The sequence below is a fragment of the Moschus berezovskii genome, chromosome 3 (genome assembly GCF_049115385.1).
Source record: "Moschus berezovskii isolate FMDL1 chromosome 3, NW_MosBer_1.0, whole genome shotgun sequence".
Lineage (NCBI taxonomy): Eukaryota > Metazoa > Chordata > Mammalia > Artiodactyla > Moschidae > Moschus > Moschus berezovskii.
This window is the reverse complement of record NC_142462.1, coordinates 78,697,976-78,842,154: the sequence shown is the minus strand read 5'-3', so window position 1 is coordinate 78,842,154 and position 144,179 is coordinate 78,697,976. Positions and strand designations below refer to the sequence as shown.

Genomic DNA, 144,179 nt, shown 5'->3' with positions numbered 1-144,179 from the left:
TATAAATCAACTACTTAAATAAATAAAGTATAGTTACTACTGAATTGTATCACTTGTGTCACTTTTGCACCATCCTGAAGTTGAAGAAGTGTAAGTCAAACTATCATTAGGTCAGGGACCATCTGTATTAACAAATACATAGTATCTATCACGTAACCCCTACTCGTGACTGCATTTTTTAAAATTTCTAAATGATTTTAATTTCCTTGAAAAGTAGGTGCCACAGAGTCAACTTAACAGTTGAGTTCCTAACTGTGTATTTTAGTTTGGGGTTGGATTTGAGGGAAAAATGGGAGTATCCCATTGGGTTGTAAGCCCCAGGGTTGTGCAGAGCAGTATCTGTATAACCAAGCATGGTGGGGTAGGGATGGGATTGGTGGTATTTACAGGCATCTCTACTTGATTAGGAGTCTTTAGAGAAAGTCTTAGAAGCAGTGGGTTTTAAAACCAGTTCTTGAGGCAGAGGTAAATCAAGAGAAGCAGGACTAGGTAAGCCCAACCTAGGCCCTTGATAGCCTTTCCTGATTGTGCTGATACTGGGAGCAGCCATAGTTGCAGGTGCTAAGAGCCCTGCTCTGCAAGGTCTTCTGTTGTGCCCCAGTTGTCATGAAGCTGTGGTTGGTCACTGGACTAACCTAAGAACCATGCCTTTTAGGCCAATACTGGACTTCTCAAGCTAGCCAAAATATTATTAGGCCTGCATCTACAGCAATGAAAATAGCATAAAATTGAAAGTTTGAAAACAATCCGAATGTCCAACAATAAGGGCCTGTTAAATAGAGACAGTGTTTCCAGCTGATAAACTAGCATACAGTCATTACAAATGAAAATTAGAAAGAGCAGGTGCTAATGAGTTATAATAAAGTTACAATAAAAAAGAAGACAGGTTAGTAAACTATAGTTGTATAAATTATTTATGTTTATGGACAAAGTTTAAAAAGAAAAACAAAAATATCAGAAAAGTTTGTTTAGGTGGTAAAAATGAAATGACTTTTTTCTTGAATTGTCATTATTGATAAAATATGACTGTGTAAGTAATTTTAAAATATATTCATGTTTTTAAAACCCAGAAATTTGACTCAACAATTCTATTTCTAGAAATGTATTCTAAGAAAACAAATACAATATATATTTAAATGTAAAATATATATACATTTAAGATTATTCAAAAGAAGCATTATTTGTAATACAGAAATATTAGACGTACCATGTGATGCTAAAATAGGGTTAGTTACATCAAGAGAACTGTGTGGTTATATCATGAGACCTGTATAATTATTGAGATGATGCAGTTTTATGTTTATAGATATGGATAAATGTTGTGATATGGTATTAACCTAAAGAAAATATAGCTATGCATATACCAATACAAAGAATAGTCTGAAAGGATGCAGGCCAAAGCACTACCAGTGGTTATGTCTGAGCATTGCTGTTTCAGTGATTATTTGAATTTTTCCAAACCTGGATTTCCAATTCTTCTACAATTAAAATGTGTAGTTTATGTAATCTTACAGAGGGGGAGAACTTTAGGTATGTAACTGTGCTGCATATTCTTTCTTATCTTCTTGCCCGAAAGAATCAGAGACCAGTTTGATGTCCAGGTGGCACATGAACAGTTGCGTTGAGCCCTAGTACACACCTGTTAGATGCACAGATGGGAGCAGCTATGAGAACCTGTGGCCCAGAGGAATGAACAACAATCCCAGAGTTAGTCTTTGTTCTACCCCTGCTTCCTCAGGGCTTTGGACAAGTCTTTTAACTGATACCTCTAATATTTTTTGAAAGCAGATTGAAAATAAATCATTATAAATAAAATCAGTTATTTATTTCCCTGAGTCTTATTTCTCTTTATTTACTAAATGAGAATATAATGTCTGTTTTTCCCATCTGGCAGAGTGGCTTTGAGAATCAAATGAAAGGATAGGAAAATATTTCTAAACATGTCAACATCATCATTTCAAGATGACAAATATGCACGTTATGATACAATGTGGGAAAATGTTTTCTTATGAAAATAAGTGATAAAGAAGATATCACATCCTTGTACATACATGCTGATCTTGTTCAGTTACTCAGTCATGGCCAACTCTTTGCGACCCCATGGACTGAGGCACACCAGGCTTCCCTGTGCTTTACCACCTCCTGGAGCTTGCTCAAACTCATGTCCATTGAGTCATCGATGCCATCCAACCATCTTGTCCTCTGTCCTCTTCTTCTCTTCCTGCCTTCAATCTTTCCCAGCATCAGGGTCTTTTCTAACGAGTCAGCTCTCCGTTATCAGGTGGCCAAAGTATTGGAGCTTCAGCTTCACCATCAGTCCTTCCAATGAATATTCAGGACTGATTTCCTTTAGAATAGATTGGTTGGATCTCCTTGCAGTCCAAGGGACTCTCAAGAGTCTTCTCCAACACCACAGTTCAAAAGCATCAATTGTTCGGTGCTCAGCCTTCTCTATGGTCCAACTCTCACATCCATACACGACTACTGGAAAAATCATAGCTTTGATTATACAGACCTTTGTTGGTAAAGTAATGTCCCTGCTTTTTAATACGCTGTCTAGGTTTGTCATAGCTGATGACACTGATGTAAAACAGGAGTTGGAGTAGAACAGTGAGCAATATTTTTGTGGTACTTTATTGAGATAAAATTTACTTACAGTCAAATGCCTAAATCTTAAGTTTACAGTTACAGCTCAATGTCTGTTTTCATAGGGATACAACTATCAGACCAACACCCAAATCAAGGTAGAGAATGTTCCTTTCTTCCCACGGAGTTCATTCAAGGGCATTTCCAATCGATGCTCACCCCTACCCAGAGGTAATCTGACCTTCATTTTAACCATAATGTTAAAGTTATAAGTTGTTCAGGTGTTCCCTGGAGGTCCAGTGGTTAGGACTCTGTGGTCTCACTGCCGAGGGCCTGGGTTCAATCCCTGGTCAGGGAACTAGGGTCCCACAAGCTTCGCAGAAAAGGATGTTCAAAATGCATTCAAGGCCATTTGACATAGAACCTGAAATCCTGGATTCATGCCTGAGATGCCCTTTCCTATGGGAAAGTCACAGATGCTTTTAGTTCCTCCCATTCCTCATCTGTTTAAACGGAATGATAATTCTCCCTCAGCGTTCATGGCTGTGGGGAAATTTAAAGCACCATGAGTAAGTCCTGCTGTATTCCTGCTCATAGGAGGCACTTCACAAATGTCATTGCTTGTATATTTTTCCTGTAGTGATTAGTGTTCTAGTTGAAGTCGTGGGTTTGGATCTCTATTGCTTCCCAACCCAGTTGAGCAACCTTGGTCAACTTTTAAAAAAAATAATAGTGTTTATTTATTTAGCTGTGCAGAGAACAGGGGCTACTCTTCATTGCAGTACAGAGGCTTCTTACTGTAGTTTCTCTTGTTGCGGAGCACAGACTGCAGGGCATGGAGGCTTCAGTAGTTGCAGGATGTGGGCTCAGTAGCTGTGGTTCTTGGGCTCTAAGCACAGGCTCAATAGTTTCAGCCCACGGGCTCAGCTGCTTCACAGCATGTGTAATCTTCCTGGATCAGGGATTGAACCCATTCTCCTGTATTGGCAGGCTATTCTTTCCCACTCAGCCACCAGAGAAGCCTCAACCTCGGTCAACTTTTAATCTATCTCTTTCTCAATTTCATTATCTGTGAATTAAATACCTTATTGTTTTCAGAATACATAATGTGCAGAGAAGCCTGCAGGCAAAAAGGTTTTGAAAGCTGGAGCTAGGGCACTATTCTGAACACTGGGACACTCTTCCAGGTCACTGTTTAAACCCGTTTGGAAATGGGCTCAGAGGACCTTGAACACAGTGGATTAGTGACAGAAGTAAGATCAGCTTTGTGTCATGTCCAGGTTTGACCTTTACACCACCAGGCATCTCTCTTTATAGCCATATAATTGCAAAAGAACAATGAAAGCAGAAAATGCTGTATAGAAATCACTGTCAAATCTTCTTTCACTGACAATTTTTTTAAAAACATGACAGTTTTGTCTCAGAGACTACATAATTACTTTTTGTTATCTTGTCATCACATACTTGTAAGCCAACTTAGTGTCATCTATATCCATGACAACAGCTGCCAGTGCCTACTTCTGCCTTCACCATGGAAACATGGAAAAACAAACATGATTGAGAGAAAAATTCCCAGAAAACTGGATTTAATACAAAGTAAAAAAGGTAAGCTTGGCAAAGGCAATAGCTCTTAATTTAGCAGCTTGATAGTGAAAGCAAAGTGGAGACTGAGTGCTTACAGTATATTTTTAAAAGGAAAAGCAAGAAAAGTTGTGCTTAGGAGCATTTCTATTAACACTGTTTTATTTTTCAATTCCAAAGGTAAATTCTTATTCATTCTAAAAAAGAGCCAAAATTGAGAAAAATTCCATTATGTGAATATTTTGATATATATTCTTCAATCTTCTTCATGCACACTTAAAAAAACTTTAGAATTCTGTTAGATATAAACTCAGCTATGCAAGAATCATAACTGTTTAAACTCTTCTGTATAAGTGAACAATATTGTTTTCAAGCCCCCTTCCATCTAGGAGTAGAAACTGACTCTCTGTAGATTAAATATCCTTTCCCTTTCTCTACCCAAGGTTGGGGGAAGGGAAGAGAAGACTAGTATCTGGTCTGAGCTCATTTTCATCTATTTACATTGGCCTCTTCATCTTTTGAACCTTAAAATTCTTTCACTCTTCCACTGAGATGACGACTACGCATACTGAATGGGAAGAGAGCAAGTGATTTAAGGAAATGTGGGGGATCCTTTCTTAATATCCCCAAGATGTAATTACATATTGTTTGGCTGACATTATTCTCTCATTTGGATATTATATGTTACTTAACTACCTTCTCTTATTAGGCATTTCAGTGGGAATTTTTATTTGCTTCCTTAGTACAAATTCCTTCAAGTGAGATTGCTCCATCATGTGCTATGCTAATGTTTAAGGATTTGGAAAAAAAATGCCAAATTATCCTTGTAAGGATTATAGGAATTTACCCTTCCATCATATATATGAATTTCTATTTTTACATTCCACACAATATGATTTTGATCCTTCAGAATTGAAATAAATCATAAAATTGATATATGCTAATTTAAAAAATTAAGCAATGCCAAAGACCAATTAGCAGAAAGTGAAACCCTGGTTCTCCCAACTCTACTCTCCACTTTTAAATCAATACCTTTCCAGGATTTTTTTCAGATAGTAAGGTTCAGTTCAGTTCAGTTCAGTCGCTCAGTCGTGTCCAACTCCCCGCGACACCATGAATCACAGCACGCCAGGCCTCCCTGTCCATCACCAACTCCCGGAATTCACTCAAACTCATGTCCACAGAGTCGGTGATGCCATCCAGCCATCTCATTCTCGGTCGTCCCCTTCTCCTCCCGCCCCCAACCTTTCCCAGCATCAGAGTCTTTTCCAGTGAGTCAACTCGTCACATGAGGTGGCCAAAGTATTGCAGTTTCAGCTTTAGCATCAGTCCTTCCAATGAACACCCAGGATTGATCTCCTTTAGAATGGACTGGTTGGATCTCCTTGCAGTACAAGGGACTTTCAAGAGTCTTCTCCAACACCACAGTTCAAAAGCATCAATTCTTTGGCGATCAGCTTTCTTCACAGTCCAACTCTCATATCCATACATGACCACGGGAAAAACCATAGCCTTGACTAGACGGACCTTGGTTGGCAAAGTAATGTCTCTGCTTTTTAATACGCTATCTCGGTTGGTCATAACTTTCCTTCCAAGGAGTAAGCGTCTTTTAATTTCCTGGCTGCAATCAGCATCTGCAGTGATTTTGGAGCCCAAAAAATAAAGTCTGACACTGTTTCCACTGTTTTTCCATCTATTTCCCATGAAGTGATGGGACCAGATGCCATGATCTTTGTTTTCTGAATGTTGAGCTTCAAGCCAACCTTTTCACTCTCCTCTTTCACTTTCATCATAGATAGTAAGGTAGAGATAGGTAAATGATAGATAGAGAAAGGGGGTGGGGCAGAGAGAGGCAGAGACATATATATAATATAATGTAACACAGAGATACATATATTTTATTTTTTATTGGAGGCTAATTATTTTACAATGTTATATTGGTTGGTTTTGCCATACATTGACATGAATCCACCCCGGGTGTACATGAGTTCCCCTTCCTGAGCCCTCCTGCCACATCCCTCCTCCCTTTATCCTCCCTCTGGGTCATCCCCACACACCAGCCCCAAGCATCCTGTAACATGCATCGACCCTGAACTGGCGATTCGTTTCACATATGACAACATACATGTTTCAATGCCATCCTCCCAAATCTTCCCACCTTCACCCTCTCCCACAGAGTCCCAAAGACTGTTTTATATATCTGTGTCTCTTTTGCTGTCTTGTATACAGGGTTATAATTTGCATCTCTCTAAATTCCATATATATGTGTTAGTATACTGTATTGGTGTTTTTCTTTCTGGCTTACTTTACTCTGTATAATAGGCTCTAGTTTCATCCACCTCATTAGAACTGATTCAAATGCATTCTTTTTAATGGCTGAGTAATACTCCATTGTGTATATGTACCAAAGCTTTCTTATCCATTCGTCTGCAGATGGACATCTAGGTTGCTTCCAGATGCATATATTTAAAAAAAACAAAAATAGAAACATATATATTGCTTCATAACTACTATTATAAATTGATTCACCCAATAAATATTATTTAATATCTACCATGTGCCACGGAGAAGGCAATGGCAAGCTACTCCAGTACTCTTGCCTAGAAAATCCCATGGATGGAGCAGCCTGGTGGGATGCAGTCCTTGGGGTCGCTAAGGGTCGGACACGACTGAGCGACTTCACTTTCACTTTTCGCTTTCACACATTGGAGAAGGAAATGGCAACCCACTCCAGTGTTCTTGCCTGGAGAATCCCAGGGACGGGGGAGCCTGGTGGGCTTCCGTCTATGGGGTCACACAGAGTCGGACACGACTGAAGTGACTTAGCAGCAGCAGCAGCAGCACCATGTGCCAAACATTGTTTTATATACTACATATTTTTCTACGTCAATAAATATAAATCTGTATAATCATTTTAATGGGTATTTCATGCTATAATACACCACAAGTGGAAAACAAATTCTCTATTATTATCATTTAAAGCTACATTTAATTTTTATGCAACCATCTTTGTATATTTGGATTATTTTCTTAAATTAAATTTCCGGAGGGGAAATGCTGAGGCAAAGGACATGCACATTAAAAATGTTAATACATATTCTCATATGTATCCCCAGAGAGATGGTTAATCACACAAGTAATGTATGAGAATTCTTGTTTCTCAACATCTTTACCAATATATGCACTCTTTACTTTTTAAATTTTTGCCTACAAGATAGTCAAACAAAATAAAACCCCCCAACTTGCTATTCTATTTTGGTTTTAATTAGTTCAGTTCAGTCACTCAGTCATGTCCAACTGTTTGCGACCCCATGGACTGCAGCATGCCAGGTTTCCCTGTCCATCACCAATTCCTGAAGCTTGCTCAAACTCATGTCCATCAATGATGCCATCCAACCATCTCATCCTCTGTCATCCCCTTTCCCTCCTGCCTTCAATCTTTCCCAGTATCAGGGTCTTTTCCAATGCGTCAGTTCTTCACATCAGGTGGCCAAACTATTGGAGCTTCAGATTCAGCATCAGTTCTTCCAATGACTGATTTCCCTTAGGATTGACTGGTTTGGTCTCTTTGCAGTCTAAGAGACTCTCCAGAGTCTTCTTCAACACTACGGCCCAAAAGCATCAATTCTTCAGCACTCAGCTTTCTTTACGATCCAACTCTCATATCCAAACACAACTACTGGAAAAATGATACCTTTGACTATATGGTCCTTTGTCAGCAAAGTAATGTCTCTGTTTTTTTAATATGCTGTCTAGGTTGGTCATAGCTTTTCTTCCAAGGAGCAAGCATCTTTTAACTTCATGACTGCAGTCACTGTCCACAGTGATTTTGGAGCCCAAGAGAATAAAGTGTCTCACTGTTTCATTGTTTCCCCATCCATTTGCCGTGAAGTGATGGGACCAGATGCCATGATCTTAGTTTTATGAATGGTGAGTTTTAAGCCAGCTTTTTCACTCTCCTCTTTCACTTTCATCAAGAGGCTCTTTAGTTCCTCTTAGCTTTCTGCCATAAGGGTGGTGTCATCTGCATATCTGAGGTTATTGTTATTTCTCCAGGCAATCTTGATTCCAGCTGGTGCTTCATCCAGCCCAACGTTTCTCTTGATGTACTCTGTATATAAGTTAAATAAGCAGGGTGACAATACACAATTTTGACATACTCCTTTCCTAATTTGGAACCAGTCTGTTTTTCCATGTCTAGTTCTAACTGTTGCTTCTTGACCTGCATACAAATTTCTCAGGAGGCAGGTAAGGTGGTCTGGTATTCTTATGTCTTTAAAAATTTTCCTCTGTTTGTTGTGATCAACAGTCAAAGGCTTTAGCATAGTCAATGAAGCAGAAGTAGATGCTTTTCTGGAATTCACTTGCTTTTTCTATGATCCAATGGATGTTGACAATTTGATCTCTGGTTCTTCTGCCTTTTCTAAATCCAGCTTGAACATCTGGAAGTTCTTGGTTCATGTACTGTTGAAGCCTAGCTTGGAGAATTTTGAGCATTATTTTGGTAGTGTGTGATAGGAGGGCAGAAGGCAATGGCAAGCCACTCCAGTACTCTTGCCTAGAAAATCCCATGGATGGAGGAGCCTGGTAGGCTGCAGTCCGTGGGGTCGCTAAGGGTCAGACACGACTGAGCGACTTAACTTTGACTTTTCACTTTCACACATTGGAGAAGGAAATGGCAACCCACTCCAGTGTTCTTGCCTGGAGAATCCCAGGGACGGGGGAGCCTGGTGGGCTTCCGTCTATGGGGTCACACAGAGTCGGACACGACTGAAGTGACTTAGCAGATATGAGGGCAATTGTTTGGTAGTTTGAATATTCTTTGGCATTGCCTTTCTTTGGGATTGGAAATAAAACTTTTTAATTAATACTTATTTCTCTATGCACTTGAGAGAGCCAATGAAACTTCTGAGCAGGGAAGGACTCTGCTCATCAATGTGAGGATTGGAGTTTCAGGAGGAGACCTAGGAATGGGGAGACCTGATCAGAAGTACTGAGGTATGAAGCAGCCTGTGAAGATGAGATTGACTTCAGGGCAGTCAAAGTCAATTAAAATAATCTGGATCAAATATCAGGACAGTGTGATCTGATGTGGTTATAACTAAGAAAGATCAAACTTTATATTTATATAAATATAAATTTTTTGTCTTTTATATTGTCCTTCAAGAAAGAATTAATAAAGAGGATGATATGCATGATAAATGTGGTTACATTTAGCCAGCTCTGTGAAGAAAGGGAATCTGACCCTAATGCTCAAGAATGAATGAATGACCTGCCCCAGTGTACCTTGGGGGAGAACTAGATAGTTCATTCAAATCTACCATGACCTGGATTTTTTTTTCAATTCATCAGAATAATTTTTTTCCCCTGGAGGAAATCATATTCATCATTAAGAAAAAAAGATCAAACATTACTAATGTTTATACAGTGAAAACAAGCATTCTTGTCTTAAGATGGCCAGAATTAGAGACTGCTTTCCTTCCCTCTCTAGGTATAATAATGACAACAGATCGCATATTTCTAGTGGTTACCGTGTGCCAAAAACTAAACTTCCTACATATATTAACTCATTCAACCCCCACCCCCTGCCACACACACAGCTCTCAGAATATTTTCAGTTTATGATCTCATTTTTCAGATGAGAACACAGTATCACAGAAACAATGTTGTAGGATTTATGAGCAGTGGATTTGGGATTCAAACCCAGATGGACTGAATTCCCAGCCTATTTGCTTAATATAATCACACTGCCCAAAGTACTTTTCAAGGTAGAGGGACATTTCTGGACACAAAGAGAGAAAGGTCACTAAAAGGGTTTTTACCTTGTTCCCTATCATAGGGATGCTAAGCAGATTTCATCTACCTGACCTCAGAGTTGGTGAGGCTCCCTGACTGGTACAGGTGGACCCCAGCTGTTTGTCCATCAGTTCAGTTCAGTTCAGTCACTCAGTCGTGTCCGACTCTTTGCGACCCCATGAATCACAGCACGCCAGGCCTCCCTGTCCATCACCAACTCCTGGAGTTCACTCAAACTCATGTCCATTGAGTCGGTGATGCCATCCAGCCATCTTATTCTCTGTCAACCCCTTCTCCTCCCACCCCCAATCCTTCCCAGCATCAGAGTCTTTTCCAGTGAGTCAACTCGTTGCATGAGGTGGCCAAAGTATTGGAGTTTCAGCTTTAGCATCAGTCCTTCCAATGAACACCCAGGATTGATCTCCTTTAGAATGGACTGGTTGGATCTCCTTGCAGTACAAGGGACTCTCAAGAGTCTTCTCCAGCACCACAGTTCAAAAACATCAATTCTTCGGCGATCAGCTTTCTTCACAGTCCAACTCTCACATCCATACATGACCACTGGAAAAACCATAGCCTTGACTAGACGAACCTTGGTTAGCAAAGTAATGTCTCTGCTTTTTAATATGCTATCTAGGTTGGTCATAACTTTCCTTCCAAGGAGGAACCGTGTTTTAATTTTATGGCTGCAATCAGCATCCACAGTGATTTTGGAGCCCCAAAAAATAAAGTCTGACACTGTTTCCACTGTTTCCCCACCTATTTCCCATGAAGTGATGGGACCAGATGCCATGATCTTTGTTTTCTGAATGTTGAGCTTCAAGCCAACCTTTTCACTCTCCTCTTTCACTTTCATCAAGAGGCTTTTTAGTTCCTCTTCACTTTCTGCCATAAGGGATGGCAGCTATGTTTGTCCATGCTGCTGCTGCTGCTGCGTCGCTTCTGTCGTGTCCGACTTTGTGCAGCCCCATAGATGGCAGCCCACCAGGCTCCCCGTCCCTGGGATTCTCCAGGCAAGAACACTGGAGTGGGTTGCCATTTCCTTCTCCAATGCATGAAAGTTGAAAGTGAAGTCGCTCAGTCGTGTCCGACTCTTAGCGATCCCATGGACTGGAGCCTACCAGGCTCCTCCGTCCATGGGATTTTCCAGGCAAGAGTACTGGAGTGGGGTGCCATTGCCTTCTCCAATGTTTGTCCATAGCTACTCATTATTACCATTTCTCATGTATCCTTCATGAGTTATAGAAGTATATGCATAGTGTTTCTGTATAACTTTTAACAAAGTGGTTGAAAATTCACCTTGGATATTATTATTTTTCAATTCATAACTAACTCATTCTTTTTTATCAGCTGATATTCCATTTCTTTATTTAACCAATTCCCTTGTAATAGATATTTAGATTGTTTCTAAACAGTGCTCCAGTGAATATCTTTGCATATATGTCCTTTGCATAAGTGAAAGCCACACTATATTCCTAGTTGTGAAATTATTATATCAAAGGTTATATGCATTTTAAAATTTAATAGATTGTACTTAATTGCTCCCCAAGGTATACCAATTTGCCATTGCCGTCGAAGTGTATGACAGGATCCGCTTTGTGGATTAAATATAGTTGACCCTTGAAAAACTCAGGTTATGAGTGTCAACTTCCAGTCAAAATCCACCTATAACTTTATAGTCGGCCCTCCATATAAATGGTTCCGAATCCTGGGATTCAATGAACTGCAGATCATGTACGTATTTAGTGAAAAAATAATGTATAAGTAGACAGTACAGTTCAAACCGGTGTTGTTCAAGGGTCAGCTGTAAATATACCTTCGGTCTGACCCTGCCCCCTCACCTCCGGAAATCCATACCCTGATTCTATGCTTCCAGGAAGCCTTTTGGTCAATAATTCTGCCCACCGGGCAGAAGAGGAAAACAGTGATAGAGGACACATCTATTCCCTTCACTGGATAGTTATGTCCTCTTCACTGTAAAATTAATGAACAGAAATGGTATGGTTAACCTAAGTCTGTTTGCTTAATTCTGACTTATGGACTAAAGCAAATTTCTAGAGCCACAAATCTGTGCACGAGACCCCAAAATGCTGTGACCACATCAAGGCACTGGTCAACACAGACGGGACCTTATGCTTCCAATGATAAGTCTTAAAGTGAACATTGACTGGGGGCAGACGGGAATAGAATATGTAGAGCCTTGAAAATCACTGAAAGGACTTTGGCTTTACTCTGTGGATTTGAAGGACTGCCATCAGAGGAGGATCTTTAAGGGGAAAAAAAAATCTTCATCTCACTGGTCCTCCAAAGGGGTTTTGTGAGAACTTGGTTATTGGTGGCACATTTTTAAGCCCCCCACTTGGTTGTTCTTTGAAGTCAGAAAATAAATCAATCAAGATTTTACGTGTGGTATCATCTTTTAGATTTGGTGCTTAGGTTGTATGGCATGGCTGTGGCTGGATCTGCCCCACATAAGAAGATGAAGACCATGCATCACCTTATAGGGAATTTCACCACTGTTCTGCTAGGACCAGCAAGGATTTGGTCTTGAGTTATCAGCTGGACCACTTAGATTTGGGGCTGGATAATTTCTATGCTTTGTTTTCCTTGATTTCCTCTTTTCTGCACTCCAAGAAGGTAGCTAGGCTCTTTAAGTGTTCTTGTCTTCTTGTGTCTTTTTTACAGGACTTAAAGAAACTTCTTGAAAATGGCTATTCCTGCCTTTTGTGAAGAGATTATGCTAGGAATCCAGGAGTGGGCAGGGAGGACGACGGATCTGGAATAGATCCTGGGAGAGGTAGGCAACAGGCCTCAAACTTGGTAGTGTTCCCAGTAGGGGGCAGGCAAACTAGATCCAGACATAGAGATCATGGCCTCTGCAAGGATTTCTGATCTCTAACTTCACAGGGTGGCCAGACTGAACAGGGACCTTGTGCCTTGGAAATGAGGATATGAATGGTGACTGATGGAATGGATATGAGCTAGAAATCTGAGGTCTTCTGTTGTTTTCTAGATGCCCTAGAGCTCTCTAGACTCTTGTGTGGAAGGTAAGGGAGCTCCAGGAATGACTGAGGGTGAATTTCTCACCAGTCTGGTAGAATGAAGATTCAATAATAATTAGATTTAGAGAAAGAAATGCAATACTTTGTTCATAATCTTTTAGCAAGAACACTGCATATTATATTTCTGATTGCATCACAGCAGAAGGTCCCCTTATTTTGTTTGATTAATTCTGTTTATATAAGGATCTAGTTGAGTCCCTAGAGCAAGTTACTTAAAAATCCCATGATTCAAAATTCTCATTAATAAAATGGGGGAAATAATGGTACCACCTCATAAAATTTTATAAAAATTAAATAAGTTAATATACACAAAATACTCAAAATAATGTCTAGTATGTAATGTTTGTTGTTTTTATTATCCTCCATTTAAGCCATTAGAATTCTTATTATATCCAAAATGCAAATTTTTGGCTTGATGAAAAGAGGTGGTGGGAACTCAGTAGGCTGGTAGCTCAGGTCTGGCTTCAAGTCATTTAAAGCCTGGTATAGTGGTAGATATTGCTCGAGCTAATCAGTAGCTGGTTCCTTGCTGGGCATCTGGGAAACTGCACTCCCCAGTGAACCAGTTAAGTTGCTCAGTCGTGTCCGACTCTTTGCGAGCCCATGGGCTGTAGCTTACCAGGCATCCATGGAATTTTCCAGGCAAGAGTACTAGAGTGGGTTGCCATGGCCTTCTCCAGGGGATCTTCCCGACCCAGGGATTGAACCCAGGTCTCCGGCATTGTAGGTAGACGCTTTACTGTCTGAACTACCAGGGGAGCCAAAGCCTGGTACAGAGAATTTAAAAGGCAGCTTAACTCAATCTACAGTAACAAGCCTAGAACTAGAAGCAAGACACACCAGACACAATGAACGTGCCTTGTACTTAGGTCTTCATTTCTAAGTTAACTAAATATCATTCTCCTGGAAAACGAATCAAGGCTTCTTGAGAAATGACTGAAACAGAGGTCCAGGGTGGAGAAATTACCTTGAACTTCTTATTGCACTGAAAAGTAAGGAAATCCTCAAAGAATTATGGGGAGCATGTCAAAAGGACAGAAAACCAGTATTGAGGGGTTCCCAATATTTTGTTTTTTATAATTACATCAGATTTTAACATAGTGAATAAGGAATCTTTGAGTCTATTGTGATAAAAAAATGGATAGATAAATGGAGAAAGTAAAGCTCTACCTTTTAGTATATGCCAACAAATAAATATAGAAGGAATGTTAGAATTAGAAAAAAAATCAATTGACCACCACTGTAATAGTAATAAATGATTCAGATAAGAGTCATCAATAAATCCTAAAGTATATGGCTGAAAGTTGAATGAGGTACAGGATATTTAAATAGTCTCTTTTCACAAAATAGTAATTGATTACTTATTAATTAATAGTGCAGAATACTTGCTAATTAACTTTACAGTGGGAAAACATGGGAGGCATTAACTTAACCAAGTGCTAAGAGTTAACATCACCAGTAGGGGAACAAATAGACATTATGCACCTTCTGATATGTTACACTGAGAATACATCATCCCTTGTGTATTTTCTTTGTCAGCAGTGCATACCTGGAACATAATTATGAGGAATTAGGCAAACCCAAATTTCAGCACAGTTTTCAAAGTAACGAAACTGTTCTTTTAAAGTATGTCAAGGTCATGAAAGACAAACTGTTCCAGAATAAAGATTCAGAAGCATAACAGTAAGTACAATTTTAACCTTGGATTGGATCTCAGACCTTAAAGGACATTATTGGGATTAACAGTGAAATCTAAATGAGGTCTGTGGATACATGGAAATACAATATATATGTTAATTTTGTTGGTTGTATGTAGTTATGTAGAAGAGCATTTTTGTTTTTAGGAAACATAACCTGAAGAATTAAGAGATAATGAAATTTCATGTTTGCAACTTACTCTCAAATAGTTCAGAAAAATATGTATGCAATTCAAACATAATAATAGGCAAATAAGATAAAATCTTATCATTTGGGGGAATCCAAGTAAATGATATATAGGAATTCTTTCTAGTGTATGTGCAACTTTTCATTAAACTGAAATTATTTCAAAATAAAAAGTTGAGACAATGTTCAAAAAATGGAACAAATCACCATGACAAAAAGAAAATTTTACTAAACTTCCAAGAAACAGATCATTTCCAGTTTAACAAAAGACTTCCAAAGAATACAAAAGGAAGAAACAGTCCTCAACCTTGATACCTAAACAAAATATGATAGTAGAAAAAGGGGAAATTACAGTCGAATCTCATGCATGAACATAGGTGAGAAACCCTAAAAAATATGTTAGTAAACTGTACACAGCAATGTGTAGAAAAGATAATACACCTAAACTAAATTCAGTTTATCCCTGGAATACAAGTCCAATCTAGCATTAAAAGTTTTATAAATAAATGTAGGGGACTTCCCTGGTGGTCCAGCAGCTAAGCCTCCATGCTCCCAATGCAGGGGCTGAGGTTCAATCCCTTGTCAGGGAACTAGATCTCACATGATTCAGCTAAGACCCAGAACAGTCAAATAAATAAATAAAAAATATTATTTTTAAAAAGTTTTATAGATATAATTCATAACATTAATAGATTACAGAAGAAGATTACTATATTATCAATAGTTGTAGAGAAAGCACTTGTGAAAAAAGAAACTTGGCAAACCAGGAAACAGAGTGAACTTTCTTTAGCCAGATAAAGAATATCTACAAAAAACCTACAGTCAAAATAATCCTAATTAATAAATCATGAGAAGCGGTCTCCTTAAAAATCAAGAACAAGAAAAAGATGCTCACTATTATCTACACTATTCTATTTTACACTGGACTAGAGTTTTAGCCGTTGAATTAAGGAAGGAGGGAGAAGAGGGGAGAAGAGGGAGGAAGGGAAGGTATGAAGGTAGAAGGGAAGAAAAGCAGGCAAGTATTAGGGTTAGAAATGAATAAACAAAATTGGTTTTATTCACAGATGATAAATGTCTACACAGAAAACCCAAGATTATTTAGACAAATTAATAAATTTAGTAAGATGGAGAGACACAAAGCCAATATACAAAAAATTCATGATATTTAGATACCCCAGGCATAAAGAAAACAGTTTCCAAAATGCCATTAACAATAGGAAGATTAAGACCCTATCAATGAGCTAGGCTGAGACCTGAAGCCCTTTACCTCGGGGCTTGCATCTGAACAAAGATCTCCTCCAGCAACAGAATAGAAACCAACCAAAAGAGACTAAAAATAACTGCACGCATGCACAGGTGAGGCACATTATGAACAAAAGGGGACATTAATATACAAAAGGTCCAAGACCCAATTTCTAAGGTGCAGGGAGCAAGATGCAGGGTGTTATTCATAACCTCTGCACACAGCACCACCAAGGGGGTGCGCAGACCGCCTAAGCCACCCCTCACACCCACCCCACAGGACCCCTCCACCATCCCAGCATTTAAAGGACCAGCTCGACCAGCTTGCCTCCCTCCTCCCCCAACCAACACACACATACACACACACACGAAGGAGTAAGAGTACACACACGAAGGAGTAAGAGTACACACACGTACACACACACACACAAAGGAGCAAGGGCACCTGTTCCTTGTTCTTGCTCCCGCTCCCTCAGCTCCATGAGTCCCAAAAAGCCTTGCCTGAATTCCTCATTTGGCCTCTTTTCAATTTCTATTGATACAAGAGTCTAAGAACTCAGGTCTCTAACAGTAATAAGTATAGTAGAAACGCACAAGACATTAAAGCATGCTTAAATGAATGCAGATACATCCATGTTTCTGGGCAGATACTATCTGGGAGATACTATCTTAAAAGCACAGCCTAAGAGCATAAACTCTGGGTCCATATCACCCTTGATTCAGCCACTCTGTAGCAGGCAAGTTACTTAACCCCTTAGTATCTCTGTAATAATGGCACTTAAGTCACAAGATTAAGAGGATTACACAAAACAATGCATATTAGAAGTTTAGAACAATACCTGCCACATAGGAAATCTTTCAGACCCCATGGTGAACTTGGGGTGGAAGTCAAGCAAAGGAGCCACAAAGTAAAAGCATAGTTCCCTGACCAGTGTGTCATGGGCCCTCAGTTCTTATGTGAGAAAGTGAAATACCCTTTCACCTTGTCTAAGTCACTCTAGTTTGGGGTTTTCCTTCCCTTATTCCTGAGCTTTATCCTGACACATACACTGGCCAACTCAAGCACCATGACCAAGCCCTAGTCTTTTGTCCATCCTCCACTGCAGCTGCTCTCCCAGCCTCCCAATAGTTGAGGGAGTCCACGTGAGCCACTTGGATCAATAGGCTGTAAGAGGAATCTCCAGAGGGTTTCTGGGAAACTCCCCCTCTCCTCAGAGGCCAAAACAGGAGGACAATAGAGCTTCTGGTTCTGCTGTCATCACCTCCTGTCCTGGCTTGGGTTACCTGAGGAGTAAACTCTGAAATAAGGATGTGAGCATCAGTGGTTTCTTTGGAAGGTGTTTCCAGGAAACTTTGGTAGAAAAGTGGGGAAGAGAGACCAGGAAGGACAAGAAGTCAATAAAAGATGAATTCTCAAAGCAAGTCACCCAGTGTGGGTAATTGAGACATATTCCCCCTTGGAGAGCAATGTAGAACCTTAACTTTAATGTTAAGTTAATCACCCCTTTCAGGGTCAAGGCAGCAGGATTTACTCACCAGCTCTCATCAAGTAATACTCGAGTGCTGTTCTAGGAGATTTTGGTGGCCAGAGAGAGATCTCAGCAGGGAGTGGGGTGGTGGAAGGGTGCTGGAAGTTGGAATCTAGGCCAGCATCCCTGAAAATGGAGCATGCCACAGAGATACGGGGTGACTACATCTGCTACACACAATGTGCTCACTCTGTCTTGCAACCACGACGGAAAGGCAGATTGAACTCAAGAGATGTGGCCCCAGAGCCTTGGTATCAGAATTTCTGAACCCAAATAACAAAGCCCTACCTCAGGACTATCTATTGATTGAAATAAAAAAGAAATTCCTCTTTATTAGGCCACTGTTTGTTGGGTCAAATGCATTCTTAATGCTTTTTCTTGGTGTGTTACGCAGGGATGCTTAGGTTAATCTCAGTGGGGTTAGGGTTTTGGAAACCAAAGGAAAACATCTGTGGATGAGCAAGGGTTGGGGAGAGAAGAAGGGAGATGAGATAATACCTTTAAAATATCCTGCCACAGTAGTTCATGATGGCTGGAACTTAGCATGTGGAAGCCGGGCCTGCAACTCCCCAGGCCCAGATGTCACCTCAGTGTGTAGCCCTCTTGCCCTTAGCAGTTCTCCGTCCAGCTCTCTGATAGAGACCTGAGAACTGACTAGAACTGTTTTAAGAATTCAAAACAATTCTGAAAAAGTCTGAAAACAACCTAAGGATATAATTTTTTTCCCTGACCATACGTGTTGTGTATAAACTGCTATGGAGAAAAATCTGACTGGATATGGGTGCAGAAAAAGACGACTTAGAGACACAAGGAAAGAGTGATACTTTCTGGGGTGAAATTACACAGCCTACTCTTCTTTCTTCCTTAGCTATCTTGGCTTCTTGTATTTCTCTGTCAGGATTAACCCTATGGTTGCCTGCACTCAGTGCCTGACCTTTTCCTTTTAAAAGTTGCTCCTTCAGTGACTGGTAGAAATTAATCACAGCCTTAATACAGATAATATTTGATCATTAACTTGTGATTATTAAATTAACATTTGTGTTTCTAATTAGATTATTAGCTCCATGAGGAAACGGACAATATCTAGTGAACCAACTAGTAAACTGATAGCTAGTAGCCGCTCAATAAATACATATTGACTGACTTAATCCACTTTAAGAAGACAAATATAAACCAAAGCAGGGGAAGAGAAAAGGGTTGCATTGATCTATGGTTGTGGGTCTACTCTGATGGCCTTACTTACACAGAGGGAATTGTGGAAAACAAAGAAAGATATTTCAATATTAAGAAAAAATAAGTACGGAGGTGATGTTTTCTAATTAGGGTATTGATACACAGCTGAAGTGTATTCATTTCTGTGTAGGAAATGTATTCCAGAACAGCTTGAACTGGGTTCATCTTGTTCACACTAATTTCCAGGAAAAGTGAATCACAGTGAAACTGAAGAAAGAGAAATATTCCCAATGAGGCAGTGGAACAGAACAGACAGTGATTAGCTCTGTCTCAATGCTGCTTCACACAATTCAATGCTACTTGTATTGTTAATTTCATCTTCTCTCAACTGGAAACTGAACCAGGCTCTCTAGACAATAACACTTTAAAAAATTCCAAAACCAAACTATTATCTCTTTAGGGCTTGACCAAGGTATACCTGAGGGAGAAAAGAAGAGACCCTCTCTTTAAAGGACTCATATCTTTGGCTTGATGCAAAGATATGGGCTGTTTTCTTTTTATAAAATTTGTGGAGTTTTCTTCATTTCCCTTTGCTTAATGAAATAGATATTACAGGAAAAATCCACAAACTCTATCTCTATTCTCTACACAATTCTGTTATTTAGTTGGAAAAATATTTCTGTGGAAAGAAAGGTCACTTTTTGTATTAAAAATGTACTTAGAATTTGTTTTAATCAGATATAGTTAAGACCCACAGATGTGGACGTGATTGTCATGAAGACGTTTATCCGTGCTGATCCCTAGATACAGGAGGCCCACCATTCCCTCCGCACAAGGTCACATAGGGAAGGACCAGAGACAGCCAGGTGGCAGGAGAGTGGGATAGGGCAGAGCCTGGCCCAGAGCCTTATTGAGATTCTCTTGGGAAGGAATGTGCCAGGCAGAGTACATACACTGAATAGATTTAGGATGGGATGGTTTAAATAATTTCAGCAGGCTCTGGGCTATTTACAGCTCCCCAGGTAAGCACAGTGATAAAAAAATTTGCCTGCAAATGCAAGAAAGGGGAGTTTGATCCCTGGGTTGGGAAGATCCCCTGGAGTAGGAAATGACAACCCACTCCAGTATTCTTGCATGGAAAATTCCATAGACAGAGGAGCCTCAGTTCAGTTCAGTTCAATCACTCAGTCATGTCCGACTCTTTGCGACACCATGGACTGCAGCACGCCAGGCCTCCCTGTCCATCACCAACTCCCGAGTTTACTCCAACTCATGAGTCGGTGATACCATCCAACCATCTCATCCTCTGTCAACCCCTTCTCTTCCCCCTTCAATCTTTCCCAGCATCAGGGTCTTTTCAAGTGAGTCAGCTCTTCACATCAGGTGGCCAAAGTATTGGAGTTTCAGCTTCAGCATCAGTCCTTCCAATGAGTATTCAGGACTGATTTCCTTTAGGATAGACTGGTTGGATCTCTTTGCAGTCCAAGGGACAGAGGAGCCTGGTGAACTGCAAAGAGGCAGACACTAGACTGAGCACACCCACACACGGGGCTATTTGGTTGGCCCATAATTTTCAGCACCTAGCCCTGGGGCAATTTAAACTGAAAGTGAAAGTCACTCAGTCGTGTCCAACTCTTTGTGACCCCATGGACTGTATAGATTCTCCAGGTCAGAATACTGGAGTTGGTAGCCTTGCCCTTCTCCAGGGGATCTTCCCAACCCAGGAGTCGAACCCAGATCTCCCACATTGCAGGCGGATTCTTTACCAGCTGAGCTACAAGGGAAGCCCAGGAACACTGGAGTGGGGATCCTATCCCTTCTCCAGGGATCTTCCCGATCCAGGGATCGAACAGGGGTCTCCTGCATTGCAGGTGGATTCTTTACCATCTGAGCTATGAGGAAAGCCTGGGGCAATTTAGGGCAGGGAGAATATTGGCTTGGTGTGTGAGAGTTTGATAAACCAGAGGGTTAGGGCTTGAGCTCTGGATTGGTCAGTTCATTTGTAAATTAAATGCGCACTTGCAGGAGAGTCATTTGCTTTTTCTAGGAATTAGCTGGCCCAGGTTGGGGAGGTGGATAGGGACAGTCTCTCCAGGATCAAGACCCCAAGAGCATAAAGAACAGAGAAAATAGGGACTTAACCTGGTGGTCCTCCAGTGGGTAAAACTCCACGCTTCCATTGTAGGGGGTGTGGGTTTGATCCTGGATTAGAGAACTCAGATCCCATATGCCACACAGCGCGGGCAAAAAAAAATAGGTCAATACACCTTAGGATCAGCTGACTGGGGCTTTCTCAGCAGGTTTTGGGTTTTTGCTTTTTTTTTTTAGAGCTTACTTCCTTTTTTCTTTCCCTTCCTTCCCTCATCTCCTCCCCCTTCCATCCTAGTGAGTATCGAGGTCCTAACCTCTGTGTGTCAGGCACCGTGTCTGGAGCTACAGATGTCTGCAGGCACAGGTCTTGTCCTCAGGAAGCTCACAGTCTAGTGGGGAGGGTGGACATCAGCCTTGTGGAGAGGCTGGAACTTCAGGGATCTTTTCAGATTTGCTTTCAAAAAGTTTTCCTCTCTCTTTGCTGGTGCTGTCATATCAATCTCTAACATTTCCTGTCCCTTTTGCTTTCTGGGCTACCACATAGTGAAGAATTGCAATAAATAAAAGGAGAAGTGGTCTGGTTGAATTTTAAGGGGCTCTTATCTGTGAGGTGTTGGGTTTTCATAATGGGGTTGTACATTCTTCGTAATAATTGTGGAGTTTGTTGCAAGCAATTGTGCTGGCCAGAATTTTCTAGTTGAGGGGTGTTACTCTTTTCTATTTCATCTCATCTGGAAAATATATAACATTCTATCCTCTAAAGATGTCAAGCAAATGAGTTATTGCAGAGGCAAAGTAACGTGTAACAGGGAATACCTATATATCACCCGTTTGACATTTATGTACTTTGACTACTCCCATGGTGGGAGCATTGAAGGATAAAGTAAGATGGTGCCTGGCACATGGGACACGAATTCGTGGCAACTGTTTTCAGAGCCAGTACATTTTCTCGGCAACCCTTGACCTTCCTGTGGGCCAGAGCTGTAGCTACCTCAAGAGCCCTGATTTTGTTTGTTTGTGGGTAGGAAATTCCCTTCATCTAAGTGTACCCTAAATTTGATTTCACTCTTGAATGATCAATTAGCTGGATTAAAAAAAAAAATTCCAGGTTGTCATTTGTTTTTGCTAAGCATTTCTGCTATCTGTTGTTGCTGGTGAGAAGGTTAGTGAAGTGAAAGTCGCTTAGTTGTGTCTGACTCTTTGTGACCCCATGGACTATACAGTCCATGGAATTCTCTAGGCCAGAATACTGGAGTGGGTAGCCTTTCCCTTCTCCAGGGGATCTTTCCAACCCAGGGATTGAACCCAGGTCTCCCGCATTGCAACCGGATTCTTTATCAGCTGAGCCACAAAGGAAGCCCAAGAATACTGGAATGGGTAACTTATCCCTTCTCCAGCAGATCTTCCCAACCCAGGAATTGAACCAGGGTCTCCTGCATTGCAGGTGGATTCTTTACCGAAGCTTATGGTCAGTGTAGATAATTCCCGTAATATACTTTTTCTCTCTGGTAGCTTCATAGACTTTCTTTTATTCCTGATGTTCTAGAATATCACTTTTACAACTCTAAGTGTAGATTTAGTTTTATTTTGCTTTCTGGATTTTAGCATGAACTTTCAATGTGAAGAATCATGACTTTTAACAATTCTGGGTTGTTAAACATCATTGCAGATGGTGATTGCAGCCATGAAATTAAAAGACACTTACTCCTTAGAAGGAAAGTTATGACCAACCTAGACAGCATATTAAAAGCAGAGACATAACTTTGTCAACAAAGCTCCGTCTAGCCAAGGCTATGGTTTTTCCAGTGGTCATGTATGGATGTGAGAGTTGGACTATAAAGAAAGCTGAGCACCGAAGAATTGATGCTTTTGAACTGTGGTGTTGGAGAAGACTCTTGAGAGTCCCTTGGACTGCAAGGAGATCCAACCAGTCCATACTAAAGGAAATCAGTCCTGAATATTCATTGGAAGGAGTAATGCTGAAGCTGAAACTCCAGTACTCTGGCCACCTGATGCAAAGAGCTGACTCATTTGAAAAGATCCTGATGCTGGGAAAGATTGAGGGCAGGAGGAGAAGGGGACGACAGAGGATGAGACGGTTTGATGGCATCACCGACTCAATGGACATGAGTTTGAGTAAACTCCAGGAGCTGGTGATGTATAGGGAGGCCTGGCGTGCTGCGGACCATGGGGTCGCAAACAGTCAGACACAACTGAGTGACTGACGGGAACTGAACTGAAACATCACTTTACAACCTTTCAATCCAGTGTCTCTTTTTGGAGCATGACTTGTGTGTATTTTGGACTCTCACCATGCTATTAGCCACATCTCTCAACTGTCTCTGATACGTCTTGGGAAAATGCTGCAATTATGTGTTCCAGTTTAATAATTCTTTCTTCACCTGGGTCCAGCCTAGAATTTATCTCGTGCATTGAGATTTAAATTTCATTGACTATAATTTTCCCCAGAATTTTTATTGGCAATTTTTTAATACCAAATTATTCTTGCTTTTCTTCTGCCTCTTTTGTATTTATGATTTCTTTTTTCTCTAATTGAATTACTTGTCTTTTTTAACATGTTTAGAATATGCAGTGTTTTTTTGTTTTTTTGTGTGTGCAGCTTCATCAAATGCCATGGCACAGAAATAACAAAGGACTGTGAGAGTTTGGTCAATGGGCATCTCAGTGAGAACCAGTGGAGACTAGAAATCTCAAGCTTTCTCAGATATTTAGCTCTGAGTAAAATCTCTGGTTCCTTTTTTAGCCTGGCATGGAGGCAGGAATAAGACTGTGGGGGAAGGATTAACAGGCATTTAGTAATGCCTCATTGACTTTCCCACTAATCCAATGAAGTAGGGTTTACAGTCAGATTTACTTTCATAAACAAAATAGAGAAATGGGTTATATCTTGAGAAAATGAAATTATGGTTGTCACTTTGTACCTGCTCTATGTGCCTTCTCTAAGAAAACAAAAAAGAAAGGGTAATTTACATACCTTTTATAACCTGCCATTTTCACTACTTCTTTCCATCCTTACATATTTTCTTTTGCTTTTGTTAACTTTTAAAAATTAAAATATAGTTAATTTACAATGTTGTGTTAGTTAGTGGATTCTTTATACCATCTGAGCCACCAGGAAAGCATATACATATACTCAGTTGCTTCAGTCATGTCCAACTCTTTGTGACCCTATGAACTGTAGACACCAGGCTCCTCTGTCCATGTGATTTTCCAGGCAAGACTATTGGAGTGGGTTGTCATTTCCTTCTCCAGATGATCTTCCTGACCCAGGGATCAAACCCGCGTCTCCTGCATTGGCAGGCAGATCCTTTACCACTGAGACACCAGGGAAGCCCATATATATGTATTTTTTTTTCAGATTCTTTTCCATTATAGTTTGTTGCAAGATATTGAATATAGTATATTGAATATACTGTATAGCTATACAGTAAATCCTTGTTGTTTATCTATTTTATGTATAGTAGTCTGTATATGTTAATCCAAAACTCCCAATTTATCCCTCCCTACTCTTTCTTTCCCCTTTGTTATCCATAAATTTGTTGCCTATGAGTCTGTTTCTGTTTTGTAAATAAGTTCATTTGTATAATTTTTTAGATTCCACATATAAGTGATATCATATGGTATTTGTCTTTCTCTGTCTGACTTACTTCACCTAGTATGATAATCTCTAGGTCCACATGTTAATTTTATTCTTTTATTTTGCTCATTGTTCAGATCAGTTGCTTCTTTGTTTCTCTATTTTCTTTTTATCTGATTTTTTTTTTTGTTTCATTGGTGAACTACTTGTGGGCACCCTAATTTTGTCCTGTGGAGAAAAGATGGAAAGTGTGCTCCTTCAGGCATGTCTGTTGCCAAGGAGACAGAGACCAGGAGATGCTAGGGGGGTTGTCAAGTAGAGCCAGTGCCAGCCAGGCTGGCAGAGGAAACTATGGCTTGCAAGAAACAATTCTAAAGCTGTCAGATTGTCTGAGTTCCTAGAATGCTCCTCAAAGCTGGCTTGCATTCAGGAAAGGGCTGACTGTCTTCTCCTGTGCAGTGTGACAAAACAAGTGGAAAGGCTTGGGGCAAGCTGTCTGACGCACTGGAGAGCAATGTGGAAGAACATCTGGGCCGGGTCAGGGAGGAAGCTCATACAAGAGGAAAAAGACAAATTTTCTCTCCCAACTTGGCTCTATCACACCAACCAAGGCGAAATTCCTTGAAGTAGCTTTACTGGCAGTGGACAGTAATGTGGGATTGTTGGAGCAATAGAGGAAGAATATGATGATTCCAGATGGTGACTGATGCGGACAGATTTATCAGCACATGAGGACCGCTTTGGGGGCTTCCAAAGCTACCGGGAGGAGGGGTCTGAGGAAAGGGAAGCTGAGACTGTGCTCTCAAGCAGGTGATAGTTCAAAGTGTTATGATTTGGCCATCAACGCAGATGTACCATTTTTTACACTTATACATGGCGTTCATTTGGGGGGCCTTCACCTGGGGTTATTTTAAACTCTAGTGAATCTGTAGCACATCTGTACAAATTAATTACCTAAGAATATGATACAAGGGACACTTGCTAAGGGAATATGTTATGGCCACTCAGAAAAAAATAGAATGGATCCCAATCCCAAATTTGGTTGGGATATGGAAACTGATGATGCCATACACAGATCAGAAAGGCATGAAAGCACTTCCCTGGTGGTCCAGTAACTAAGACTCTGCACACCCAATGCAAGGGACCTGGGTTCAATCCCTGGTCAAGGAACTAGATCCCACATGCCACATGTCACATGTTGCAGTGAAGATCCAGTGTAGCCAAATAAATAAATACAAATTTTTAAAAGGGAGCATGAATAGGTTTATTATTCACTGGGGAGAATAGGGGGGCTCTTAAGCAGGTCTGAATAGCTGAGAGAGCAGGGAAAAGAGACTGGCGTGAGGGTACTCTAATGTTTGGAAGTAACATGAGGATTCTGTATGTGTTTGAACTTCCTGCTGGTAGCAAAGTGGGGAGCACCAGACTCATGAGTGAGATGTGAGACTTAAAAGCTGTCGAAGAACATTAAAAATAAGCCAAAAAACAGGAGTCAAACTGTTTATTACAGTATGTGACCTTGTTAATAATTATCTTGCTGCCAGCTAGTTGAAGCTGATGTTGATGTTTTGCCATAACATACTTTTATGCAGACAAAATAAACCATTAAATTTGAGTTTTCTTAGTTTTCTTTTTTAAAAAGGGGCTGAGTCATAAACACTAAAGAACACTCTGCTCTACCCCACTGCATCCCTGAGCCTCACTTCATCCTGTAGTTTTTTTCTTTTTGATCATCTCCTGGAAGCTGCTCTTGCTGCTGCCTCCAGCAACAACGATAATGATGCCACCATGATGGACAGTAGGTTATCAATTGTGTCTCTGGATCAGGAGGCCAGGGAGGCAGGGCAGCATGCACAAAACTGTATACAATGTGTGTTAAACAAGAAAATGCTTTACTGTGCAGGAATTAGTGTGATAGTCACATCTAGTTGAGATTGCAAAAATTTTCCTCACAAAACTCATTTATTCCACCTTGATAAGATTCAATCAAACAGGGACTTCCCTGGAGGTCCAGTGGTTAGGACTTCACCTTCCATTGCAAGGGATGCAGGTTTGATTCTTGGTCAGGGAGCTGAGATTCCACATGCCTCAAGGCCAGAAAACTATAACATGAAAAACAGAAGCAATATTGTAACAAATTCAAAAAAGACTCTTAAAAGGGCCCACATTAAAAAAAAAAAGATTCAACCAAATAAAATCACTCATTACTGGCTCAAGCAAGCTTCACAGGGCTGAAAACAGATGACGTTGACCCAGGGAAGATTCTACCTGCGTGGAACGAAGACCTTCATGGAAGTCATAATGCTCAAATTCTTAATGCTGCTCTTCTTGTTTATGTAAATATTGAGCAAGGAAATTCTTTTCTTTCCTTTTTTAAAAAAATATCTATTCACTTCATTTCTTTAATATTCAGACCCTGAGCAGGGAAATTCTTAAAGCTCTATCTACATTTTCCAATAATGCTTATCAGGATCTTCAAAGGCAGTGAAAACTGCCAAATACCGAAGTAATGAAAAAATAATCTCATGAAGGGGAGGCCAGGACCACTGTTAGGACCAGCAAAGCCATGGACTTGACTTCAGTGGTTATTCGAGGGTGCTGTAGAGTGTCAGGGGAAGATATCTCACACAGTGGAGCACTGCTGACCCTCCCTGAGGACCTTGTCCTGGAGAATTACCAAGCACTTCAGCTAGGAGTCAACAGTTTCCCATTACTAAGAGGAAATTCTGAGAAGAACCTTTAGAGGGGGTGATGCTGTGAAAGTGCTGCACTCAATATGCCAGTAAATTTGGAAAACTCAGCAGTGGCCACAGGACTGGAAAAGGTCAGTCTTCATTCCAATCCCAAAGAAAGCCAATGCCAAAGAATGCTCAAATTACTGCACAACTGCACTCTTCTCACACACTAGTAAAGTCATGCTCAAAATTCTCCAAGCCAGGCTTCAGCTGTTTTTAGAAAAGGCAGAGGAACCAGAGATCAAATTGCCAACATCCATCTGCTGGATCATGGAAAAGCAAGAGAGTTCCAGAAAAACATCTATTTCTGCTTCATTGACTATGCCAAAGCTGTGTGGATCACAACAAACTGTGGAAAATTCTGAAAGAGATGGGAATACCAGACCACCTGACCTGCCTCTTGAGAAACCTGTATGCAGGTCAGGAAGCAACAGTTAGAACTGGACATGGAACAATGGACTGGTTCCCAATAGGAAAAGGAATACGTCAAGGTTGTACATTGTCACCCTGCTTATTTAACTTACACTCAGAGTACATCATGAGGAATGCCGGGGTGGAAGAGTCACAGGCTGGAAACAAGATTGCCGGGAGAAATATCAATAACATCAGATATGCAGATGACACTGCCCTTATGGCAGAAAGTGAAGAGGAACTGAAAAGCCTCTTGATGAAAGTGAAAGAGGAGAGTGAAAAGGTTGGCTTAAAGCTCAACATTCAGAAAACTAAGATCATGACATCTGGTCCCATACCTTCATGGGAAATAGATGGGGAAACAGTGGAAACAGTGTCAGGCTTTATTTTTTTGGGCTCCAAAATCACTGCAGATGCTGATTGCAGCCATGAAATTAAAAGACGCTTACTCCTTGGAAGGAAAGTTATGACCAACCTAGATAGCATATTAAAAAGCAGAGATATTACTTTGCCAACCAAGGTCCGTCTAGTCAAGGCTATGGTTTTTCCCGTGGTCATGTATGGATGTGAGAGTTGGACTGTGAAGAAAGCTGATCGCCAAAGAATTGATGCCTTTGAACTGTGGTGCTGGAGAAGACTCTTGAGAGTCTCTGGGACTGCGAGGAGAGCCAACCAGTCAATTCTAAAGGAGATCAATCCTGGGTGTTCATTGGAAGGACTGATGCTAAAGCTGAAACTCCAATACTTTGGCCACCTCATGCAACGAGTTGACTCACTGGAAAAGATTCTGATGCTAGGAGAGATTGGGGGTGGGAGGAGAAGGGGACGACTGAGAATGAAATGGCTGGATGGCATCACCAACTCGATGGAGGTGAGTTTGAGTGAACTCCGGGAGTTGGTGATGGACAGGTAGGCCTGGTGTGCTGTGATTCATGGGGTCGCAAAGAGTCGGACACGACTGAGCGACTGAAATGAACTGAACTGAACTGAAAGAGTTTACATTGTCTCCTCTGATGGCTCAAACTGTAAAGAATCTTCCTGCCAAGGCAGGAGATGTAAGAGATGCAGTTTTGATCCCTGGGTCTGAATGATCCCATGGAGAAGGGCATGGCTCCAGTATTCTTGCCTGGAGAATCCCATGGACAAAGGAGCCTAGCAGGCTACAGTTCATGGGTCTCACAGAGTTGGACATGACTGAGCACCAAGTACATAAAGAGCTTACAGGAGGGAAATTAGATACAGTGGTCTCTTGGCTGGCAAAGGCTGAGCTGTGAGATGTGTAAGGGGAATCTGATCAGATCTTTCTCTCTGTGCTTCCATTCTCCATATGCACCTGTGTAGACACCAGCCAGGTCAAGAAATAGAATATTACCTCACTCCCTTTCCAGTCACAACCTCCCACTGCCATGATTAATAATGCTGCAGATGACTTTTGCCTGTTTCGTGTTGGAGTTTGGCTTCTTTCATGGAACAATATGGGATAAGAGTCATTCACATTGTTGTGCATGGCAGTAGGTACATTCACTCTCTGTGTTGTATGAGTATGTAACTGAAAGTGGGGTTTGGCTGCTCGCTGCTCAAAAGCAGATAAAAGGCAAGATTGGTGGAAAGGAAACTTTGCTTTATTTTGGATTCTGGGAACCAAGGGTGTAGGGTGAGGAAGGGTAGACTCCTATCCAAAGGCCTACTCCCCCCGATCCCCACTCCACCACTGGCAACCACTGGACAAGAGCTTTTATAAATGGAAGAAGGTGGCTACATGTGGAAACAGCACAGCCAGCTCTGACAGTCTTCTTGAAACTGGTCATGTCATCTTGATTGTTTTAAGTACAGTTAATCTTCAGTTCTAGGGTTGGTTTTTTCCCATTTTCTTGAGGCTAGTTCCCAGAATTCTGGCAGCTTATGTCATGGCTACAGTCTGGTCATTATGTAGTTAACTTCTTCCACCTGGTGGGAGGTTTCAGCATCCACCAGACAGCTCTCAGGGTATGGCTTAGATTATTTTCTATGGCCCTTGCAGAGGAACTAAAGACTTTTTACTATACTTAGTGACTAAACTGTTATTACTTAGTCTTGTTGGACTATTTTTCTTTGTTTCTGCGTTTTCTCACTTCTCTGATTAAACTTGTTTTTTGGCTAACTTTTTCCACAGCACAAGGCAGGTGGAGGACTTGGTGGGAAGGACCGTGGGGTCCTGTTCCGTTTCAAATACATCACAATTTATTTTTCTCTCCTGATGCTCATGGTCATTTGGGTTATTGACAGTTGGGATATTATGAATAGTGTTGCTAAGAACCTTCCTGTATATCCTTACACATATTCAGAAACATGTATGTACATTTATGTTGGGCATCTATCCAGGAATGCCCTTACTAGGCCACATCATATGTGTATGTTCAACTTACCTTCCGTTCTGTTCAGTCGCTCAGTCGTGTCCAACTCTTTGTGACCCCGTGGACTGTAGCCTACCAGGCTTCTCTGTCCATGGGATTCTCCAGGCAAGAATACTGGAGTGGGTTACCATTTCCTTCTCCAGGGGATCTTCCCGACCCAGGGATCAAACCCAGGTCTCCCGCATTGGAGGCAGACGCTTTAACCTCTGAGCCACCACATAGATGACATCGAAGGATTTTCCCAAGTGGATTATGAGAGTTCTAGTTGCTCCACATCATTGGCAGAATTTAGTATTGTTAGTCGTATTCTAGTTGACATTTTTAATATGTATTTCTCTGATAACAAATAAGGCTGAATACTTTGTTATATGTTTGATATACTTTGTTATATCATTCATTTGAATATCATCATTTAGGAAGTTCAAGATTTTGCCCATTTTTCTTTTGGGTTTCCTGACTATTCAAAAATTGATTTTTAGGAGTTGTTTATAAGCTCTGAATATAAGTCCGGTGTCAGATTTCATATATTGCAAGCATCTTCTCCAACTCTGGTTAATTTTTTTTTACTCTCTTAATGGTATCCTTTGATGAACAGAACTTCTTAATTTTATTATTATTATTTTTTTAATAGGCAAGTTGCCTGCCCTCTCTATACTTCCACTTGAGCTGTGTGATATTAAGCAAGTTGCCTGACCTCTTTGTGCTTCTACTTTTGAGCTGTGTGATTGTAGGAACGTTGTGTAACTTTTCTCTGTTTCCATATCTGAGTTATGTGATTTTACACAAGTTGCTTGACCTCTCAGAGCTTCTGTTTCTGAGCTGTGTGATCATAGGGACATTGTCTGACCTCTCTTTGCTTCCACTTCTGTGCTGTGTGTTCTTAGGGAAGTTGCCTGACTTCTCTGTGCTTCCACTTCTGAACTACGTGATCATAGGCAAACTGTGTGACTTCTGTAGACTTCCCCTTGACCCGAGTGAACTTAGGCATGTGGCCTAATCTGACTGTGCTTCCACTTAAACTCTGTGATGTTAGGCAAGTTGCCTGACCTCTCTAGCTAACACTTCTGAGTTCTGTGATCTTAGTCAAGTTGACTTTCCTCTCCATGCTTCCACATCTATGCTATATGAAATTAGGTAAGTTGATAGACGTTTCTGTGCTTCCTCATGAGCTGTGTGACCCTAGGCAAGTTTCTGAACATCTCTGTGCTTCCATATATGAGCTGTGTGATCTGAGGCAAGAATCCTGATTGACTGGTTCTTCCACTTGAGCTATGCAATCTTAGGCATGTTGCCTACTCTCTCTAGGCTTCCACTTCTGCACGGTGTGATCATACTGATGTTGCCTGACATCTCTGTGCTTTGACTTCCATGCTGTGTGATCTTAGGCAAGTTTCCTGACCTCTCTGTTCCTCCACTTCTGAGCTGTGTGATCTTAGCCAAGTTGCCTGAACTCTTTGTGCTTCCACTTTGATTTGTGTCAGAACTTCTTAATTTTAAAGTGGCCTAACTTATCAAGTTTTTCTTGATGATTAATGCTTTTAATGCCTTAAACTCAACAAATAGCATTCTAAATATTCACTAGAAGCTTAATAATTTTACCTTTTACATTTAGGTCTATGATGCATCTTGAAATGATACTTCTATGTAGTGTGATATTAATTTTATTTTATTCATTTTTATCTCCATAAATGTGTTTATAGGTCCTTGGCCAAGAGTAAAATGAAGACAGGCATATCATGTGTCTAAATATTTACCAGTTATAAATCAACCTGACAAACTGTTAAATGAAATATAATCTATTCTTCTACTTTGACAGATCAAACTTCCTAATGTCAAAATTGAAAAATATATTCATAGTCATGTTTTTATGTGATTGACGTTTAGTGAAATACCAAAGATGACTAAATTCAATTATTGAGCATATCTGGATATTCTGTTGGGTTTGTGATGTTTGTATGAGCAATAAAGTAATACATTCATAATTCATAAATTATTGTATTTTGTTCATAAAGATTCCTCCCTGCCTTGTGGCTCAACTGGTAAAGAATCCGGCTGCAACGCGGGAGACCTGGGTTCTATCCCTGGATTGGGAAGATCCCCTAGAGAAGGGAAAGGCTACCCACTCCAGTATTCTGGCCTAGAGAATTCCATGGACTGACGAGTCCATGAGGTCGCAAAGAGTTGTACATGACTGACTGACTTTCACTTCACTTCACTTTGTTCATAAAGATATTTTAAAACTTTACTTTAACTAAATCACTAATTTTATTATCATAATGAATCTTTTTACGTAATTTTTCTTCTATTGACAATAATGATCAAAGAATTAAAAGTAATGTGTAGCTTTAGTCAAAATGAACAAATTTTGAACATATTTTTATTGAATGTTTCTGGTGTTTTTTGAAAGCTAATTCTTCTAAAACATTCAATATCACTTATTAAAGTAAAAAAAAACTGTTCAGTAAACATAAAATTTGTTAATTTATTTCAATAAACTGGCAATTCTAAAATTGATATTTTGGGATGAATTAATGGACCCTAATGCTGGGAAAGATTGAAGGTGGGAGCAGAAGGGGATGACAGAGGATGAGATGGTTGGATGGCATCATCGACTCGATAGACATGAATTTGAGTAAACTCTGGGAGTTGGCAATGGATAGGGAGGCCTGGCGTGCTGCAGTCCATGGGGTCACAAAGAGTTGGACATGACTGAGCGACTGAACTGAACTGAATGGAACATTATTTAATACTTTCATACAAGCTACATTCTTCACAGTTCTAACATTCACTGCTAATTAGCATCACATTTCGCCCGTGTGAGTCTAAATCCACATAAATAGAAATGTAACTTAATAATTTAAATTATTACTTAACTGAAATTCATATTGCAAAAATATTTTAAGCTGCTATGAGCAAATGGCTGCAAATAGCTTACCAATTCCTGGTGCTTCAAAATGATATTGGAAACATAAAGAAAATCAAGAAAATGGATGCCTGGAACTATTGAAAAATAATACTTTGTTACACAAGAATTTATTGCATTCCTGCCATCTAAAAGGAAGGATTTGAGAGGTAATAAATGTGTCTTATCTGATACCCAAGCTTGCTACTACTTAAGCCCTCCCAGCACTTGTAAGCTTTGAGTCTCTGATGCTGGCAATGACAACCCATAAATCTCATTGCTTTGGCACCCAGCCACCTTTGTACACTGAAATGTGTTATGTGCTAAATTTTAGCACATTGAAAACTAATGTTTATTCATGTGGCCAACTTAACTTGTGTTGTATAAGCCTCAGAATGTATCTGGATCTCAGTATCATTATAAGAAGTTCAATCATTACCCATAAAGGGCATGGCCTCTAGGGTCATGGAGCACCGTTGTGCAGGTTGTGTCCTGAACAACCCTAGGGATCTCTAGTCACAGGGTAGTCAGTTTTAACATTTTAAAATGATAGTTTTCCAGCAGATGGCAGTAAATTGTCTGGAAGAAAAGAAGCTTAAAAAAAAAATTCTCACAAAGGGGTTACATGGACCAGCAGCAGTGTTGGGTTATTCTTCTCTGCAGGGGTAGCATCTGTTCAAAGTTTGAGGCTGCCCTTCTAGACCATATATCAATACCTATATCTATATTTAAAATTAAACAGTTGATCTAAGAAGGAAGTGGGAAATTTTTATTCAAGCCAAATCTGAGGACTAGAACCCTGGAAGAACATCTCAGAAAGCTCTGGGAACTATTCCCGTAAGTCAGGGCACATGGGACTTTCTTGGTGGTCCAGTGGTAAAGAATCTGCTTTCCAGTGCAAGGGATGTGGATTTAATACCTGGTCTGGAAACTAAGATGCCACATGCTGCGGGGCCACTGAGACCATGCTCTGCAGCTAGAGAAGCCTGTGTACCACAACAGCATATATATATATGTCAGGGCACAGTTATACAAATATTTTGAGACAAAGGGCTGTACATTAAACGATGCATATTATCGATGGTTTACACATCTTGATCTAAGCCCCTAATAAGATCTGGAAGGAATATCTTTTAAGGATTTGTCTTGTTGATGTAGGAGAATGTCCAAAAATGGGGCCGATTGGTCTATGTATAATGCAAACACACAGTGCACAAAAGGGGAGAGAGAGGAAGCCAAAGGGCAGAGATAATTTTTTATGTTTAACTTTTTTTTTGTCTTGCCATAAAATATGAATTTTACTGCACACTAAGTAATATTTATGAAGTTTTTTTATTCTGTTGCAAAACTGGGCTGTTATTTATATACTTTATCTCCTAATTCTAACCTTGTAGGGTGGATCCTATTTCACAGATAGGAAAATTGAGGTTGGGAGAGATGAAATGATTTGCCTGAGGTCAGTTGGCTACCAAGTAAAAGTTTTGGAAATTAGAACTGAACCTTTGACTCTGGAGTCCTAACCACTGCACTCTACTATCTCGACACGGCTACTGGCTGTAATGCACCGATGATCCAGAAGTAGTGCCATAGATGTAAAATAAAGGCTACCGTAAATGCAGAGCAGGAACCTCTAACTGCTTCATCCAAGACGATGGGCTTCTCCACTGGCTCTTTGGTTGAGGTTGGTGGTAATTATACCATACTTCAATTTGCATTTCAAAAGGCCTAGAAGTTAGACAACTTGGGCCTGGATTTATGGTCAGGATATGCTCAGTAATGCTACACTTTGTTTCTGGTCAGTTTTAACCAACAGATTTGTTATTTTCAGTTTGTAATAATAATGAAGTAAAACCTGCCATTAAAACCAATGCTTTTATTTATTTATTTGGCTGCATTGGGTCTTAGCTGTGGGATCTTTAATTGTGGCATGCGGATTCTCAGTTATGGCAAGTGGGATCTTGTTCCCACCCTAGGGATTGAACCCAGGCTCCCAGCACTGGAAGCTTGAATTAATTTCCTGATCTGATGCTATTTCCCTCATAATTCAAATTTCCAGAAGAGTCTGACTGGCTCACTTGGGTCTCAGATCCTGCTTCCCCTACCACCCTTGATTGATAGTTCCACCAAGACTTTGCATTTCCCGCAAGAGGAAGTCTGGTGGTGAGACAGCTCACTTGTAAGTGATAAATGAGTAGCAGGACCAGTCATTCTGGTGTAAATTATAACCATAGGGCAACCACTCATTGTTGTTCAGCCGCTCAGGTGTCTGACTCTTTGCGACCCCATGGATTGCAGCACACCAGGCTTCCTTGTCAATCACCATCTCCTGGAGCTTGCTCAAACTCATACCCATTGAGTTGGTGATGCCAACCAACTATCTTGTCCTCTGTTGTTCCCTTGTCCTCCTGCCTTTGATCTTTCCCAGCATCAGGGTCTTTTCCAATGAGTCAGCTCTTTGCATCAGGTGGCCAAAGTATTGGAGTCTCAGATGCAGCATCAGTCTTTCCAATGAATATTCAGGGTTGATTTCCTTCAGGATTGACTGGTTTGATCTCCTGGCAGTCCAAGGGACTCTCAAGACTCCTTTCCAAGCTCTTATTATTTACAAATACTTCTCAGCATAGAGTAGAATTTTCTTAATATTGAGTAATAGAATAGAGAAATAAATTGGATGTTGACCCTGATAGGAGACTCCAAGAGTCATTCACAAACTTGATTTTGGTATTCAGCAAAGTAACTTATGGGAGTCATTGATTTCTTTATGATAAACTAATGTTACAAAATCGAATTCTTCTAATAAATGTATAGTAATGAAATACTGGTCTCACTAGTTTATAAATGAGCTTCTTGTGAAGAAAATATCCTGTTACTAAAAATATTTGAAAACTACTTAATCAGACCACTGTAAATGATGCCAAAAACTCAGCCTCTGTACCAGTGCCAAATCGAATCTCAAGAGAGAGTTTTGGATGAAGTAGAAAAGAATAGCTTTATTGATTTGCCAGGCAAATGGGAACACAAAGGATCTGTGCCTCAAAAACCCATGTGTCCCAAAGTGGGAGGATTTGGTGAGAAGTTTTATAGCAATGGTTCAAGGGTGGAATTGCAAATAAGGATCATGGTGTTTGCAGGGCCAGCCCTCCTTCAATCTGGCCTCAGGTCATCTCTTTTTGCGTCTCTGCATATCCTCTCTTCCCTGATTAGCAACTGTTCCAATCTACCCTTTGGAACTCAGGGAAGGTCTTGGAGGCTGGAGTCTAGTCCCTGCAAACAAGAAAAACAGGGGCTACAGGAAAGAGTCCCACAGTGTCCTGCTTAGTTTCATAAAGAGGCTATTGTAGAATTTTGAGCTGAGGGTTTAGACACAAGAATGGAAAGCAGAAGGTAGCACCAAGATCTAACTGAGAAGAAATGTACAGGACTTGGACCTGAGTGAATCAGGGGATGGGAGTTGGTCAAAGGTAATGCCAAAGTTAGTAGGTTTGGGTGTTAGCTGAGAGAACATTAGTCAATAAACACATAAGGAAGATGGAGGAGTGAGTAGATGGAGAAGTATTCCCATCTCTTTCAGAATTTTCCACAGTTTATTGTGATCCACACAGTCAAAGGCTTTGGCATAGTTGATGAAGCAGAAATAGATGTTTTTCTGGAACTCTCTTGCTTTTTCCATGATCCAGCGGATGTTGGCAATTTGATCTCTGGTGCCTCTGCCTTTTCTAAAACCTGCTTGAACATCTGGAAGTTCACGGTTCACATATTGGTGAAGACTGGCTTGGAGAATTTTGAGCATGATTTTACTAGCGTGTGAGATGAGTGCAATTGTGTGGTAGTTTGAGCATTCTTTGGCATTGCCTTTCTTTGGGATTGGAATGAAGACTGACCTTTTCCAGTCCTGTGGCTACTGCTGAGTTTTCCAAATTTGCTGGCATATTGAGTGCAGCACTTTCACAGCATCATCTTTCAGGATTTGAAATAGCTCAATTGGAATTCCATCACCTCCACTAGCTTTGTTCATGGTGATGCTCTCTAACGCCCACTTGACTTCACATTCCAAGACGCTTACTCCTTGGAAGGAAAGTTATGACCAACCTAGATAGTATATTAAAAAGCAGAGACATTATTTTGCCAACAAGATCCGTCTAGTCAAGGCTATGGTATTTCCAGTGGTCATGTATGGATGTGAGAGTTGGACTGTGAAGAAAGCTGATTGCCGAAGAATTGATGCTTTGGAACTGTGGGGCTGGAGAAGACTCTTGAGAGTCCCTTGGACTGCAAGGAGATCCAACCCGTCCATTCTAAAGGAGATCAGTCCTGGGTGTTCATTGGAAGGACTGATGCTAAAGCTGAAACTCCAATACTTTGGCCACCTCATGTGAAGAGTTGACTCACTGGAAAAGACTCTGATGCTGGGAGGGATTGGAGGCGGGAGGAGAAGGGGTCGACAGAGAATGAGATGGTGGGTGGCATCACTGCCTCGATGAACATGAGTTTGAGTCAACTCCAGGAATTGGTGATGGACAGGGAGGCCTGGTGTGCTGTGATTCATGGGGTGGCAAAGAGTTGGTCATGACTGAGCAACTGAAATGAACTGAACTGAACTGAAACCTCTTTACCCAAGGTAAGAGAAACCCAAAAGACAGTAGGTATTGCGAGAGGGCATCAGAGGGCAGACACACTGAAGTCATAATCACAGAAAACTAGTCGATCTGATCACACGGACCACAGCCTTGTCTAACTCAATGAAACTAAGCCATGCTGTGTGGGGACACCCAAGACGGGCAGGTCGTGGTGGAGAGGTCGGACAGAATGTGGTCCATTGCAGAAGGGAATGGCAAACCATTTCAGTATACTTGCCTTGAGAACCCCATGAACAGTATGAACAGTATAAGTAAGTAAACAGTCTCAAAACTTTTTTCTAGTCTTTTTTTGGGGGACAGATGCATAAGAGAGGTGTTTTGAAAAAACACATTAGATTAATCATGATGAAATAAAAGCTCATATTCTTAGGCAAGTTAAGGAAAATTTAAACATAAAAAATTGTCTCTGGCCTTTGACCTTCTTTTCAGACTCTACTGTGCGTTGTGTATCTGAGTTACACATTGACCAGACCTCCCTAGCAGCAAAAATGCCTACTCAGTCATAAAGAACAACATTCTCCTAGCACCAAGAAGACAATTCCTTAAAGATAACATTCCTTCTTAATCTTGTAAGGCGCCATGATGACCCACTACTTGGTACTTGCAGATCCAGATTGTGCAAACTATTAATAGGTCATTTAAGGTACAGCCCTCTGTCTCAAAAACCTGTATAACTATGCTTTGACCTCTAATGGGTGGAACTGTTCTCTGAGTTTCCTGAGAGGCTGTTCCCAGGTTATAATCTGCAATTTGGCACTAATAATATTTTCCATTTCTTTCTTAGAGTGACTAATAAATTTTCAATCAACAATAGTCAAGAGAAATTATTTTTATTCACGTTAATCAGTATGTCTTCATATTATTGAAAAAAGATGATGTAAAATGAGAAATCAAAATCCAAATTATTTGTTTAAATTTTTTTGCTTGTGTCTTATTATTAGTTGTTTGATAAATGATAAGACCATCTTTTTTAGAGAATGAATATGTACCATGACAGTATTTCTCAAGAAGGCAGGACCATTCATGTAAATTTTGGATAGTATAGAATAACTGTATTGTATCAATTAACCATAACTGCTGAAGATCAAGTCCAGGCAAATTTTATTTTTACTGTCTATTCATTTTGCAATTTTCCCAGGAGACAGATGGACTCTGTGTTCTTACTGATTCTTGAGTTAGAGGTAGGGGACACAGTTGGCTTTCCTTAATGAGAAACGTGGGGCTGGAAGAAGCACAGGCTGGAATCAAGATTGCTGGGAGAAATATCAATAACCTCAGATATGCAAATGACACCACCCTTATGGCAGAAAGTGAAGAGGAACTAAAAAGCCTCTTGATGAAAGTGAAAGAGGAGAGTGGAAAAGCTGGCTTAAACCTCAACATTCAGATAACTAAGATCATGACATCTGGTCCCATCACTTCATGGGAAATAGATGAGGAAACAGCGGAAACAGTGTCAGACTTTATTTTTTGGGGCTCCAAAGTCACAGCAGATGCTGATTGCAGCCATGCAATTAGAAGACGCTTACTCCTTGGAAGGAAAGTTTGACCAACCTGGATAGCATATTAAAAAGCAGAGACATTACTTTGCCAACCAAAGTCTGTCTAGTCAAGGCTATGGTTTTTCCCATGGTCATATATGGATGTGAGAGTTGGACTGTGAGGAAAGCTGATCGCCGAAGAATTGATGCTTTTGAACTGTGGTGCTGGAGAAGACTCTTGAGAGCCCCTTGGACTGCAAGGTGATCCAACCAGTCCATCCTAAAGGAGATCAATCCTGGGTGTTCATTGGAAGGATTGATGCTGAAGCTGAAACTCCAATCCTTTGGCCACCTCATGCGAAGAGTTGACTCATTGGAAAAGACCCTGATGCTGGGAGATACTGGGGGCAGGAGGAGAAGGGGATGACAGAGGATGAGATGGCTGGATGGTATCACCGACTCGATGGACATGAGTTTGAGTGAACTCCGGGAGTTGGTCATGGACAGGTAGGCCTGGCGTGCTGTGATTCATGGGGTGGCAAAAAGTTGGACACGACTGAGCGATTGACCTGAACTGAAGGGCATTTGGAGATGAAAGAAATTAGAGAAGAGGATCATGTTGTAATAATAGCTATAATAATAAAAATTTATTGAGCACTGACTATGTTCTAGCACAGTTCAGGAGCTTTACCTGAAATATTTCACTTAACCCCCACAAAAACCCTATGAGGCTGGTGCTATTACTGTCATCTCTCTTTTTTTTTTCAGATGGTAAAACAAGGCCCAGAAAGTTTCATTGTCCCAGGATCACATAGTGAGGGGTGATAAAGTTGGTGTTTGAATCAGTTAACTTGACCTTAGAAGCCAGAGTTGAGGTAGGATTGGGACTAGCAAGAGGATTTCTTCTTAGTAGCAATTTTATGGTGATTTTATTAGCATCCTAGGATTTCTTAAGAACCAGAGAGTCCAGTTTTTTACCTGATAGTATAACAAAAAATCACAGTCTAAAAATATGGTGGTCACTTAGCTCAGTCCACTGGATTCAGGTTGTACATTACAATTCTTAAACTAGAAACACCACCTAGTATCTACACTGATAGAGTGGATTAAAATCCATTATTGCTTTATTCTATTCTGAATTTTTTTCATATTCTTCCTTTCTGTGGAAGTCAGATAATTAAATGATTCCTATAGACTCTCCAAAGGTTTTATATTTTATTTTTTAATGCTCTGCCCACATTGTAAAATCATGCTCTTGTTGATAATAAACTTAGAAAGATTTTAATTTTGCAGAATCTCTTAGGATCTTAGACACATACTGCATTTTGTTTTCTAGTCAATGCTTTTCCTTGTGCAGGATAGGTAAAAGAATTTGAAAAAGACAATTTAACTTGATTTTCAGAAGTGATCATATTTACATTTACTTGTATGTTATAACTGGGTTGCAATTTTAGGAAATTAAATACAAGTGATCCAAGATTCAGCAATGAATCATTAGGATCCAAGATGTTAAGACACAACATTATAGATTTAGAAGTTTTCTTAAATTAAGCCAATTTGAGTGTGGAATATAGACTTGGATATTTTCAGGTAAGCCTGGAATGGCCTGAATGATCAACAGGGCTGGCTGGGTCTAGTGGGAAAATTCGTGTTTACATTATGAAATGTTAGACTCCTGTTAAAAGAGAGAGAATAGGCCCAGAAAGGAGTCACTTATGGTGACCACTTACACTGTGTCCTAAGTTGCTTCAGTCACGTCTGACTCTTTGGGACCTCATGAACTGTAGCCCGCCAGGCTCCTCTGCTCATGGGATTCTCCAGCCAAGAATACTGGTATGGGTTGCCATGCCCTCCTCCAGGGGACCTTTCCAGCCCAGGGATCTAACCTGCTCTCTTATGTCTTCTGGATTGGCAGGTGGGTTCTTTACCATTATGGCCATCTGCTGAGACATCACAAAATGGGAAGTTAGTATCAACCTGGTCAGCAGTGTGACTGTCTCCCTGATAGACCCGTCTTCTCCTAGAGAAAAGTGATCTTGCCATGACCAATCCGATTTTTGCTAGGATAACTTCCTTGTCTCCCCATCTTATGTCTATAAGAGCCTTTTATTTTGTCCAACTCCTTAGCTCTTCTTCCTATCTGCTAAATTGGATGCTGACTAATCACGCATCATTGAATAAAACCAGTAAAATCTTTAACATTTACTCAGTGGATTTTTTAAAAACATTGCCTTTATTATTCTGTCATGTAGTCACCCATTAGCGGTTTAAGTGATTATTGCAGCTTTTCACGCGAACAAGTGGGTCAAGATGCAACCCAAGATGCCACTTGGAAAACGGTTTCCTGATTCAGCCACCTTGACAGACCTCATTTCTTTCCCCCCAGGATGTCTTGTGAAAAAGTTCAAACATACAGAAAAGTTGAAAGAATTTTTCAGTAAACACCCATATGCCCACCACCTAGGTTCTACCATTGACGTTGTGCCGTTATCTATCCATCACTCTCCCCATTCAACCATCCTCTCCGTAAGTAGCCAAGGGGGCGGGGCGGGGTTAGCAGGCTCCTGGCGGCTTTCAAGTTGCGCCCCACAGCGGCCGCACAGCTCTCCCGGGCCGGGGGACCGCGGGCAGCTTCCAGGTCCGCGGCAGGGGCGGGGCAGGCGCCGCGGGGCCGTACCTGGGTTGGGCCGTGCGGTGGCCACGAGAGCGGGCGCGGAGCGCGGGCGCGGGCCGCTACGTGCACGGGGAGCGCGGGGCTGCGCTCGTGTGCGCTCCTAGGCGCTCGCCGCCGCCGCCGCCGCGCCTTTGAGTCAGCAAACTCCGCCACCCGCTGGCCCGCTTGCCCGGCTCTGCCCGGCTCTGCCTGGAGGTGCCGCCCGTAAGTGACAGGCGATCTGCCGGGAAGGCCTCCCCTGCGCCGCCGGGTGGGGACCGCGACCAGGGACGAGCCGGTCGCCCTTTCGTTTCCTTCGCGGAGGCTTGGGGCCCTTTCCCCTGCGCCCAGGTGCCTCTCCCTGCGGGCTGGGAAGATGCTTGGGTCTCCTGGGGTTGGAGCCGGGCGTTGCCTCCTTTCCTGCGGGGGAAGAGGAATCGGTCGGCTGGTTTGCCAGGGGAGGGCACGGATCGAATCGATCCGGCTAAAAAGACACCCGGGGGAGAAGGTAGGGCAGAGGTGGAATCCTGACGCCGCGGAGGCGGGGTGGGGGGGGGCGGGGCTCGGGAAATGTGCTGACACCTTACAGCAGGCCGGGTTGGGGTGGGTATTTTTAATTCACGAAAGGGTAGCTTTGAGTTTAGAAATTGGGAGGGGTAGGCAGGGGGTTTTCGTGGGATTGTGGGATTGAGAGAAAAGGCCCGAGAGAAAATCCGCGTTGACTGATTACTAGGTCTGGTGCCACGGGAAAGCAACAGCCTGTTTTTCAGTTCTGATGTATCATACTTCGGTAAGATGGTCCGCGGAGAATTGAGGGGAAGGGTCAGGGGGACGTAGAACCACAAGTCCTGCTTGCCAGTAAGGGCTTCTATTTTTGCAGGACACGTTTGTGTATCAGAGTAATGGGTTTAGAAATTTAGAGCAGGCAGGAGGCTCTCATGTGATCTCCTTCAAACCTCTCATTTTAAGGCTGGGAAACTAAGGCCCCAGGGAGCAGAGTCATCCAGCTAGTGAGAGCGGAAACAGGCCTAGATTGTGGTGGACTTGTGACTCCCTCCGTCCGCAGCCTTCTCCACGCCTCTAGGGGCGTGGGGGTGGGGGTAGGCTGGGAATGCATAAAGTCCCTCTTCGCCCCTGGGAATGGGCTGGGTGGCAGGGATGAGTGCAGCCACAGCGGGGAACTGGCTACTCCATCCGGTGGACCAAGCTCCAAGGATGCAGTTGAATGAGATGCTTCTGCTGTTTCTACCATTCCTTCCAATGATCAGTGATGCACTGCACCCCCCTTTTTCTAATGGCATGGTAGATTTAAGATTCACTAATGGGACTCTTTTGAAAAAAGACAAAAAATACAATACACCCAGAAGCAGATATATAGAAGATGTGAAGTAAGGTGATTAGTACTGACCTGTATTTCAGTGGACCACCCTGTTTCTCCTGCTGGTCTATTTCATTCTCATTTCCGAGGTGACTGTTTCACTAGGGAGGAAACTGGTGTTGGAGGAGTGGGGTGTGACTCTCAGGTGACACTGCTCTTCACCAGGGGTCTCTTGACTGACTGACAGTCTGCTTCTCCTGCGACAGTGGACTGTGGTAGGAACTTCCTCTTATTTTACTTAGGGGAAGGCCTCCTGGAGCTTGGTACTGGAAACAGACATAAACACCTTCATTCCTGTCCGCATAAAAGTTTGTTGTTTAAAGACTAATGTTGTGTTCTACTGTGGCATTTCTGTGTGATTTTGGAGCATTCTTAATAATACTTTTCTCAGCCTTAGGGTCTCTACTTGCATTTTAGAGAGCTCAGTTTGTTTGTTCAGCTATTATGGGAAATGGCTTCTTTTTCCTCTTTTGATGTGAGGGCTGAGGTTTAGCAACCACTTGCGGGGGGTTTGAAATTGATGAGGCCAGGGTCCAGTCTTTCCAGTCTTCCATTTCTAAGAGTAGCAAATGAGGGCTTTTGGCCAGTCATGACTGACCTCCTTGGAGAATAAATACCCTGCATTTTGGATAGAAGACTCTTATCACCAACAGTTTTTTTTTTTTTTTCTCTCTCTCTCTTAAAATTAGTAGGTATGAATCAGCTTTTCTGTTCTCTAAGCCCTGTTCAAATTAAGGGGTTGTGTGTGATAGTGGTTACAACTTCTGGTTTCAGATTCATTGGAATTGAAATCTGGGGATAATCATTTCCTAACTGAGATACTGTCAGCAGAACACTTAACTTTCTGATTTATCCTTTCTTTAGAACTAAAAAAAGGTACTGGTAATCCTTGCCTCCCAGAATTGTTCATAACAATAGCTGACATTTACTGAGCACTGATTATGCGCTAGGCATTGTGAAAAGAGTTTTTAACGTGGCAGGCTCATTAATCCTTATAACAAACCTGAAGCCGATTCTGTTTACATCTGAGGGAAAATGAGTTATCAAGATATCTATGGCTTCCCTAAACTCTTCAGCTCAAGATCTTAACCACCCAGCAAATGTGTCCCAGATTTCTATAATGTGGAATTGTTATTTAGGGCTTAGTGTCTGCCAGGCTTGATTTCAAGTACCATATGTATATTAACAGTCCTTGAGATATTATGTATTATTTTTATTTTGCCCTAGTTTTTTTTTTTTTCCCCTTCCCTTCTCCCCTTTTCAATAACAGAAGAAGAAACAGGCACAAAGCCTAAGTCAATTAATAAATGATGGAGCCGAGATTTGAAAGAGGCAGCCTGGCTCTGGAATGGGTACCCTCCCTCAGGCACTCCTCTGTGAATGTAGGTAAAGGGCTTAGCCAGACCTCAGTCAAGGGCAGCCCTTAATTTGCATTTTCATTTATTTTACCCTAAGAAACCACTTGTTCCTCTCAGTCTCTGAGGAGAAGAAGATGCTTTTAGTTCTGGAACTGATTCAACTTTGCTTAAGGTTTTGTGATTCTATATACATTTCTGTTGTATTCTGTGTTATTTTTTAGAAGTTTGTGGTGGGTCTCAGTGATCTTGACCCTGGGAATCCAGAGATAGGCTTTAGGGAGTCTGTGAACTCCCGGAAAACATATGATTTCATAGTCTTGTACAAGAGTATATTATTCTAAAGGTGAGAATTCACAGCTTACTTTAGATTCTCTTTTTAAAAAATACTTTTTCATTTATTTATTCTCTTTTTGGTTGCATGGGATTCGGGATCCTAGTTCCCTGACCAGGGATCTAACCTGTACCCCCTACAGTGGAAGTGCAGAGTCTTAACCATTAGCCCACCAGGGAGGTCCTTACTTTAGATTCTTAAAGGGTCATTCATGGTAGAAAGAACATTTGGTAATGACTATTCTATTCCTATAATCTAATTTTACAAATAAGGAAATAGCTTAATCTGAGCTATGCAGCTACTTAGAAAGGGGACTATAAAACTCAGGTTTCCTAACTTCCAGTCTCATATTCTTTCCATCACACCCCAGTATTTCCCTTTGGAATGAGTGGTGCCAGGTGAATGAATTACAAAAAGCCAAAAGACTCCCATCTTTTCCACCTTCTTCCCCAGTGTGGGAGAGGCCAGCAAAGTTTCCTGGAAGCACTCTTAAAATACATCATCTTTTGGCATGTCATCTTGTTAGCTGAACTACTCTGCAGTGATTTAAGATGGAAATCTACAACACTGTGCGATAAGAGCCAGGAGGATAAAACTTGTTTTGAGAGAAAGCAAGGAAGGAGTCAGAACATGTATTGGTTAAGGCACAAGGATGCTGTTCAGGCCTGTTGGTCGAATTGTACTGTTGGAAAGCTATTGCTGAGGGATTTGTAAATTCAAGTGAAATTCCACGAAGTCTGAGATTTCCATGTAGGGCGTGAATCACTGGGAAGTCAGGCCAAAGCTTCATGCTCCAGTGACTAAATAAGACTAGCCGGTCATGAACCTGCTGTTAGTTTAGGCCAGCACTTTAAAGTCACTTAATTTTTACAAATTGATAAAGTTTTCCTGGGAAAATATCAAAACATTATACTAATAGGCAATATATTTTAAAATGTATTGTTCAACTGGACATCAAAATATGTTACTTTGTACCAGGAATAGCAAGTCCAGAACTAGTTTCCTTGTCAAGATAGGAATTCATCATGTGATTAAATTTACTGTAGAAAAGTTTATTGGGACTGTTATCAGTCCAATTAGGAAAAAATGAGATCCAAGCCTTACACCATTCACAAAAGTAAATGCCACTTAGAATTAAGATTGAATGTCAAAACCAAAATTATAGATATTAAAATATATATACACATATGTGAGATTTAAAAAAAATTGTTTGCACTGAGTTTTTACTGCAGCACGTTGGATCTTCTAATTGTGACACATGGGAATCATTAGTTGTTCATTGGGAACTCTTAGTTGTGGTCTGTGGACTCTAGTCCCCTGACCAGGGATCAAATCCGGGGACCCTGCATTGGGAGCTCAGAGTCTTATCCACTGGACCACCAGAGAAGTCCAAGCCCATTTCTCCATATTGATGGGGAAATCTTTCACTGATTGAGAAATCCACCCCACCATGTGCTCTGATGGTTCAGAAGAGTTTACTAGGTGAGTTGAGCAGTCACCCTGTGGGCCTCCTGACCTTACACCATCTCCTGGGTCCCTCTCTTGGTCTCTCAGCCCTGCCCCTCACCCTCCTTCCTTACCCATGAGCTGCAGGGTCTTTTCCCTTTATCTTTATGACTATGGATGCTCTCCAGTTCCTCTCAGACTTACAAACCCTAACAGTTCAAAGTGCGGAACAGAACAAGGGGCACTGTATGTAGGGAACTGCTGCTCCTTAGAAATTATGGATACAACGCACAGGAAGGAGGTTTCTATTACTGATCATCATCCTCCCTGCCTCACTGACATGTCGGCCCTGTTTACTGTAGAGTGCCATTTGGGACCGCTGAGGAGGAGGCAGGTGTTCCCACAGCCCTAGATTCTAGAGTCTAGTGTCTCAAAGCCTTTCTGTCAGCTCTCTCTGGGTGATCAGACCCTGAGAATTGGGACTGAGAATTCTGCCCAGGTACACCTGAAAATTCCTATGCCGGGAGATCAGCTTCACCTTTTATGGGGAAGTGCAGACCCAATGCTGGCTTTTTGTAGCTAGCACTTTTCCCTAATGGTTGAGAAATTTTGAAAAAATGTGACCTCTGTTTGATGTGAGACCTTTGCCAGACTGAATCTGTGGTAAGATATGAGTCAGATGCTTTGGATTTCAGTCAGTGCTTTGGGCAGCTAGTTTAAGGAATATTTTGTTTGGCATTTTACCCACTATTAACAGTTATTAACACATAATAACTTTATGTATTATCTCATTCTTCTTGGGTCAAGGCCAGTGCCAAGAAACTGTGGATAAGTTTGTGCCACAGGGAAGGGCCAAGGTGTGCACTTCATTGTGTGGGCTGTTTCAGAGCATATAGACTTAAAATGTTCTGCTTCTGTAAATATTCCTGTCCCATCTGATAAATCAGATACTTGAAGGGGATATTTTTAAAAAGGCACAGTTTCTCTGTGATAATCAAGAAGAGACCTCAGCATTTTCTCCCTCAGGGGTGCTGGAAAACTCTATAAAGTAACGATCAGTGACAGTAGCTGATGCAGTAGCTGAGCTCCACATTTACTCATGTGATCTTTACAGCTGATCCATGAAACAGGCCATTATCCCCATTTCACAGATGAAACTGAGGCATAGAGATGTGAAACAATCTCCCCAGGCAAGGGGCAGAATAAGGATTGGGAGTCAGGCTGTTTGGCATTCACGTTGTCCTTCCTACTCTTGTTAGGGAGTCATGTGTGCTAAGTTGCTTCAGTCATGTCCGATACTCTGTGTGACGATATGGACTGCAGCCCACCAGGCTCCTCTGTCCACGGGATGTCCCAGGCAAGAATACTGGAGTGGGTTGCTGTTTCCTTCTCCAGGGGATCTTCCCGACCCAGGGATCAAACCCAGGTCTCTCAGGTCTACCTGCATTGGCAGGTGGGTTCTTTACCACTGGTGCCACCTGGAAAACCTTGTTAGGGGACACTGTTTGCTTAAAAGTGAAATCTCCCTCTTGCTGGCCCTCAGATAACCTGCCAGTTCTTCCTATCTGGACTGATGTCACTTTGGGCAGAGTTGAAAGTGATTTGTATATCATAACCCCTGGTGCTACTGTCTTCCTTTGTAAATAAACTTGCCTCCCCAGCAAGAGTTCTTTGCGACAGAGTGGCAAGACTATTTCCAGTGTGTTGCAATGATTTTCCTTTTTGAAAGACAATTTATCACTTTAAAAGAGGAACATGTAGTGCTTACTTTTGTTTCCAATTTGCATGCCTCTACCCTTTTCTTATCTGAGCGCCAAACTGTTCTTCAGGTGCCTGAAGGCTGTTCTGTGAGGATGTCCACCATCATCCTGGCTTGTTCGCAACTGAACTCGTCTTTGTTCTCTCTCACCTCTAAAAACAGACCTCCTTTCCAGCTTCCCTATTCCGCCTGTGACCCCAGTCTTCTTCCAGTCCCCGGCTGGTGAGTCACTCTTGACGCAGTTCTTCCATCATGCTGTCTCCAAGTTATTCTTGTTATATACATCTTTTTAAAAAAAAAAAAAATTACTTCACTGTGCGTGTCTTCGTTGCAGCATGCAGAATCTTTAGTTTGGCGTATGGAATCTAGTTCCTTGACTATGGATCGAATCTGGGCATCCTGCTTTGGGAGCTCAGAGTCTTAGCCACTGGACCACCAGGGAAGTCCCCATACATCTTTTTAAATAAACTTGGTGGTTTTTTTGGGGGGGCTGTGCAGCTTGTGAGGTATTTCCCTGACTGGGGATTGAAGTGGGACCCCCTACAGTGGAAGCCTGGAGTCCTAACTACTGAACTGACAGGGAAGTCCTAATAGATTTGATTTTTAAGAGCAGTTTTAGTTTCACAGCAAAACTGATGGGAAGTACAGAGAGATCCTATGTATAACCTGCCTCCCCTCTCCTGTTATCAGCCTTGGCATCAGAGTGGTACGTATGTCATTATAGTCAATGAACCTGCATTGACACATTGTCACCCAAAGTCTGTACTTTCCATTGAGGTTCACTTGATTCCTAGTGTTGTACCCTCCAGGTTTTGACAAGTATATGATGTGTCCACCATTGTAGTATCACACATGATTTCACCCCTCCCCACCAAATCCTCAGGGTTCTGCTGCTTGTTATTTTCAAATGTGCCTGGCCATCTCCCGCCCACCCTGAGTCATGATCTCTTCTGTTGGTTGGTGCATTCCAGCAGCTCTCTGATGAAACTCAAAGCCTATCAATCCATCCTCCATCCCATCCCCAGGTGAGTCATCACCATCATGGCAGGCTTTCGAGTACTACATCCCTGCCTTCTAAGAGAAGTCAGCGTTCCTCCTCTCATCATTCAGGACTTCCCCATCCTAGGATGTCCATTAGAACTCTTCCCAGCTTCCCTCCTTATTCGCAGCTTACTTCCTCATGATATTCTGTCAGCGCAGGCCCTCCACTGCTGGGGGCGCTGAACACTTAGGTTTACTTAAAGTGATGCTGTTGCTTCTGTTTTTTTTTGGTCATACATCACAGTTGGCAGGATTGTAGTTCCCGACCAGGGATTGAACCTGTGCTCCCTGCAATGGAAGCATGGAGTCCTAACCACTGGACCTCCAGGGAATTCCCAAGTGGTACTACTTCTTAATCACCCCAGGCTTGTCCTGTTTTCCCTGCTTGTCTTGATGCAAGCATCAAGGCCTCGTCAGGTCCTACTTTCCTTCATGAAGCTTCTCCCTTTGCACTCTCCTCCATCCTGTAACCCTGTTACCAGTGCTATTTCTTTTGGCACATAGAGTGAAGTTTGCTTTACAAGTAGACTGTTTCATGTCTGTATCTGGACATCTTTACATCTTAGAACTCAGGGCATGTGCCTTAACCATTAAAAACAGCCCTTGTCAGGACCAAACCTAGAACTCTCACATAGTGGGCTCTCAGTAATTGCTCATTGAATTGGATTGTTGCTGCCCTCTAGTTATTCTGAGGGGTCCTCCTTTATAGCTAATGACCCTAAAAGAGGTCTTTCAGAGGAAGACACTACACTTGTCTCAATATTACCTCCCTTCTGAGAATGAAGGAATCATTTCTGGAAGTATGGCTGTGAACTTTCCCAGTTCATGTACAGACAGAACTCTGCCTCCAATCTCCACATCCCTGAAGCATTTGAGACTTAAATAATTCTATTTATTGGTTAGTATTCTCCTCTCATTGCTCTCTTTTTAGCATTTATTTCTAAGCATGTAACTTAGATACTGTGTGGGGAGGACGAAGGCTTTTCTGGGTCTGGCTAGCTGGGTTTGGGTCCTGGTTCCTTCACTTACTAGCTGTGTGACCTTGCACACTTTTTCCTTATTTGTAAAATTGAGGTAGTGAGACTTGCCTGAGGGGCTCTCTTGAGGGTTAGATGAGATGATTCGTGTTGCATTCTTCACACAGTGTCTGGCCCCATCATTAACAGTCTGTTATTTTTAGTTGGGTTGCTGTTTTTGATGATGAATGGTGTGACTTTAACATCATTCTCCAGTCTCATCCTCCACAGTCCAGTGGAATTAGGCCAGAAGGAAAAAGAGAAAACAATGGAGGAAGGCGCGTGGTCTTCAAGACATTCCACCCTGGACTGTTGCTGGCTAAATTGCTTTCTTTTCTCCCCAAAATGATTGAGTAACCATGAGCAGAGATGGCCAACGGTAGGGACCATTGGACCAAGTTGTCCAATGTCCATCCTCCCAGCCCATGTGGTTGGGGCTACTTAGAAACTTGATGGTGATGCAGAAATGGAGAGAATTAGCTAGTACTAAATCAATCAAGTGTAACTGACCCATTTTTTAACGGGCACTTATTACATGCCGTGCTAGGGTTATAAAGTGTGAATGACATGAACAAGGTCCCTGCCCTCGTGGGACTTCTGAGAGGACAGACAATAAACAAGGAAGTCAATCAATAGAGAAAAATAATACAGACTGACACGTTCTAAGCAGAAAATAAAAGGATGGAGCGTTACTGAGGGGAATTTGCTTTGGTGGGCGGTCAGGAAAGGCTCCTGAGGAGGTGGCATTTAAACCAATACCTGCAGGGTGGGAAGGAGCCATCTTGGTGGGTTGGGGAGGGAAGGCAGGGAGGGGGATGTCAGAGGAAACAAAAGGCACAAAGGACCCGAGGGGGAATTTCAGAACTGACCTGATTAGGGCAGCTGGACACTATGGCAGAAGAGTCCGGCTTGGTGGGAGAACCGAGGCCGTGTGGTATATAGGAATTGTGTAGATACAGACCCCCTGTGCCCTGGTCCGTGGTTTTCAAAAGTTTTCTACCATCAGTGCACTTGCGGGGCAAGTGATATGCTCCTGGGGGGACACCCTTGGCGGGTTGGGTGATGAGAAGACTGGGATATGTGTCATTTGAAAAGAGCCCTCCATAGCTTAAATATAACTCACCACAAAATGAGAAGCGCTGCTCTTGATGATCCACTCAGAAGCCTTGGGATCTGGGGACATTTACATCTCTTAATTTTCATTAAATTTTGCAGGGTTATATAGGCACACTGTAGGAACACGGAATTCTGCCTCTTGTTGAGAACACTGGCACAGGCATTTGAGGATGAGTCACTGTTGGATTGGATCACTGTGTGGCCCATTTAAATAATACTGTGGGTTTGTTTTTTTTTTTTTTAGTCTTTGGCATGGCATTCAAGGCCTTTTTTAAAAACTTATTTTATTTTTTGGCTGTGCTGGGTTTGTTTAGTGTGGGCTTTCTCTAGTTGTGCAAGTGGGGGCTACTCTTCATTGCCGTGCACAGGCTTCTAGGTGTGTGGGCTCAGTACTTGCAGCACCTGGGCTCAGTAGTTGCAGCTCATGGGCGCTAGAGCACAGGCTCCGTAGTTGTGGCTCGCGAGCTTAGTTGCTCCTTGGCATGTCGAGCCTGTATCCCCTGAGTTGGCAGGCAGATTCTCATCCACTGCGCCACTGGGGAAGTCCAATCCTGTCTTTTCAACAGAAAAATTATTCACATTCTTTTGAAGCTATTTAGAAATGCCTTTGGCGATGTCCTTTAAATTTTTAATGAGTATAGATGTCCTTTTGTGAAGAGAGGCAGTGGAGGGGAGAGGAGAGAAGAGCTTCCGGAGTCCTCAGTGTGAGTCTGGACCATACTGTGTGGATGTGGATGGGAGATTAGCCTCTCTGGGTGTTGGCTTGGGAAGCTATCCCCTATAAAATAAAACGGATAAGTCTTGCACTGCCTGTCTCACTGATTGTCGTGGCACAGTGCTTTATAAACGGCAGAGTATCAGAAAATAAAAGTTACTTTATAAAGTTAAAATTTGTTTGCATATGATATGGCCAGAAGCACATTATAGCCAGGATGTAAATCCATGGCCATAGAAAAGAACTTTTCACTGCTCATAGGTGACTGATCTCTAGAATAATCCAAAGGAGAATATTTTTTATAACTTTTCAGTAGGAATGGGCTTTCTAAGTGTGCTGCAAAACTTAGAAGCCATAAGGAAAAAATTGATACAATTCGTTACTTAAAAACAGCATAGCAAAACCCCTGTAAGCAAAACTAAAGACAGATTCAGTTCAGTTCAGTTCAGTTCAGTCGCTCAGTCGTGTCCGACTCTCCGCGACCCCATGAATCACAGCACGCCAGGCCTCCCTGTCCATCACCAACTCCCGGAGTACACTCAGACTCATGTCCACAGAGTCGGTGATGCCATCCAGCCATCTCATTCTCCGTCGTCCCCTTCTCCTCCTGCCCCCAACCTTTCCCAGCATCAGAGTCTTTTCCAGTGAGTCAACTCGTCTCATGAGGTGGCCAAAGTATTGGAGTTTCAGCTTTAGCATCAGTCCCTCCAATGAACATCCAGGATTGATCTCCTTTAGAATGGACTGGTTGGATCTCCTTGCAGTATAAGGGACTCTCAAGAGTCTTCTCCAACACCACAGTTCAAAAGCATCGATTCTTCGGCGATCAGCTTTCTTCACAGTCCAACTCTCACATCCATACATGACCACGGGAAAAACCATTGCCTTGACTAGACGGACCTTGGTCGGCATACAAAATGGAAAAATATATGAGTTTCATGTTATACGTTAAGGGTTAATTTCCCTAACACATAAAGAATTACAAAGTAATAAGGAAAAGAACAAAACGGTGTAGGAAAATGGTCAAAGGATGTAGACAAAAAGTCGTATAAAGTAATTTAATGACTCCTAAACACATGGCGTGCTGTGATTCATGGGGTCGTGGAGAGTCGGACACGACTGAGTGACTGAACTGAACTGAACTGACTGAAACACATGAAGGAAATGGCAGCCCACGCCAGTGTTCTTGCCTGGAGAATCCCAGGGATGGCAGAGCCTCGTGGGCTGCCGTCTATGGGGTCGCACAGAGTCAGACACGACTGAAGCGACTTAGCAGCAGCAGCAGCAGCAAACACATGAAGAATGCTTGACCTCACACATAATTTTAAAAATACCAATTGAAGTGCATTGAAACATGCTACACTTCACCTACCTGGGGTTGGCAAAAGTAAAAAATTTTGATAACCATCCATGTTAGGGAGGATGTGGGAAAACAGAACTCATACATACACACTTTGTGAATGTGTATTAGTCCCCTGCAGAGGGCATCTGCCAGAACCTGTCAGAGTTAATCATTCACATTGCCTTGCTTGATTCAGTCCACTTATAGAAATTTATCCTTCAGACAAATTCACACAAACTTGCTGAGCACCGTTTCTAATAGCAAAAGAGTATCTGTCAGTGTGGGAGGTGGTGAACTGAATTGTGCTCTGGCTGCACAGTGGCATAGTACCCAAAAAGAGAACCAGGGCGCTCTGTGGACAGCTGTGGAAAAGTCTGTGTTGTGAAGAGTGAGGCATGGGAAGGACTGTAAGTGCTGGTAGCATTTACAGAAAAAGGAGTCGGGGGCAGGGAAAAAATAGGAATATATCCTACTTGCAGATGCATAAAATGTCCCTGGAAGGATACCAAAAAATGACTGAGAGGCAGAAAAGAGAGGAGAACGTTTATTCTTGACCTTTTGGCATTGTTTATATTTTGAAACAAGTGTTCAGCTTTAAAAAATAATAAGTAAAATACAGAGCAAAAACCAGAAAATAGTGGTTGAGGTAGGAGTTGATGAGCTGAATGCAGTGAATTCCTTAGCAGTGTGTTTGATCCCCAGATTATGAGACATCTTTATGTGTCCACCATGTATTCTCTCTATCTCTGTTTGGGGGTACTCCTTCAAAGAGTTCTTGATGGATTTGGGAGATACAGAACTAATGTCCACATCAATCAGAGGCCATGGAAGGGCCATATAATCCAGCCTTTGGGGATTGGTGCAGCTCCTGACGTTCACTGGGGGCCATTGTGTTCAAGGTTTATGTACAGAGTGTGGTGGGTAGAATAACAGCCTCCACATTGGTCTACATTCTAACCCTTGGAGCCGGTGAACATTTTTCCTTGCATGCCAAAAGGGACTTTGCAGGTATAATTAAGTTAGGGGCCTTGATCAATGAGATTATCCTGGGTCATTCAAGTGAGCCTGATACAGTCACATGCATCCTTAAAAGCAGAGAACCTTTCCCGTCTGTGTTCAGAGGGAGATGTGACTGCAGAAGAAGGGTCAGAGAGATGATATGTTGTGGGCTTTGAAGATGGAGGAAGGTGCCATGAGCCAAGCCTTGGGAACCGGGAGAAGGCCAGGAAACAGATCCTTCCCTCGAGCTTCCAGAAGAAACACAGCCTGAGGATGCCTTGATTTTAACCTGAAGAGATCTGTGTTGAACTTCTGACCTACAAAACTAAGGTCCTAAATTTGTGTGGTTTCAAGCCACTAAGTCGATGGCAGTTTGTTTCAGCAGCAACAGGAAACTAATACAAAGATGGTGTAGAAATACCCCAAGGCCTGAGTCAGGGGCTTTTTAGTCTACGAGGGGAGAGAAGACAAGAACCTAGCCAGTCCTCACTCCAGCCAGTGTGGAAAGTGGTCTGGAGATTTGCAAGGGGCTCTGCACGAGGTGTCCGGGGAGGCCAGAGGAGACCTGGGGAGGAGGTGGCAGTCGGAGTTGTGTTGTAAGAGGCACTGCAGCTCCCTCCTTGGGAGCAGGGACTCGGGTGCTGCCTGTGGGGCCTTGAGACAGTCACATCATCTCTGTGTGCCTCAGTTTTCTAATCTGTAAAGTGGGGATACTAATAATGCCTCCTGAAGGGACTCTCGTGTTGAGGAAAGGAATGGATGTGTGTGAAGTGCTTGAAGTAGTTCCTGGCCTTTCCAAGGGCTGTGGGAGTGTTTGCAGGTGGTTTGTCCTAATGAGGGGAGAGTAAGGTGGGGCCAGGCAGAGAGAGGTTGGGGAGCATCTGGGGACAGCAGGCCTCTTGCTGGGGAGATGAGGAGGGGGCTCTCACCTCTGTGGTGGGTGCACTGGTGAGGAGGGAGCAGAAAATGAGGTGTTGAGGGGTGTGAAGCCGGAAGACAGTGGCCTTGGAGGCTGGGCTGAGGCGGCCACCTAGGGCCTAAGGGTTTCAGTAGGTAGCGTGACAGTGGGTACAGTTAGGGCACTGGTCAGGTTTCTCTAGGAGGGGAGGCAGGCTTCGTTTCTGAGCCCTGACTTCAGAACCTTCTTCCCCGTCCCCCTTGTTGGCTCTGTCTCCTTACCCTGAGCAGCCTGACCTCTAACCATGATGATCACACCTCATCCCCTGACTCTGACCACTGGGCCCCCCTGGAGGTGTATCTGGATCAGGGGCCATTACCTAGTCCCTGGGCTGGTGGTGGTGTTTAGGTGCTCAGTCATGGTCAACTTTTGCAGCCCCATGGACTGTAGCCTGTCAGGCTCCTCTGTCCACGGAATTTCCCAGGCAAGAATACCAGAGTGGGTAGCCATTCCCTTCTCCAGGGGATCTTCCTGAAACAGGGATTGAATTCACATCTTGTGCACTACAGACAGATTCTTTACCACTGAGCCACTGGGGAAGCCCTGGTACCTGGTACTAGATCCCAGGACTCAGTGTCTGGAGAGAGAACACTCTGGTGTCTGCAGTGGCTCTCCTGGGTCCCTGCAGAGAGAGGAGCAGAAACCCCAACTGTGTGGCTTTGGCAGGTCCCCAGGGGCTGATGGCTGGTTCCGCCCTGTTGTCTTTCAGAAGCTGACTCCCTTCCGGCCTTGGCCGTTTGGGGGCTGTGGCCTCTCAGCATGTAGAACGACTTCTTGAGCAGAAGAGTCATAGGCTGCCTTGTGGAGACAGATAGCAAACAGGAAATAAAAGCATATGTGATTTTGACTCACAGGTACATGGTAATGTCTGTGACAGGGCTGAGTTGTGATTTGAAGTGGTGGTCTTTGGTTGACCAGGACCAAGGCCTCCCTGTGAAGCAGCAGCCTGGACTGGTGGGTCTCCTTGGTCCTGGGTGGTGGTGAATGGGCAGTTGAGAGCCCTGTCTTTTCCTTTCCCTCAGTTGGTTTCCCCTTCTGGAGCACAAGATGTCACATGGTTTCTGCTTGAGTCATGTGTGTACTATGTGTGAAGTGCCTGGAATGGGTTGCCTAGTACTTGACCACTGGAAGATGATCTATGAGAGTTCTCTTCCTCTGCCAGGGCTGACAGGTGACAGGTGACAGGTGAGCCTGATGTGCTCCCTGGGTGTGGGACTGCTTCCCAGGCAGAGGGCCTCAGCTTCGCAGCAAATAGCAGAGACTCTGGGCACTGTCGACTTCTTATTAGAGTCACCAGCAGGAGTAAGTGGAGATGTTGCTGTTGTTCGGTTGCTCAGTCATGTCCGACTCTTTGAGACCCCACAGACTATACAGTCCATGGAATTCTCCAGGCCAGAATACTGGAATGGATAGCCATTCCCTTCTCCAGGGAATCTTCCCAACCCAGGGATTGAACCCAGGTCTCCCACATTGCAGGCAGATTCTTTACCAGCTGAGCTACCAGGGAGGCCCAAGAATACTAAGGTGGGTAGCCTATCCCTTCTCCAGGGGACCTCCCCAACCCAGGACTCAACCTGGGGTCTCCTGCACTGGCAGGTGGTTTCTTTACCAGCTGAGCTACCAGGGAAGAGAAGCCCCATTCATCTAAGAGATATGTGATCTTGTTAGATCCTGTAAATGAATTCTTTCCTCCCCAAGGCTATAGTGTCACTCTCCTGAAGCAATTTTCTTGGTTGGGAGGTTGCTTAACTGGACTTTTCAAGATTATTTGGCCTATCTGGTGGGACCTGCTATATCTCTAAATCTCTGAAAAAAATGTGCAGAGGAATTACATGCCTACTGAAAAAGGTGCAGATAGTTTAGGCCTTATGTGAATTTAGGGCTCTGCCAAACCAATGTGGCTAAGTAAGTTTGTAATTTTCCTTTATTTCAGGAACATTCACGTAGCAAAGCTCCATCTCCTGCTTTTCTCCACTTTTTCTCACCTTGCAAAGTTTGTTGTTCACTCATGGCAAAAAAAATGAAAACATTGTGAAATCAAGCCTATCATTGAGTGATAATCAAAATCCTGAAACCCTGAGAACCTCACTATTTGACAAGTAACAAATATAATTTTCTTTTAAAAATCTTTTTAGACTAAAATAGCTTGCCTGTGGAGAAGGAAATGGCAACCCACTCCAGTGTTCTTGCCTGGAGAATCCCAGGGACGGGGGAGCCTGGTGGGCTTCCATCTACGGGGTCACACAGAGTCGGACATGACTGAAGTGACTTAGCAGCAGCAGCAGCAGCAGCTTGCCTGTGGATGTTTTCCTTTCTCATAAAGAACTTAATGTTTCTACTGGTTTAGTATTTTTACATTAGAAGTGAGTATAATGTGGGATGCTGCTGTATGACTTACTTAAAAATACGATATTCTGAAACATTTGGGCTTTTCCTTGTGACAGTGGCTTGTGGAGAATACAGAGATTTGGTAACTGTGTGTGTGTGTGTGTGTATGTGAGTATATATAGTTTCCTTTATTTCAGTTTCACAATTGAGTGTTAAGAACCTAGTCTGTGAATGACAGGTGATTCTGCTTATTTTAAGAAAAAAAATATTCAAGGAAGGGATTGGAAAGCTAATTAAACTAGCAGGAAAAATAAAACAGAAGCTGTATGTAGTGAAAAAATCAATCAGAAGAATCAGAAAAGCAGTTTATTGTTAATAATGTATTAATTGTTGATGAGTCCATACCTCACACTGCCCTCCTTCACCTGCGGGGATGCTGCCGTGTCCATTTCACCTCTGCGAGGCTTTGTACCTGAGATCCTCTTCAGTTCCGAAGACGACCTCTGTCTCAAGTATTACGATGCCCATACGACAATGAACCCTGGGCTGCCTGTGCTTCCTTCATGCGGTGCCCGAGTGGCTGAGTGATTTCTGAGCACTGTTTTCTTCCATTTATTTGTTCAATCAGTATAAATGTATGTAGAGAACCCATTAAGTGCCTGGTCCCTTAAGGCAGAGATCTCCCTTTAGGCCAGAGATCCTAAACAAAGAACAGTGAGAGCTGAGTTGTCCCTGAGCCTACAGTTTGGTGGGGAGATAGACGTTAACTCAATGCCTAAATGAATAAGGGTAAGAATCTTGCTGAGATCAGAACCACAGAGGAAGAGCTTGGTGCAGGGGAAGTGTAACGAGGGGGATTTGACTCCGCTGGAGGGAGTTAGGGGAAGCTCCCCAGAGGTAGTGAGACGGGAACAGAGATCTGAAAAGGGGGTAGCAGTCATCTAGTGACAGATGGGTTTGAATTCCAGCATTGCTTCTGAGCAAGTGGGTGACCTTGTGGTGGTTACTTTGAGCAAGTTACTTCCTCTTTCTAAGGCTTAGTATCTTCATCTCTGAATTGGACGGTTGTGAGAATTAAATGAGACAATGCACAGAATATACTCAGCATGCTGCCAGAATGCAGCTGATACTCATAATGATAGCTGTTTTATTTCTTTCTGTGCTTTCTGTTCATTTTGCTGGAAACTTTGAAGTGAAGTGAAGTCACTCAGTCGTGTCCGACTCTTTGTGACCCCATGGACTGTAGTCCACCAGGCTCCTCCATCCATGGGATTCTCCAGGCAAGAATATTGGAGTGAGTTGCCATTTCCTTCTCTGGAAACTTTGAAAAGACACCTAAATCTTTCCTTGTTCTGGTTAGCAGGAGCTACTAAATAACTCCAGAAGAGTTAGCTTGGAAAATGGAAGCTAAGGGAGATTTAATGATGGTTTACAAATAGGCCAAGTGTCCTCAGCTTTGAAGATATGGGAAATGCTTCTTATAGAGTCATTGGTGTGAAGTCACATTCAGGATGGGGCTACTTTGGAAGCTGTTGAATATACTAGGATTTTAAGGTTCATGAATTATTAGATCACATCTCCTCCATTTCTCATGGCAGTGAACCATGAATAGCTAGGCTAATGTGTGTTTTCTGTTCTAATAGTGCATTCTATTTGTCCAGTAATTTTTGCCATGGTATTTGTAGTTGTTTATGGGTATTTCTTATAGCTAAATGTGCAAGGGTCTGTCTGCATCCTTTGAGAGAGGCAAGTCTTTCTTTTTCTCTGATCTTTGGAGACCCACGTGTATGTACATATATCCAATCCAGCTTTTTACTCAAGTAATGCAATTTTTTTGTACTTTCCATTGTTTTTACAAATATTTTGAAAAAAAAGGGTACCAAGAATTTAGCCAGTGATCAAACTTAATTTTTATTTCACATTTGCTCAGTGCTTGAATTACTTAAATAGTTCTCACATACCCTTATGAAATAAGCATTATTAAGAATGCTTTCCGCCTCGTCTATAAGAACATGTAGGCTCAGAGAGGTTAAGTAACTTGTCCAAGGTCACACAGCCATCAATGGCATAGTTGGGATTCTAACCCAGATGTGAGTGGCTCCAAACCTGAGCTCTAAACACTTTGTTGCTGCCTTTCAAGCTAAGTTTTTGGAGATGATCTAACTGCTGTGTCAGAAAGGTAGGTGTGTGTCAAAAGATTTATTATACATTATATAGTTATGAGGAAGTCTTATGAAAAATGTTAGTGGCCTCTGAAGAGCATTGAGGAAGCTTACTGAATTTAGATTTATTCAGTGAATCAGAAGTGGATATTGTAGCAATGTCTTTCTAGGTTATTTTCCTGATAGTTGTAAACTTTGCTTTTGCAGTACAGGCTTTAAGGAGCATTAGTGTATAGCAACCAAAAATTAAATATGCTTATGAGTGGTAGGACTTTATACTTCAAATAACATTTTTGCTTTTCCCTCATTCTTACCTCAATTCCTATGTTAATAACTTTACCATCATTAGATCAACTATTTGCTGCCTTAAATCTATTGGAGAACAACTTCACATTCATTTGGAAGCAAAGGGAGGATGCATTATAAATAAAAATATAGGGAATTCCCCAGCAGTCCAGTGATTAGGACATCGAGCTTTCACTACCAAGGGCCTGGAATCAATTCCTGGTCAAGGAACTGAGATCCCACAAACTGCCTGATGTGGCCCCCTCAAAAAAAAATTCAGAGATGGGTATAGACTCTGTGGGTGGAGTCAGAAAGGCGTATCAAGGAGACATTTGGCCAAAAAACTACTGGCTGTCAGCGCCTGATACTGCTGCAGACTGGGCAGAGCTCACTTCTGAGCCGATTTGTTCTGCACTTCTTATTTTGTTCTCTGCTAGTGCAAATCCTGCTTCAAAAAGTATGTGTTGTTCTTGATCAGAACTAAATAAAAATACAACCTGATGTGTCAGCTAAAGGAGGGAGAAATATCCAGCAGCTGGTGGAGAAGCGGTGCACGCTGGAGCAGTCCCTTCTCCAACCTTGCTTTCCGTCCTAGAGACTGGTTTTTCCTGACTGAGCAAGAGGAATAGGGATGACGGGGGTGGGAGCTCTTTATTTTATATATGCTTTCTGTCCTTACAGGTTTATTTGATCTATAGTTTCAAATCACAAAGGCAAAATATTAAAAAAAAACTTGTCAACAGTTCAGGAATGTATACAGTAAAAAATGAGAAAAATGGGTCCTTCTCCGCTGCCCCACATGCATGCGTATATATACATGCATATGCTTTGGCGTGTATCCTTCTGGAATCTTTTTCTATGCATCCCCATGCATATCAGTGTGTGTATATACATTTATGTCCATACTTGAACAGTGGAATCACCCTGCCTGCTGTTCTGCAGTTTCCCCTTTGTTGTTTCCCCTTAGTGTGTCATGGACATGCCCTCTCCCTTCAGGACTTCCAGATTCCCCTGTGTGTTGAATGACAAAGTTTTTGTGAATGGGGTTCACTTTGTTTAATCGCTCCCTTAGGAATGGGCATTTGGGTGTTCTCAACTGTTTTTGCAATAAACACGGCCACAGTGAGCAGACTCAGATGTGTGGCTTTGCGCCTGGGTGCTGGTCCTTCTCGAGGATCCCTCCCCAGATGTAGGGATGCCAGGTTGAAGGGTGTGTGATTTCCAGGATTTGGAGCCAGTAATCCTGTGTTCTGGTCCAGGTGGAGTGTGAGCTCTGGCCGGACTTGGATAGAATCCTGTCTTGGTTTCCACCAAGGCAGGCAAAGCAGCAGTACCCGGAGCCCCCGAGCCTGGACAGAGCTAGTTAATGAGCATGATGCTTCTCCCCGCTGTTTCACCCTTTTCCAAACTTTACGCGGGTAACAGTTTTCAAATCTTGACTTCTGCCTCACTGCAGGATGCCCAGGATACGGTCTGCCCCGAGAACGAGGCAAGTCATAGTTTTCTTTCCCACTCCCCGGCCACCTGCATTTGTTTTCCTTCTTGGTGTTTTGTTAACCTTTGGACTTCTAAAAGTTGCTGACAAGATCACAAGATTAGCCTTCTTTGAAACTGATTCCCACTGGCTTAGTTTAATTTGGTCAGTTTTGTGACGCCTTGCCCCAAGCTGTTTCCTGGCGAGACTACCTCGGTCATGAATCCACCATAGCCTGTGAATTCACGGCTGCCGCACTGACAGCTTCCCACGATTTTGGTCACATACCGGGAGGCAGCAAAGGAGGCCAGCTGACTTTGTTCTCCTCACTTCTCTGGGTTCAGCAATGACTACTGTTAAGGGGCTAGACAAGTCACTTAAATTTTTCACTTATAATTTTCCAGGCAGTTTTTATATTGTTTGTTTGTTGTTTAGTCGCTCAGTTCTGTCCGATGCTTTGCGACTCTTTTTACTGTAGCCCGCCAGGCTCCTCTGTCCATGGGATTTCCCAGGTAAGAATTCTAGAATGGGTTGCCATTTCTTTCTCCAGGGGATTTTCCTGACCCAGGGATTGAACCCCCGTCTCCTGCATTGCAGGTGGGTTCTTTACCACTGGGCCACCAGGAAAGCCTGCTTTGAATATTAGGGAGGGGTTATTTTTCTGAATGCATTGTGCATGCCAGTTCCCCTCAACTCCCATCTCCCATCTCCTGCCCACCCTTCTCCCTACCATGATAGATGTCACTCATTGATTGAATGATTGACTGATTGATCCTGCCCTTTCACCGTAGAGTCAGGGGCCCCTGGCGCTGCAGAATTAGAGCCAGTACAACTGTGGGCTTAGTAAAACCTCCAAGGGCCTCAGTTGAGAAGGAGTGCGGGGAATGCAGAGATGAATGATACCCAGTTCTGTGGAGTTCTTGGGTTTCTAAAATGATAGAAGAAAGTTAAGGCCTAGCACAGGATCGCCAACCTTTTGCTTTTTACATAAAGGGCATAAAAACCTCCTCAAAACGTATCAGATACAATTATTGTTTCCTTACAAAAGAGAGGCTTATTTTGATACCCCAAAAGTAGAAAAGACATAATCTAAAAATAAAGCAGAGTACTTTACATAGAAAGATTTTAGCTTTCTAGAAATTCAGTGCATTGTTTTCTTTTTCCCATTTTACTGTGAACCATTAAAAACTTGGTCATGGACCTAAATGCCATTTAGAGACACCTGTTATTTATTTCAGACTGCTAGAGGTTTTCTTTTTTTATAATTTGGTGGAGAGTACTACAAAGCAAAAATTTAATTCCTTTAATCTAGGTAGTATTGTATATTGGTGTTGATGTGTTCTTGGATGAACATTTTATTTCATTAATTTCATTATTTCTGCATAATAGTACTGGTTGATCATTTTGCAGAACAACACAAAGAGGGTAATAGTACTTTGCAAATTAAATAGGTACCTGTTCTTATGGTGACTCTTTGTCCACTGTCATTCATTCTTTCTAGTTATATGCTATCCATCTGCTATTATGGGCTGACTCTGGGGTGCAGCAGGGAACTAGCCAGAGCCTCTGCCCTCTTGGAGCCCACATCACAGGGACAGATACACCTATAAACAAATAACATAGATTCAGGTTGTGTTGAGTGCCGTAAGGAAAATAAAATAGTGCAATTAGAATGAGAATGATTTGGGAGAAAACTTTTAGTTAAGGTGTTGCAGCAAAGATGACTCTGGTGACATTTGAGCTGAGGACACAGTCAGAAAAGAGCTAGAGAAAAATGTTCTAGAAAGAGGGACTAGCAGGTAGAGAAGCCCTGGGATGGAATGAAGTTGGTACATATAAGAGATGGAGAGAGGGCAGAGAATAAAGGAGAGAGTAGAAGTAGGTAAAGTAGGAATGTAGGCTGGGATCAGACCATGGGGTCTGTAAGTTGGTGGGGGGCGGGGCTTCTAAGTCATGGTCAGAGATTTGGATTCTCATTGCAGTGGCCAGTGCGGATGGACTTGAGGCAGAAGAGGCATTTGATCTGAATTTTGTATTGAGAGGTTCATTCTACGTGTGTGGAGCATGGGTTGTATGGGCACAAATGGAAAAGTCACACAGGCGTGCTGGAATTGAATCCGGCAGCCCTTAATCAGGGAAGAATGAAGAAATTGCTTGCTCTAGAGGGATACAGCGGAGAAGGCAATGGCATCCTACTCCAGTACTCTTGCCTGGAGAATCCCAGGGTTGGCGGAGCCTGTTGGGCTGCCATTTATGGGGTCGCACAGAGTCGGATGCGACTGATGCAACTTAGCAGCAGCAGCAGCAGAGGGAAACAGGGGACTCCCCTGTTCATAAAAATGGAGTTAGTGAAATTCCTCCTAATTACTATTTTTTTTTTACTCTTCCTCACTTAGGCTGAAATTTCTCTTGAGATTTATACATTGGTCCTCTAAGTACCCCGCAAATTCATTTCCTTTAAAGCTATCTTGCAGCCACCTAAATGTTCAACAGTAGAAGAAAGGTAACATTTACTCAGTGGAATGCTGCGACTTACTATCTAGGAACATAGAATGCTATTTTTGTTGTAATGAAAATTGAAGAAAAGATGTAGGTTTGTGAAAACACTTGATTATGATGATAAAAAGTATGCACGTAAGAAAAAGTCAGCAAAGAAATATACCAAAACTGTGATGATTCTTTTGAACAGTGGATTATACTAGGGTGACCAGAAATAACTTAGCATTTAAACCACAATGCTTTTGAGCACTCTTAAAATGTGTGTGTATGTGTGTGCTTGCTATTAATAATTATAGAGTGACCTGCATAAGCCAGTACTGATTTGACTAACCCAGGCCATATGGTCATCCTAAGTATGGGTGGTAATTTTACTTCTCTGTTTTTCAAACTTCCTGAATTATACCACTTCAAATTTAATTTGAACTAAAAAATGCAAAATAGTTCTTTTGCTTTAGAATATTTACTTTCAGAGGTCAGAGAGCATTTCTTTGGGCTCTCTTACTTAGTCTGTCCTCCTGACCATAGGGAAGGACCATCTTGGTCTCTTTCAAGCTGGGAGGCTTTGATGCTGTGATCATTTCCCCCCCTGAGAGTTTCAGGAAAGAAGGAACTGGAATAGCACTTGCAGATTCCAAGATGACCTCTTCCTGTGATTGATGGATTACGACCCCAGTAGGCTCAAAAATGACCCAAGGACTTGTTTGGATTATTTGGCAGACCTGGTCTTCTTTATTTTTTTAATTTCCCAAAGCAGTTTTCAAATTAAAAGTTAGTTTTGGGGATCTGCCTTTTAGTTTTTTCTACTAAAGTGTTCCTAATAGAAATTTGTATTTGACCGACTTGTGTATAACCTCATAGTAGTGAGGTGTAAGGGCTCCCTGGTAGTTCAGCTGGTAAAGAATCCATCTGCAATGCAGGAGACCCCGGTTCGATTCCTGGGTCAAGAAGATCCTCTGGAGCAGAGTATGGCAACTCACTCCAGTATTCTTGCCTGGAGAATCCCAGAGATGGGGGAGTCTGGTAGGCTGCCATCTATGGGGTTGCACAGAGTCGGACACGACTGAAGTGGCTTAGCAGCAGCAGCAGCAGCAGCAGCTTCCCTGGGTAATCAGACCATTCCTCCCACCTGGAACCCGCCTCTGGCATCTCACCTCCATCATTAGGGCAATGTAACGTAAGGTTCGGAGAAGGCAATGGCAAGCCATTCCAGTATTCTTGCCTAGAAAATCCCATGGATGGAGGAGCCTGGTGGACTGCAGTCTGTGGGATCGCTAAGGGTTGGACACAGGTTAAAGGGATGAGCAGGATGGACATGGCAGCAAGACCACCTGGGCTCAAATCTCAATTCTTTTGCTTAGTAGCTATATGACCTTTGACAAATTACTTGTTACCATCTTGGTACTTGGGTTTACTTAAGTCTAAAATGGCACTAATATTCACAGCTACCTCATAGAATTTTTTATGAGGATACATGTAAAGTGCTTAGCACAGTGACCGTTGGCAGAAGGACTCTCTGGGTGTTGATTATTATCATTATGTTTTGAAGTCTGGCCCTTCCTTTAACCCTGTGCCCATTAACCAACATGGGATTTAGGAACTGCAGACCTAGGTTTGAGTCTGAGCCCTGCCCCTGTGTGTTGGATGGCCTTGGGTGGTTATCTTTCAGTAACTTCCTTGAATGTCGGTTTCCCCATCTGGAGTAGAGTATATCACATGGTCTCTGGGTGAGTCATGTGTGAAGCGTGTATGAAGTGCCCAGTTTCATCCTTGACACCTGGAAGACAGTCTCTATATTTTCCGTCCCTCCCCGGCTATAGCACTATGTCACCTGATACCTTGTACCTGCTTGGTTGCATTTCTTCCGCTAGATTATATCTTTTTTAGTTTTCCTTGTTTCTATACAACATTCATTGATTCTTTTTTTTTTTCATTGATTCTTTTATTTGATTTCCTCACTCATCTGTTCATGCAATTGTTTTTTTTATTTATGCATTCTCTTTCATTTGTTCAAAAATCACTTATAAGCACTTGCTAAGGGTGATTCCCGGCCCAGAAATCTACCATTGTTCCAGCTCGAGTCCAGGAGAGAAGTGTTGAGAGCCTGAATTAAGCTAGAGATGTTGGAGGCTGTGAGCAGGGAATGGGCTTAGGTGGCATTTAGAGAGAGAGGATGGTTAGGGCTTGTTGACTCGCTGGATTTGTAAAGTAAGGGAAAGGAAGCAATCAAAGATGGTCTCTGGGGTTCTTGCTTGAGTCAGTGTGTGGATACTGACACCATTAACTAAGATGGGTGGCAGAGGAGGAGGGAGAACCGGCTGTGATTTGGCCGGGGTCGGGGGCGGTGGGCAGGAAGAGGCGGCATGCGACAGCCAGCCTGGATGGGACACAGTCAGTTTGAGGTGGCTGAAGGATGTCTGGGCAGGGATGTGCACACGGAGGTTCTGATTGTGGCCTCCTTTGGGCGTGAGGTGGGGGTGGTGGCTGAGACAGAGAACGAGTGTGGAGCAGCAGAGACGAGGCCGTGGTGACCCTTTGGGAATTGCCCTGATTAAAGCGGAAGGTGAGTGTGAGTCTGTGGCTTCTGCTGGGAAGCCATGCATAGTGCCTCACCACAAAAACTGCCCAGGTCCCCCACCAAGCACAGGCCACTCACCATCTGCAAGTTAAGACCAGCCTCTGGTGTCAGTGTGGAGGTGGGGAGAAGAACACCCTCTTCCCCACCAGGACCTCATTCATCACCTGCAGGGCCTGAGCTACCGTGAATGTCTATCTTCTTCCCCTGCAGCATGTCTCACAGAACCCTTCACTTAAAAAACAAAAAAAAAACCCACCTTTATTTATTTATTTTAAAATGCATTTATTTATTTTGGCTGTGCTCTGCAGCATGTGGGATCTTAGTTCCTTGATTAGGGATTGAATATGTGCACTCTGCATTGGGAGCGCATACCACCAAGAAGTCTTGAACCTTTCTTGAATAGATAGATGCTGTGGTCCTTTTCTCCTAGCAGCCGTGGGTCGTTGCTTACTCTCTTGTCCGGTTGGATATGCACAAAGGAGGAAGCACACCAACAGCCACTTCCTCTCATACCTCCCTCTGCTGCTGCTCTGTGTCTGGGCCACCACCACTTGTGGGCTGTGCCATGTCAGTAGCCTCCCAACAGACCTCCCTGCTTCTGCTCTGGCTCCTGATAGTCTGTAAGTCAGATTATGTCTCTCACCTGCTGGAAATGCCTGCAGGGTTTCCAGATTCTTCACTAAGGTCCACAGGGCACCTGCCTTCCTTTCTGAGCCCCTCTCTGTCTTCCACCAACTCCATCCCCATGGCTTCCTTGGCTCCAGGTAAGCCAGGCTTGTTCTGCCTTGGGACTTCGGCACAAAGTGATTGCTCCTCCTGGAGTGTTTAAAAATTGAAGTACAGTTGATGTACAATATTATATGTTACAAGTGTACAATGTAGATTCACAATTTTTAAAACTTATGCTCCATTTGTAGTTATTATAAAACATTGATTATATTGCCTATGTGGTACAATATATCCTTGTGGCTTATTTATTCTGTACCTAATAGTTTGTACCTCTGAATCCTCTACTCCTATCCTGACCTTCTCCCTTTTCTCTCCCTAGTGGTAACCATTGATTTGTTCTTTATATCTGTGATTCTGTTTCTTTTCTGTTATTTTCACCATGTTGTGCTAAGTCACTTCACTTGACTCTGACTCTGCGACTCTGTGGACCGTAGCCTGCCAGGCTCCTCTGTCCGTGGGATTCACTAGGCAAGAATACTGGAGTGAGTTGCCATTTCCTTCTCCAGGGGATCTTCCTGACCCACGGGTTGAACCCATGTCTTATGCCTCCTGCATTGGCAGGCCGTTTCTTTACCACTAGCGCCACCTGGGAAGACTGTTATATTCACTGGTTTTGTATTTTTTAGATTCTGTGTATAAGTGATATCATACAGTATTTGTCTTTCTCTGTCTGGCTTATTTCACTAGCATACTATCCTCTGAATCCATCCATGTTTTGCAAATGGCAAGCTTTCATTCTTTTTTATGGACGAGTTGTCCGTTTATTGGATAACTCTCCTTCTTCTCCCACTCTGATGTAAGTAAACCCAGGACTTGGTCATTGTCCCCTCTCTGATGTCTACTGCAGTGCCAGGTCTAGATTGATGGACTAGCCAGGCCTTCCCCTCTACACTGGGGTGAGAAGAACCTGAGCTTGCTTGTTGGGGAAGGAGACGGGACTGGTGAAAAGAAAGAAGCTGGGGTTATTAAGCAGGTGGGATAATTGATGGGCTGACGTATTGAAGAGGGTAGGGAAGATAAGATCATGAAGACAGGAAAGAGTTGTTTTTTTTTGAGACTAAGGGAAGTGGGTGAATGTATGGGTAGATTTCAAGGTAGCAGAGGACCGAGATGAAGAGTATAGACCTGATGGTCTTACTGTTTGATGAAGTGGGAGGTACAGTTATCAGATGACAGAGGAGTAGACCAGGAGGAGGAGGAGGCTGCTGGATGAGATATAATGGTCCGAAGCTGCTGGATGAGTGGAGGGACTCCTGAACCCTGGAGGATCCCACCTGGGCTGGAACTCAGAACCTGGAGATGGAGCCTGTCACAGAAATGACTGGATTTTTCTTCAGTAGTGAACATGACAAGAGAGAAGTGGACGAGACAGGCTCTGTTGATCCGTGTTTGGGGGACTGGCAGATAAAAGGGGCTGTGTGTCAGTGGAACAGGAAAAGAAGGATGCTGGAGGGGAGAAAACTTGAATGGTAAGGAAGTGACGTCCAGAGCAGGAATAAGAGGGTAGGATCGAAACTTCTGGTGGCTTTTCATTCAGGTGGAAGAGCAAATTGCATGACAATGAGAAAGTGAGAAAAGGAAGGGCTGGCTGTGGTGATCAGAGGAGACTTTTAGTGTTCTGTTGCCCAAAGAACAGTTCCTGGTTGGGATGTGGCCACATGATTGATAAATTATTGATAAACAAAGGATTAGGTTACAGGAATGAAGAGGAACAGGCTAATAACGTGAGACCAGGGAACGTTAGGTCATATTGTGAAGGAGGTCCTCCTTGGAGGGATCAGGAAAAAGTGGCGGGGAACACACAGAGGAGGTCTCTAAAAATGTAGAGATGAGGAGCAGGAGTCTGGGGAGAAGGAAATGATGTAGGAAGTGAGGAGAAGGGAGTTGGATCCCATGCCTAGGTTCTGGGTGCTTCTTGGTAGTTATTGTCTGGAGATGACAATGACCAGGGAAATTTGGTTTCTCCTCATCTTGAGAAATGGGAGTGCTGAGGAAATGAGCAGCCTCAGCTTGGGAGGGTTACAGGGAAGAAGAGAGCCGAGAAGCCAGGACTAAGCTAAGCTAAAGCTGCATCAATGCAAGTGTGAGACATTTGCTGCCTTGAGATTGAGGGTTCCTGGGGCATGATGGAAGACAGGGTTAGAAGAAGAGATGGCAAAGGTGGGAGGGGGTCAGAACCAGGTAGCGATGAGGAAACCACAAGGGCTGGGAGATGATGCCTGGAGGGTCTTTCTCTTGGCAGATGTGGTTTGCAGGATGATTGACACTAGGGGTATGAATGAAGAGTTTTAGGTAGTACTCTACTTTTTTTTTTTTTTAATAGTTTTGCTGTCATATCTGCATACTGTACATTTTCCCAATTAAAATATACAATTCAGTGGTTTTTAGTGTCTTCTTAGATAGGTGCAGCCATCACCACAGTCAATTTTAGAATATTTTCATTACCTCATTTCATTGTCCTTTAGCTATCACCCTCTGTAACTCCAGTCTCCATTCTTTGACCCACTGTCCCCCGCCCCAAGCCCTAAGCAACCCCAAATCTCTTTTCTGTCTTTATAAACGTCTCTATTCTGGATTTTCATGTGAATGGAAGTTGCGTAATATGTGGACTTTTGTGACTGGCTTCTTTTCACTTACCATGATGTTTTCAAGGTTTATTATCTGTGTTGTAGCTTGTGTTAATATTTCATTCTTTTTTATTGTCAGATAATATTCCATTGTGTAGATATACCACACTTTGTTTATCCATTTCCCATTACTGGACATTTGGGTTGTTTACACTTTTTTACTATTATGAATAATGCTGATATTTATATACCAGTTTCTCTGTGGACATTTGTGTCATTTTTCTTAAGTATATACCTAAAATTCAATTGCTGGGTCAAATAGTAACTCTGTTTAATTGTCTGAGAAAATATAAGTGTTTTCCTAAGGGGCTGTACCATTTTTATATTTCCACCAGCAGTATATGACAGTTCCAATTTCTCCACATTCTTGCCAACATTTGTTATTATCTGACTTTTTTATTCTAACCAGCCTAATGGAAATGAAGTGGTGTCTCACTGTGGTTTTGATTTGCTTTCCCCGGTGATTAATGACATCTAGCATCTTTTCCTGTGTTTATTGTCCATTCGTATGTCTTCCTTGGAGGAATGTCTATTCAGGGTCCTTTGCACATTTTTGAAGTAAGTCTTTTTAGTATTTTTTTTACAGCTTTATTGAGGTACAGTTGACAGGTTTTTAAAATGTAGAGTATGGTGGTTTATGTATACATTGTGAAAGGATTCCCCCATTGAGTTAATTAACACACCCATCATCTCACTTATTTACCTCTTATTTTTTGGTGAGAACATTTAAATTCTATTCTCTTAGAAAATTTCATTTATACAATGCCTGTTTTACTTTAGATCCTTAAGTCTTTTTATTACTGAGTTGTAAGTGTTCTTTATATATTCTGAATACAAGTTCCTTATCAGATAAATGACTTGCAGATATGTTTTCATTCTGTGCTTTGACTTTCACTTTCTTGATGATATCCTTTGAAGCACAAAAGTTTAATTTTCATGAAGTCTGTTTTTTTCTTTTGTTGCTCATACTTTTGGTATTATATCTAAGAATCCTTTGCTAAATCTGAGGCCATGAATATTTACCTGTTTTCGTCCAAGAGTTCATAGTTTTTGCTCTTAACATTTAGGTCTTTGGTCCATTTTGAGTTAGCTTTTTATATATAGTATAATGTAGGGGTCCAACTTAATTCTTGACTAGCCTCTTGTCCCAGGAGTATTTATGAAAAAGGCTGTTCTTTCCCCATTGAATGGTTTTGGCACCCTTGATGTAATCAGTTGATCATAGAGGTATGGGTTTATTTCTGGACCCTCAGTTCTATTCTGTGGATCTATTTGTTTATCCTTGTGCCAGTCCCACACTGTCTTGAGTTTGATTTCAAACTTTGTAACAAGTTTTGAAATCAGGAAATAAGAGTCCTCCTACTTTTTTCTTCTTTTTCAGGGTTGTTTTGGCTGTTCTGGGTTCCTTGCAATTAGATAGGAATTTTAGAATTGGCTTGTCAGTTTTTTTTATTACCACGAATTCATCTGGGATTCTGATATAGATTGTATCGAATTTGTCAAATAGTTTGGGGAGAATTGACCTATTAACAATAAGAAGTTTTCCAATCCATGAACATGGGATGTTTTTCCATTTATTTAGATCTTTAATTTCTTTGAATAGTGTGTTGTAGTTTTCAGAGTATGTTTTACATTTTTGATACATTTAATCCTAGGCATTTTATTCTTTTTTTAAAAATATTTATTTATTTATTTGCCTGTGCTAGGTCTTGGTTTCAGCACAAAGGATCCCAGGTCCCCTGCATTGGGGAGTGCAGAGTCTTAGCCACTGGACCACCAGGTATTTTTTCTTTTGATGCTACCCATCAGGTAGTATTTTGATGGGAAGTCCTCTTATCAAGTGAAGGGGTAGAGTGAGTGGAGCATTGAAAAAATGCCTCTCCAATTGTTGACAGGAGAAAAGAGCAGGGCATTTTCTATTGTTCTTCAGGAGGCTGTGTGCTTAGGTCTTTCATGGTCCTGGGGCCGGGTGCTGAGGGGTACATCAGCCTGGAAAGAACTCCATATAACCAAGAGTGCATGGTTTTGTGCTGTGGGGGATGGGAGTGAGTAGGTCAAGACTGATCGCTCTATGTTAATAGAAATGCAATCCAATTGGACTAACTCACATTAAATATTTAAATTACTAATACCCCTCCCCCAACTTCTGAGGTTTATCAGCTTTTTCTAAAAGGGGAAAATGAGAAGCCCAGAAGAATCACTAATTAGGAGAAACTTAATAGCATTAAAGAGGAAGGAGACTGGGAAGTGTGAAAAATATTTTCGGATTTGATCTGGGAAGTTAGGGTTGTTTTGAGGAGAGAGGATGTCACAGCACAAGTTAGGAAGTCCAGTATTACGTGCTTGTCTGCTCTAGTGGTCACCTCCTCTCTCCTTCATCTGCTTTTTGTGACTTTCCCCCTTGAATTCTGTTTATCCTGGTTGTGTTTTGCTCTCCCCCAGTGACTCTCCTGAGCAGGGGTACGAAGGGAAGGAGAGGTCATGCACATGCTTGTGTCTGGAGCATCCGTAAGTCGAAGGTAGCACTTATCCTGAAGGCCTCCAAAATAGTTGTGAGGCTAAAATGTTATATGTATATATATTTTTTCTTGTTTCTGGATTTCAGACCCTAAATTTGGCCTAGCGTCATACTTATGACTATAAATGTAACTCATTGTAGAGATTATGTCTTAGAGATTAGCAATTTAGTAGTTTCATTATTTTATGTATTATGAACCAGTAATTTTTTTTAGACTGCTCATTCTTTTTAGGCTCATTAGAAAAGACTCTGATGCTGGGAAAGATTGAGGGCAGGAGGAGAAGGGGGTGACTGAGGATGAGATGGTTGGATGGCATCACCAACTCAATGGGCATGAGTTTGAGTAAGCTCTGGGAAATGGAGAAGGACAGGGAAGTCTAGCGTGCTGCAGTCCCTGGGGTCGCAAAGAGTTGGACATGACTTAGCGACTGAACAACAGCAACCCTCTTTAATATATTTGTGAGTATTTGCATGATAAATGCTGGGAAAATTTAATGGTAATTTTGTCTTTCCAGACAAAAAATTTTTTTGTCTTTAACTGAATTTCATATTTCATCTTATTTTTCCATTTGAGTTTTGCCTTTATAAAGCTCTAAGATCAGACCGAGGAAGAACAACATGCATCTGGTTTACAGATGGTTCTGCACACCTTGCTGGCCCTCCTCAAAAGTGCATGGACGCCCCACTTCTGTCCATTCTCACCTTTTGGTGCAGCGCTTTTTTCTTTTTTGTTGAGCTCTTTTGGTTACATGAATTGGCATCTCCCTCAAGCTCGAGCAAGAGGTTGTTTGTCGTAAGGATGCTGTGCGTGGGAACCCAGGAGACACTGGCCGCTTAAGCCACTGGGACAGTAAGACCTCTGAGTTATGGTGCCGGTACAGGCAGCCGTATACGCATCAGCAGCTAAAGTTGGCTTCTGCAGCCCAGCTTTTCTGGTGGCCAGTTTCTTTAATATCTCAAGAGATGTTTTATCTACATCATGACTTCTGTTTGAGTATAAGCTCTGGTCTGCAGAACTCCAGTTAAAGCACTGTTACCTCCATTTTCTCACCATCATTTTCTAGCTTCAGGACCCAGAGAGCTGCCAAGTCTTGGTGTTTCCTAGACCAGATGCTGAGAGGAAGTCGGTGCCAAGCCTCCCTGCCTCCACCCCTCTGGCACCTGGCTAACCTAGGGATGGGCTTCTCTGGAGTCCAGTGTCCATGCCTGATGCTGTATTCTGTGTCTGAGGAGGGCCCCCCCAGTGATAGAAAACAGGGTACCTGTAGAGCCACCCCCTGCAGCAAGACCCTGGCCAAGAACTTTCCCCAGAGGAAGGGAGGACTGTGCCCTCGACCCCTACCCCCATCTGCAGTCCCTGCCACAGACCTGCAAAGGACATAGGTGCCAACGAAAATTGCTCTGGGAAAAACTGGCACTAAATTAAACCTTGAATTTTAAATAACCCCACTGATGGTTTATCCTTAAATAGATGAAAATAAGAAGTCAGTGATTTTTTTTTTATTTGAATAGAAAGCTTGCTAAACATTGTAGGAGGAAATGAAATGAACACAGAAAGTGAAATTAACTGAGCTGTTGTTCCCCCCCAAGGGGGAATAATAAAAGTAATTGAATACATTGTTTTATTTTCTTTTTAAAAGTGTATACTTTTCTCCCCCCTCACCAACTTTATTGATGTGTAATGTGTTATAAGGGCTTCCCTGGTGGCTCAGAGGTTAAAGCATCTGCCTCCAATGTGGGAGACCCGGGTTCAATCCCTGGGTGGGGAAGATCCCCTGGAGAAGGAAATGGTAACCCACTCCAGTATTCTTGCCTGGAGAATCCCATGGACGGAGAAGCCTGGTAGGCTACAGTCCACGGGGTCGCAAAGAGTCGGACATGACTGAGTGACTGAACGGAATGGAATGTGTTATAAAGGTAGTATCTCTTCCTACATTTGAATCTATTTATTTAACATGAAGTAAAAACGTCTATAATTTGTGTTTGAGTCATTATTTCTTCTGTAGAATAACAAAAATACAACCAAGTATTGATAGATTTTACAGATCTAATTTGCATATTGAACGATTCATGAATCTGTCAGCATTTCATCTAGCAAGCAGAAAGGAGCTTCAGAGGCTTGCAGAGAGGGAGAGGTTTGCAAAGGCAAGACAAAGAAGCCATAAACAAACAAAAGGATTATTTCTGGTTTAGGTAACCTCCCTGGGGGGACAGAAGGGGATTACCTCATCTTCCTTTGGGGGATCGAAAGAGTGACCTCATTGGTGCTGACTAGAAAATTCCACACTGATTAGGATTGCAATCTTGGGAAAGGTTTTAATGGCAGTGCGTGCTGAGTCTCTTCAGTCATGTCAGACTCTTTTCAACCCCGTGGACTGTAGCCTGCCAGGCTTCTCTGTCCATGGGATTCTCCAGGCAAGAATACTGGAGTGAGTTGCCATTTACTCCTTCAGGGGATCTTCCCGACCCAGGGATCAAACCCGAGTCTTCTGTGTCTCCTGCATTGGCAGGCGGGTTTTTTACCACTAGCACCACCTGGGCAGCCTTGTAATGGCAGACTGGTTAGGAATTAAGTCTTGGTTTGAGCACAGGTATCTCCATGTTGGGCCTGTCATCTCTTTTTTTTAAACACTTCTGATAGAATTATGGTGTTTATTTTTAAATGACTATTACTTCATAAAGTGTAAAATTATGGAAAAATTCAAACAATATGGATGTGTATTAGTGGAAAATAAAGCTCTTTGCCCCTCTAACCCCACCCCCATCCCACTGTGTTGTTGCTGCTAAGTCACTTCAGTTGTGTCTGACTCTTGTGACCCCATAGACGGTAGGCCACCAGGCTCCCCCGTCCCTGGGATTCTCCAGGCAAGAACACTGGAGTGGGTTGCCATTTCCTTCTCCATGTGTGAAAGTGAAAAGTGAAAGTGAAGTCGCTCAGTCGTGTCCGACCCTTAGCGAACCCGCGGAGTGCAGCCTACCAGGCTCCTCCATCCATAGGATTTTCCAGGCAAGAGTACTGAAGTGGCTTGCCATTGCCTTCTTCCCCATCCCACTATCCAGGTTTAAAATATTAAAGCTTGACCATGTGTTCTCTATGATGTTTTGGAACAGGTTTAAACTTCTTAGCTTCCTATTTTTACAGTTTGACTTGGTCTTTAGCATCTCAGGGTAGCCAGTGCCCCATGGGAATTGCAAAGTCCCTCTGCCTCAGCTGGGAGAGGTTGGAAAACTCAAGCCCTTTGGAGAGAATTAAATTAAGACCCAAACTTTGAACTATTTGTCTACATCGCACAGTTATGAAGGCAGCCTTGGGCAATGGGAAGACAAGGGTTGGGAAGTAGACTTGCCGTCTCTCCCTTCCTTTGTGACCTGGGGCAACTTAATCCCTCCTTCTGTTTTCTTACCTGTAAAGTGTGTGCTTAGTCGCTCATCCATGTTCAACTCTATGTGACCCCATGGACTGTAGCCCACCAGACTCCTCTGTCCATGGAATTCTCCAGGCTAGAATTCTGAAGTGGATTGCGATTTCCCTCTCTAGGAGAATCTTCCCAACCCAGGTCTCCTTCATTGCAGGCAGGTTCTTTACCGTCTAAGCCACCAGGGAAGCCCTGTAAAGTAAGGACATTTAAATCTCTTTCACAGGATGGTTGTGAAGTTTACACAAGGAAACACAGAATGCTTTGTTGGAGAAATTCAGTCAGTTGGGGAGACAGAGAATATACAACGGTTGTGATGCAAGTGAGGTTAATGCCAGCAGGGAATCTCATAACTCACTGTGTAATGGGGGCCAAGAGCTGGGGCAAGAGCTGGTAGGTGATTTCTGAGCAGCATTGTGGAAGAGGAGTGGGACTTGGCAGGAGGATCTGGAAGGGGTCAAGAACCCGCCCAATCATTGTTTCAGCCAAATCCCCAGATGGAAGCAACCCGTGGCCTACTTCTCAGGTGATGCCGAGATTCCTGCAATAACCAGAGCCCTTTGAGCTAATCCTCCTTCCAGTCCCTCTGCTTAAAATGCCTTTTTCCTGTTGCCTTCTGGGCTAAATCACACCACTGTTTAGGCCTCAGCTTAAGTACTTTCTCAGGGAAACTTTCCCAGGTGACATTCCCCCGCCTCCCTATTTAGGTCTGCTCTCCTGCAGAAGCTCTTTCCTCTGCCTGCTCTGGGTTCCCTCCTCCCCAACACCACGGGGGACTGGAGGCCAGAGCTGGTGTTCCTGCTTCCTCGTATTCCCTAGGGTTCCAGGGACGCTTTTAGAGATACTTGTGGATGATAATCATCTGGAAAAATGAGGTCAGACGTACTTTATAAAAATAAAGGCAAATTCTGACTTTGCAGTCATAGCCACCTTTCCATTGTAAGGTACATGTGCATGTTTAGAGTCAGGGGATTTAATTTTTTTTGAGGGGGTGCAGGAGGGGGCAGGGAGTAGGTGTTAACTCCAATGAGCTGTTGTAATAAATGAGGGTTTAAGGAACAATAGACAATCCTAGGGACATGCAGGGTCTGGAATCAGCCGATAGGCTGCCTGTATCGACTGTGGGTCAGAGTCAAGGTTCCAACCTTTGTCCTTCTTGAGGCCACAGCATCTCTTATCTGAACTCTGGAGTAGTTTAAATGTCAGAGGAATGGGCTGTTGATAGTGATACCGGGTTGACAGTGAAACCGTCAGGGCCGTTCTCAGTGGTGGATCTCTGGGTATCTTTTTCATTCTCTCCATCTCGGTGCTAACCAGCATGCCCTGCTGTGCCTCATGGCCCCTCTGCTCCCTGACATCTCCAGCCCCTTCTGATTTTCCCAAGATTTCGACTCTGGCCTGACTCTGCCTGATCTTCAGTTTGAAGGCCTGTCATCATCCAGCTGCCTTGGTCTTGCCATGTCCCAAACTTCCAATCCCCAGGTGGACCGATCTTCATTCTGGTGTAGTCTTCAGGGGATGGATCTGGGAGGAGCAGAGGTACACTTTTCAGAGACCCAGAGGACAGGTTCTCAGTGAGAGTTTGGGCGGGAGGCCCTCAGGGGCCTATCTACTCCTGTATGGAGGTTCCAAATCATCAAGTGTTGTATCTTATTTTTCAGATTGATCGTGTTCTGTGTTGAAGATGTTTCCAGAACAGCAGAAAGAGGTATGTCTTAAGAAATCAGAAAATAAAGACTTCATGTGTTTTGACTCACTCCAGGTTGGTTCTTTATTCTCTAACCATAAATCTGTAGAGGAAAGTCAAGATACCATAGGGCATCATAGAAGGGGCTAATGAGAGAACAAAGCATTTGTCTTCCTGCACCCCCACCCCCTCTCCCCAGCATTGCTGCAGCCATCTTGGCCCTTATTTTTTGGTTCCAGAGCTTTCTCTCTGCCCACTCCCATCCACTGCTTCTGAAAGTATTATTTTCCATGACTCAGAATTCTCCCAGGCTCTGCTCCCCGCTTTGCTTTGAGCAGTCTCCCTTTGGCCTGCTGTCTCGGGTTTTCTGCTTTGTTACTTAGTTCTGAATTCCCCCACCTTTGGTAACCACCCGGGGTGTCTGTCTGCCACTAGTTTCAGTTTTGTCCTGCTTGTTGCCTCTTAGATCTCTGGGATTGGTTTCACATAATTTAGGGAAGGCTGTCCCTTCCCCATCACAGCCTGACCTTCCAGGCTTCTGACCCCAGCTTCCTGAGTTGCTGTCTGGCTGGGAGATGGGTAGGATGACCAGCATACCAGCCCTGGGTTGAGCCGTCTCCCTCAGAAGAACCTGTTTGTCTGCCCTGCTGATTATTGCAGGACACATGTTGTTATTAGGTGAGCTGAATGAAACTCAGTAGTTTCGTTGGACCTTTCCAGGTTCAATCACATGTGTACATTCAACAGTTCCGTGTATACACACATAGTCGCAGACACAGTCAAACATGGCTACATGGTCCTTAGTTTGCTTTGCCCAAATGTAAAACCCTAAACAATCCATTTCAGAGAGTCCTTCCAGAAAACTTCTTTGCTAGATCTCTCATTCTTTCTTTCAGCCCCATGTTTGAGTTCAGGGTCTCTTCAGTAGTACAGCCCATTTCCACACTTGTAGTCCAGGCTGCCCCCCACCCCATTTTCAAAGGGAGTGTTTTTGTTTTTTAGCTTTTAAAAATTGGTATAACACATGTAAATTATAGTAAATGCCCTTATCTTATATATGCAGCTCAGTAGGTTTTCACTTATGTGTACAACTGTGTAACCACCACTCAGCTCAAGGTATGGATGCTTCCAGCACCCCAGAAGGTACCTTGTATCCCTTTCCAGTCAATCTCCCTAACATCCTCACAGAGTGAGCTCCACACAATACCATGACCAGGGATGCTTTTTCGTTGTCCTTGTATTAAACAGTACTGGGATCAAGCTGCTTGCTTCAGGAAACACCTTCTCTGGGAAGCTGGCCAAACTGCAAGTCCTCACACTGCCGACACTTCCAGTAGTGATTTCAAGTTCAGGGGTTCCCCAGACCAGCTTTAGTTTTGATTATTCACAAGAAAGACTCGCAGAACTCACTGAGAACAGATACATTCACGGTTATAGTTTATTACAGAGCAAGGAGACCAGTTAGGATCAGCTGAAGGGAGAGGTGCAGAGGGTCACCCTGGGGAACGGTCCAAATGCAGAGCTACTGGGTGTGATAGTAGCTCTCCTCTGTATGATAATGCCTAAGAGAAGCTCCCTGGAGCCTTTTGTGTCCAGAGATTTCTCTGAGGCTCATGCTGCATGCTGGAGAAGACTCTTGAGAGTCTCTTGGACTGCAAGGAGATCAAACCAGGATATTCAGATGTTGATCTCAATCCTAAAGGAGATCAACCCTAAATATTCCTTGGAAGGACTGATGCTGAAGCTCCAGATTCGAAGAGCCACCTGATTCAAAAAACCAACTCATTGGAAAAGGCTCTGATCCTGGGAAAGATTGAAGGCAGGAGAAGAAGAGGGCGGCAGAGGATGAGATGGTTAGATAGTATCACTGACTTAATGGACATGAACTTGCACAAACTCCACGAGATACTGGAGGACAGGAAGGCCTGCCGTGCTACAGTCCATGGGGTCCCAGAGTCAGACAGGACTTAGCGACTGAACAACAACAACATCCTGCCTGCATGGCCAGTCTTTAGTGTCCACTCCTCCTGGGATCAGGCCTTTAGTCTCCAGTTCCTCCAGAGGTCATAGCTCATACAGCATGACCTTAAGCCTCCAACATATTCACATTGTTAGACTGTCCAGTGGTCAAAGCCCAGGCAAACAAAGATACTCATGTCAGTCAGGACATACTGGGGGCCTAGAGATAACCTCCCAGTAGTCAGAGGCAGAGGCCAGACCTCCCTTCAGGTAAGCTGAATGTTTCACTACACACCTGTATTGGCCTGAGCCCTGGGCAGGCTATGCCAAGGGAGCCGGGCTGTGCTGCCAGCATTATTCCAAAGGCACATTTTAAAAATTGTTCTCCTGGGGGGAAAGCTTCCCATGAAAGCAACAGAGACCTTTTTTTTTTTTTCCAATTAGAAGAAGCGTTTCTTTTTCTTTTTGTCTTGGCTGGCTTAATCGCTTGATGTTAATTTTTAGTTCATTTCAATTCATAAAAGCTAGACACAAATTTTAACCAACTACATACTTAAAGAAAGCATTTTATTGACCTTGCAAAAGTCCTTTATTATAATTAATTATGTAATGTTATAACATTAATGTTTCTCTGGTGGCTCAGTTAGTAAAGAGACCACCTGTAATGCAGGAGACCTGGGTTCAATCCCTGGGTCAGGAAGATTCCCTGGAGAAGGAAATGCAACCCACTCCAGTATTCTTGCCTGGAGAATCCCATGGCCAGAGGAGCCTGGTGGGCTATAGTCCGTGGGGTTGCAAAGGGTTGGACACGACTGAGCACATAGCACACACAGAGTGTTAATGCAACTGCATAACGTTAAAGAATTTTAAACTGGAAAGTCCTTCAGCTGAAAAGGAAAATACCCATAAGGAGAAAGAGGTATAGTGTCTAGAAATTTACTTTGGCCTCGGTTAGCAAGAAACCAGCACAGCAAAGCGCGATTCTCAATGTGCCATAGCACATTCATGCTCATCACATATCAGTTCGTTTTCGGCATGTGGTCAGAGTGACTTCCTGGCTTCTAACACATTGCTCTTAGAACAAAGTGCAAATTCCTCAATGTGGTTTCTAAGGCCCCAGATGATCTTACCCTGCTTCTTTCCCCAGGCTCGTCTCCCACCCTTCCTCTACCCAGCGCCCATCTCAGTCCTTATTTCAGAGACTTTATTGCTCTGCTAGCCCTGGGCTCCTGCGCTTTGACAGATGTTTTTCGCACTGCTTTCACACCACCTTGGCTGGCTGACGACTCCTTATTGTTCAGGCCTCAGCTTATAAGTCCAGAAGAGGCTTTCCTCAAGCCTCAGTTATCAAGGTATTTTTATCTCAACACTACCCAGCAGCACCCTGGAGTCAGTGCCAGTTAGCAGTGGAGGAGGTTTTGGTGGAGACTTTCAATATCCTACTGGCTGGTGGCTGTTTAGTGGAAAAGAATTCAGTTCCCCCACAACTGGGTCTGTGAGGGCTGAATGCAGTATCCCTAATTACTCTAGAATCTGGACCCAGGGGGCAGTGTGTGTATAAGTACTTTGCACTCAGTGCCCACAGGAGACGTTGCTAATTAATCATGAGGTTGGCACATGAATTGAGATCTAGTTACCATCCTTGTTCAAGATGCACACCGGGGAACTCCCTGGCAATCCATTGGTTCGAACTCCATGCTTTCACTGCTAGGGCCGGGGTTCGATCCCTGGTTGGGGAACTAAGATCCCACAAGCCATGCAGTGTGGCAAGAAAAAGAAAGTTTAAGATGCAGATGGCCCCGGACTGACATCTTGGTTCCACCTAACTGGTAGTGCCAGCCTAGAAGTTTGGTAAATTTTTCTTTTAAAGATGGGGGGGGTAGTGGGGAGTCAATTGCACTCTCTCGTTAAAATAGCTTTATTACTGCAATAAATCTAGAGAGAGGAGAGCAGGGAGGGAGAGGCTCCCTTGTTAGTTAAACATGTTCCATTTGCACATTGGTTTGAATTCCCATGAGAGCAGTATCCGTGCTGATGGATCTTCCCCATAAAAAGGCCTTGGCACTGGGCCATTGTAAAATTAAAATGAATTCAGATTCATTCATGCATGCAGCTTTAATTTACAATTAAAATATTATGGTTACATATTTTAATAAGAATAATTAGATGGACCCAACTGAATCAACTCTTCTGTTTAATGAGACAGAACCCAGAACCCTTATGAGAAGGCAGGTGGCTGTGACAGGAAACACGTTTCAGATGGTGTCTTTTGTGGAGTCAGGCATTTTTGTTCTCTGCATATTCTAATGTCCAGAATGAACAGTTTGAGTTTTCTACATTACTAGGGAGGGATTGTGGGCAGGAGGAGATGGGGACGACAGACAATGAGATGGCTGGATGGCATCACCGACTCGATGGACATGAGTTTGAGTGAACTCCGGGAGTTGGTGATGGACACGGAGGCCTGGTGTGCTGTGATTCATGGGGTCGCAAAGAGTCAGACACGACTGAGCGACTGAACTGAACTGAACTGAACTGAAGGCCCTTTGGCTCCAGCTACATGGAGCTCATCTTATGTGATATGTAAATAAGCAGTTTATAGTCTTTCATGGAGTCTCACATTCTAACCCCTCCAAGAAACTGGGTTTGTTCCTCTGCCCAGGGCTTTCTTGGTTTAAGTGAGACAGTCTCGTGTATGTGATGTGACAGGAAGGGTGTGCTGAGACCTGTTTTTTTTGTGTGTGTGTGTCTCCCCAGCTCTCCTGAATCATGATGGCTGAGTTAAACTTCTAGAGATTCATGCCTTTTGGATAAGGGTTTTTATTCCTTCAAAATGTGCATACTTTATATTGGATATAATGTCAGTTACCAATTATTAGGGCTTCACTGGTGGCTCAGATGGTAAAGAATCTGCCTGCAATGCAGGTTTGTTCCCTAGCTGAGAAGATCCCGTGGAGAAGGGAATGGCTACCCACTCTAGTATTCTTGCCTGAAGAATTCCATGGACAGAGGAGCCTGGGGCTACAGTGCTTGCCGTCACAAAGAGTTGGACACAGCTGAGCGACTAACACTTTCCACTTCACTTCACTATTTATTGACACTTGAGTGATAATAAATGTATTAGCTCTGTGGCCAGAGATACCCTGAGCAGAGCAGAACCAAAGTGGGTCTGGGAAAGTTCCAGGACCCATGAGGACCCAGCCACTCAGGCCCCTACAAGGAGAGTTAGGAGGGAGGTGCTGCTATTTTGGATGTGTTGGCTCTGAGCTTGACACTTAGATGTTCAAGATACACTTAGGCTGATTGATGGTAACATTTTGGGCTTGCTCTAGGAAAGCATTTTTTAATGTTGATTTCTGATTGGAAACTGACTAAGCTGGAACCCATTAATAATATTAAAGAATATCCATAAGCAAGGCCTCTACCTGGTGTCCTGAGATGCTGGGGACTTTCGAAGGGAAGCAACAAGACAAGACATGACCCTTTCCCAGTCGCCAGAGATAAATTTATTTTTCCTTCCTCCTTTCCTCCCTACATATGTGATATTATGTAATAATCGGGGAAACTGGGTATATAGTTTCCATATATCCCATATAGGATATATGGGAATTCTCTGTTATCTTTGAACAGTTTTCCTGTATGTTTAAAACTGTACTAAAGTAAACAATTTGTTTTAAAACAAATAACATTGAGTTTTATGTGCTCACACATAAAGATTTCTAAAAGATTGTGCAATGAATAAACCAAGGTATGAAGCAGTATTTACAGTGTGCTCCTATATATATATATATATATATGTATACACACAGGTGGCTTCCCAGGTGGCTCTGGTAGTAAAAAACCTGCCTGCCAGTGCAGGAGATGTAAGAGACTCAGGTTCAATACTGGGTTGGGAAGATCCCTTGGAGAAGGAAATGGCAACCCACTCCAGTATTCTTGCCTGGAAAATTCTATAGACATAGGAGCCTGGAGGTCTGCAGTCCATGGGGTTGCAAAGAGTTGGACACAAGTGAGCAAATCCATGTATAGACACATATATACGCTACTTATGTCTATAATATTTTATATATGTGGCACATATATATATGCTATATCCATATATATGCCAGTTATATATATATATATAATATTAAAAATGTATAAAAGTCCTAGATAGGTGGACAGGAAACTAGGAGTACAATTGGAGGGGGACTTCATTTCCATGGTGTTATCATCTGAATTTGCAATTGTATCTCTCTCTCTAGTTACATAATATTTTATTTTTATAATAATGAAAAAATCTTATTTTCCAAAGGTAGATAAGTATTAGGATGCCATTATGTTAGTGGTGTCAGTACAGGCTGAACTCATGGTTAGCTCTTTTAGATTCACATTTCTGACTTACTTTCACTTTCAGGTGCCATATATGTCTCTTTGTAAAGCAGTCCTCTTGAGATGAGTTCCATCCCTTTTTCTCTTCCTCTCTTGCTTCTCTTCTTTGACTGGTTTAAACTTTTCATTATAAAATTTAAACATATGCAAAGTAGAAAAGTATAATGAACCCTTATACGCTTAAGGGTTCAACAATTAACACATTATTAATTCATGACCAAGCCCCACCCCCACCCATTTTCTTCTGCTACCACCCAGTGCATTATCTGAAATGAATTTTAGGCATAGTGTAATTTCATCTGTAAATATTTCAGTATGCATTTCTGACAAATGGCCCTTCTTGGAAACACACCACATTATCACACCTTAAATAACTAACATTAATTCCTTTATACCATCAAATATTCAGTGTTCAAGTCTCCCTGATGATGTTGAAAAAAATTGTGTATATTTGGTTATTCTAATCCTGATGCAAATAAGGAATACACATGGCATTTGGTTAATATATTGCTTAAAACCTCTTATTCTGCCCTTTTTCCCCCTTGTGCAATTTATTTGTTGAAGAAACTGCATCTTTTGACCTGTAGACATTTTCAAATTCTGGATTTTGCTGATCTTTCATGTTCTTGTGTAGTTTAACACAGGTTGGCAATTATTTCTTGTTGTAAAAGGTGAGTCTTTTTCCACTGGACTTTTCCTAATGTATTATGAGATACAGAAAGGTAACTACTTAATTCTGGATGCTGCTTGTGTAGAGAAACTTGTAACATCACAAATTATTATAATTCATGTAAAAGGCAAAGCTCACCCACAGTTACTTATCCTGAAGTAATAAAAGCTTTCTTAAAAGTCATCATTCAAAACTGCCAGAGCATGGCATTTAAACCTACTTCAAGCTATAAAGTGACAAGTAACATCCCTTGTAGTATGTCTTTTAGGTTATTTATTATAATTGTTATCAGGAAATAAAGGAAGGTTACTTGGTACATTTCTTCTGCCTTTCAAGGATGTTATTTGTAAAAGAATGTAGTTTGTGTGAAATGGGCTAAATTTTAGTTTTGAGATTGTTATGTGGGAGTCCTTGTTAGAACCCTGGTGAATAAGGTGTTGGGTTAAATTCTGTTCTCTGCTGGCACTGAGCCAGGGCTCAACACATTTTAATTGAATGAATGAGTCTTCCAGTTCAAATGCATAAACATATAAAATGGTATATACTTTGGAATAGGAAAAAATGTTCTGAGAAAGGGCGTACAAAATGAAACAAGTTTTCATTTTTGTGATAGAAAATTCTCATCAAGGTTATAAAAAACTGAAACTCACTAGCACCTAACACCTGCTTTGGATATTAGCTTTTGTCTGCATTCATCTTTTTGTAATCCGAATAAATGTGTTTTTAGTTAACAGTTATGTTTACTGTACTATAAAGATTAAAGCTAGACTACAGTGGAGATTTAAAAAGTCTACCTGTCAAAATGGCTAAAATAAAAAAGATAGTGATAATACCATTAGAAACTGTGATAGGTATGTAGTGGCATATCATTGTGGTGTTAATTTGCATTTCCCTAATGGCTTCGGTTTTTCCCGTGGTCATGTATGGATGTGAGAGTTGGACTGTGAAGAAAGCTGATTGCCGAAGAATTGATGCTTTTGAACTGTGGTGTTGGAGAAGACTCTTGAGAGTCCCTTGTACTGCAAGGAGATCCAACCAGTCCATTCTAAAGGAGATCAATCCTGGGTGTTCATTGGAAGGACTGATGCTAAAGCTGAAACTGCAATACTTTGGCCACCTCATGCGACGAGTTGACTCACTGGAAAAGAGTCTGATGCTAGGAGGGATTGGGAGTGGGAGGAGACGGGGACGACAGAGAATGAGATGGCTGGATGGCATCACCGACTCGATGGAGGTGAGTTTGAGTGAACTCCGGGAGTTGGTGATGGACAGGGAGGCCTGGCGTGCTGTGATTCATGGGGTCGCAAAGAGTTGGACACGGCTGAGTGACTGAACTGAACTGAACTGAATGGCTTCCTGGGTAGCTCAAATGGTAAAGACTCTGCCTGCAATGTGGGAGACCTGGGTTCGATCCCTAGTTGGGAAGATCCCCTGGAGAAGGGCATGGCAGCCCGCTCCAATATTCTTGCCTGGAGAATTCCATGAACAGAGGAGCCTGGCAGGCTACAGTCCATGGGGTCACAAGGGGTTGGACATGACTGAGCGACTGACACTCACGCACAATGGCTAATGATGTTGCATGTCTTTTCATGTGCTTCTGACTGTCTATGTCACCTCCTTAGTGAAATGTCTTTTCATGTGTTTTGCCCATTTTCTAGTTGAATTCTTTGTTTTTTTTAAAATGTTGGGTTTTGAGAATTCTTTATATATTCTAACTACAAGTCCTTTGAGGAATGAGTGATTTGCAGATATGTTCTTCCAGTCTGTAATTTGTGTTTGCAGCCTCTTTGCAGGATGTACAGAGCAAAGGCTTTTAATTTTGGTGAGGTAGAATTTAGCTCTCTTTCCTTTTTTTTTTTTTTAAACATTTTAAAGGATTTATCTATTGTATTTTATTTTTTGTCTGAAGTGTGTGGCATGCAAGATCTTAGTTCCCTGACCAGGGATCGAACCTGTGCCCCTTGCATTGGGAGTGCTGAGTCTTAACCACTGGGCCACCAGGGAAGTCCTTAGCTCTCTTACCTTGTATGAATTATACTCTTGGTGTCAAATCTAAGAGCTTTTTTTCTAACTATAGGTTGCAAAATTTTTCTCCTATATTTCTTTTCTAAAAAAGTTTTATTGTTCATTTAGTCACTAACTCATGTCCCACTCTTTGTGACCCCATGAACTGCAACATGCCAGGCTTCTCTGTCCATCACTGTCTGCCTGAGTTTGCTCAGTCTCATGTCCATTAAGTCAGTGATGCCATCCAACCATCTCATTCTCTGCTGCCCCCTTGTCCTCTTGCCCTCAATCTTTCCCAGCATCAGGGTCTTTTCCAGTGAGTCAGCTCTTCGCATCAGGTGGCCAAACTATTGGAGTTTCAGCTTCAGCATCAGTTCAGTTCAGTTCAGTCGCTCAATCACGTCCGACTCTTTGCGACCTCATGGACTGCAGCATGCCAGGCTTCCCTGTCTATTACCAACTCCCAGAGCTTGCTAAACTCATGTCCATTGAGTTGGTGTTGCCAGCCAACCATCCAATCCATAAATATATACAAAGAAGTATATACTTCTTTGATTTTTTTTCAACAGCATCTTATAATTTTCAGGATACAGAACCTATACATCCTTTGTTTTTGAATCTTCTCGGAAATCAATTGGTTAATTAATTCTCAAGTATTTCACGAGCACTTACTAATGGGTACCAGTAACTGTGCTTGGTGCCAGAAACATGAAAATAAAATATAAGGCCTTTGAGAGGCTAGTGGGGCAGAATTTCAGAAGAGCATGCTGGTTGAACTGATGCTGTAGCTAATAGCAAAGAAAATAATTTTTTCCACTCCAGAATAATGCACTTATGTGAAATTGAAAATACAGTGAAATTGGAGATTTATTATTTATTGCTTAAGAACCACCAGATAGAATGTGTTTAAGGCACAGGCTTTGGAGCAAGGCAGACTGGAGTTTGAAACCTAGCTGAGCCTATTGGCCATTTGACTTTGAGTCAGTTGTTCAAGCTTTAGAAGCCAATTTTTTTTTTCTAAATCTGTAAAATGCGGTAATAATATTACTGACCTCTTAGGATTGTTGTAAAGATTAAAGGAAAACATGTGTATAACACCACAGTGCATGACCCATATGCATGCTTTGTTCAGTATGATGATTGTTACTGTTGATTTCATCTCATCTAAGGACTAAGGGAAAAAAGACAAGGTAGATGGATACATGGATAAAGGTTGAACATGGAATGGGGCTGGGAGAGGGAAGGGGGTACATTGAAACCAAGGCATGATTATTATAAGACAACATAGGAATTAGATTTTCAAACAGTGCAGCAGTCTTTCTTCAGAAGCCTGTTTTCACATGGAGAACAGTAGGGATCAGTTAGCTTAAATTTTTAATTCTACTCTGCCTGACTTCTTCCTTCATACTAGAAATAATCATTAGGACCAAGAAGTCATTAAAGTGTTTAATAAGGTTATTAAATTGACTAACTGCTGCTGCAGAAGCAATTTTCATAGGAAATCCATATGATTCTAGGTATGGAACTTGGAGCTGTCCTTTGTGGCTGACAGACTGTCAACATTCCCTTGAAGGATGGTGGGCAGGATCATGAGGGATGCGTCTAATTAAGGGATTATAGGTGAACCTTGGCTTCCCGGGTGTGCTGCTCATAGCTGGAAGTATCTGGAAACTTCACTAATTCCTGCTAATTGTGGGGTGGGGGAGGGGAGGCCCATCTGAATTATGGAATATTTTAAAATAAATGTACTTTTATTACTTTCAAGTACGTATTTTAACTCCAGCTAGGCAAACAAATTGTCGTCTGGTAGAAGTCTTAGGGGACTCCGGTTATTGGAGCTCTCAGGATGATTTTCAATTATTTCTATGTAAATAGGTGCTTCTGGAGTTCTTTAGGGTGCTCGATAAACAGTTGATACTCATAGATCTTAAACATTGCTCTTGTAGCCATGTGCTGTTAATTGGCACGCCCTTAGAGGAAGGGGTTTGTTAAATTAAGATAAACTTTAGACCAGCTGCTAAATAACTTATCATTAATTCATGGAGTCCAATAACCCAAGTGGATGAGGTTTTTATTTCAGTTAGGTTTGATCTCATCTTTATTTTTCCCTCTGAAGGCACATTTATTTATTCCTACAGGCGTTCATTTATTCATTAAGTGGTATTAATGGACTGCTTTGGATGTGCCAGGCACTCAAGTTATACTGTAAAGCCTAAGCTACCCTAAAGGAGCTTAGCATCTAGTGAAGGAGGCCTGCAGGTAAGTACAGTGCAACAAGGCACAGTGAAAGAGAGGATGCCCAAGGTCTGCCTGGAGGCAGTAGGGACTTGGAGAAGAGTCAAATTAATCAGACTGGAGGAATCTGAGGATTTCCAGAGGAATTCCAGAAGGATTTCTAGAGACTGAGTTACATTTTGAAAATGGATTTGAGTTAGCAAAAAATAAAAGAACCGAAAGCGGGATGAGGACAGCAGTCCAGGCAGAGAGAACAGTGTGTTCAAAGGCACGCAGGTGTGAAACGACCTGTTACGTATGGTGACCCAAGCTTTGCCTTTGGAGATAAGTAGAGTGAAAATCATGAAAGGCTGTATTGTGCTAGCTACAGAGTTTGAACTTGATCTTGAAGGTTATGGAACAGGTTTTGTAGGGTTTTCAGCAGGAAAATGACATCATCAGATGTGTGCTTTGGAATTGTTCTTGTTTTAGTATGGGGGATGAATTGGATACGGGCCCAGAGATCAATTAGCAGCACTTGCATTAACATTGGGCGTGCTCTCCATCCTTGGGTCAGAGCACTCACAGAGGGAATAGAGTGGTGGGTGTATCAAAGGAGGGTGAAACTGCAGGACTTGGTCAGTGAGTCAAAGACAGAGGTCTGGGGACTCTGTATTTTTGGCTGGGATTTCTGGGGATGAAATGAGGAGGAGGATGTGGGAAGAGTGTGAACTCTGTGCACTAGTGGGATTTTCAAGTGAGCCTTCTAGGCAGGAGGCTGGATATGTGGGGAGATGCCTGAACCAAGATCGAGAGAGAATCATCAGTTCGTGCTGAGTGCTTGAAACCATATGTTTGGATGAGGTCACCCTGGAATGGTAACAGGATGTGAAGAACAGCAGCTTGGGATGGCTCTCAGGGCCACAGAGACGTGGAAGGGAATGAGAAGGAAGGAAACTTACCATTTAGCACTTCAAGTTAAAGATTTTCAGGACTGGGAAACTAGCACCATAGTTAATTTTGAGTGTGCGTTTAAAGTGCATTGCTGTGTTCTTAGGAGATTTTCTTTTTTCCCAGCATAGTTTTAGAATTCTAACCCATTAAGATGAGGAAACTAGGTTCCTTACTGTAATTTGTCATTATGATATTCATTCCTTCTACAAATATTATGAGGGGACTGCTCCAAGTGAGTCCTGTGAAATCTTTAGGTCTCTCTGCCTTTTACTGAAAAATTACAGTATTAAACTATTTGCTACTATGTTCTTAAATTAATAAATTCATACTTAAAAAAGATAATTGGGTTAGCTTTTCTGAAGCTTATTACCAAGGTCTATGGGAAGACCTTCAAGCTTTGGGTTTATAAGCACTTTCCTTTCTATATATATAGAAAGTCAATATAATATTTGATTTCATATAGCATAATAAAATTTTTCCTGGTGCCTTCATAGGTATTTTATAATTTGATCCTCTTAATGAGCAGCTGAGATAGGTTGGATAGGCATCATTCCTATTTTCCTGATGTAGAAACAGAGGCTCAGTGAATAAGCACATAATTTAGGAAGTAAGTGAGCAAGAATTTACCATTGGTCTTGTGACCATAATTTCAGTGTTCTTTCCATGAAAAGGGACATATTACTGAAAGTTTAGATGTTAGTAGTTGAACAATCGCAAGCAAGTAGGGGGGAAAAGTTCTGATTTTTTTGAGAAATATTTGTCATTACTACCATTTTCAATTAATAATATGTTGAGTGGTAAAGGAGTCTGTGATGCTGTAGTAACTGTGGATTCTATAATTTTAGTTCAGAAACCCTTTTTTAAATGACAGGTTTGTAGAAAATTGACAAATGCATTTGTCTTTTCGTTTTTGTTTAACCTGGGTAAAGGCTCACTATTTCAGTAACGGGTACGTGTCTTCTACTGTTAATATGGAACACTGAACTGTTGGAAATATTTAATTTCCCCTGTGGGATTTTTAAGAACTTCTGCTTCTCCAGTGGAAAAGTGGAGCTTCCAGCACCAGTTGAGGGAGTGTGGCTTACATGTGACTGGATGACTAGGAACCTTCTCCCTTAGTCAGGCTGAACACGGTCAGGATAACCTTGCTAGCCCTTGTCCACATTCTGTCTTGCCCTGAATATGTGGGGACACTTTAGAAGGTTAGATGTGGTCTACCCTGGACTCTGGTCTTCTCTCCTATTCTTAACCTATTTGTCCCTCTGTTTATTGATTCACTGATGATTGATTCATTCCTTCTAAGAACTATGGGTGTGTGAAAAGCACTGTGGGAAAATGAGTTACGTACACACAGTCTGGTAGGAGATGGAGGTGAAATGTGTACTGAGGGCAGGGTGCCTGTGTTCTGTTTAATTTCTGCCCCTGGGCAGGATCTGCTTTACACTGAACCAGTCACACTTTATTTAAGAGGGGCTCTTGTCAACAATTGTTTTTACAATTCTTATAATTAAGAATGTGCGTTTAAGAAGTAATGGCCAAAATGTTTAGAACATTGCTGTACTGTTGCCTTCTAAATGACTTTAAAAATACATAATGAAAAGATTTCAAAATAAGTCTTTTTGGAGCATTAACTGATCACCTCTGTATGCATATTGAGGACAAGCAGTAGGGCAGAAATCTCCAATGAAAGAACAAAGTATTACTTTAGAAGGTGAGACTTAATAGGTAGCAAAAGCTATTTAAGGGAATGTGGACTGTTTTTCTCCTTTTCTGTTAATTTTCTGTCTTGCAAACTCTTATTTTATTATCTGCATAACAGAATAGAGATTCTTTGTCCAGAAAACTCCATAATATTTCTTCTTCTGCTCTGGAGGATTGACAACCTGCTTCTCAGATGTGCCAAAGCAAAGCAGTAGAAATGCCTACAATTTCAGTCCTGAAGTCTTTTTTTTCTTCAAAACAAAAGGTTAAAAATATTTAAAATGAAGTTCAGTTAGCAAATTTATAAGCATCAAATGAATAAATGATACTTTCAAAGATTATCATGCCAAACATAACAATTTTTTGTTGTATGTGTTTTCATATTTTAAAATTAAGCTGATGTAGTGAAGAGCACTTTAAAAAAAAGTATTTTAAATTTTACCCTGTATTTCCTGTTCTTATTATCTTTAAAAAGGAATAAAATGATCTACTCTGTATTTTTTTAACTTCTCTAACTTTTACCTATAACATGAGGTTGTTATGAAGAAGTAGTTTACCACATGGGAAAGTATATTTTAAAAATAGAAACGTATGTCAAAAGTACCCATCTTTCTATTCACATTACTAAGTTAGTGTAGCTTATTCTCAGGGCCTCGGGGTGCACAGAAGTCATTTTCAACTCTCCTTGCTTGCTTTTCACACTTGCCCTTTTCTCACTCTTTCTTATTAGTGTTCTAGCAAGTAGCTTATCAGGCAGGGCCTGTAGTTTTAATGCAGAGAAATGAAGAAAGTATGAAATGACCTTTTTTAAAACTTGATAAAAATGTGAACCTATTTTTCATGATTAAAAATTGAAAATCAGTTTCAGAATACTCTGTTCTTATTGTCTTCGTATAACCTGTAAAACCAAATCACGCCCAGCTCAGTTTTGCGTTATTGTAAAAATTCCATTTGTGGCAATAGTGATTTTGGACTTCCTGTGGTGCTTGATTCATTAACTTCTTGTTTTTTTAAAGGATTACAACCACATCAGTTAAAGCTCCTTTCAGTTTTGTTCTAGTACAGTCATTTCTCTCAGCCCTTCCGAGCCCTACTTGCAATTCTGAAACATATTTCTTTGTGATGCCCTTACAGGAATTTGTAAGTGTCTGGGTTCGAGATCCTAGGATTCAGAAGGAGGACTTCTGGCACTCTTATATCGACTATGAGATATGTATTCATGTAAGTATGCCATCAATAGTACATGGAAATCATAGTAATTTTTAGGTAGTATACATTTGATGGGTACTAAGATATAAGTGAAATTTATAAAAATGTTTCTAATTCAAAGAACTGAATTTGAATGATTGCAACTAATGCTTGTCTCTTAAATGAAGTAGTATGATGGTTCCTAAAGTTGAAAAATGGACTTATTTGAATTCCTCATTGTACCTTTGTTAATATTAATATTTTAATGTTTATTGCCTTCATGTTGAAGATGTGAAACATCTAAAATTCACAGAGTTTTTATAGCTCATTAGTGGTATTTCTTTATGATCTGTTATGGCATATTTCTGCAGACTATATTACCTGATAAATCTTAAGTTCTGAGGGGCTGTAGAGTTCTCTGGAAAAGAGATGTGCAGTGTTTTATATGTAGAATAGAAAAGTGGGAAATGAATATGTGCAACTATTTTTGCCATGGTCTTAATTCTGAGTAATTAAGAGAAGTAATTAACTTGAAGTGACTTATTTTATTTGGAAATAATACTGTATCATAATCTTTTGAGGAGTATTGTGTGTTGTGTGGCCTCCTATAATTATCTTGAATAAGGGTCAGCTATCTTTTTCTGTTAAGGGGCTGGTAGTAAAAATCTTTGGCTTTGTGGGCCATACAGACTCTCAGAATCACTGAAAGCAGCCATAAACAATACATAAATGAATGAGTGTAATTGTGTTCCGATAAAAATTTATTTGTGAAGACAAGTGGCATCTGGATTTTGCCCACAGGTGTGTATAGTTTATTGGCCCTTGACCATGAAGATAGTCACTTCTTTTGTCTGATTTAGTCCAGACTTCTCTTGAGAGCATAGAAATGGGCTCAGATTTTATCTGTGAATGTGTAGTATTATACAAGTGAGATAAAATTTAGCCACTCTTTACTCTTTCCATTGTTAATAGCTAAATTGTTATATTGGGCACCTCAATGCCACTAAACTTCTCTTTTTTCTCCCTTCTTCCCTTTTTCTTTCAAACTTCCTCAAATTAGAAAATAAAGTAAAAACTCAGAATGCTTTTTTTTTTGATGATGGTGTTGAAGGCCATTATCAGGTTATGCGTTGTATTTTGATTTTGTTTTGGTTTTACTCATAAGGTCACACTAGATATGCATTCTGTGTGGAAAATTATAACACGAGTATATAAGACTGAGCATTTGAAAATGAAATGAAATTCTTTAGTTGCCTTTTGACTTCCTCTAAAAAATCTGTGGGTCAAATTTTGACATATTTATTGACACACTTTATAGTAGGTATGAAATTTAATTATCCTCAGGGAGTTAATGAAAGTATAGATCCTTGTTTTCTACATAAATAACTTAATGCGAGTTCAGAAATGTCCATTAAAAGTCAGAAATAAGGGGTTCCACAAGTACTATTTGGTGGTGCTCTGGCATTTTTCTGTGGTGGTAGTGGTTGGCATTTCTCTGAGTTGCTAATAAATTGACAATAAATACATGTTATTGGCTTGGTAGATAGCAGAAACCAGCAACTGGATTTAGAGGAACTGAATAAATTAGTGATCTCAGTGTAGCCTGATCCTGAAGAGGCTTCCACCTGTTGTATGATTAGGAATGGGTCAGGAGCCTGGATAGTTCTAGTTAGCCTCACTTAGACACTGCACCCATAGACCCATAGAGCTTTGCAGATAGAGGAGCTGGTGTTTAACCCATTTAAATTAGCCTCAAGGGAAACAATACCAGACAACTCTGAAGTCGTAGCATTTACCTGGAATTTTAAACTAATGGATGGTCAAGGTGAGTAGCCATTCATGTATTCTTTCCTGAGCTTGTCCTGCAAATGAAGGACTTATAGATAGACCTTTGTCTGGTGTGGGCACCACATGGATCTCCAGACAGTGGTTCTGAGCAGAGAAATGAAGGGAGCTGACCTGGACTCCGTCTGTGCCCGAAGCTCAGGAGACTGTGCAGTGGCCTGGTCTTCTCTGGGGAGAGAGCACTGAGAGGATGCCCACCAGGCCTTGTTAGGGTACAAATTCTGATGTAAACGGCCTGCCAACTGAGTCCCCAAGGGTCACATTAGAGGGAGGCCCTGGCGTGCTTTGAAATCCACACACACAATGTTATTACTGTGCCATCTAGCGTGTTTTGCTGCCAAATTGTCCACAGTGAGATTTAGGCCAATAACTACTTTGTGGACAAATTTGTTAACCTCTCTGCATCCTGAGATTCTTTGAATTTTATAAAGTTCAGGAAGACCAGGAACTGTGCTGTACATCTCATGGGGATGGTTAGGAATTAATGCCTGCTATCACTGACACTTCCCAGAGAAAACAGCATTTGGGTGCATATTAAGCAGGTTGATAACAGTTTTTGAAATAATATCAATCTCTGGAGCAAAAAAATTTCTCATTTGGCAGTATAAAGATTATGAAATAGAATGTTGAAATTAATAGGCAGAATAGAGATCTTCTTACAAAACCAACAGACATAAGCCAGTCTCTTGTTTTACACAAAGGAGGAACAGCCTTGGGTAAAACCCACAGGAGAAGCATCGAGGTTTTGCTTCAGGTAGGGACTCTGAGGGTGGCTTTTCCTAAATCTGCCTTAAGGTAGTAGAAAGTACCAGTTACATCTAGTAACTAATGATACTATTAAGAGATAACATTTGACATTGCATATTGTCAGTCCTGACAATGACCCTGGGAAACAGGGTCATTTGTTTCATCCCCATTTTCCAATCCAAGGAACTGGAGTTCAGGTCACTTGCCTTATAGCAGAGCCAGTATTAGACCTTGGGTTCTCCACACACATACTTGTCCTGTGCACCACACGCCTCTTTCACTTGATCACACCCTCCTGCACACCTAGTAGAGAAGGGGAATGCTGATCTCTTGTTTAAAGTTGATTTCAGGATCCCAGGTGATTTGTGTGGTCTGTGACGATGGCCGTATCAAGGACGTGGCCTTCTGCAATGTCATGTTGAGGACCATGAGAAGGTGTCTCTAATCCCCAAAGACTTTACTATGGATGGATGGATGAGGTTAAATGCAGTGGATGACCCTGAGGTTTTACTGATCATTTATGCTTCAGGATTTTGTCTAATGTTTATGATTTGTCTCTGAAAGGAGTGCTATAGATGAGCAAGAAGCTACGTCAGGACTCAGGGAAAGGCAGGTTCATGCCTTGCCCCAGGACATCACTGCTCATTAATGTCACCCCAGCTGTCTTCATGGATGCTATGTTGGTGGGTTATATGCAAGATTTGAGTCTGGCATAAATGCAAATCTATTTTTGATTTTTAAAATCCTACTTTAAATGAATATTGGGGCATATAGAGTCTTAAAGATACAAGAAAAGCACGTTTTCCTCAAGTGAGGCTTATGTTTTTTGTTTTCTTTAAACAGACCAATAGCATGTGTTTTACAATGAAAACATCCTGTGTGAGAAGAAGATATAGAGAATTTGTGTGGCTGAGGCAGAGGCTCCAAAGTAATGCATTACTGGTGTAAGTGATTTAAAGAGTATATTGAGAAGACTTTATTATTATATTCAATATTTAAAAATTTGACACACCACTATATATAAAATACGCAACAATGAATAGCACAGGGAACTATATATTCAATATCTTGCAATAACTTATGGATAACGATCTGAAAAACAATGGAAAACACTTGAAACTAACAATATTGTAAACAGTATACATCAATTATAAAATTGACATGTATTGATATATATGAAGGATTTTGTAGGCTTTCTTCTCAGTTGCAATATATAACTTTTATTTTTTTGACTGTTGCCTCTGAATTCAAAATTTACCACTTGAATTATACTAATTTATATGAGTATTGATCATGAAAGGCCTCAAAAATGTTTAAAAATATTTGTTCTTTAAGTTAACTGATTTTCTCATACCTTTATTGTATAATGTAACTATAAAATATGTGTATAATTACATAATAGTTGTGTGATAATTATCATGCATGATTTGCTTTCATTTTGAGGGATTTCTGTAACTATAAATCACTTTGATTTGATGATTAAAAACTTTTTTTTTCTTTCTCATAAGACAACTGCCAGAACTTCCATCTAAAAACCTATTTTTCAACATGAACAATCGCCAGCATGTAGATCAGCGCCGTCAGGGTTTGGAAGATTTCCTCAGAAAGTAAGTGTGCAGAAACTCTGGTGGCCAGATGGGAGATGCGAGCACAGTGCTCTGTAAGAATTGAGGGCCCTGTGGTCAAGCCGGAGAGAATGTTCCTGTTTCTAAAATGCTGATAATCTGCTTTGGAGGGTTGCTCAGTAATTCATTTCCTATATTGTTAGTTATTCAGTCGTGTCTGACTCTTTGCAATCCCATGGACTTTAGCCCACCAGTCTTCTCTGTCCAAGGGATTCTCCAGGCAAGAATACTGAAGTGGATTGCCATTCCCTTCTCCAGGGTATCTTCTCAACCTACAGATTGAACCTGGGTCTCCTGCATTGTAGGCAGATTGTAGGCAGAGTCTGAACCACCAGGGAAGCGAGTTTAATCCCTGCCTCCATCCTTACATGTCTTTCTTTTCTCTGTGTCTCAGATTTCCTTTCCTTTCTCTCAGAAGAACATCAATCGTTGGATTTAGACCTCACCCTAAATCCAGGATCATCTGTCTTGAGATCCTTAATTTAATTACACCTGCTAAAACCTAATTTCCACATAAGGTCATGATCATAGGTTCCTTGGATTTAAGAAGAACATCTCAAGGAGACACAATTCAATCCTCTACAGTAACTTTCAGGTATTGGCCAATAGAAGCCAATATGAATCCTCCTCAGAGCTATAAATCCATCTGTGCTCTGTGGGCTGTGCTCAGTCATTTCCTATATTAGAGCACCATCTTGTGGCTCACCTCACACAGTGCATATTTGGGACCAAACCTTCTGGAAAGGAAACAATGAACTAATTGAATCAGATAAAAAATATATACTCCCTTAAGCTATAAAGCAGAGCCAAATTGCTTGGGAGTTTAGCTGACAAGAGTAAAATTTGCCGGGAAACAAATGTGCCTTATTAAAAGGCACTTCTTAGAAACTCTCTTTATTTACAACATTTAGGATCGACATACCAACATCAGCTCTACAGTGGGCTGCTAACACTGTTCTGAGCTCCTCTAAGTGAATAACTTGTTGCTACTCTTTGGAGGGAATGTTTATAAGGGAGTATTTATTGGTGTTTGAATAGTCCTAGTGGGTTATTAGGGCTTCCCAGGTGGCGCTAGTGATAAAGAACCTGCCTTCCAATGCAGGAGATGTAAGAGATATGGGTTTAATTCCTGTGTCAGGAAGATCTGCTGGAGAAGGGAATGGCTATCCACTCCAGTATTCTTGCCTGGAGAAGCCCATGGACAGAAAAGCCTGGCAGGTACAGTCCATGGCATTGCAAAGAGTTGGACACAACACACATGCACACAGTGGGTTATTAACTCTGGAACACTTGGTTGGTACTGCAGTGAAAGTGACTGGAATTCACACTGCTATAATTCCTCTTTTTAAAAAATTTCTACTGTGTAATACTGGAATATCCATCCCATGGGACAACGCACTAATCTGCACACAGGCTCTGAGGCCAGACTGCCTGGGTTCAAATCCTGCTTCTGCTACTTATTAGCTGAGAATTTAGGCAAGCCTTTTACCTCCTCTGTGATTGTGTTTGAGTGAGTGAAAGTCTCTCAGTCGTGTCCGACTCTTTGCGACCCCGTAGACTATACAGTCCATGGAATTCTCCAGGCCAGAATATTGGAGTGGGTAGCCTTTCCCTTCTCCAGGGGATCTTCCCAACCCAGGGATCGAACCCAGGTCTCCCGCATTGCAGGCAGATTCTTTACCAGCTGAGCTATCAGGGAAGCCCGTGCTTGTGTTTGCCCACCTGTGAAATGGGGTAATAATACTATCTACTTCAAAAGGCTGTCAAGAGGATTAAATCAGTTAATGAATGCAAAGCACTCACAACAGACTGAAATATAATGTGTGATATCCAAGTATCAGCCATTATTTTAATGCGCTTAGACATGAAATAGCTTTGAGCTAATTTTTCTATCTTCCTATTTATAGATAAGGGAATAAGCTGAGTCCTATGACTACTTAGAGTACTACTACTACTACTCTTAGTGGCAGGGCCCAGTCTCCTGAACTCTTTTTCTGCTAGCTTCAGGATCTGAAGCCATCTTGAATTTTCTACTCAGCACCTTCAAGCTAGCCTGAAATAATATACTGCCCTCTGGCTCTCTCTCTCTATGGCTTACTCATCAAAGGCTTGGGTATTAAGTATCCACATGAATATTAATATTTATTTCTATTAGATTGGTATCATGCTTTTCCTTTGAAGGGGTCATGGAGACATACAGAAACAGCCAAGGTTATAAATTGAGGGGGGGCTGGAAAAGAAAAAGAGCGGGGTGAGGGGGTCGGGAAACAGAAATAAAAATGACAAGAGAACAGAAGAATCTAACCGAGCCAAGTCCTCGGAAATCCTCACAGTGGTGTTCTTTGGCGTTTCATAGGCGTGACAGAACAAAGACCTGCTCAAGTTTTTCCTGCCCTTTCTCCTTTGGGGATAGCTCCAATTTTAATTGTCTATCTGAGACCCAGGTGGCTGATGGCCTCTCCCTAAAGACCTGATCCCCACAGACAAGTTTGCAGAGTGACCTGTCACTCCAGATGCTGCTGGGGGAAACTGCAGACTGGCCATCGCCAGTGAGTCCCAGACAGGGCTAGTCATATCCTGCAGTCTCCATAAGCATTTGGGGAGCTGCGTGTTTTCTGTAGAGAAGTATCCTTATTTGAGATCAAAGGACACCATGTGTCTCTGCTTATGTTGCTTGTTAAGCTCAAGGCATGTGCTTTTTTTGACCAGGAATTACTTCATTGTTTTGAACATGACCTTTCCAAGCACAATTGGGCAACCAAATTCATGCCGGTGTGAGAGTCACTAGGCTGTTGAGGGGCTGTGCTTAGTTACTCTAGGTTATTCTTGCATGCTGTATTGTTTGGCAGTTTGCTGGTTGAATTTCACGCAGAGGTCATAATGGAAAGTGTCCTGGGTCAGGAGCTCGAGGGACTGGGTTCCAGGTCTCCTGTGAATCTTGGCTCCTGGTTGTTTTCTGGCGCTGTAACCTCAGAAAAGTCATTCATTCCTGTGAGCCTTGGTTTGCTGGAAAGTGTGATAATGCACCAACCTCATAGGTAGTTGTGTCATTCAAAGGAAAGGACTCAGTGAGCCAGTATATGAAGTGACTGCTTTTGACCAGGCTGGGTACTGAGGATATAGGACTGCACAAGACGGACACATATCCTTGTCCTCCTGAAGCTTCCATTCTAGCGGGGAGGCAACTGCATACTTATGAGGGATGTCTTGATTCATTAAAGTTGAATCTTGATGTCATCCAGAAGTCAAATCATGGAGCAGACGCCATTGTGATGTTATTTGTCCCATTATGGTCTGTGAACATTAGTCTTCAAGAGACGAATTTCATGTGAAAAATGAAAGCTGGTGCTTCTATGTGGTCTGCTCCTGAAGGAAACAAGGAGTCTAATACCACACCGTTGGATTCAGTCCTCACCTAAATGCCCTAAATGCTGTGGCCCCTCCTCACCGTCTTTTCTGTGCCCCTCAGATCTGGTACATGGTCCTGTTCTTTGTCCAGTGTGTGTGGAAATAGCAACCTTGTATGTCTTTGCCTCTTGGACCCCTCTGTCCCTCTAGCCCAAGCCCACTTTGGGAAACTGGATGCAATGTGCAACTCAGCCATCTGTGTCCTGACCCGACCTTAATGTCCTCTGAGGCCCTGTTGGTTACCTGTTTAGTGAGGCCACTGTCGGTAGCCTGTTCCTTGTTTGTAGGGCACTTTTGGAATTTAAGAAGAAAATTCCACAATATTAAAGTACAAAATATGCCTGTGTATTGTAGATTTTTAGCATGTATTTTAAATTATTGTTGGCTGCACCACTCAGCATGCAGGATCCTAGTTCCCTGACCAGGGATTGGACCTGCACTCCTGCATTGGAAGCACAGAGTCCCAACCACTGGACCACCAGGGAATTCCCTTCTTAGCATGTATTTTTAAGACTTGGTTTTTAAACTGGTGATGATGAAAGGGAATGAAATTAGGGGGCTCCCCAATAAATGCCCCAAATAAACATGCTGCTTTTTGAATTCTTTAAAAACTTGGTTTTTAATATAAAATTTGAAGTTATAAACCAAGAGTGTTGTATATGTTCAACCTCTTTGAAACCAAAATACTGCTGTTTCTGTGCATAGGTGTGTATCTATAATATAAATATGTATTTTTTCCATTTTAAGGTCATCTGTGAAGTAATACTGGAGAAGGCAATGGCAAGCCACTCCAGTACTCTTGTCTAGAAAATCCCATGGACGGAGGAGCCTGGTGGGCTTCGGTCCATGGGGTCGCTATGAGTCAGACATGACTGAGCGACTTCACTTTCACTTTTCACTTTCACACATTGGAGAAGGAAATGGCAACCCACTCCAGTGTTCTTGCCTGGAGAATCCCAGGGACGGGGGAGCCTGGTGGGCTTCGGTCTATGGGGTCACAGAGTCGGACATGACTGAAGTGACTTAGCAGCAGCAGCAGCAGTGAAGTAATACATATTTGATAGCAAAGTACATAGCCAGGCAGTCTTCATAGAGAAATTAGAAAGCTATTCCTTTGCTGAGGTACCAAATAAGAGAAATTTATACCATTTTATTGAAGACTGGCTATGTTTAGGTTTTTACATGTTTTATCTGAATACCTATGACAATATTAGGAGTCAAGTTTCATCTCAGTTTTATAGATAAGGAAATTATAAGAAAGGTGGAGGCACTATATTAATCCCAGGAACTGGCAGCTTTATAATTAGAACTCTTAAATGCTAACTAAAGTTGGTATGACTGTGAAATTTTTCATATATATTCATTTTTCCTCAGTCTTGGGTATAATCTCCCTTTGGGATTTCCTCCCTGGCTAATTTTAAATTGTAAGTCACTGTACTAATAGTTATGAACAAAGGAGGTATAGACTAAATAATAAGCTCTGTTGGTAAATCTCCAGCTATGAACCTGGCATTCCCACTGTTTTTTTGCACTTTGCTATCACAAATGGGCGCCAGCTTTTCTTCTTTACTGAATTCATCCCATTAATAAAACTACACGTACCTTACAAGGTAGACTTTCATATTACAGTTCTGTATGTCTTAAAAATTTAATGAATTTATATAAAAATTTTTTAATGAAAGGATATCATGGAAACACTACAGCTAGCTTTACACACACACACACACACACACACACACACACACACACTTTTTATGTCTTTATGTTCGATAGGGGGCACCACAGCACAGATCATGAATGTCTTCAATGAAGATTTGTAGGTTTTGTTTTTTTCTCGTGGTAAGAGGTAACAGGCTGAATTAATTTTTTTTTCTGTATCAAACTGCTAACCTTCCACCCGCTATACAGATGTGTATACATATCATTATATTGGGCTCTGTAGACTCAGGGCATCCTTAGTTAGGGTTACATGGTTTGCATAGCTATATACATTCTCAGCTGAAGCAATATAGAATACACCTAATAAACTCATGTTGAGGAAAACCAGATTTTCAAATGTGTTTAATTCAAGGAAAAACAGGTTTTGCTTTGTTTAAAGTTATTATGGAGAAAGGAATAACTTTTGACTCATGTTATAAATACCTTGTGCTTAAAATTCCTTTAAAATTCTAGAGGCTATTTTTTGTTCCTTTTATGAGGGCTTGAAAATTATATACGTTTCTTTTTATGGAGACTTATAAAGGTGACACTTTACTGACTGTTTTACAAAGTACTCTTTATTTTAAGTTTGAAGTTGATTTTCTGCTATTAAATTTGTTTGTGGAAAATGTGCAAGTATGACTAGGGTAAAAATAGGATTTAATATTATGATGGCAGTCACAATACTCTGATATATAGTAAATCAGATATTATTTAAATTAACTAATTATGCTTACTGAACCAGATGGGAAAACACTGTGAAAATTTTGTATTTTTAATTTTGGAATGAAACACTTGACTGAAAATAAAAATCATAAATACAATAAAAAAATTATTTTTGCTTACTTAAAACGTATCCATGGAGTACGGTGGCATAAATTTAGCTAACCAGACAGAGGAAATTCACAAAACCTAAACTGGGCAGATGTTTTTGCACTCAAGAGCCTGTACAGGTCTTCAGATGTTCCCAGCCACATCCTTCTCCCCTTTCGGAATTGTGAACTAGGTGTGCCAAGCTCCTTCTGGCTGTTCACCTGTGTGTCCTCCAGATGGCAGTATTAAGCAGAAAAGACAAGACTGGGAAATAATGAGTCTAATGTACAGTAAAATTGGAAATTGAATTATAGTTCAAGAAAAAAGACAGTAGCCTCGAGGTCCTGATCAACCTGGACTCTGATCACTTTTGTTTGCTGCACCCATGTGTTAGGTTACTAGCAAGTTAATAACAGTGTGTGACCAGTTCAAGGCTCAATAGAATTGCTTTAGACATGAAATAAAGCTAAAATGAATTTGTGTCCAATATCATTGGCATTAGTGCTCATTACTTTTGTGGTGTAATGCCTCGAAGCATCCAGAATCAATTTTAAAGATTACCCATTATTTTATAAAGAAAATAAAACACATTTCCAACAGAAACAAAGCAGTAAGTATAATCCCATGAACAGTTACTTGTAACATCGTGGGCAGGAAACCACTGACAAAAGGACACAGGAAACACTCAGTTCAAACTTCACAGCGAATGCAAGTTAATATTAATGGGTCATTGCTATATAAATCTTCTCTTGATTTGAAGCATTTAAAACAAGAGTGGTAAACATTTATAAATGTAGAAAATAAATCTCAAAGAGCAGTAAAAAGGATTTATTACTTTACTCCTTGTACTTGGTAAATTAATCTTTATCATGTGATATGGTCATTTACTGAGGGAATTCAGGGCAGAGGACATGGAAGAGTGGAAATATTTAGCTATTTTGTTTGAGGCTTTGCCTTTTAAAAAACTTTAAAAAGTATTGCTTTTCATTTTAGTAGGTCAGTAAAGAATGTTTTCTTAAAAACCATTTGTAAACCTATCTGAAGCAAAGAGGACAGCCAGATTTTGGTTTTGATACTGTGTTTTCAGATGCTTGCATTCTTTAAGAAATAACTGTCTTATTTTAAAAAGAAGGAAAGATTCTAGTGACCTTGGTTTTTAAGTAAATTGATATGAATGATCAAAAGATATTTACTTTTCTAATTGTTTACTTTTCTAATTAACTTGTTTTCTGCATCTAAAAATGCAGAATATAAGGTAAGTTTTATTGGTCTGAAATACTCTATTTCTCATAGATCTCCATATGAAAAATCCTGTGTTGAACAGAATTATACTTGCGTTTCAGTGTTTCAGGTTTGTTCCCAACATCCGGTCTTAAGTGTCTTGTGTTATATCATTATTGAACTATTAACAGAGACGAAATTATCATATGTCAAAATCGTTGCTAAAAAGAGAAAACCAGTTTTTATTTAAACATAAGGGTGTTCTTTGATATGCATTTCAGAAAAGACACATTAACTGATAATGTGATTCTGAGCATGTGTACCTTTTGCTACAGGGCACTTTTTCATTCTCCATGATGTACTAGCTGAAATCTGTACTCCCTTTGTAAACTTTGATCTTGGAATGTGGGAAGGCTAGTATGTACTTATTACAGACTTATCATACTTTAATTACATATATGGTAAAACTGGCTGGGAGCAATTTTATTTAGTGACTCATTTAAAAATACATACACTGCTGAAGATTTTGGAGAAATTTCAGGTCAACCTTAAGTATTAAAAAAATGCCCCCTCTCAATTGAGCCCTTGTGAATCTGTATATAAGCATCTTTGTAAAGTTTGAAAATGTAAGACATGCTGAGAAATGTATTGAATTTTTAATATAGTTTTTAATAGTTGTTGAAAGTTTTGATGTTTCATGACAGCCTAACCAATAAAGATCACAGAACTGACATGCTGGTTGGCAGTAAATTTTTTAAAGGCAGATAAATTTCTCTGACTATCTAAGCAAAATATTTCCATAATTAATCCACATGGTCATAACAGATGGTTAAATTGAAGAAATGTCCTTGAAGTTATTCTTTTAACAGATGTTCTTAACTATTAGCTTCATGTTTTTACTCACCTAAATTTCCAAATAATCGAATAAAAGTTAACATATGCTTTCATCCTTTTAATAGGGAGAGTCTGTAATTGATGCCAAGTTTGCCGTAGTAGAGAAATCACTTCAGTGGCACATTTCTAGTGTTTTTCTCTCTCCCACCCTATATTTGTTCCTTCCTGTGCACTGATCATGTCTTCTTTTTTCTTTTACATAGGGTTCTACAGAATGCACTTCTGCTTTCAGATAGCAGCCTTCACCTCTTCCTGCAAAGTCATCTGAATTCAGAAGACATCGAGGCATGTGTTTCTGGGCAGACTAAGTACTCTGTAGAAGAAGCAATTCACAAGTTTGCCTTGATGAACAGACGTTTCCCTGAAGAAGAAGAAGGAAAAAAAGAAAATGATATAGATTATGATTCAGAAAGGTATTTCCTTGCATTTTAACATATATGTATTTATATAACACATCGTACACATATGCGTGCGTATAGACATATACACACACTCCACTTTTTGTTGATGTAATACTAAGATAATGAAAAAATTAATTGACTGAGATTTTATTGAGCTGTGACAGCTCATCATAGTAGTCTTCACACACACCTCCACACTGAATTAATGAATGCAGTAGAAATTCAATTATCTGCATTCTGATTATGTGACTTTCATTTAGTCAGACTTGAATTATTCGCGTTTAAATTATCTAGCTAAAAAAATATCCAACTGCACTCCAAATGGCTAATTAAAAGTCCAAATTTCCTGTCTCTCTTTGTGACTGGAGATAATTAAAGTTCTCCTCTGTTACTCAGGCTTTGAGTGTGTTGTGAAAACCAATTTCCTCTTTTTATTATTTTCCCCCCTCTCTTCTTTTCCAGTTCATCCTCTGGGTTTGGACATAGTAGTGATGACAGCAGTTCGCACGGATGTAAAATGAGCACAGCTCCGCAGGAATCCTGAAAAATAATTCTAATGTTACCATTTTAAGAATAGTAAATTGTGTCCAGTCATAGAGAATAAAGCTTGCGAATAATATATTCTTACCTAAAGCTCACTGTCATATTAAGTATTTAAATTCGTAAAGATGTTGTGTTGTTTATTAGTGGTATTTTTATGTTGTCTTATTTTGGCTAAGCTTCTGTGAAAAGCTAAAAGCCTGTGAATGCAGCACTCTCCTTGATCAGCACACGCTATGGGTAAAACGAGATCCTGCCCTCAGATGAAATGATTTATATGTTTAAACAAAATCTAGTTGGCTTTATTGCATTTTAAAAGATAGGTAAATAGGTAGCGTTTCAAATCCAGATGGAGCATTTCTTCTTGTATTACTGGGGCAGTGTTAGCATAAACACAGCAGGTATGTGTATGACTTACAGCACAGACCAGAATGCCTCTCTCAGACAGGCAGCTGGAATTTTGTGAGTACCTCCTCTGCACTGGAAAAACACTGAGCTTTGGAATGGTTGATTGAAATATTTTAAGACTGTTTAACCTTTCCATTATTCTATTTCACACTTAGATGGAAAATGTATCTTATGAATATAGACATGCTAAAATAATGTTTACATCTTTAAAAATAAAAAGCCCAGAAATAGCACTAGTCATTTTGCTTGTATTTGCAATGTATAGAGGGCTTCCCTGGTGGCTTAGCAGTAAAGAATCTGCAATATATAGATTCAGAAATACATTTTCATTGTCCAAAATCAGCTTTAACACATGGTTTCTGGGAACAAACCATTTGTTTTCATTATCTGTGTGTAATTAGAATTAGAGGTTCATGATTTATTTTCTGACTTAATGTGCAATTTCTTAGCACTAGGTAACTTTCAGTATCAGTGACGGTTGCTTGTTACTTTAAGTTAAAAGTAGGATCTTATAAAAATTAATAAAATTTCCCAGTAAATATTCCCATAATATAGAAAAGGATATGAACTTGCTAATTTCAGAATTAATTATTCATTTTTTAAAAGTCCTTTCTTTTAAGGCACCTGCCTAAGGATTGGTATAATTTAACAAATGTCTTTTTTTATAGTGGTCAAAAATAAAATATCTTAGATAAACTACATTGAACTTCAAATTTCAGATGAGGCAGCATTTTCTTGAGATAACTGTTCATATTTCTTCCTTGTTGAATGGTATGAAATATCTCTGAAATTAACAAGAAGATATCTTTATATAAGAGGGATAACTTGTCGCTTTAATTAAATGTTACCTCACCCTCATTTTAACTAGGAGTTTATTAAAAGTTACTGTATTATTTTAAAAAGTCTTTGAAATGCTTGTAACTGAGACTCAACAGAAAAAGAATTAAATTTAGAATATGAATGATTTCCTTAATTTTTGCCTTTTAGTTTTCTGTTTGGTCTAAAATGTTATTGAACTTTTTGTAAATATTTTGATTTAATGTATCTTGGATCTTACTACTTTATCATTTAAGGCTCATTATTTTAATACTGGAGGTAAAAAGATTTAGTAATTTCTTTTTATCTTACTGACATGTGAAGTTTGCCATTCAGTCATTTCAGTGTGGTCACCAGCTCCTTGGCAATATGTATTTGTATTCATGTTCTGTTTTACAGTAGTTTTGAAAAGCATACATCGTGCCACCAATTGTAATGTAATTCTTAAGATGATGAAACTATAGCCGTCAAAATTGATACTAAGTAATGCGTAATACTGTGGTATGTAAACTTCATGAGATCATCATTTTCACATTAAACATGAAAAAAACAACTTGTTTGTTGGATTGCTTATTTTATACAATATATTTCTTCTGACTTAGATCTAAATTCAGTATATTTCTGAATCATCAGTAATTTTTAATGGATAATTTTGTTAAAATTTGATTTCAGATTCACTGTAGTTATATACATTTAAGGCGTAGCCTTGGTTTGGTTGTTTTGATATCTAAGTACTGGCTTCTTAAAACTGATTTCCCAGCAGCTGAGAGATTTAAATGAACTTCAGCCCCTAGTGGCTTTCTTGCTTTGTTCAAGTCTCTTATTTTTCTCTGGCATATTTTTATAAAGCTTTATTTAGACAAAGAAAACAATTACTTACATAACTAAATAAAATAGATGTTTATTTAAAACTATTTAAAATGTACCAAATTTAAAGAATTCTTATCCTGGATGCTTTATGATTTATATACAGCAAAACTATATTTCTCTGGTTAATTCTGAAAGGGCACGCTATTTACCTGTTAAGCTAGTTTATGTATTCTGTTTCAGAACTGATTTTATGTATAATCCAAAAGTGTCAACAATGAAAGTCAACAACCTGTTACTTAGGGCTTCTTTTAAAGTCTCACTTGCAAGAAAGTGATTAAAGAAATTGAGTTAAAATTTCAAGTTTTAAAAATTACTAAGGAAAAACAGAAATGCTACTCTTGAGTTATGTACCTTAAGATATTAAATATCTTGCAGAAGCTTTTTAACTCTAGTTCACATTTTACTAAATAATTAAATATAAACGATTGATATGCAATAACCTTATTACAGTTAAGATAAAAAATTATTTTATGGCTCTTAAGAATTTAAACAAATTCATTTCGCTTAGCCACAATTACCATTGTATCCCAACATTAAATTGAATGTTGCTTTGAACTCAGTTTATGTTTTTTGGTGCCTTGAGGATTCATCAATATTGAGCAGCTGTGGTACAGTTAAGGTTTTCAATATTTCAGCCATAAAGGAAGACCCTTTTCCATGAAAGGCTTCTAAAATTTTAAGACAAAAATAGCAAAAGCTTATTCTAAGTAAGTTTTCTTCTTAATATTTAAGTCACTTAGTTGATATCCTGTGAATACAATGCAGCATCTTTTCAACAGAGGGACAATTTATTTCAATACAATTTTCTGCTTTTGTTTGGAATATAGACCTTTATTATATATATAACATATGTATATACACATATTTTCAAATACAAAAAGCTCTCTGAAATTAGTTATTGTAATTAGACATTCAAAGCATATGTACAATTTCCTTTGCACATAAAGGTCATACGAAATTAATACATTTTAGTAGAATGGAATTCAAAAATTTTCGGCTGTACATAAGCAACAATTTCTTTAAATTTGAAATATTTACAAAGGATTCTGGCTTTCTTCTTTGCCATATGCAGCTCACAAACGAGTCACCATTGTTCCTTTAAGTCAAACACAATTGCTCTTCACTCTTGATGGAAACTTTTCTAGATCATTGTTAGGAACAGTGCACTGGACGCTAATTTATTTTAGCTGCGCAAATTGGTAGTTGACCCCCTTTCTCCAAAATTCCAAAGACTTCCTTTCAAAATAATAGGAAACGAGAAAAAAAAATAAAGCTACAATTTTTCTGCGGAATTTAAAGACACTACGCAGATGGTTTATGCTAAACAGGAAAATACCCTTTCTCCCCCGACGAGAAGTGTAGATGCATCCAAAACCCCACACCGCTTGTCTTTGCTGCTAGAGGCACAGCACGGGCATAACTTGTGGTTGTGTTTTTGCTTCTTTCTTACCTCCGGGCCTTCTTTATAGCTCTGCCCCCCACCCCACCGGCGGCGGCGCTCCCGCTGCGGCACCCAGGCCGCCTGTTGGCTGCGGCGCCCGGCCGGCTCGCGCACACTCCCCGCGCCGCTGCCCGCACACGCGCGCTCCCGCTGCCTCCCGCCCGGGCCGCTCTGCCGGCCGCGGCGACTGGGTGGCAGGTAGCGAGCCAGCCGGCCTCAGTCCGGTAACCCATGGCAACCGTCCTGGTAACCCATAGCAACTGCTAGGCGGAAAGAAAGAAAAAAAATACCCAACCCGGGTGGAGGGGGGCGGCGGGTGGTGAGTGGGAACAACAACCGCAAAGAGACAGGATTTACAGCACCGACCTGCAGTGCCCCCTCCCCTGCCCGCCTGCCTGGAACGTGGGCACCGCGAGGCCCCCTTCCTAACTTTAGAATGACAGCTTGGCGGCTTGAAAAGAATAATAAAAATAATAATACAGAGGGGCTTGAGGTGACGGGTTTGGTGCGGGAGGAAGGCCTGAATATCGATGACCCCCGGGGACTGCAGGTTCAGTCGCTTCCGGGGCCCTGCTGGTCTGGGAGCGGGCGTGGAGCCGGCTGCCGCCAGTCCTCGGGTGGGTTTCGGGCTTAGCTGGGTCAGGGCGGCCGGGCCGGAGCCGGGGAGGCGGCGGCGGCGGCAGTTCTTACTCTAGGGCTGGACCCGTCTTTGTTCTGCAGAAGCTCGCGCGGCTCTGCGCCCTCGACCCCGCCGCCGGGCCCAAGAGAGGGCGAAGACGCGCCGCCGGCTAGGGTGTGGTTGCGGCCTGTGGGGGCCCGGGGGCGCTCCGGGGTCGCGATGGAGCTGGGGCGAAGCCCGCGCGTTCCGAATGTTTTATCTGCGCCCGCACCGCACACGTTAGTTGTCCCCTCTCCCCTGTAGTCTCCCCAGAGCCCTAAATAAACCCTGCGGTGGAAGCGCCTTCGCGTTAATGCGCCCCCTCCCTTGTGGGTAGGGACGGGACAGGTGCGCTGGGTTGCGGGACTGGGTCGCCGAGGAAGAGGCGCGTGCTTCTCGGTCCTGGAACGGCCCTGGGTCAACGTTTGATGTGTGCGTATGTGTGGAGGGAGTGTGGGGGGAATGCATAGCGAAAGACGAGTCCCTCACCCCACTAGGGCCGGGAGCCCAGAGGACGAGCTCCTTTACCCTGGAAAAAAAGGGCGCGGCCGGTGGCAGACTCGGTGCAAGGCTGCAGGAGAACAGAGGGGGGCGCTGCCAGGCCAGCGTGGTGGCCCGGCGATCCGTGGGAGAACGCGCCGCCTGGGGTCTGGTCTGGCTAGCCTCCGCGTGGTGGTAGGGCTTCCAAGTGGAAAGAACCCACGCCCTGCACAGGTTTCCGTCGGTACTTCGGAGCGTCATCAGTTCATTTACTTATTCTCGGAACTGCCAGTTGTCAAAAGGATGACGCAGGAAACAAGCGGCACTGGTTCCACTGGATACAGAGCATCTAGGTGCATAAGGAGTCCACTCCACCAGAGTGTAGTGCAGAGAAGAGAGACGGCACTCGGAATTTGGAACTTGGACGCCTTATAGTTCTAGGTCTAAATCTAACCAGTTGGAATTCCAGGTGCATTTTGATGTTTTAATAAGGATTAAAGTCTGGATAGTTTTTTAAGTCTTTTGAGATCTTAATCCTCAATTATTCACCCTCTGTAGGTGTGTGCCAGTTACAAATAGCAAAACCATCAGCAGCATTCAACACAAAGACCTGAACAAGCATAACTCACATCTGTACAATATATGGTCCTGAAAAGGTGATTAGATCAAGTGTTTATATATCTAATACTTGCACTGGTAAACAAAAGGGAAACTGGCTAAAGAATCCTATTTTAATCTTTTCATAAAAGAATCTTCTGAATATATGTTTCTGTGGCCATTGATTTGGTATATTTTTCATAAACGTGCACGTCTGGGCTCTGCTGCCTACCAGGCACCAGGTAAAAAGGAGACTGTAAACTATCCCACCTGTGTAAATGGTAAAAGATAGCTTGCCTGCCCTGGGATCCATTCAGTGCAACCCCAGCCCTCTGTGCAGTGGTGTACTGGGAGCCCTGTGCTGTAATTTAATTTTTTTTTTTTAAACAAAAGCAATTACAGAAATGTGCAAATTTAACGGGTGACATTTAACATTTTGCCGTGGCAGGCAGCCTCCACTTAAATGGGGCCTTTCTGCAGAACAACAGGAGCCAAAAGGCCTTGTGTCATGGAGTAATGTAAGACACAATCTGGGCTGCAAACGCACAATGAATCGGGAAGGATTTATGTAATTAATTGACCAGTCTTAACCTGTTATCGTGATGTAAGGAATTTGGAACTCATTAATTTGGGCTCTGACAGATTTCATATTAGAGCTGGCAAATATGGATTGAGCCTCTTATTCTTGTAGCAGCTGGAATTTCCATGACAGTGAGGATTAGTGAAGAAGACCTATTGCTGGAGTCAAACTGCCTCTTTGTAATCAGTAGCCCTGCTCTGCATTAAAAGGAAAATGAAAAAAAAAAAAAAAAGGAAAAAGCATTTTACCTGGCTGAAGGAACGAAAGGGGCTGATTCTCACTCTGCTGGGATGGGTGTTGAGCTCAGGCCTCTGCAGTTGAATAAAAACATTAATTTTAGTCATGCAGTTAGGTGGTTTCTCAAGCACCTTGAGAGAATGAGAAGATAGAATGGTCCCAGGGTCAAGTTTACTATTGTCAAAGGTAAAAGGGATTAAAAGATGGAGCCTTTGAATTTCCTCTGCTGCTAAGTCGCTTCAGTTGTGTCCGACCCTGTGCGACCCCATAGACGGCAGCCCACGAGGCTCCGCCATCCCTGGGATTCTCCAGGCAAGAACACTGGAGTGGGCTGCCATTTCCTTCTCCAATGCGTGAAAGTGAAAAGTGAAAGTGAAGTCGCTCAGTCGTGTCCGACTAGTAGCAACCCCATGGACTGCAGCCTACCAGGCTCCTCTGTCCATGGATTTTCTAGGCGAGAGTACTGGAGTGGCTTGCCATTGCCTTCTCCGTGAATTTCCTCTACGTGCACACAGATGTATGAAGAAGGACATAGATGTCTTAGAGGCAAATGGCAAGTTTTGAATAGCATATCCACAAATAAGAGATTTGGAGCCTTGAAAGAGAAACTAGCTTTCTCAGGAGCCATTGACTGTCTCCTAATCAGAGCCTCTTTGTGGATCTCAGGAAATCCAGAATTCACATAACGAGCCATTCGTCGATAGTCTAATTTGTGTCCTTTTCACAGTATATGATGGTTAATGAGTCACCCATTTGGAAATGTCTAGTTTCTTCTTTGAGATTTTAAGAAAACCCAGTAAAAATCTAACTTTCATTTTCACCCTCCTTGACAATCAGAAAAATGCTCGATTAGAACAAAAAAGGTTCCAAGATTAAACTAAATGCTTTTTCTTTTTCTTCTTTTCACAATCGGTTTCCCCTATTGCTGTGCAATGTGATAAGGTTAATGTAACAACTGCCATAAGGATCATTAATACAGGAAGATAAGCAAAGTTGCACGTTTAAAACATTTTCAGGGTATCGTTTGCCTCCTTCTGCTGATAAAGGGGACTTTGGTAACAAATGCAGAATACAGGCACTGAATATTTAACTTTTTAGACAGAAAGCCCAATTGACCTTTTCTAGTATGTTATTATTCATAAATACTCTTCGAAGTTGAGTACTGACTGCTCTTGAAATATGTTTTTAAATTTGTACGTTAAAGAATTTCCAGTCAAATAACTTTAATTTTAATATAAAAAATAGTGCTATAATGTGAAACTTTGCAAAAACAAAAGGATTTCCAAACTCCTCTCCCACTTTTTTTTTTCTGTCTTGATTCCAACCAGATTCCAAAGTATATATATATATATTTTTTAGTTAGTGATAATGGAATTTGACCTAGTAATGAAGTACTTGGTACAAAGATTTGTTTTGTGATTATCTTGTTAAGAAGTGATTTCTTCAGCTTTGGTTCCATTTAAGTGCATGCATAAAGATAAACACTGGAAATTTGCATCAATATATTAATGTTATCCTTCACAGTGAGAGCGAAAAAAAGAGCTAGTAGTTGTTATTAGTATTATTATTTCAGTGGGAAGTCTGTGAAGATAAACAATTGATATCAGCAAGACTTGGATAACTAGTATAAACCATGACAAGGGCGATTAATAGTGTGTATAAACACACTTCAAATTTGTATACACCATCTCAGCTCTCACCTAGGGATTTCTTTGTATTTTTTTAAAAAGAGTAATTTGTAAGTTGACAATTACAAGGTTATCAGCTCTTGTGCTGTGTGTACTGTTTATATATTGGAGGTATGGAATGGACACTTTGAAGTGTGATTTACCCAAGAGAGTGTTGACAGGAGGAAAGTCTGTTGAATTGGGTTCTGACTCTGCCATTAACACATACCCAAAGGCAGCTCCCACCCTCTGTAGACTGCAGTATCCTCATCAGTACAATAAAAAGACCAAATACAGAATGTCTTTAAAGGTGTTAATAAATGTTATTTTAAAAAAAGAAAGAAAGGGAAAAAAGGAGGTAGTGTGGAAGTTTTCACAGTCTATTATTTTTGCAGGACTTTTCAGTGCCTTTCATATGTTGATATACTGTATGTGTGTGTGTGTTTAGGGGGATACTGTTTTACAAAACTGTATTCAAAAAAACAATAAAAATTTCATGGTCTTTTGAGTCTATAATACTTTGGATCTTTTTCCCAGAATGATTAAGGGACACTTGTGTTCATCCTTGGGTTTCCCAGGTGGCTCAGTGGTAAGAATCTGCCTGCCAATGCAAAGAGATGCAGGAGATGAGGATTCCATTCTTGGGTTGGGAAAATCCCCTGGAGGAGGAAATGGCAACTCATTTCAATATTCTTGCCTGAAGAATCCCATGGACAGAGGATCCTGGGCAGCTACAGACCATCAGGTCGCAAAGAGTCAGGCATGACCGAGCAACTGAGCACGCACGTGTTCATCCTAAGTGTTCTTGAGGATATGGTGTGAGAGATGGGTGCATGCATGCTCAGTCACTAAGTCATGTCTCACTCTTTGTGACCCTATGGACTGTAGCCCCCTAGGCTCCTCGGTCCATGGGATTTCCAGGCAATAATACTGGGATGGGTTGCCATTTCCTTCTCCAGGATATCTTCCCATGCCAGGGCTTGAATCCACGTCTCCTGCACTGTCGGACGGGTCCTTTACCATTGATCCATCAGGGAAATCAATGTGGATATCACTAAATGGAAGGATTCCCTTTCAGTGACCAGGTTCTGTAAAGAGGCAGGGAGTATGGTGCTAAGTTTAAATCTTAGGTTCACTGCCTAAAGGTGAGTGGCTTGGGGTAGGTCCCTCAACCTTTCGGAGTTTGTTTATTTATATACAACATGAAAATAATAATACACCCTGAGGGCAAGTTGTGAGGTGCTGATGAAATCAGAATGAGTTCCCTCTGCTTGGAAGGCTCTTTCGCTTTCCTTATTCATGCCTTCTTGCCTGGTTCATTTCACCTAGTTATTCAGGACTCTAATGAAATTCAGGACTCTAATCTCCTGGTGCAGATGCCCACTCTAACGACACCCCCTGCAGGGCAGGGACACTTTTGCTGTTTCCGCACAGGACCTACTTCATATTTGCACTGCCTTTCTGGCAGCACCCATGCCCCTGTGCTGCACGGTTGGTCACCCATCTTCTCTTCAGGCAGAAGCCCCTGGAGGATGAAGAATGCATTTTATCTCTGGCCCACCCCGGCCTCCCAACACCAGCCACAGTTTAATACAGAGCAAGTTCCAGAGTCAGAGATGAGTACATGCCTACATAGGCAAAAGGTATACAGACCCTTCTTAAAGCCCCTTTCCTGTGGTGGAACTAGCAAAAGTAGCAGTAGATCAACTTCAGGAATGGTGGTAGGTGATTCAGAGATCTACCTCCTGGAACTGGAAAACATTGGTTGTCTGGAGGGTGTAGAAGAACTTGCTGTTACCGTGCCTCATGTCTCATTTCTCTGTGGCAGAATACCTTGACATGGTAATGTAGTTGTCCATTCCTGAGGTCTACATGGCAGTCAATCAAAGCTTTGCTTGAGATTCCTCTTTTCGCTTATCAAAGAAATGATTCAATGAAATATTTTGGTGAAATATTTCTTTTGGTTAATTTGTTTCTAAGACACTGTGCCTAGCTCAGTTTGTACATAATAGAGCAATCGATATTCAATAACTAGTGGATGATTAAGTTGGAATATTTGACTTGATGGACAGACTAGTATTTTGTCCAAATGTAGTCTGCTATGTCATATAATCCCATTTAAAGGTAAAGCCCAGTCTGACTTTTAAAAAGCAACTGAAAAATAATTTAAAGTCTTACTGAATTCTCTTTAAAAAATACCAAAGGATTCTGATACTAACCTCCAAAACTTTCTTAAAAGCCTTAGTCCTCTTCTCTTTCTGTCTCTAGATAGATATACACAGATAGAGATAGTTACATCTCACATTTCTTGTCAGCTTTTTTTGAACTTGTGATAACTTGAGAGTCCCTTGTACTGCAAGGAGATCCAACCAGTCCATTCTAAAGGAGATCAGTCCTGAGTGTTCATTGGAAGGACTGATGCTAAAGCTGAAGCTCCAATACTTTGGCCACCTCATGCGAAGAGTTGACTCACTGGAAAAGACTCTGATGATGGAAGGGATTGGGGGCAGGAGGAGAAGGGGACCACAGAGAAGGAAATGGTTGGATGGCATCACCGACTTGATGGAGGTGAGTTTGAGTGAACTCCGGGAGCTGGTGATGGACAGGGAGGCCTGGTGTGCTGTGATTCATGGGGTCGCGGAGAGTCGGACACGACTGAGCGACTGAACTGAACTGAACTGATAACTTTAGTCTCTTTCCAAACTTCCAGATCCCGGCCCACACTGGCTCTTGTCTTTTCCTCGTTCTCTAACCTTATTTACTCTTCTTAATGTAAACCTCGGAGAAGGCAATGGCAAGCCACTCCAGTACTATTGCCTAGAAAATCCCATAGATGGAGGAGCCTGGTAGGCTGCAGTCCGTGGGGTCGCTAAGGGTCGGACACGACTGAGCGACTTCACTTTCACTTTTCACTTTCCACTTTCACACATTGGAGAAGGAAATGGCAACCCACTCCAGTGTTCTTGCCTGGAGAATCCCAGGGACGGGGGAGCCTGGTGGGCTTCCACCTATGGGGTCACACAGAGTCGGACACGACTGAAGTGACTTAGCAGCAGCAGCAGCAATGTAAACATAATTCTCTCCATTCCTGCCCACACTTAGTTCAACCTGGGCAGCCATAGCTCAGAAACTAGTCTGGCAAAGACAGAATTCTTTGAAGGATGTGGACAGGAGGACCGGGAGAGGAGTGTGGAGTGTGAACAGTGCTGGGGGGCCGAGTAGGAACAGTCGGCTATACTTAGGGCTGATTATCTTCTCCCCTGTGAGCAAAAGTGAGTAGAGTGAAACCTGCAGTCTAACCCTGAAAAGAGAACTTCCCCAAACTCCTCTTGTTTCATTTCAATGCATAACAAACATTAGCTTGCATCCTGTTTTTGCTTTTCTCTTTGTTGGTTTACCTAAGTTCATCCTCTGACCTTCACGGGACCTCCTCTAAAAGTCATTCTGTGAAAATCTACTTTGTTTCTAAGGACCTTTGGAGAAAAATATGTGACCTTCTTTGGCAATTCATCACAAGGATTAACAACTCCTTTTAGAAAATTATTTTAACCCACGCACCCCATGCTACACATGTTAAGCCCAATCTATGGCCAGGGTCACTGTGGAAGAGGCTGGTGTGAGGCCACAGGGAAGGACAGAAACTTCTGGACTGGGGAACATTTGCCTTGTATACACACTGAAATTCAAAAGTCCTGAAAGCACTGTGTTGGATTGTGCTGGATTGGGGAGGTGAGAGACAAAACATTGGTAGATCAGATGCAGCCTACACAGTATTTTAAATGTGTGTGTGTGTGCACTCACTTTTAGTTGTGTCCGACTCTTTGTGACCCCATGAACTGTAGCCTGCCAGGCTCTTCTGTCCATGGGATTTTCCAGGCAAGAATACTGGTTTAGAATACAAACATATTTTGTGTAAAGAAAATTAAATTTTTTTCTTAACCTTTTATTATCTGATTGAGATGTTCTCAACATTACTACTTCATCCTAAGTTTTGCTATAGTAACGTATAGTTCTTTTCTAAATCAAGTTTGTCAATAACTGTATTAAATAGTAGACTTCCAGACTAAAAAGTGACATTTTTGTGAGGGTTTTGACAGTGAGTTGAATTGTGAGCAATTTAATTTAAGGTAGTTTTGGTGCAATCTAGGTGTTTGTATGGCTTGTGGTTCAGCCTAATCTCCAGAGGAACAAAAAAATGCAACCATATTAAATGTTGATTGAGTTCTAACACCCTGCCAACCAATAAGAGAGCCCAAGAAAAGTAAAGGAATGGAGAAGATCAGTGAGATTATGCTGGCTGTTAGAGTAAAGGAGACTGTTTTGAAATTCGTTGTTGTTCAGTCGCTAAGTCGTGTCCTACTCTTTGCGACTCCATGGCTGCAGTGCAGCCAGTCTCCTCTGTCCTCTGCTGTCTCCCGGAGTTTGCTCGAATTCCTGTCCATTGAATCAGTGATGCCATACAACTATCTCATCCTCTGCCGTCCCCTTCTTTTCCTGCTCTCAATCTTTCCTAGCATCTGGTCTTTTCCAACGAATCAGGTGGCCAAAGTATTGGAACTTCAGCTTTAGCATCAGTCCTTCTAATGAATATTCAGAATTGATTTCCTTTAGGATTAACTGGTTTGATCTACTTGCAGTCCAAGGGACTCTCAAGAGTCTTCCAACACCAGAATTCAAAAGCATCTATTCTTTGGCACTCAGCCTTCTTCATGGTCCAAAGACTTTATGGTCCAGTCTGTTTTGAAATAGAATGTAACTAAAGAAGGGGCTTGAGTTATGTAGAGAACTCTGTAGCTATCAGAGACCCCACAGTGCAATAGCTCAAATGAGCGAGAAATCAATCTCTCTTTCAGGAAGTCTACAAGACAGGTGGACGAGTCCTGCTCCAGGGCCCAGGCTGGCGGGGTGAGGTGGGGGGGTGGCTCTGCCATCCTCCACAGGTGCTTTCCAAGTTTGCTCTATTTCCAGCCAGTGATAAGGAAAGGAGACAACACAACTAGGGCAAGAACCTTTGAATTTATTTTTCAATAGAAAATTCCAAATATATTGAAATAAAAGTGGGGATAATATAGTATAATTCATCCCCATGTGCCCATCACTCAGCTTCAAGTTAGGGTCATATGGTAGAACTTGTACCATTCTGTGCCCCAAATATGTCCCCCTTTGCTGGATTCTTTGAAATCAAACTCCAGACATCCTTAAACAGATGATCTGATAGTTGTAACCATTACCACATCTCTTGGTAAGAACTCAGGCTCATGGCCATGTCTAACTGCAAGAAAGGCTGGACAATCTCAAGCAGGGCGGCTATAAACCCAGAAAGAAGGAAAAGAAGTACTTGAGATTACAGACTTTGAGGAGACTCCTTGAGAAAGGCCAGAAAGATGGAAATTAAATGACTCAAGGAAAGACTAAGGTCATTTCTACACTGCAGTGAAATCCAAATGATGAACAACTGCACGCTAACAGATTATGAAAGGACACAGGGAGTCGTAGGCACTCGAATTTTCAGCAAATATAACATTTGCTGAACAAAAATAGAATAGCAAAATGAAGTGACTTAGAAAGGCACCGCAGAAGCTTACTCTTTCTCACCTGTGTAAAATTAACTGAGGAAATGATTTTAGAGGAGAGTCAAAATATGTGTAAATTATGAACATAGGTTATTTGCTTCCACTGTTGAAGTTCTGTCTTTGACAGTGTTAGAAGGTATTTAACAGTGTTTGAGATTTTATGTATATCCATGAAATAAAAAGAACAAGACACCACAGAACTTAAAAAACCTGAAGTGGTCTTTTAAAAGACTAGTTTGGAAAATCCTATAGATGGACGAGCCTGGTAGGCTACAGTCCATGGGGTCTCAAAGAGTCGGGTAAGACTGAGCGACTTCACTTTCACTTTCTTTAAACTAGTTTAATGAAACAATAATGTCAAAAAAACATTTATTGAGCATATCCTATATTCTAAGGATTGTCCTGGGTCCTTCAGGAGATAACAATGATAACAGATGTATAGTTCTCAGGGGCTGTACATCCGAGAGCAGATACACATGAAAACATCTAACCATCATACCAGACAGAATGAATCAGGGGCCGTAGCTGAAGGACAACTAGTAGACATAGTAAACATCCGTTGTTTCACCTACCCACTGTCCCTTCTCTTCTCACAAGTCTCTTGATTTTCTTCAGGCCCACCCCTTTAGCTCTCTGTTCACAGTGGAGCTGGTTCAACCTCCACGTCCAGGTTTCTTTACTTGTAAATTGGGTATAATGCTGACCCTACCTTGAAACATAATTTTGAGGATGAATGGAATTACTATATGTGAAAGGGATTTGCAGTGAACAGAGTATACATATAAGAATGAAGTCATGAAATTTTCTATTACCAACAGTTTGAGAATAATTGATTTCAAGGCAAAACAAAACACACGATTTCTGGTGTCATTTTCAAACACCATGTATATTCATTTGACAGGGAACACTCTGTACCCGAATCCGGGGCATTTTCTTCACCGCGCCTCTTTTTGGTTTCCCATACCCCTTCTTGCCCAGGCAGCTTGTGCACATGCACAACGTGAAGGCTGCAGGCGACCCTTCAGTCCTTTGACAATTGGGCTGGAGAGTCACTTGCAACAGATCCCTTCTCCCGCCCCCTCCCAGGGCATCTTTGTTTTTTTTCTCTCTGTGGCCAGGAGGTTGCATATCTCATGTCTTTCTAGAAAATCATTGATTTTATTTATGCATTAGCCTTTTATGTAGTAGCTTTTGAGTTAGATTTAGTCTCAGTGGCTGAAAGTTCAATGCTTCCTGAATTTTCCCCTTCAAATCCACAACCATGTTTGGCAGTGAAGAGACGGAGGAATGAATAGGCTTCCATGTTGCTTGGTTATAGATTGGGAGATGCTGGCAGAAATTTGCAAGCATTTGCATATATACAATTGTCTGTCTGATGTTTGCTTTCATGCTTGCTCTCCTCCTCTGCCCCCTGTTCTCTCTGTGCAGTGAATTACTAATACAAATACAGATAATGAAATTTCCGATCCCAGCTTGCAAAAGCAGATGCACAGTTTGGAAAGTATCTGGGGGAAATGGATAGGTTCTCTTGATCTCATTGCTTTATCCAGACAAGGAAATGAAGGGGAGAAAGTAATTACAGGGACTTGTCTTTGAAGGCAGAATGAGTGGCACTGACAGCGTTTCTTTTCAGAGAATCTTGTAGAGATGCTATTTTCTTGTTAATACCAATAGGTATTTCCCTTGAAATAGAGTTCACTTATTAAAATGTGTGTTCAGCAGATGGGACGCTGTCCACAGGAAGCAGAAGAAGTTACGTCCTTGTGGCTTCAGAACAGAGCAGGTCTAGGGGTAGAGGAAATGTGCTCCCAGGATGGAGACACTTGCCAGGAAAGCCGTGATAGTGCAAATAAGGCAGGAGGAAAGCAAATTTGATCTTTTGGTAAACCACTGCTCCTGCACACTCAGGAATCACTAGTTCCTTAAAGCAAGAGCCTGACTGTCCTGGACAGTTGGAGATGGTAGCTCAGTGACCCAATTAGGAGGCAGTAATATCAAGAAATGTCCAGAGTATGTTCCTATTAGCAATTAGAAAGTTCCATGGAGAAAAAGCTGAAAAGCAACTTTAATTGGGAACTTTTCAGGTAACAGTTTTCTTATACCTATCCCTGCGGTGAACCAAAAGTTAATACTCTGATAAGTAAGCAACTAAAATTAAGCCTCACATTTTCTTAAACAAACAGTGAATAAACAATGAAGTTTTAATTGTCAGTGTACTATATGAGTTATGGCATAATGTGGTCAACTTTGGTTCCACAAATGCATGTCAACGCTTTATTTCTTTTTCGATAATCTTTGATTTGACTTATTGTTGACCTTTTACCATACGTTATGTGGTAAATGCCAATTCTGTTTGTCTAAACAGGTTTCTAAACAATGCAAGTTTGTGCTGACAGCTTGTATGAAAAGAACAAATATTTGCTTTATATTTCATGTAAATACATGCATGCTGTCAAACAAGACGGGCTTAAAGAGGCTTAGATTTTGTCTTTCATGGTTCATGAAGGGACAGCTAATCTATATCAGAAATAATTTTAGATGTTGAACTGCAGCATGGAAAATATAGATCTCCCACTGGTTGAAATGACATTAGTAGAAAAAAAATTCAGCTGAAAAAGGTTATGAAATGTTTATTTTGTCATATAACTTAAAATATGTTGGGATAGAATAAAAAAAGAGAGAAATGGTTTAGAAGAGTTCTCAAAGATATTACTCTATTGGAAATAGTTAAGTGGTATTATAATACTTTAGACATATGGGAAATCATTTAACTTTACATTAGAACAGGGTTAAGTGAAAAAGTGATAGCATTATTTTAGATAAAGTAGGTTGATTCCTTGAAATTACTTGTATTAAAGAAGTCATTGGGCAATAGTTAGGCTCTTTGCTTTCTTTCAGTTCTTGCGTGGCATAACCTTGATAGTCCATAATGAGGTAGGAAGAGTTACACTGTTTTAGCTGCAGTTTTCTAGTGGAGAATGAATGAAAGAAAATTTCTCTTAAAATAAAAATCAATGTTTATTCTAGTGGTGCTATGGAGGTTTAACTGGTATATGAAATTTGTTTGCAGATATAATGGGTATCAATCTGAATATGAAATATTCATTACATACCATATTGCTTCTGTTTAGATTCATGCTTTCTGCCATCTTAGGTGGGATTGCGGACTGATTTTCCCCTTTGATTCATTTCCTCTCTGACGATGGCCACTGTGCAATATTACTGGATATGTCAGCCACAAGCTACCTTCTTGGTATGACTGTTGTCCAAACTTTCCTTTATACAATGAAGAATAAACTGTTCGGATACTGCCATCCACCTTAAACAACACACTTCATAACATGGAAGGAGAATTTTAATAAGACCTCCAAGGCGTCTGCTGCCATTTTTAAAGGGAAGGTTTCCTACAAAGGAAGTGCATGGAAACTCCCAAGAGAAAGCTGTTGAAAACACCCCCAGTGAGAGGACCCAACGTCATCCCATTTTATTGTCTACCTGTCACCACAGTCCTCGTGTGATTCTGACAGGCTGCTCTTTTCTCTTGTAGCCAGTGTTGCTTAATGTCATTTTCTTGGTTGAACATCTTTATTTCTGACTTGTTACAAACCATTAACTAGTTTCTAGGTTTCAATGTCCTGCCTACTTTTGACTAGTAAGTCAGTTAGCATAACAAGATTTCCCTTTATCTTCTTGCTATGGAAAATCTCTACATGAAATGATCAGTGTTCCAATTTTTATATATGAGTCCTAGCAGATAGGAAGTGTCTGTCATCGGATGCAAGCTTCCTCTCTGAAAACATATTCTAGTTCACATAATAGAACCTGACACACTAGGTAACCATTATGCTGTTTGTAGAAGGCTTCAAACAGTTTAGGGGAAAAGCAGGAAATTTTATAAGTTTACTTACTTGTGATGGTTTCAAATAAATATAACCTTGCTTTTAATTAGATTTCCTAGATGAAATGTTTTCACACATAAAATTTTTGGAATATATTTTGAAAAGCATTCAGCGGTTTAACAGTTGTCAATCTCCATAAACATCCTTAGTTATGGGTAGCATTGCTGAAATGAAGACTGGCTGCTTTGGACATTGATGTTAAAAATAATACATACAGACATGTGACTCGATGACATATTGCTAAAACATTGGAAACAACTTTGACTTTAGTCTGCTTTTGCAGAAAGCTATTCACATATGAAATTAATGTAACTAAAACATAATCTTTTTCCAAAATTACTCCATACTCTTAAAGTTGTATGTTTTTTAAAAAATACACTTACATATTACAAGCAAATCTATTAATGAAATGCTATAATATTTAAATCCTAAATAGTAATACTTATTGATTCTTATCTAATTGATGGGTTAAGGAGATTTAAAAGATTAGTTACTGACCTAACAATTTCATTTCTGGAACTCTGTCTTAGCGAAATAGTTAAGCAAGTACATAGTATATATGTTCAGTGTATGTGGCATTGTTTTTCAATTGTGAAAAATCTGGGTCAGCTTAACAATCTATTAATAAGGGGATAGATAAATGAGCCATGGTATTCTATAAAATGGAACACTATGTTGTTGCTTAAAAAATGAACTACAGTTGGTGAGAAGTTGCTATATAACACAGGGAGCCCAGGCTGGTGCTCTGTGATGACCAAGAGGAGTGGGATTGGGGGAGGGCAGGGAGGCTCAAGAGGGAAGGGATATATGTATAATTTTTGGGCTTCCCTGGTGGCTCAGAGGTTAAAGCGTCTGCCTCCAATGCGGGAGACCCGGGTTCGATCCCTGGGTCGGGAAGATCCCCTGGAGAAGGAAACGGTAACCCACTCCAGTATTCTTGCCTGGAGAATCCCATGGACGGAGAAGCCCGGTAGGCAGTCCATGGGGTCGCAAAGAGTCGGACACGACTGAGCGACGGAATGGACGGACGGATGGTGGATTTGCTTTATTGTTCAGCAGAAACCAATGCAACATTGTAAAGCAATTTTCCTCCAATTAAAAAATAAATGAGAAAAAAAAAAGAACTACAAATATATCTGCTGATCTGGGAAATGTCTTTGATATGTTGTGTGGAAAAAAACAAATTGCAGCACAGTGTGTAGAGTGTGATACCATTTTTGAGGGTGTGGGGACTCTCTCTCCCCACCCCCACTATCTTTGTGTGAGCAAAGAACACAGTCTGGAAGGATCCACCCCAGACAACCTCTGGATGTGAAGGAAAGTGGGAAATAAGAAGACCCAAGCTTCTGCTTTCTATACCTCTGTATTTCTTGAGTGGAGACTCTCTAATGTTTATAGACACCATGAGTTCACTTGGCAAGCTGCTTAAATAATTTAATAAGAAAATTTCATGGCATGGAAAGGACAGGATGAAAAGACATAAATATAGCTACCAGAGATTTGTAACAAAGAAGTGTGGCTTCCTTCCATTCAGTTACTCTGGCACTTAGAACGTTTGGTCTCTCTACATATTTTCACAACAGGACCTCAGAATCTGAGTGCACGTGCTGTCAACCCTGAGTATATGTCATTCCAGACAGCGGCAGTGGTCCTCAGTTGGTTTCTTGATGCTGTATTTCAAGTCAGCTCATAAATTATTAATAGTACATGTGTAGGTCAAAGACACACTAACCCTGACAATCATTCCATAATATTCTCTCTTTAGCTTTCGAAGAGAAGAGAAGAGAGTAATCAATATGCAACATCAGAGGTACATTTCACATAGATATGGTATATGCACTTAGAAAAAAAGTGAGATCTTTACAAAAACCTGTCAGCCTGGCATTAATCTTCTATTATGAATAATGTGGCTATCCATGAATCTTTAACATTTTTTAAATGATAAAATTGTATGGTATGCTCTACCAAAGCAAATTTGTTAATATGTGAGAAAAGATTGATCAATGAAGATGTTGATATACACGAATAAAAAAATTTAAACCTAGCTTATTAAAAGCAGATAAAGTAACAGCTACACATTTTAATATCAGGGTAAAATTTCACCCCCAATAAATGTAGTTCTTACCATTATCCACAATGCTTATAAATTATTCTTTTAACAAGTTATATAATTATTGTTTGGTTAAACCCATCAACTTACAAGACAGGAAGCTCTGGTAAAATGCTACTAAGAACCAAGATGGTGCTGGTTCCTAGTTTATAATAAAAACTATATTTGAAAATTCCTAACAAACACAAAGATTAATGTTTCATATATAAGATGCAACAGTGCTTGAGAAAGATTATAAATCCAATAACTTGTTAGAAATACTGTTATATTTATTTTTTTCATGAAGTAATTCTGGAATAATTTGGCCCAGGTTTAATTTTTAGAGAAGGTAAGAAATGTAGACCAAGAACTTTGCTTATGAAATTTGCCTAATGAAGACATTTTAATCAGTGCTTGTTGAACTGAAGATAAAAATATAGTTTGTTTCTACAGATTTGAGGAGAATTAATATGTATCTGATTGTTAATATTTGATTCTTGTTTAATTATTTATGATATCAAGGAATGAATCTGTCAAGTAAATAATGAAATGCATACATGCAGCATATGTAATTAGGTTAGGTGCATAAATCCTAAGTGTTCACTTTATAGTTGTCAGTGTAAAATTTATTAATAATGAGAAATGTTAAGTGAAGAAAATTCTTAGCACAGTCTACCTCATTAGTGTGGATTATAGCAGTTGCTGGTCAAAGAGGAAGAAGAGGAGGAAGAGAAGGTGGAGGAAGAGGGGAACGAAGAGGCTTCATTTTCTTAGTTGTGCTTTAGTTGTTAAAAAAATATTAGTTAGAGTACATTTTCCTTCCTCCTGTTTATAACTGTATGAATTGAACAGATGAGTTGTGGATTTAAATAAATGAAGCAAATGGAATAATTTCATATTGAAAAATACAGACCCTGGGATTTCTAAATCCAAATAATTATTTAAGGGGGGAAAATTCAACTAGCATTTGAGAACAAAAAACCTACTTATATGATTGAGCTGTCAGATTCTAATCTTAAAATTTGGCTTTAAATTCACTGTGATGGCGAGGAGATGGCAAGAAATACACTATCGATTGCATTCTTCCTTTCCCCCTTTTCCTTACTAACTAAAAAGCAAGCGTGGACGAGAGAAGCACCGTATCAAGTATGTTCCTTGTACCCTGGTTTTTCCTGGGCTGCTAGGACATGTAACAAAACAGGGATCTGCGGAGATCTTAGGTATCTGTGAGTGCGGCTTGATCGTATACATAGTGCTAGGTGGGGTCTCTGGGTATGATGGGCTGGAGGCTACAGGATAAGCTCTCTGCCCCTGAGGATAGAATGGAAACCCTGCCCCCTGCAGGAACATTACTGAGTGGGCGCCACCAACTCCACATTAAAGAATCTGACTTGATAACCTGGTTAAACTTAGCTCAGTCCTTAATGTTAATCATTAATAGTATCATGTGGTGTAAAGAGCAGTCAACCAGAAAACAAGATAATGAGATCTCACACTACCACTAATTAGCCTGGAAACTTCCAGAAAATTCTTTAAGTTCTTTCTTCACTCATCAAATGAGAGAGCTGATTCTGGGGCTGATTCTGGCTTTAATGGTCTATGATTCACAAAGATGATGTTGAAATACATTCAATTTTGTTCCAGCAGTGCCATGAGTTTCTTGGGCAAGAAAAAAAAAAACGGAGAGAGGTAGCATTAATATATGAACATTCATCATCTGACTGGGTATTGTTATAGTGGCAGTTATACATTTATAAGAAGATGGAAGATATAGTCACAAAAGGAATACCATGTATTCTTTTAGTAAATGACATGAATCTAACTAGAGCAGCCACTTAAGAATTTTTTTTCTTGCCTCAGATATATAAAAGTTACAAGAGAACTAGAAGGCCTGTTTACCATAACATGACATTACAAAACAAAGACTGTATGTTGCAATTTTCCTACCAGCCCTGATTAAAAGAGGGGAATGATTACTTAATTATTATGTCTTCAAAAGCTTCTGTGATTTACTGATTTTCAAAAGGGTAATATTCCCATGGTTAGTAATTCCATTAACAAATTATTTGCTAAATCAAAAGAATTACTTGCTATCCTCCTCATCTTAATTCTTAGATATCTGCAAGCTAAAGATTTAGGGCAAAAATTACTTCATTCATTTAAGCATTATTATTGAAAGGAAAACTTAAGATGTGGAGTCCATTATGTAGCTAGTTTTTAGGAAAAAACAAAGCAAAAGAGTAAAAATGATTTTACCACCATCTAAGAAAATTGCCGGGTGAGCTTAGCCAACTTCAGTTCAGTTCAGTTCAGTTCAGTCGCTCAGTCGTGTCCGACTCTCTGCGACCCCATGAATCACAGCACGCCAGGCCTCCCTGTCTATCACCAACTCCCGGAGTTCACTCAAACTCATGTCCACAGAGTCGGTGATGCCATCCAGCCATCTCATTCTCGGTCGTCCCCTTCTCCTCCCGCCCCCAACCTTTCCCAGCATCAGAGTCTTTTCCAGTGAGTCAACTCGTCGCATGAAATGGCCAAAGTATTGCAGTTTCAGCTTTAGCATCAGTCCCTCCAATGAACACCCAGGATTGATCTCCTCTAGAATGGCCAACTTACTATTGACTAAATCAATATACACAATTTTTTGTGTATATTTTCCAAATATACAAAATGTACACCATATTTTGTGAAAAAGACCAATATAAGAATAATTTGGGGGCTTCCCAGATGGCTCAGTGGTAAAGAATCCGCAGGAAGATGCAGGAGATGTGAGTTAAATCCCTGGGTCGGGAAGATCCCTGGAGAAGGAATTGGCAACGCACTCTAGTACTCTTGCCTGGGAAATCTCATGGACAGAGGAGCCTGGTGCGCTATAGTTCATGGGGTTGCAAAGAGTCAGACACAACTGAGCATAGACACACGTACATACTCAGAAGAATAATTTAAATGTGAGGATATTTGATTTTCAAATCATAAACCATAATAAGTTGCAGAGAAATACTTTTAAATATCTACCTAATAATCTTCCCTTCTTCCCTGGGAATCACTCCTTTCTCCCCAGCCCAGATTCTTCAGGAAAATAGATTTTTTTTTTAAAGACAGTAAGCTTTGTGATAGTTTGTAGGCAGGAATAGATGACTGAGATACTGACTGAAATTCAGCTTTTGTTTTGATATTGCCTGTCTTAATTTTTGCCTTTCCCCTACTCCCTCCCCACCAATATAACTCAAAGGTAAATCCTGATTTATTATCAGTGATGATTATCTCATCTCCTTTGAGGACGACAGAGAATGAGATGGCTGGATGGCATCACCGACTCGATGGACATGAGTTTGAGTGAACTCCGGGGGTTGGTGATGGACAGGGAGGCCTGGTGTGCTGTGATTCATGGGGTCGCAAAGAGTCGGACACGACTGAGCGACTGAACTGAACTTGCTAATGAAATTGTAGAGAGAGGCATGTGGTCCTGTTCTGGCCAAATAAATAGGAGGAAACATCTTCTGAGGGGTCTGCTGGTATAACTGACTCATTTGTAAGAAGAAATTTAAAGTAAGACTAGTCTCATTTTTCGGGCTGAACTTTACCATGTCTTCAAGTGATGCCTGGAACTATGGCAGCCATTTTGGGACCCTGAGGAGAACGACCTAAGGACAATGTCAGTAAGCTGAAGATGGAGTAGTGGAAAGACGAGAACAATCTGGGTCCTTGACAATATTAAACATGAATTAATTAACCTCAGCACCTGCTATCTTGAGCCTTCCTACAGGAAATACTACATTTTGTTTGCTGTTTAAGCTAGTAGAGACAGGTTTTTTATTACCTGCATCAAAGTTTTTCTAACACAAACAAGGTGAAAGAAGCTTTAATGCCTTTATGAGAACAGCTCATCCTTAAACTGGGAATGAGCTTTATTATACAGTCTGCTATAATATTTACAACCCACTTTACCTGTTTGCATAATAATGTTTAAGTCCTCTGCTATTTGGACATGGGAATTATTTCTAAAATTCTGGGTATCAATAAACACAAAACATGTTAAATTTACTGAGAACAAATACTAGACAACTGAGTATTTGGTGTCATTAAATGCGAGGAAAGGGAAAGGTTTCTTGCAAAAAAGTGGTATTTAATCTGGACTTGGAAAAGTTGGAGATGAGGTTCAAGGGCATTCTAGAGAATGTGGGCACCCAACCTACTGAAGTACTATGTCGTGGGAGAAAAAATGCACTAGAATGACTTAGGGGTATCTCAGCAGTGGCCACAGGACTGGAAAAGGTCAGTTTTCATTCCAATCCCAAAGAAAGGCAATGCCAAAGAATGCTCAAACTACTGCACAATTGCACTCATCTCACATGCTAGTAAAGTAATGCTCAAAATTCTCCAAGCCAAGCTTCAGCAATATGTGAACCATGAACTTCCAAATGTTCAAGCTGGTTTTAGAAAAGGCAGAGGAACCAGAGATCAAATTGCCAACATCCACTGGATCATGGAAAATACAAGAGAGTTCCAGAAAAACATCTATTTCTGCTTTATTGACTATGCCAAAGCCTTTGACTGTGTGGATCACAATAAACTGTGGAAAATTCTGAAAGAGATGGGAATACCAGACCACCTGACCTGTCTCTTGAGAAACCTGCATGCAGGTCAGGAAGCGACAGTTAGAACTGGACATGGAACAACAGATTGGTTTCAAATAGGAAAAGGAATACGTCAAGGCTGTATATTGTCACCCTGCTTATTTAACTGCTATGTAGAGTACATCATGAGGAACACTGGGCTGGAAGAAGCACAAGCTGGAATCAAGATTGCTGGGAGGAATATCAATAACCTCAGATATGCAGATGACACCACCCTTATGGCAGAAAGTGAAGAGGAACTAAAGAGCCTCTTGATGAGAGTGAAAGAGGAGAGTGAAAAAGTTGGCTTAAAACTCAACATTCAGAAAACTAAGATCATGGCATCTGGTCCCATCACTTCATGGCAAATAGATGGGGAAATAGTGGCTGACTTTATTTTTCTGGGCTCCAAAATCACTGCAGATGGTGATTGCAGTCATAAAATTAAAAGATGCTTACTCCTTGGAAGAAAAGTTATGACCAACCTAGATAGAATATTCGGAGAAGGCAATGGCAAGCCACTCCAGTACTATTGCCTAGAAAATCCCATGGATGGAGGAGCCTGGTAGGCTGCAGTCCGTGGGGTCGCTAAGGGTCGGACACGACTGAGCGACTTCACTTTCACACATTGGAGAAGGAAATGGCAACCCACTCCAGTGTTCTTGCCTGGAGAATCCCAGGGACGGGGGAGCCTGGTGGGCTTCCGTCTATGGGTTCACACAGAGTCGGACACGACTGAAGTGACTCAGCAGCAGCAGCAGCAGCAGCAGCAGCAGATAGAATATTAAAAAGTAAAGACATTACTTTGTCAACAAAGGTCCGTCTAGTCAAGGCTATGGTTTTTCCAGTAGTCATGTATGGATGTGATAGTTGGATTGAAAGAAAGCTGAGTGCCAAAGAATTGATGCTTTTGAACTGTGGTGTTGGAGAAGACTCTTGAGAGTCCCTTGGACTGCAAGGAGATCCAACCAGTCCATCCTAAAGCAGATCAGTCCTGGATGTTCATTGGAAGGACTGATGTTGAAGCTGAAACTCCAATATTTTGGCCACCTGATGCGAAGAGCTGACTCATTTGATAAGACCCTGATGTTGGGAAAGATTGAAGGCAGGAGAAGAAGGGGATGACAGAGGATGAGATGGTTAGATGGCATCACTGACTCAATGGACATGAGTTTGGATAAACTCCGGGAGTTGGTGATGGACAGGGAGGTGTGGCGTGCTGCAGTTCATGGAGTCGCAAAGAGTTGGACAGGACTGAGCCACTGAACTGAACTGAATGGTGGATGAATAAGGCTGGAGCTGGTTAGGTGTAGACTGTGAATTGTCTTGAATGTCTTGTTAAGGAGTTTGGGCTTCCTTTCCTCAGTGGTGGGAAACATTAGAGGGTATTTGAGTTGGTCACCACTTATTGATTCCGGATGAATTGTTAAAGTAACAGTATATATTATAGTATATATATATGTTTTTTGCATATTTTAATAGAAAGTGTGCATGACTTTAATGAAACAAAGAAAATTTCCACTCTAATTTGATTCTGTATTTTAAAGCAATTGCCAAGGGAACCAAGTAAGTGACTGATTAAGTAGCCATTGTTTTCCAAAATGCTTAAAAACAGATGCAAGTGCCCCAGAGAGACTACTTGAAGGCTGGTAAACAACATTTTAAGGGCAGTCAAGCTCAGACACCTGGATGTGCACTTGCAGCACAGTTAGATGGAGGGTCTGATGCCCTGGGAGGGAAGAGATGACTTGCCTGTGTAGGCAAAGAGAAGTCCTGATGGAAAAGGGAGCTGGGGAAAAGCTGTTGAGAGCCTTGAGACTGAATGAGGTTGGATGTGCGTGCCCAGGAGGAGAAGTTGGGATTGTGAGGTTCCATCTGAAGCACCCAGGAGTAGAAGTTCTTCCGTCATTTTACAGATGAAGAAACAGAGTGGGCAAGAGACAGGGCCAAAGTTCTTGAGTTTTCATTTGTTTACTTCTTTATATTATCTCCTGTTCCAAAAAGGAATTAACCTTAAATAAAATCCTGAATAAACATGAAGCAGCATGATTTCACTGTCGATAGAGACAGGACTAGGACGCCACTTTCCTAAACTTCAGCCCTGGCATTAATCGCGCTAAATCTTGCAAATCTGTCTCTGCTGAGAGTAGCTCTGTTGCTGGTTACCAGGTGGTGCGTGCGTGCGAAATCTCTTCAGCCGTGTCCGACTCTGTGCGACCCTATGGGCTGTACCTCCCCCCGCCCAGGCTCCTCTGTTCATGGGATTCTCCAGGCAAGAATACTGGAGTGGGTTGCCATGTCCTTCTCCAGGGGATCTTCCCAACCCAGGGATCCAACCCGCATCTCTTCTGTCTCTTACACTGGCAGGCTGGTTCGTTACCACTAGTGCTACCAGGTAGTGGACACCCTGAAACTGTACACAGCACTCAGATATCCCGCAGGGAAGCGTTTCTCAGATCCGCCCTCACCCCGCAGACGTTCCCCCAACTTCCGCGTAGGCCAGGACGGGTCATGTGCTTTTTTCTGAGCCAAGCCCTGGACAAAAGAAGGGACTGATTTGATTGATTTATACTATTTAGAGTTTACTCTTGAGCCACAAGGGAGGAATGGCCTCGGCGGCTGGGGGAGATAGGGGAGAAGGAAGGGGGCACGGTACAGCAACCTGAGCTGAACGAGAGGCCTAGAAAACTGCAGAATGGTTGAGAGCACAGGCTCTGGAAGGAGGGAGGCCTTCTTTCTCACCCGTGATCCATCGCTTCCTAGTTGGCTTACCCTGGGCTCCTTGCAAAGCTTGGCTAAGCCCTGGTTTCCAGGAGAGCAATAGGGTTGTTGTGGCAAAAATAAAATAACCTCGGTAAAGCAGTTGGCATAATGTTTTGTGCATAATAAGCCTTCAGTAGATGCTTACTATTATTGTTATAGCTGTTATTGGTGTTATTAATAAAAACGACCTCAGGAAGTTCGCAAGGAGTCCACACGCAATAACCGCAGCTATCCAAGGAAGGAGGTGACTTCTTGCCAGGGAGTGAGCCCTCCCCTTTTTCTCTATGCAAAGGAAGGAGAGAAGCTCAGGAAACACTGCTTTCCCTTCTGCTCAAGACTTGCCTCCATTCCCATATGGACTGCTCAGCTGGGCCAGGAATTCGGGAGGGGTGTCTGCACGGTGACTGAGCAACGCCCTAGTGGCAGGAGGACCCGAAACGTTGGGAACAACAGGGCGTCGCGCACCCCCCTCACCTGCTTGCTCAGTGGTCAAAGATGGGCGCTGGGGATGCTTTCGTGCAACTTATTCATCTCGGGCGTGGTGGTTGGGAACCAATGAACTCCTCTTACCAGGGTTCAAGCTTAGGAATCCCATGCACAGGGTAGTCTTTTTTTTCTGGCATTTTCACACGTTAATTCAACGACAGTTAAGAGGCAGGACATTTTTTTAACATTCACGAACAAATCTAAGAAGATTAGCAATTGCCGGCCGCCGCCACCGAGTTCCTTTCTTAGACCCACGGGCCGGCAGGACTCCGGCAGCGCCGCGCGGGGCCCGGGGCAAAGGAGGGAGGTGGGTCCGGCGCGGGGCGCGGGGCGCGGGGAGGGGCGGCGCCGCGCGGGGCCGGGGGCAGAGGAGGGAGGTGGGTCCGGCGCGGGGCGCGGGGAGGGGCGGCGCCGCGCGGGGCCCGGGGCAGAGGAGGGAGGTGGGTCCGGCGGGGCGCGGGGCGCGGGGAGGGGCGGCGCCGCGCGGGGCCCGGGGCAGAGGGGGCGGTGGGTCAGGAGGGGCGCGGGGAGGGGGCGGCGCCGCGCGGGGCCCCGCCCGCATACGGCGGCCTAGCGGAGGCAGGCAGCGAGACGGGCGCGCTATTTGCATTCGCCCGCAGTCATTTTTATCCGCGGAGGTAATGAAGTTGTCAGCGGCGCCCTGAGTGTGGCAGAGCCTGATATTCAAATGGGCCTGCCGGGCGCCGGCCGCCCCCCGCCTCCCGCGGCCCGCGAGTCCCCGGATGAGCGCGGCGCCCGCTGTCCCCCTGACAGCCGCCGGCTTTGTCTGCCGCTCGCACCCGTACCAGCGCCCTGGCTCTTCTCCTCTCTTCCCTACCCCGCAGCTTTGTCTCTGTCTCCCTCTCCTCGCATCCTTGCCTTTTGTGTCCCTGGGAAGCCTCCGCCTCAGACCCCAGCCACGCCGCTGGGGCCGACTCCCCGTGACCCGCAAGCCCTGCTGATCGGCGAGTTTCGGGGGCGGTGTGGTGCAGCGGGGCGGCTGCCATCCTCGCACTGACCCCGTCCCCGCTCCGCTTCCGCGCGCCCAGCAGCCCCTCGCTCTCTTCACCTCCACCTCTAAGAAAGAGGCCCGGACCCTGACAGTATCACTTTGGCCTAAAGTCGTTCTGTCCCGTTTCTGAAAGCTTATTTGTGGTCCTTTTTAGGATTTCAAAGCCTCAGACAGATTCATCAGCAGAAGCGGCTGAGAAAAGGCGGCTCGGTAGGTTCAGCGCTGCCAGGAGAGGAGGCGCAGGCTAGACAGACCCCTGCTTTGAGACAGGTAGTCGACGGGGCGCAGTGAACGTAGTGAACGTTTAAGCTCCTGGGATCGGTGCTTTTTCCTAGGCCTGTGTAGCTGTGCGGTCCCTGGGGCAGCCGCTGGACACATGGGGCTGTTGAGCACTTGAACTTTGGCTGGTCCAAATGGAGATGTGCTGTAAGTGTGACATACAGACTATATTATGAAGCCAAAAAAAAAAAAAAAAACAGTAAACTGTCTCAATCATTTAAAATATTGATGGGACATTGAAATGATAATGTTTTGGATATAGTGGGTGAAATAAGATATATTGTTTAAATCTATTAAAGCTGATTCATTTTACCTTTAAAAAATGTGACCACAAAGAACATTTAAAATGACACATGTGGATCACATTATATTTCTATTGGGCAGGTACTAGTCTAGAGGCTTAAGACCCAAGGCGCTTTCCTCTAACCCTCTCACCTTACCCTGCAGGTACTTTGGAACAAGACAAGGGAGAGAGAGAAGGTTCTTAGTTCTTAAGCATCAAATACCCAGGCAGATAATTAGGAAGTAGTCAGTGTATGGGGTCACACAGAGTCGGACACGACTGAAGTGACTTAGCAGCAGCAGCAGCAGCAGTGTCATACTGAAAACCTTGACAGCACTGAGTAGAAGCAGTGGCCTCGATTGCATAAACTGGCTGTTCCTATCTCTTTGTTCGCTGTAAAGAGAGACCCATGCTCCCACCACAGTCGTGCCACAGTCCCCTGGACTAACCATCTCTGTGTGAAGTTGGGCCTCTAGGAGTGTTTTGTGCCTTTTAGGAGTTATTTGTTTCACACTAAACTTGCTGACATGCCGTTTAGAGAAGTGGATACTGTGTATGTCCTGTAACAACTATTTCAGAAGTATTTTTGGTGTACATGGTTCCTTAGCATGCACAGGGCTCCCGAAGTATGCATTGACACGATGTGCTGCCAATGATGCGGACCTGGGGGAGTCCCTGAGTGTGCATTGACTGCACGCACGGCCACAGCTCCTACAGGGCTTTTATGGCGCAGCTTGCCAATGATCCGTGCATTAAAGACTCCCAGAATACACGTTGACACGATAGACTGGAGCTGTTTGGGTCTATCGAGTCGATGATCCGGAGATAATTGTGGTGTCTTATGCACTTCCATTGAGATTAGAGTGCTCGTGGTTCTAATGGCAGAACCAGAACTGCCCCAGTTAAGCCCTGCTGTGACTCCCTGAGTCCATGGATCTTTGACCTCCTGCATCATGACACTGTGGTGTTGCTAACGCTGATGTTTTAACTGACGCAATTGAGTTAGCATTCCCCCCCACCCAGAGTACCTTTTGTAATTCAAAACCTAGATTGGAGGTCTATGTACTGATGGTTTCATCTGGTTAATCATAAGCTAAAAACCTTTGGAAGGTCATATTTACAACAGAAAAAGTGGTTTGGAGAGAATAAGTTTGGGAGATGCGTGTGAGTTTGAGAGAGTTAGTATGGAATCTATAACCTTAGTCTTGAGAAAACCAAGTTAGTTAAACTGAAATAGATGAAACAAGGAGATGCTAAGAAGGTAGAAGACACTTTTAGACATCATAGAATATATTCAATAGGAAAATAATTCAAACACTACAGAAGTGTACAAAATAAGTAACTCTCCTGTTCCTTTCTTTTATACCATCAACCATTATAATCTGTTAATATTTTTTTGTATATTTTAGTAATTTTTATACATATAAAAATAAGTGTATCAATTCTTTGTTACACAAGTGGGATAACACCAAAGCTTACTCTCCAATGCCCTGTATTTTAAATTAATAATATATTGAACATCTCTCCTCAGGGCATTTAGATCTGTTGCATCCTTTGTCATGATTGCATGGATGTGGATCCAGGATGTGGATTTAATTTAAAAATTTATGCTATTTCAACCATCCTACTGCAGTGAATATATATTTGCAGACTTGTGCAAATCTGTTCACAGGGTAAATTTTAAACAGTGGAAATGCTGGGACTAAGAGATGTACGTTTAAAATGTTGATGCATATCACCAAGTTGATAACCAGATTGATGGTCCTGCTTTATACTCCAACTAGCAAGCAATATGTGTGTGCCTGTTTCCCCACTCCAGGCCAATGTATAGCTTTTCATGGGGACACTTGTGTGTGAGTGAATTTTTCCATTACGTTCTCTGCACAGCTTTATGGTAAGAGTCCAGCACTGGAGGCTGTGATAAATGCAATAAAATGAAGGAAGTTAGACTACAAAGTAGGAAGTCTCGTTAATCAAGATAAAAAACGATGGCTCCACAAAACACCCTGAGATAGGTTGAATTTTGGTAATAGCTTGTCAACACGGGAGAATTGGAATTAGATCACATTAATTCATCACTCAGCAGATATTTGTTAAGTTATAAATGAATTCTACACTGGATTGTAAGCCCTTTGAGAGGAAAACCTTTGTCTTTTTAATCTCTGTGGCTTGAACGAAATTATGGAATGGGGCTTGACCTAAAGTTTTTTCTTTTAATTGTCGTTGTTGATTTGATTGTTTGAATATGGCCAGTTATTGTTCACCACATACCTGGCTCTGCCCGAAGCTGGATTTTCAAGATGGCCGACAGTCATCGTTCCTCAGCTCACAGTGGGAGAGACAGGGGGATGGAAACCAGTCTGAAAATTCCATAGGATGGGCAAAGTGAACATAAGCAAGTAACTGTGATGGAGTAAATAGTTTCCCTGGAGTCTGATATTTGAGCTGGAAGATGGTTTGGGAATGGTTTCCAGCCTAACAAGGAAGGACTTCTAGACAGAGGAAGTCACAATAAAGGGATGGAACTTTGGAGGAATGCTGGTGTGATGGGCTCACGGGGAATGTGTTGGGAGGAAGAAGGAGGCATTGAGTTCCCATGCTGGAACATTAAGGGAGTGACGTATAAGGAAGGAGTGGGCTTCTCTTTCAGGCTCTCTCTCTGATTGTTGTGGGGTATTTGAAAGTCCTGAGAATCCTGGAGCTTTTAAGTGCCTCATTGGTAAGATGGAGCATACAGCCTAGATAATTTCTAATATTTTTATCACCTCTAAAATTCAATGGCCTTTGAGCTATAGGACTTGAATTTGCCTGCAAGGACTTTTATTTTCTGTTTTTTGTGTTAGGGAGCACTGTGTGATATCTTGGGGTATTCCTTTAAGATGGTAGTAAATGCTGGCTATAATTTGCTGGAACTAACTACCATGGACACTTACCATAATCCCAAAGTCTGCATACACGTTTTGCCCCCACTCCAACAAAGCGATGCTAGTGAGAATGAAGGAAAAAACCAAAACAATAGCAGGCAGTGTAAATCTTTTGATAATTTACTCTTCATAAGCAACTAAATCCTATCTTCACTGAAAGTTGAATCGACATGACTTGAATGGTTTTCCTGAGAAATATTGCAGAGTTGGATGTCAGGTGTCCTGTTTCTTGGGATACATATGCTGATCTTGTCCTAAAGTATGAGAGACTTGCTTAAAGTCTGTGCTGACTTCCTGATGAACTTTATGTAATTCCCCCAATTTTTAGGCTCAGGGTTTTCCAAGTTGTATTGCAGGCTATCTAGAAGCAAAATAAACACAAGCAGATTGCTTGGGACCAAACAAAACACATGTCATGATAACAACTGTTATGACTAGTGAGTCATCTAAGATATGGGAATTTGGTGAAATTATTGAATTATTGAAGAAGGATGCTTTGCTGTTCCTGTTGGTCACAGCTCAGAGTCTTGAATTACACTAATGCAAACAGAAGATCCGAGGGGATTTGCTGAAACCTCACAGACTGAAGCCATCTACCCCACACGTTGATATCAGGGATTTCCAAAATAGCTTCCTATGAGATCATCTTGTATGTGAAATCCATGGTAATGACTTCCAAGGGAGACCCCTGACGGATCCCAGCTTGATATATTTTGGGGGGGGGGCATGGAGCAAGGTCTGGACACTGAGAGAAAAATTTGAATTTTCTCAGAAATCAAGCAGCAGCACAAGCTTGTTGAGAGATGAAGAGAGATTTTTTACTGCCTGGGTGAGCAGGTGCCAATCCCAAATCAAGATCAGGACTTTCAGTTCAGTTCAGTCACTCAGTCGTGTCCGACTCTCTGCGACCCCATGGACTGCAGCATGCCAGGTCTCCCTGTCCATCACCAACTTCCGGAGTTTACTGAAACTCATGTCCATTGATGGAGATCAGTGATGCCATCCAGCCATCTCATCCTCTGTTGTCCCCTTCTCCTGCTGCCTTCAATTTTTCCCAGCATCAGCGTCTTTTCAAATGAGTCAGCTCTTCTCATCAGGTGGCCAAAGTATTGGAGTTTCAGCTTCAATATCAGTCCTTCCAGTGAATATTCAGTACTGATCTCCTTTAGGATGGACTGGTTGGATCTCCTTGCAGTCCAAGAGACTCTCAAGAGTCTTCTCCAACACCACAGTTCAAAAGCATCAATTCTTCAGCGCTCAGCTTTCTTTATAGTCCAACTCTCACATCCATACGTGACTACTGGAAAAACCATAGCTTTGACTAGATGGACCCTTGTTGACAAAATAATGTCTCTGCTTTTTAATGTACTGTCTAGGTTGGTCATAACTTTTCTTCCAGGGAGAAACATCTTTTAATTTCATGGCTGCAATCACCATCTGCCGTGATTTTGGAGCCCCCAAAATAAAGTCTCTCACTGTTTCCACTGTTTCCCCATCTATTTGCCATGAAGTGATGGGACCAGATGCCATGATCTTAGTTTTCTGAATGTTGAGTTTTAAGCCAACTTTTTCACTCTCCTCTTTCACTTTCATCAAGAGGCTCTTTAGTTCTTATTCACTTTCTGCCATAAGGGTGGTATCATCTGCATATCTGAGGTTATTGATATTTCTCCCAGCAATCTTGATTCCAGCTTGTGCTTCCTCTAGCCCAGCGTTTCTCATGATGTACTCTGCATATAAGTTAAATAAGCAGGGTGACAATATACAGCCTTGACGTACTCCTTTCCCGATTTAGAACCAGGGTGTTGTTCCATGTCCAGTTCTAACTTGCTTCTTGACCTGCATACAGATTTCTCAGAGGCAGGTCAGGTGGTCTGGTATTCCCATCTCTTTAAGAATTTTCCACAGTTTGTTGTGATCCACATAGTCAAAGGCTTTGGCGTATCAGGAATTTGGAGATAAGCAGTTCTTGTTCAGACAGCAGTCTTTTATCAGTCCACTCTCAGGGACTTCTCTGGCAGTCCAGTGGTTAAAAATCTGCCTTGTTATGTAGGGGACGTGGCTTTATTCCCTGGCAGGGGAACTAAGATCCCACATTCCATGGAATTACCATGTTGGCACACCACAACTAGAGAGTCCATGCAATGAAGCTAGAGTTCCTGCATGACACAGTGAAGATCCTGCGAGGTGCAACTAAGACCCAAACACAGGCAAACAAGCTAATTAATTAACTTAAAAAGTCTTCAAGTGATCCAGTCCCAGACTGAAGAAGAGTAAATTTTATTTTGGAAGAATGGTCATTGTGAGTGTGTCCCTCAACCAGTATGACGTAGAGCAGCTGGCAGAGCAGTGTCATATATATCAGCGGGTGGCAGGACGCTTGAGTATTTCTACACCAGTGAAGGCTAGGAGATCTGAAAGCACCCACGTAGGGGCCGTGAGTGCCAGATGAAAGTAATGCTAGTTGTTAGTCCCCCATTGGTAGACATTACTCCAAAATTTTTTCATGGCCATTTACCAAGATTATTGAAACTTCCTTCATAGTAGTTGTAGACTTGATTTTCCTGGAGCTATGTTGTGATTGTGATTATGTTATGATTATGAAGTTTGGCTTCTTTTGGGGGAAGCATGGGGAAGAAAAAAATTATATAACTCAGAATTAGTTTCCAAAATTCTTATATGCTTGTGATCTAGCAAAGTAATCAAACTTTATCTTGGTACTCAGTAAGAATCGATCAAATAATGATTGAAGAAGGATGGAATGAACTGTTGGATAAACAATAAAGAGTTAACAATTGTTTTTATCTAGTACCATCACTGGAAAAGACTCTGATGCTGGGAGGGATTAGGGGCAGGAGGAGAAGGGGACGACAGAGAATGAGATGGCTGGATGGCATCACCGAGTCGATGGACATGAGTTTGAGTGAACTCCGGGAGTTGGTGATGGACAGGGAGGCCTGGCGTGCTGTGATTCATGGGGTTGCTAAAGAGTCAGACACGACTGAGCGACTGAACTGAACTGATAATACCTATGTATGAGGAGAGAAATGACTGCAAGCTTAATTTAAATATGTGAGTTATAGGACCTAACTACTGTCACTAAAAGTTGAAAGAAGAGAAAAAACAATTAGGAAAAAACGATCAGTTTCTAACGCCTTCAAGTCCTTTGAAAAACCCAATTATAGGAAGATCTCTCAGAGTAGATTGCATTTAAGTCTAGACATGCCATCAATTGACTTAAAATGTTAAGTTTCTAATCTAACAAGGTTCATGACCTTCAGTCATGTCTGACTCTTTGCAACCCCATAAACTGTAGCCCACCAGGCTCCTCTGTCCATGGGATTTTCCAGGCAAGAATACAGAATTGGGGTGCCCTTTCCTCCACCAGGGCATTTTCCCAACCCAAGGATCCAACCCGCATCTCTTCTGTCTCTTACATTGGCAGGCACTTTACCACTACTGCAACCTGGGAAGCCCCAGTCAAACAAGATAGCTTTGAATAAATCACATATACCTAGTGAACTGTACTAGTGTCTCAATACTTAAAGCCTGTGAAGGTCCTAATGTTGAAGTGAAAACTGGAGAGGAAAAGAGGAACCAATAGAAACTTATAAAATTAATTTCCAAGTTTATGAAAAAATCAGATCATCAAGATGAAGCAGGAAAGTTCCGATAAAGAAGCAGAAGTGTTTTTTTTTTTTTTTTCACCTTAGGAAACATACATCTCCAGCAAATGAAATTCAGATTGCATGCAGAAGATTGAATTCCTGTAGGAGTCATTTAACTGGGGAAGACAGACCTCCCATTACTTCACATCACAGAGCTGCAGAGAATTTAGTGTCATACCCCAGAATTTTTTCCTGGCCTAAAATGTAAGCCATCTTGAGGATAAACCTAGACAGTAAATTTCATCTGGCATCAAGATTCTAACGTCAGGTCTTAAGAGGCCACCAAAGCTACAAGACAGAAAGCAGTTCTTCAGTGGGCAGTGTAGCTGCTTGAAGAAGCACTAGATATTTCTGCATCTCCTGGTAATGTGGAGATAGTCTCAGTGTACTTTTTTGCAGGATAAAATGTTCTGCGATTGTATATGCTGCCATAGTTTTCAAAGTGAGGTTAGCAGATGAGACACATCAAGATGCCTGTTAAACTTTAAAAGCAAAGTCCTCTAACCCTGATATCAGTAATAAAACCATCCCGAGTGATTCTTCAGGGCATTCATCTTTGAGACCCTCTGTGGTTAGGGTTCCAATGATATGATCTAAAGTTTACTGGTTACTAAAGTTTTTGTTTCTTTTAAATATTGGAAGCTACATGCTGGAGGAAATAGGCATAGTTAAGCAAATACTTCTTTTAAAAATAAAATAAGCTGTATTATTTTCTTCAGTAGAAAAATGGTGTACGTTCATTGTAAAAATATCAAGCAATGTGGAAAATATAAGGAAAGGATTATTATATTTATTTTTAAATTTAAGACATTTTTTATTGCTGCATAGCTCAGCATGTGGGATTTTAATTCCTCAACCAGGGATCAAACCTGCATTGAAAGTACAGTGTCTTAACCACTGGACCACAGGGAAGTCCCAGAAAAGAGTATTTTATATACTTTTTAGATTAGTGATATTAACTCTAAAAATTGTATTTGTTGCAAATATTTTTATTATTTGCCTTTTTGTAAATTATAGGGATTTTACATTTTTTTTTTACAAAATAAAATTTATCAGGTTTTCTCCTTTTCATTTCTGGCCTCTGACTCATGATAAGAAAGACTGCCATTTCCCCCAGATAATAAAAATCTTTTTTTTCCCTCTGTTGCTTTATAGTATTAATTTTTACATTTAAATTGTTGATCCCTCTGGAATTTAACTCAGTATAAAGGAAGAGGCTAAAATCCAGCTCTGTTTTTTTTTTCCCCAAATGGCTAGCTAGTTTTTTGAGATCATTTCTTGAATAATTTATTTTATTACCACTGATATAAAATGCCACTTTTATTATGTACTAAATGTCCGTATACTTCCTGGGCTCTATCATGGTCATTTGATCACTCTGCATTTTTGTGCCAGGACCATACTTTTTAATGTCTCAATATTCATTTTTAGAATTTCCCTGGCTATTCTTGAATGTTTGTTCTTCCAGATGAACTTTAGAATTATTTTTCAAAGTTTCAAGAAAGATCCTGTTGCGATTTTCATTAAAATCACATTTAATTTATAGACTAATTGGCGGGGGGAGAATTGGCTTCTTCACAATTCTGAGTCTTACAAGAGAATGAATGAGATATGATTTCCCAATTGTTCAAACCTTTGTTTGAATGTCCGTCTGTGTATATGTGTGTGTGTGTATGTGTATCACAAACAGATTTTGCCTGTTTCCTGTAAAGTTTATTTCTGGATATTTTACAGGGTTTTGTTGGTTTTATGATTAACCATATGGTTCTTAGATATGTGCTTGAAAAAGCTACCCTCTGGCATAAGATATATGCTTGGAGCTGGATTTCTGTATTAGGGGGTCAGTGTGCAATCGAAGGCTATGTTTTGGAGACTGACCTGTATGGATCTTTGTTTTATCTTCTAGATTGCCATGACACTTTGGGGAGAGTCTCGTCTCTAAGCTTCTTTTCCTCATCTGTAAAACAGAAACCTTGCAGGAATTTGTGAGCATCAGTAATAATACTTGAAACACCTAATGTAGGGCTGAGCACCTACTGAGTCCTCAGATATGGGAGCTGTTTGAGGGTCAGGCTAAGGAGTTAATTTCAAAATTCCTTACAAGGTTGAGATTCCTTGAATCTTTCAAAAACATATTTGTACCCCCCCAGATGTTTAAAAAGTGCTCTGAATAAAAGCACTGTTTTAATAGCCTTCCTCCCCACGCCACTTCTTCCCATGATAGAAATATTTGATGTGAATAAGAGATCTCATCCAGTGACTGGTTCTGAACACCATCACTGCTGAAAGGTTTAGTCCCAGCCACATCACAATGGGAGGCCTGGCTCTTCCTTCTTACACTGTTAATTAATGGTTGCTTGGGGAGTTTGGGGACAAGCTTCAATGTGTTAATGGCTTAGAAAAATACATCTGAGGTACAAAGACCATTTGGAGTACCCAGTTAAGAATGATTTGCCACATATAGGAGAGCCTAAAGAAAGCTTTCACTAACATGGGCATTCAGCTCAATCGATAGTTAGCCCCACATTCTTAATGGCATAATCACCAACATAGCCATTCAACATAATGGCCTTTTAATACTTAAACAATTACTTTGGATAATAAAATAACACTTTTAATTTGCTTGACACCAGATTTGACCTATGTGGATATCATCTGGTGGTGAGGTGACGGGAAGGAGAGTCTGTTGAGTTCTAAATCCATTATAAAGTGATAACACACGATGTGCATGATGTGCTTCAGGCCTGAGATGCTCTTGATGGTTTAGTGGGAAAATAAAACTGAACAGAATATGCTGTTTGCTTGAAATTTAGCAAATACTCTTAATTTATATATCGATTTTCACATTTCCTTAGGAAGAAATAGCTAAGCCTTGAAGTTGATGTGCTTTGATTAAATCTGTTCATTTGGAACACCTGCTGGGGAAGGTGCTATGAAAGATACAATCAGCAAATTTCTGTTGAGTAAAAAAATAATGCTGTGGCCTGGGAGGAAAATGTAAATGAATTTGTTGCTCCACTCTAGTAATATCTTTCTGTCTTTTGGATATCGTAAACTGTTT

At 41.6% G+C, this 144,179-nt stretch overlaps 1 protein-coding gene and 1 long non-coding RNA gene across 7 annotated transcripts; one reads left to right on the top strand and one right to left on the bottom strand.

Annotated features, from left to right (window-relative positions):
* Positions 1 to 38,537: 38,537 nt before the first annotated feature.
* On the bottom strand, positions 38,538 to 41,910 carry LOC148778361 (uncharacterized). Its single transcript, XR_016037047.1, has 3 exons — positions 41,782 to 41,910; positions 40,835 to 41,044; positions 38,538 to 39,678 (listed from the first exon to the last, which is right to left on the bottom strand). It is a non-coding gene; the product is annotated as an uncharacterized LOC148778361 (long non-coding RNA).
* SNX10 (sorting nexin 10) lies at positions 41,326 to 107,549 on the top strand. 6 transcript variants are annotated; one of them, XM_055420989.2, is made up of 7 exons: positions 41,326 to 42,108; positions 77,491 to 77,537; positions 92,527 to 92,613; positions 96,016 to 96,116; positions 96,681 to 96,779; positions 105,035 to 105,244; positions 105,695 to 107,549. In XM_055420989.2, the coding sequence occupies exons 2-7, from the start codon at positions 77,514 to 77,516 to the stop codon at positions 105,774 to 105,776; spliced, it is 603 nt and encodes a 200-aa protein (XP_055276964.1). In that variant the 5' UTR covers positions 41,326 to 42,108; positions 77,491 to 77,513; the 3' UTR covers positions 105,777 to 107,549. The 6 variants fall into 6 exon arrangements, with proteins under 6 accessions (XP_055276964.1, XP_088690730.1, XP_055276963.1 ...); XM_088834604.1 differs by having other exon boundaries at positions 41,326 to 42,265; XM_055420988.2 differs by having other exon boundaries at positions 41,327 to 41,982.
* Positions 107,550 to 144,179: the final 36,630 nt, after the last annotated feature.

What these genes read in the sequence shown, in the direction of transcription:
- SNX10 (XM_055420989.2), top strand. Translation starts at nt 77,514, where the DNA reads ATGTTTCCAGAACAGCAGAAAGAG. An exon ending in ACTATGAGATATGTATTCAT is followed by an intron (nt 92,614 to 96,015) that starts GTAAGTATGCCA and finishes TTCTTTAAACAG; the next exon opens with ACCAATAGCATGTGTTTTAC. An exon ending in CAAAGTAATGCATTACTGGT is followed by an intron (nt 96,117 to 96,680) that starts GTAAGTGATTTA and finishes CTTTCTCATAAG; the next exon opens with ACAACTGCCAGAACTTCCAT.